Here is a 144,179-nt window from a genome sequence, read left to right as displayed (position 1 = left end):
AAAATACTGAAGTTATTTACTAACAAAGAAGTATTTTGCTAAATAAATTATTATGTATACCTAAAAGTCAAAAATATCTCCTTTTCTTTTCTTTTTTAATATTTGTCCAGTTTTATTGAAATACATAAGTTAAAGGTATACAAAACAATGATTTGATATATGTATATATTGCCAAATGATCACCACAATAAGTTCAGTTAACATCTCTCACCTCACATAGTTACATTTTTCTTTCTTGTGATGAGAACTTTTAGGATCTCCTCTCTTAGCAATTTTCAAATATGCCTACGGTATTATTAACCATAGTCATCATGCTGTACACTACATCCTCTGAACTTACTTATCGTATAACTGGAAGATTTTACCTTTTGACTACCTTTACCCATATTCCCAACCCTTACCCCACATCTGGCAATCACCAATCTGTTCTCTGTTTCTATTAGTTTGAGGTTTTTAGATACCATGTATAGGAGAGACCATATATTATTTGTCTTTCTCTGTCTTACTTATTTCACCTATAATAATGTCCTTAAGGTCCATCCATGCTGTCACAACTGGCAGGATTTCCTTCTTTCTCATGGCTGAATAATATTAGATTATATATTAAATATATTAAATAATATCTAATATATCCATTGTTTATATATACCACATTTTTTGAACACTTAGGTTGTTTCCATATCGTGGCTATTATAAATAATGCTGCAGTAAATACAGGGATGTAGATATTTCTTCAATATAGTACTTTTTAAAAAATTAATTTATTTATTTATTTATTTATTTTTGGCTGCGTTGGGTCTTCGTTGCTGCGTGTGGGTTTTTCTCTAGCTGTGGCTAGCGGGGGCTACACTTCATTGCAGTGTGCAGGCTTCTCATTGAGGTGGCTTCTCTCATTGCAGAGCACGGGATCTAGGCTCGTGGCCTTCAGTAGTTGTGGCATGCAAGTTCAGTAGTTGTGGCTCGTAGGCTCTAGAGCGCAGGCTCAGTAGTTGGGGCGCACAGGCTTAGTTACTCCGCGGCATGTGGGATCTTCCAGGACCAGGGCTCGAACCCATGTCCCTTGCATTGGCAGGTGGATTCTTAACCACTGCGCCACCAGGGAAACCCCAATATAGTACTTTTGTTTTCTTTGGATATATAGCCAGAAGGAGAATTGCTGGAACATGTGGTAGTTCTGTCTTCAATATTTTGAGGAATCTCCACACTATTTTTCACAGTGACTTCCCCAATTTACATTCCCACCAACACTGCACAAGGGTTTCCTTTTCTCCACATCCTACCCAGCATTTATCTTTTGTCATTTTGACGATAGTCATCTTAACAGGTTTGAAATGATATCTCATTGTGATTTTGATTTGCATTTCCCCAATGATGAGTGATGTTGAACACATTTTCATGTACATGTTGGTCATTTATCTTCTGTGGAAAAATGTCTATTCAGGTCTTTTGACCATTTTTTAATTGGATTATTTGATTTTTTTGCTAATGAGTTGTATGAGTTCTTTTTATATTTTGGTTATTAACCTCTAATCAGATATGTGGTTTGCAAACATATTCTCCTATTTCATAGGTTCCCTTTTCATATTGTTGTTTGCTTCTTTTGCTGTGCAGAAGCCTTTTAGTTTGATGTAGTCCCATTTGTTTATTTTTTATTTTGTTGCTTGTGCTTTAGGTGTTATAATCAAAACAATCATTGCCAAAACCAATGTCAAGGAGCTTTGCCCCCAAGTTTTCTTCTACACTACTCAATTTTAATTTGAGGAGTGTAAGATAGGGGTTTAGTTCTATTTTTTTACATATGAATATCCAACTTTCCCATCACCATTTAATGCAGAGACTGTCTCCTTTAGTATTCTTGGCTCCTTTGTCAAATATTAGTTGAGTGTATATGCATGGGTTTATTTCTGGGCTCTCAATTCTGTTCCATTGGTCTATGTGTCTGTTTTTATGCCAATACCATACTGTTTTGATTACTATAGCTTTGTGATATAGTTTGAAATCAGGATATGTAATGCCTCCACTTTATTCTTCTTTCTCAAGATGTTGGCTTTTGGGGTCCTTTGTGGTTCCAAACAAATTTTAGGATAGTTTTTTCCTAGTTCTGTAAAAACTGCCATTGGAATCTTGACAGGGATTGCATTAAATCTATAGTTGGCTTTGAGGAGTATAGACATTTTAATAACATTAATTTTTCCAATCCATGAACATGGGTTATTGTTCCATTTACTTGTATCTTCCTCAGATTCTTTCATCAATGTCATAGTTTTCAGTATAGAGCTCTTTCACCTCCCTGGTTAAATTTATTACTAAGTATTTTTGTCTATGATACTATTGTAAATGGGATTGTTTTCTTTATTTCTTTTTCAGACAATTTGTTGTCAGTGTATAGAAATGCTACTGATTTTTTTAAAATGTTTTATTTAATTTTATTTATTTTTTTATACAGCAGGTTCTTATTAGTCATCAATTTTATACACACCAGTGTATACATGTCAATCCCAATTGCCCAATTCATCACACCACCATCCTCACCCCCCTGCGGCTCTCCCCCCTTGGTGTCCATACGTTTGTTCTCTACATCTGTGTCTCAACTTCTGCCCTGCAAACCGGTTCATCTGTACTATTTTTCTAGGTTCCGCATACATGCGTTAATATATGATATTTGTTTCTCTCTTTCTGACTTACTTCACTCTGTATGACAGTCTCTAGATCCATCCACGTCTCTACAAATGACCCAATTTCGTTCCTTTTTATGGCTGAGTAATATTCTATCGTATATATATGTACCAAAACTTCTTTATCCATTTGTCTGTCGATGGGCATTTAGGTTGCTTCCATGACCTGGCTATTGTAAACAGTACTGCAATGAACATTGGGGTGCATGTGTCTTTTAGATTTATGGTTTTCTCTGGGTATATGCCCAGTAGTGGGATTGCTGGATCATATGGTAATTCTATTTTTAGTTTTTTAAGGAACATCCATACTATTCTCCATAGTGGCTGTATCAATTTACATTCCCACAAACAGTGCAAGAGGTTCCCCTTTTCTCCACACCCTCACCAGCATTTGTTGTTTGTAGATTTTCTGATGATGCCCCTTCTAACTGGTGTGAAGTGACACCTCATTGTAGTTTTGATTTGCATTTCTCTAATAATTAGTGATGTTGAGCAGCTTTTCATGTGCTTCTTGGCCATCTGTATGTTTTCTTTGGAAAAATGTCTATTTAGGTCTTCTGCCCATTTTTGGATTGGGTCGTTTGTTTCTTTAATAATGAGCTGCATGAGCTGTTTATATATTTTGGAGATTAATCCTTTGTCCGTTGATTCATTTGCAAATATTTTCTCCCATTCTGAGGGTTGTCTTTTCGTCTTGTTTATGGTTTCCTTTGCTGTGCAAAAGCTTTGAAGTTTCATTAGGTCCCATATGTTTATTTCTGTTTGTATTTCCATTACTCTAGGAGGTGGATCAAAAAAGATCTTTCTGTGATTTATGTCAAAGAGTGTTCTTCCTATGTTTTCCTCTAAGAGTTTTATAGCGTTTGGTCTTACATTTAGGTCTTGAATCCATTTTGAATTTATTTTTGTGTATGGTGTTAGGGAGTGTTCTAATTTCATTCTTTTACATGTAGCTGTCCAGTTTTCCCAGCACAACTTATTGAAGAGACTGTCTTTTCTCCATTGTATATGCTTGCCTCTTTTGTCATAGATTAGTTGACCATAGGTGCGTGGGTTTATCTCTGGGCTTTCTATCTTGTTCCATTGATCTATGTTTCTGTTTTTGTGCCAGTACCATATTGTCTTGATTACTGTAGCTTTGTAGTATAGTCTGAAGTCAGGGAGTCAGATTCCTCCCACTCCGTTTTTTTCCCTCAAGACTGCTTTGGCTATTCGGGGTCTTTTGTGTCTCCATACAAATTTAAGATTTTTTGTTCTAGTTCCGTAAAAAATGCCATTGGTAATTTGATAGGGATTGCATTGAATCTGTAGATCGCTTTGGGTAGTATAGTCATTTTCAAAATATTGATTCCTCCAATCCAAGAACATGGTATATCTCTCCATCTGTTGGTATCATCTTTAATTTCTTTCATCAGTGTCTTATAGTTTTCTGCATACAGGTCTTTTGTCTCCCTAGGTAGGTTTATTCCTAGGTATTTTATTCTTTTTGTTGCAATGGTAAATGGGAGTGTTTCCATAACTTCTCTTTCAGAGAAAAACTTAGCCTGTAGTTTTCTTTCTTCGTGACACCTTTGTCTGGTGTTGGTATCAGGGTGATGGTGTAGAATGAGTTTGGGAGTGTTCCTCCCTCCACTATATTTTGGAAGAGTTTGAGAAGGATAGGTGTTAGCTCTTCTCTAAATGTTTGATAGAATTCGCCTGTGAAGCCATCTGGTCCTGGGCTTTTGTTTGTTGGAAGGTTTTTAATGACAGTTTCAATTTCAGTGCTTGTGATTCGTCTGTTTATATTTTCTAATTCTTCCTGGTTCAGTCTCAGAAGGTTGTACTTTTCTAAGAATTTGTCCATTTCTTCCAGGTTTTCCATTTTATTGGCATATAATTGCTTTTAGTAATCTCTCATGATCCTTTGTATTTCTGCAGTGTCAGTTGTTACTTCTCCTTTTTCATTTCTAATTCTATTGATTTGAGTCTTCCCCCTTTTTTTCTTGATGAGTCTGGGTAATGGTTTATCAATTTTGTTTATCTTCTCAAAGAACCAGTTTATTGATCTTTGCTATTGTTTCCTTCATTTCTTTTTCATTTATTTCTGATCTGATCTTTATGATTTCTTTCCTTCTGCTGACTTTGGGGCATTTTTGTTCTTCTTTCTCTAATTGCTTTAGGTGTAAGGTTAGGTTGTTTATTTGAGATGTTTCTTGTTTTTTGATGTAGGATTGTATTGCTATAAACTTCCCTCTCAGAACTTCTTTTGCTGCATCCCATAGGTTTTGGGTCATCGTGTTTTCATTGTCATTTGTTTCTAGGTATTTTTTGATTTCCTCTTTGATTTCTTCAGTGATCTCTTGGTTATTTAGTAGTGTATTGTTTAGCCTCCATGTGTTTGTATTTTTTACAGATTTTTCCTGTAATTGATATCTAGTCTCATAGCACTGTGGTCGGAAAAGATACCTGATACAATTTCAATTTTCATAAATTTACCAAGGCTTGATTTGTGACCCAAGATATGGTCTATCCTGGAGAATGTTCCATGAGCACTTGAGAAGAAAGTCTATTCTGTTGTTTTTGGATGGAATGTCCTCTGAATATCAATTAAGTCCATCTTGTTTAATTTATCATTTAAAGCTTGTGTTTCCTTATTTATTTTCATTTTGGATAGAACTGTCTTTTAGAAGGAAGAAAATGAGGAGAAGGAAAAGTGAAGGGGAAAATTAATAAAGTGGGGTCAACATGACCTGACCAATTTTGGTTCTGATTTGGAGGTGCATTTACGTGAAAAAATAATAGGATGAAATATTTAAAACAGATACTGCCATGGAATCAGAGATGCATCATTTCCCACACCAATAAAGGACAGCTACTAAAAGTCTGTTCATAATTAGCTGGCTTATTCCTAGTCTGATACAACAACAGGACAGCTTACAAAAGAAAGACGTAGCCAATCAGGTCATACTAACTATCCTCATTAGCTTCACACTTCAGATAGTACTGAAACCAATGTTCAACCTCAAAGAGCCATCATGTCAAACCACTCTGAAAATGTTAATACTTTGTTTGTCTACTAAAGAATACTATAAATAAAATAATATTTTAGCCATTATCTTCCTTTGGTTACCAAATGCCATATGTTTTTCTTAGTCAAGGGGTTTTCACACATGATGTTGTCTTTGCTTTTTTTTTTTCCATTTCTTTAAGTTTGTATCTATACGAGATGATGGATGTTCACTACACTTACTGTGATGCTCATTTCATTATGTACGTAAGTCAAATCATTATGCTGTAAACCTTTAACTTATACAGTGCTATATGTCAATTATATCTCAATAAAACTGGAAGGAAAAATAAAAAATAAAATAAAATAAAATGTCCCAGTCTGGAAGGGACACAAATCACATCTGGCCACACTCCGTTCAAAAGGACTGATTATTTGCCACCTCTGAAAGCAAGGAGGAGGTGCCCAGATACCTCCTCCAATTGACAATACCACACAAGAAAAAGAGAGTTCAAATTTTTAGTGGATAGCTAACATATAACCAACCGCAAACATATAATTAGCTAATGCAGATAATTCAAGCTTAAAAAAACCCTCCCTACCAAAGACATAGAAGCCCAAATTCTCTGGTCGGCACCAGACCAGAGAATTTACTAGTTAATTACACAACCAGCTTCATTTCCAATGTGAAATCATGGCCCTCATAAGACCTTCCTCATACTGATGTTTTGAATTATTAAGAGTAAAATCCACAAAGCTCTCTTTAGTTTCCTCACAGCTATTGTAGCTTTATTGTGTTATTGTTATGGCTTTATTTAATATGTTGACATATAGTAAAAATGACTTACGTGTTTCAATGTTGCCTTTGCTGTCAAAGTTCTCTTCTAATGGTCAAGCCTACCCTTATTTAATTATCAGTATATAACCTAAGGTAGGATGACTGTATGCCCAGAAGTAGCTTTGAAATAATATTTTAAAGGATAAATAATTTAAAATATGATGTCACTGGGCTTTAAACTATAACTGGGCATATATATTTTTATTAGCATCAAGGAGAAGAAATAAAACAAGGATCTCTGACTGAATTAATGAACTCTTGCCACAGCTAAGGACAAGAATTACTAATTAATCTCTCTGGATGTTTTATAAGCACAGAAATATTACTTAAATAATAGCAACTGTATACCCAACGTCAAGTGGAATAAACAAAAAAAAAATTGCAAGTTATAGTCAAAAAAATTTATTGAAGATCATAGTCTTACTTGGATGTAATATTGGAAAATGGATGCCTATTTTACTGCAAATGCCAATAGAATCATACTTTTACAGTATAATAGTCTTGTGATGTCACACTGAGTTAATAAGAAGAATGTGCCATGCTTACCATCAAAAGTAGGTGATGCTGATTCTATGATGATGGCTACTATAATGACTAATTCTTCTTTCCTGAGTAATCAACATGCTCTCATCCAACAGCTGCTGATGCAGTGTAGAAGCAGTTGTTCACTGCACAACTGGTGCAGTGACCACTGGTGACCTATCACACTCTGAATGCCTCAGGGAGTAGACTTATCATGTTTTTCGGCCAAAGGCAATTGGGTTGACCCTATTATTTATGTGGCCTTTTCCTTCCAGACAAGTAACTTGTTACTTATGTAAGGATTATGTGATACGAGAGTCAATTTTAGTAGAAAAGTTACACTGCTATAAGTTTGCTTTCTATCATGAGCTCTGTTTAGGATAGCAATAATATCAAAATTGGTTAAATAATGAGATTAGGTTTACAACACTACTGGCATTCCAGTGATTACCCAAAGGGTCTATTTTCAGTGGCTTGAAAGGACTCAGAGCCATCCAAATAATTTCTGTCCCCAAAGACTGTAGAGCCATCTTCATTAGCCTTCTCAGTTTTAGTTTGTTTACTTCTCAGACAGTAGCATCTGTTTTCCTGTGGGACTTCCCAGCCCAAAGGTTAGCATTTGACTCATTCACATAAGATTTTTAATCTTGTGTAGAGTCTTAACAACTAAAAATGGATAGAGATTATTCTTCTTGAACCTCCTGGGGGTTGGGTAGAGAAAGAGTTCTTTAGATCCTGTTACTCGGGGGGGGGGGCCCTGATTCTTGAAGCCTGATGTTGACATTTTCCTTTTATTTTGAACTAGCTATATCCTTCAAATAAACTCATTTTTTGCTTAAGTTAGCTAGAATCAATGTCTGTGGCTTGAAACCCAAGAACCTGGAAATAAAAAGACTGAACTGTGTGATCAAATAATCACCCAAAGACAAGAGATTTCCAGGATTCGACTGGGTGTCATTTTTACAGATTTAAGAGTTGAAGGGTTCTGGGACTTCCCTGGTGGCGCAGTGGTTAAGAATCCACCTGCCAATGCGAAGGACACAGGTTCAATCCCTGGTCTGGGAAGATCCCACATGCCGCGGAGCAACTAATCCCATGTGCCACAACTGCTGAGCCTGTGCTCTAGAGCCAGCACCACAACTACTGAGCCCACATGCTGCAACTACTGAAGCCCGCGCACCTAGAGCCCATGCTCCACAACAAAGAGTAGCCCCCGCTCACCGCAACTAGAGAAAGCCCGCGCATAGCAATGAAGACCCAACACAGCCAAAAATAAATAAATAAATATATTTAAAAAAAAAAAAAAAAGAGTTGAAGGGTTCTACCAAACAGACACATATGAAAGAAGGTCTGTCAAGTTCAAAGGATTTACAAACTATGTTAACAGCCAAAGAAATGCCAAATTCAGTCAAGCCACACAGATAGGAATAATGATTTCCATAAGCAGGGCAGGGAAGTGACTACGTGGACTAGGAGAGAAAACTCTTTACATTATGAAGTCCTTCTAATAATTAGCGTTGCAAACAAGAATCCACTCCTCACCTCAGCTAATAACCTGAGCCATTACATATGTGAGAAGTTATCCCTAAAGTGTCTTAGGATTTGATAAATGTTTATGTAGTAGGTAAACCTACCTTAAACCCAGGAAGATTAAGAATTGAGTTTTAAATATTTCAGAGAATTATATCTAAAATAAACCCATGATAATAATAATTGTGGTTTAGGAATCTCTACATATTTTGTATTTTGTGTACTTCTACTATTTTAAAGAACATAACCTATTAGTATAATTCATTTCATAATTCATTTTAAAATGCATAAATATATAATTTAGATTGGTGATTTTAAGTAGAAAATGTCTTAGTTTATGTATTGTCAGAATTATTTAAAGGAACTTAAGAGTCACTGGTATTTGCATATTTAATTTATTAGATTTAAAAGAATATTCAAGAATTCAGAGTGGTTTTGTTCATTAAGCCTGACAACAGAAACACCTAAAAAGAAGTAAAAATATTACATTTATAATTGCCATTTAAAATGTCTTAAGATGTTTAACTTGCTCTGTATAGGAGGCTAAGTATTATCCAAACTTTAAAAATGATATATAAAATTTAATTAATAAATAGAATAAAATTTGTAAGCTGAATATAAAAGTTTCAGCATTTGTAATTTCAATAAATACAATAATATTTTCATACTCAAAACAACCCCCCCCAAAAGCACATTGACAGAATCCATAAGGATGGATGGTAAAGGGAGAGGCATTAGTTTCTAAGCCAGTTTTGTTAGCCATGTTAACAGTAAGTGTTACATACAATGAAAATGTATTATTTACATCCTACATAATACAAATGTATTATTTGATCAAGTCTTTTTTCTCAGCCTTAGAGTTAAACTTCTCCTGTGCTTTGCAAATACGTGATTTTTCCTGTCATCTTATAATGCAGCTAGAGCTTAAATTTATTCTCCTGAGACAACTGGTCTATGATTTCCTCATGAATTACCTATGTGCATGAAGACAGGAGAAATTACATTCAATTAAAGGGTAGAATGAAAAGAGTAGCAAACTAGAAGTTGTTTGAACTGGGTCGAAGTTTCTCTCTGAACAAAATTAACTACAGTTTGGGACATATCATTTAACTTCTCTGTGGTATAGTTTCCTCATCTGTGAAATGAAGAGAGTAGACAATAATACCTCCAAGGTTTTTGCCCAATCTCAATATAATTGTTAATTATATTAATTAACTTTATCAAAATTATTATAACTATTTTATTATTCAAAAAGAATTTAGAATAAAGATATGAAATATCACAAATTATGATTAATCTTGGATGGAAGACCTAAATAGACATTTCACCAAAGAAGACATATGGATGGCCAAAAGGCACATGAAAAGATGATCAACATCACTAATTATTAGAGAAATGAAAATCAAAACTACAATGAGGTAACACCTCACATCAGTCAGAATGGCCATCATCAAAAAAATCTATAAATGACAGCAACAGTCAGCTCTACCCACCACCAGAGCCTCCCATCAAGCCTCTTAGATAGCCTCAACCACCAGAGGGCAGACAGCAGAAGAAAAACTACAATCCTGCAGCCTGTGGACCAAAAACCACAGTTACAGAAAGATAGAGAAGATGAAAAGGCAGAGGGCTATGTACCAGATGAAGGAACAAGAAAAAACCCCAGAAAAACAACTAAATGAAGTGGAGATAGGCAACCTTCCAGAAAAAGAATTCAGAATAATGATAGTGAAGATGATCCAGGACCTCGGAATAAGAATGGAGGCAAAGATTGAGAAGATGCAAGAAATGATTAACAAAGACCTAGAAGAATTAAAGAACAAACAAACAGAGATGACCAATACAATAACTGAAATGAAAACTACACTAGAAGGAATCAACAGCAGAATAACTGAGGCAGAAGAACGGATAAGTGACCTGGAAGACAGAATGGTGGAATTCACTGCTGCGGAACAGACTAAAGAAAAAAGAATGAAAAGAAATGAAGACAGCTTAAGAGACCTCTGGGACAACATTAAACGCAACAACATTCGCATTATAGGGGTCCCAGAAGGTGAAGAGAGAGAGAAAGGACCAGAGAAAATATTTGAAGAGATTATAGTCGAAAACTTCCCTAACGTGGGAAAGGAAATAGCCACCCAAGTCCAGGAAGCGCAGAGAGTCCCATACAGGATAAACCCAAGGAGAAACACGCCGAGACACATAGTAATCAAAGTGGCAAAAATTAAAGACAAAGAAAAATTATTGAAAGCAGCAAGGGAAAAACGACAAATAAAATACAAGGGAACTCCCATAAGGTTAACAGCTGATTTCTCAGCAGAAACTCTGCAAGCCAGAAGGGAGTGGCATGATATACTTAAAGTGATGAAAGGGAAGAACCTACAACCAAGATTACTCTACCCGGCAAGGATCTCATTTAGATTTGATGGAGAAATCAAAAGCTTTACAGACAAGCAAAAGCTAAGAGAATTCAGCACCACCAAACCAGCTCTACAACAAATGCTAAAGGAACTTCTCTAAGTGGGAAACACAAGAGAAGAAAAGGACCTACAAAAACAAACCCAAAACAATTAAGAAAATGGTCATAGGAACATACATATCGATAATTACCTTAAACGTGAATGGATTAAATGCCCCAACCAAAAGACATAGACTGGCTGAATGGATACAAAAACAAGACCCATATATATGCTGTCTACAAGAGACCCACTTTAGACCTAGGGACACATACAGACTGAAAGTGAGGGGATGGAAAAAGATATTCCATGCAAATGGAAATCAAAAGAAAGCTGGAGTAGCTATACTCATATCAGATAAAATAGACTTTAAAATAAAGAATGTTACAAGAGACAAGGAAGGACACTACATAATGATCAAGGGATCAATCCAAGAAGAAGATATAACAATTATAAATATATATGCACCCAACATAGGAGCACCTCAATACATAAGGCAACTGCTAACAGCTATAAAAGAGGAAATTGACAGTGACACAATCATAGTGGGGGACTTTAACACCTCACTTACACCAATGGACAGATCATCCAAAATGAAAATAAATAAGGAAACAGAAGCTTTAAATGACACAACAGACCAGATAGATTTAATTGATATATATAGGACATTCCATCCAAAAACAGCAGATTACACGTTCTTCTCAAGTGCGCACAGAACATTCTCCAGGATAGATCACATCTTGGGTCACAAATCAAGCCTCAGTAAATTTAAGAAAATTGAAATCATATCAAGCATCTTTTCTGACCACAACGCTATGAGATTAGAAACGAATTACAGGGAAAAAAACGTAAAAAAGACAAACACATGGAGGCTAAACAATATGTTACTAAATAACCAAGAGATCACTGAAGAAATCAAAGAGGAAATCAAAAAATACCTAGAGACAAATGACAATGAAAACACGACGACCCAAAACCTATGGGATGCAGAGAAAGCAGTTCTAAGAGGGAAGTTTATAGCTATACAAGCCTACCTAAAGAAACAAGAAAAATCTCAAGTAAACAATCTAACCTTACACCTAAAGAAACTAGAGAAAGAAGAACAAACAAAACCCAAAGTTAGCAGAAGGAAAGAAATCATAAAGATCAGAGCAGAAGTAAATGAAATAGAAACAAAGAAAACAATAGCAAAGATCAATAAAACTAAAAGTTGGTTCTTTGAGAAGATAAACAAAATTGATAAGCCATTAGCCAGACTCATCAAGAAAAAGAGGGAGAGGACTCAAATCAATAAAATCAGAAATGAAAAAGGAGAAGTTACAACAGACACCGCAGAAATGCAAAGCATCCTAAGAGACTACTACAAGCAACTTTATGCCAATAAAATGGACAACCTGGAAGAAATGGACAAATTTTTAGAAAGGTATAGCCTTCCAAGACTGAACCAGGAAGAAACAGAAAATATGAACAGACCAATCACAAGCACTGAAATTGAAACTGTGATTAAAAATCTTCCAACAAACAAAAGTCCAGGACCAGATGGCTTCACAGGTGAATTCTATCAAACATTTAGAGAAGAGCTAACACCTATCCTTCTCAAACTCTTCCAAAAAATTGCAGAGGAAGGAACACTCCCAAACTCATTCTATGAGGCCACCATCACCCTGATACCAAAACCAGACAAAGACACTACAAAAAAAGAAAATTACAGACCAATATCACTGATGAAATAGATGCAAAAATCCTCAACAAAATACTAGCAAACAGAATCCAACAACACATTAAAAGGATCATACACCACGATCAAGTGGGATTTATCCCAGGGATGCAAGGAGTCTTCAATATACGCAAATCAATCAATGTGATACACCATAGTAACAAATTGAAGAAGAAAAACCATATGATCATCTCAATAGATGCAGAAAAAGCTTTAGACAAAATTCAACACCCAGTTATGATAAAAACTCTCCAGAAAGTGGGCATAGAGGGAACCTACCTCAACATAATAAAGGCCATATATGACAAACCCACAGCAAACATCATTAAAAAAAAAAAAAAATCTATAAACAATAAATGCTGGAGAGGGTGTGGAGAAAAGGGAACCCTCTTGCACTGTTGGTGGGAATTTAAATTGATACAGCCACTATGGAGAACAGTATGTAGGTTCATTAAAAACTAGAAATAGAACTACCATATGACCCAGCAATCCCACTACTGGGCATATACCCTGAGAAAACCATAATTCAAAAGGACACATGTACCCCAACGTTCATTGCAGCACTATTTACAATAGCCAGGACATGGAAACAACCTAAATGTCCAACAATAGATGAATGGATAAAGAAGATGTGGTACATATATACAATGGAATATTACTCAGCTATAAAAAGGAATGAAATTGGGTCATTTGTAGAGATGTGGATGGACCTGGAGTCTGCCATACAGAGTGAAGTAAGCCAGAAAGAGAAAAACAAATATCATATATTAGCACATATATGTGGAATCTAGAAAAATGGTACAGATGAACCTATTTGTAGGGCAGGAATAGAGACATAGACATAGGAAACGGACATGTGGACACAGCGGGGGAAGGGGAGGGTGGGAAGAATTGGGAGATTAGGTTTAACATAAATACACTACCATGCGTAAAATAGATAGCTAGTGGGAACCTGCTGTGTAGCACAGGGAGCTCAGTTCGGTGCTCTGTGACACCTAGATGGGTGGGATGGGGGTGGGGTGGGAGGGAGGTCCAAGAGGGAGGGGGTATATGTATACATACAGCTGATTCACTTCATTGTACAGCAGAAACTAACACAACATTGTAAAGCAATTTTACTCCAATAAATAAATAAGTAAATAAATATGTAAAATAAAAAATAAATTATGATTAACCTTTTAAAAAAATTTTAAAAGGAAAAATCATGACTCATCAAATGAATACGTATCAAAGATTTTGACTCCTTAGTAAAATGAGGGAACCAGTAAGATGTTACAACTGAGTCAAAGAATTCAAAATATCATACCTTTTAAGCGAAGAAAAAATGATGAGATGAATTTATAAATGGATGCAAAATTGGCAAAACTGGTCAAAATCCACAAAGTGATACTCAGTTTCACTCCACTGGACAAAATTTGCATTTCTATGGCCTAAAATTATTTATATTATTTGAGTTTTCTATAGGCTTTTACAGTTCTACAAAGCTGTAAAATAGTCAAGACAAACAAAATTGTACATCCTGGGGTTCCTCCAATTAAAGTTTATTCAGTAATCTCTTTTATCCATTGCAAAATAGTCCTCAGTTCAAACATAAACTGAGTTGTCAAGACAACATTGTGGAGGATTAGAAATGGTAGAAGATAGCAGTGAGGGTTAGTTCTTTACATCTTTATTCATTGTCTTATACAATCTGTAACTTCATTAAATAGAATAATATTTTCATATTCAAAACAATCCACCCCACAAAAATCAGAATCCATGAGGATGGATTCTATATTCAAGTAGAAAAATATATATGAGAAAGTTCTCAAAATTCTTTATTTCTTCAGATTCCCACAGCCCAGTAAATGGGACACCAGGTTGGTCCAGCAGAAATCTGGAAGTTGCACTTGATTCCAGCCTCTTCCTTAACCCCACATCATGATATTAGTTAGTAGCCCTGTTACTTTTAACTCCAAAATGTATCTTACCTCTGTTTTTGTCTTTCCATCTTGACTGTCACTACTCTATTCCAACCACCATCAGCTTTTATCATAACTACTACCATCACCTTTCAAGCACATGGCAGGAAAATATTTTAAACTATTAATCTTTTATTATTATTATGGCTGTATTTCTTTCTTCTCCTATCATTCAAACAAATAGTCAATCCAGTTTTCACTGTCAGCTTGGTAGGAAGGGAAGGACTGTGGCAGAGAAAAATCAGAAGTAGCTTTGTAATCTTCCAGGCCTTAGTTTCCAAAGGCCTAATCCCTAAAGCTGGGTGAAGATTAGGGTATACACAAAGCATCCAGGCTGCAACTGTGAAAGGAAAATGATTTCCCTAAAACAAGAATGAAATTCCCAGGACTTTAGGGGATAGGTTGCATAATGAGAACAAAGAGGTCTGAGGGTCTAAATACAGAGGGGACTTTCTAGGCAAAGCCACTGGAGAAGTGGAAAGACTTCAGTAATGAAATGACTAACTTTGTGGGAATCTGGGCAGCCTTGCAAAAATTCCTACACCCCACCCTGGCAGAGAGCCCCTGGATATGAAAAGCCATGTTGAAGAGAATGACTGATTCTCAGTTGTAACCTGGGATTGAAAATAGATGGACGATTCAAGAACCAGATGTTTTCACCCCACTCCAAACTTTACCATTGCATAAGATTCTGGAACTATGGAAAAAAAAAAAAAATGCAGGAAGTTGGGGTTAAGTCAGAATGACTAGGGTTAAAATTTTTCACCAGCCTAATGAGATGGGAGGCTTAAAATAGAAACTGAGTTAGAGAAAGTAAAGGGAAGAAAAAGAGGGAAAAAAGACTAAGAAAATACAAGGAACTTTTACATCTGTAAATATGTAGGTCTAGTTATTCTTTTTTAATTTTATTTATTTATTTATTTATTTATGGCTGTGTTGGGTCTTCGTTTCTGTGTGAGGGCTTTCTCTAGTTGCGGCAAGCGGGAGCCACTCTTCATCGCGGTGCGCGGGCCTCTCACTATCGCGGCCTCTCCTGTTGCGGAGCACAGGCTCCAGACGCGCAGGCTCAGCAATTGTGGCTCACGGGCTTAGTTGCTCCGCGGCATGTGGGATCCTCCCAGACCAGGGCTCGAACCCGTGTCCCCTGCATTGGCAGGCAGACTCTCAACCACTGCGCCACCAGGGAAGCTCTCTAGGTATTCTTAAAAACCACCTCCTGGGGCTTCCCTGGTGGCGCAGTGGTTGAGAATCTGCCTGCCAATGCAGGGGACACGGGTTCCAGCCCTGGTCTGGGAAGATCCCACATGCCGCGGAGCAACCAGGCCCGTGAGCCACAATTACTGAGCCTGCGCGTCTGGAGCCTGTGCTCCGCAACGAGAGAGGCCGCGATAGTGAGAGGGCCGCGATAGTGAGAGGCCCGCGCACCGCGATGAAGAGTGGCTCCCGCTTGCCGCAACTAGAGAAAGCCCTCGCACAGAAACGAAGACCCAACACAACCAAAAAATAAATAAATAAATAAAAATAAGCCTACACCTTTAAAAAAATAAAAAATAAAAAAAATAAAGGAGGCCAGTCAACCTTTAAAAAAGAAAAAAAAACCACCTCCTGATGCAAAATAACTTTAAAATGCTGGGTAAACTACTATAAAATTTGTAAATATATAACTGGATTCATAACAAAGCAAAGGAAATCCCCTGTCCCTCTTCCCCACAGAGACAGAGAATGAAGCTGTAATTAGAGCGGTCAGCAGTTCTGAAGGTGTAGATGCCCCAGGTTTAATGACCACATAGGGAACAAGAGATAAGGGCTTGACTTGCATAAATAGCAGTAATGGGATTAGGTTTTTTTTGCATAAAGAAAGGGTCCTTGAAGGATGACTACAACCTAAATAAAAAGGTAAGCTAGAAAAAATACATATGTCTGATGGTAAAAGGAGACACAAGATGTGATTTGTCTATCAGGGCCTCAGCTCAGCTCCAAAAGAAAAAGGAAAAAAAAAAAAAAAAGAAGAAGAAGAAGAATCTCCCTCATAAGTCAGAACTATAGCCCTAACCTCACACGAATACGGAGTTTGAATATACATGACTCAGTTCAGGAAAACCCAGGTTAATAAGCTGAAATTGATATAGGTTTGAACCAATCTAGGATATCTAGCAGAATCAAATGCAAATCTTCTCTAGAGTAGGGGTTGGCAAACTATGGCCAGGAGGCCAAATTTGTTTTTGTACTGCCTGTGAGCTCAGAATGTTTGAAAAGAATCAAAAGAAGAGTATTTCATGACAAATAAAAATTACATGAAATTCAAATTTCAGTGTCTATAACTAAAGTTTTATTGAAACACAGCTACATGCTACTCTTATTTGTTTTTCATATTGCCTACAACTACTTTCACACTACAGCAGCTGTGTGGTGTTGACTAGCTGTGACAGAGGCTGCATGTGGTACTCTCATGGCCTCACACTGTTGCTCAGTGCACTACAAATCACAGGGATGCGGTCATAGCTTGATAGCGTTTTGAGTGTCACACATATCACCATACCACCACATTTTTTTTATTGTGTACCCATCATGTCAAAAGAAACAACGAAGAAAAATGAAAAGAAATGTAGACTCCAAGTATCACACTTTTAAGGCACAATATGGAACGTGGATATTTTATCTAAACTGCAAAGAATTATGCTATTGCTATGCTAAGAGAATACAGTATAGGTCAATATTACCAAACTAAATAATTGTCACACTCTTGCCAATGCACAATATTCCCAAAAGAGTCAGAAAAATTAGAAAATTTAAAACAAATATCTCACTAGATCAGAATTTTTCCACAAAAATTAAAAATCAAAATGAAGCTACAATCAACATAACTTTCCAAGTGGCTCATTTGTTAACTAAGCAAGAAAAATGGTTTACCATTGTGAGTTAATTAAATTGTATGTGTTTGCAGCGGCCAAAAAAAAAGTTTCCAGAGAAAATAACCTTGTTTGGACTATTAGGCTCTCTGTGAGAACAGTTGTTCAAAGAGTTGAGAACATTAGAAGCAACATCAATAGTCACCTTAAAAACAACAGCAACAAAAATGATTTCTAATGGTTTTCCTTGCTTCTTAATGAATCAATAGATGTTACCAATACTGTTCTGTTGTAGTTATTTGAGGATTCAATACCAAGTTTGAAATGACTGAAAAAATCACCCTATGAATATTCTGAGTAAAACTAGAGTCAAGAATTTTTTTTAATTAATTAATTTATTTTTGGCTGCATTGGGTCTTCATTGCTGCGTGCAGGCTTTCTCTAGGTGCAGCAAGCAGGGGCTACTCTTTGTTGCAGTGCGCAGGCTTCTCATTGCGGTGGCTTCTCTTGTTGCAGAGCATGGGCTCTAGGCTCACAGGCTTCAGTAGTTGTGGCACGTGGGCTCAGTAGTTGTGGCTTGTGGGCGCTAGAGCGCAGGCTCAGTAGTTGTGGCGTACAGGCTTAGTTGCTCTGCGGCATGTGGGATCTTCCCGGACAAGGGCTCGAACCCATGTCCCCTGCATTGGCAGGCGGATTCTTAACCACTGTGCCACCAGGGAAGTCCAAGAACATTTTCAAGGAACCTACAAAAACATCAATTCAGTACAACCTGAAATGGAATCTACTAAGATGTGTTACAATTGATGGTGGTAAAAATATGTGTAGAGCAGAAAAAAGGCCTTATTGGACAAATTCACAAATATTGTGGAAAAGTAAGGTATTTAAAGCCCAGGTTATTCATTGTATTTTTCATTACAAATATTTGTGGAAATTATTCAAATTTATCATGTATTATTAAACCTTTAGTATCAATGGTGAACCTCACTTGCTTTCATGGGCTTAACCATTTTCATTTACATGAATTTTTTTCAGAAATAGAAGCTGAATATCCTGACTTGCTCTACCACACATCAGTTCAATAACATAGTGGTGGTATGTTTTTATTATGATTATTTTTAGCCCAGAGCTGATAATTAAGTTTTTCTGAATGGGAAGAGCTATCCTCAGTCACTATTACTGAACACTGAGTGACTTTGGAAATTAGCTTTTGCTACCCTCTGCATTAGCCAATTGCTTTAGGTTGCAGGTGGCAGAAACCCAGTTTGAACTAGCTGGACCAAAAGGGGAAATTCATGAAAATGCTCACAGAGTAGGGGGAAAGGGCAAGGATGTGGTTGAACCTTAGAGACAAGTGTGACTAGGGACTAGAATGCCACCGGGCATCTTTTCTCCCATTTCTACTTCTCTCCAAGAATCAAGTTTCTGTATCCTAATTCAGACCAGTTCCTTCCATAAGCTGGAGTGGTCCACCAGAGTACCAGAACCCCATAACTTCATCTCAGAGAGCAACTATTAGTGGTATTTTCTGGTCCCAAGTTTGAAAATCCTGGGGAAGTGCACTGAGTAGGACAAACACAGCCTGATGTCCACCCTATACCAATCACTGTGGAAAAAGAGGCAGGCTCCACAGGAAGATGCAACCACCATTGGAACCACTTGCTTGGAGAAGGGAAAAGAGAATTTCTCTGAAGAAAGGGCTGCTCTGGACAGATAAAACAGTTGATGTGCTTCTAAGATGTTTTTGCTAAACCAGAAGTTCTCAAAGTGTGGTCCACAGACTCCTAGGGGGTCCCCAAGATCCTTTCAGGTCTGCAAAGTCAAGACTATTTTCATAATAATACTAAGATGCTATTTACCTCTTTTATTTTTTATTTTTTGGTCCTTTTTTAAAATTTTTGCATTGATGATGCAAAAGGGATTGTGGGAAAATGTCTGGTGCCTCAGCATAAATGAAGCAGTGGCTCCAAATTATATTCATAGTCATTGTATTCTTCAACACCATGCATGTCTAGTTTGAAGGGGAAAAAAGCATGTTTCACTTAAGAACTCCCTTAAAGAAGAGTAAAAATTATTAACTTTGTTAAATCTTGATTTTGAATATGTATATTTTTTCATATTTTATGTAAATAAATGGGAAGTATGCATAAAGCATGTTTGCTGCATGCCAAAGGGAGGTGATTGTCTCAAGGAAATGCACTTATGTGATTACTTGAGTCACAAGCTTAACTAACAATTTTTTTGTGGAACACAATTTTTATTTAAAAGAACAACTAAAAGACAAACTATGGTTATTCAGACTTGGATATTTGTCAGGCATTTTTTCTGTGATGTTAGATGTCACTTCAAGGAAAGCAACCAAGCTTTCAAGTAAAAATTAGAATTTTGCCAAACTTGTATCTTCTACCACTAACTTGATAGCTTCCCAATATTTAAAGACTTTTTTGATGATATAAGTGGAGATATTAACAAGTATAGTTTTTGATGTTGTATAATGAAATGTGTTAAAATTCGGAAGATCTGCGTAACTCAGTGAACCAATATTTTCTATATGATCAACGCATGATGTTACAAAATCACACATGGATAAAAGACACATCCAAAGTGCAAAATAGACCAATGGACTTTAATGTAACAGACTATGAAAATTTTATTGAGATGCTTTCAGATTCCACCTTGCTACTAACTTTTAAGAAACTACTGTTTATTGAGTTTTGTTGCAATATAAAAGAACAAAAACCGCAATTACCTGAAAGGGCCCTTAAACAAATAGTTTTCAGAGTTCTAAGTCTAGAAGTGCAAAGGGGTCCTGAGACAAAAATGTTCGATAAATGCTGCTCCAAACTATGTAAAAGTAGACTTCTAGGGACAAGCAATATTGTCAATGCCTCTGAGTGGTACGGAATCGCTGATACTACACTGACAATTGGGAAGATTTTACTATTAATACTCATTTTGTAATCATCATCATAACCATTCTTACCAAATATAACAAGTAAACATTTATTAAGGCTCTGCTCTGTCTAGGGTCTGTTCTAAATGTTTTCCATGCCTTAATTAATGAATTAATAATGTAAGGATTATAAATCCTGACAGTAATCCTCTGAAGTAAGGTGTCATTATTATCATGGTCTTCACATCATAGAGGGGAAAACTGAGATTTAGAGAAGTTAATGAGGGTTAGAGGCAACGCAATCAGCAAGTCTTAGGCTTCCAATTACTCCACTGTCAGTTAAGAAAGTCCCACCAGCATTGCTCTGTACTTTTACAGAAGATATCCACGAGGTAAGGCAAGAGACTGGACCCAGTGCTCTATAGCCATACTGCCCGTTATGATAGCTGCTAGCCATGTTTTGTTACTGAGTACTCAAAATGTGCCTAGTCTGAATTGAGATGTTGTATAAATGTAGAATAAACATTGGATTTTGAAGACTTACAATGAGAAAAAGAATGTAAGATATCCTATTAATATTTTGCTATTCATTACATGCTGAAATGATAAATATTTTAGATACATCAAGTTAACTAAATCATAGCATTAAAATTAAATTCACTTGTTTCTTTCTCCTTTTTCAAAATATGACTTTTAGAAATTTTAAAATTACATATATGACTTGTATTTTACTTCTCTTGGACAATGCAAATCTACAGTATCAACTCAATCAAGTTTAAAAAGAGGTTTCATTACGTGCATCACCTCCAAGAGGCCAGTTTCTTCCTTCCTGAAATATCTTAAGGGTTTCCTCCTTAATTAAAATAAAAATTAGTGACATGTGGTTTAGTGTCCTCAAAGAGCTCCAAACAAGTTTATTTAAATCAGGGAAACAATCATGCTTCATCATGCGCTTTTAAAACTGCCTTTGTTCAAACAAATATTTCTTGGCAAAGTTCCAAATTTCCTCTTTTTCTCATATTGCATCACTGCCTTTAATCTTTTTTACCACTAATATTTTTAAAAGGAAATTGGAGTTAAGAGAGAAGCAAAGTTATGTAATTAAGTATATAGCAAAAGCCACGGAGATATTTTTGCAGTGAAACTTGGGAAGAGAAATGAAGCCAAGACAAAATATATCAGGGTCTTGAGACTGCTGCACTCCTGCCTTTGGGGATGAGGGGCTGGGGGAGGAGTTGTCAGAGACAGTTTAGAGCTTTCCCCTGCAGCTCAGAAGTAGCAGGAGTGGAACTGCCCAGGGGAAAGTCCAAATTTCATAACCTTTTATATGAAGAAATAGCTACAGCAGGCATTAATGTTTTCTCCTTGTACTTTAGATCCCCAAATGAGTTTTAAATGTACCTCAAAGTTTCTCCTCTAATAATAGCTAACATTTACTGGCACCTAAAACATGCCAAGCCTTTCACATATGTAATCCATTTAATCTTCCCAATGAAGTCAGGAAGAAACTAAGACATAGAGATACCAAGTAATAAGTCAGTTAGTAGATGGAAGAGGGGGGATTCGAACCCAGCCTATGGGGACCATGGAATAGACATCAGAACTCAGCCTCTAACCACTGCACAGACGGCCTTACTTACCCAGCTCTTTCAACCGAGTTATTCTGTCTCTCCTAGGCCATGATGGATCCAAGAGTCCAGAGCTAACACTTCCATATTACCGAAAACGTATTACCCGACTTTATCTATAAATTATGATAAATTCAGGATGTCGAAAGCTAAGTCAACCAAGGGCAATTTTTTTTAAATATTGAACGTCTACAACCCTAGAAATTCATTTAAACAGTGATCAAAAAAAGAGTGGGAGTCAGTAAAAGGCAAGTTTATCTTAGATTTTATCCCAGTGGAGCATTATGAAAGAAACAAGAAATCTCTGAAGAAACTGGCTTTTGCTATAAGGTATGACTAAAAGGTTACATGAAAATTCCATCCCTGACCCCAATGAGGAGTGCAAGTCCCCCTGCCATAATATCTTAGCATCTTTTGGTTTCCTTCATACTTAAACTTTTTTTAAGTATCTCTCAGTCTCTTTATTTGCAAAATTGGGATAAACTTCCAGAGTGTAAAGTTTACAGATTACACAAAATGCTTGAAACAATCCCTAACAGAACATAGAGTAGAAGCTCAATACATGTTAGTGGGTATTATTATTTATAGCATTTCACATAGTAAAGTATTGCATATATTTTGAACTCTTTTTTATTCAATTTATTTTAACAAACAACTATAAAACAGTTCACCCGTTTCTCCCATCCCCCACCACTTTAACATAATAAATTATTGCATATATTTTTGGGATCATTCAATGTTTGACTCCTCACTACTAGAAGAATATAAGCTTCCTGATGGCAGGGACAATTAACTACTGTGGCATACATCATAACCATGAAGAATGTGCTTCCTTGTTTTCTTGAAGTTAAGCATGGCCACTGACTTCCTTTAACCAGTAAAATATGAGCAGAATCGTCACTTCTGGACTTCCCTGGTGGCACAGTGGTTAAGAATCCGCCTGCCAATGCAGGGGACATGGGTTCAAGCCCTGGTCCAGGAAGAATCCCACATGCCGCCCAGCAACTAAGCCCATTCGCCACAACTACTGAGCCTGCGCTCTAGAGCCCGCTAGCCACAACTATGGAGCCAGCATGCCACAACTACTGAAGCCCGTGCGCCTAGAGCCCATGCTCTGCAACAAGAGAAGCCACTGCAATGAGAAGCCTGCACACCGCAAAGAAGAGTAGCCCCTACTCGACACAACTAGAGAAAGCCCGCGTGTAGTAACAAAGGCACAACGCAGCCAAAAATAAAATTAATTAATTAATTAATTTTAAAAAGAAAAGGATCGTCACTTCCAGGTGGAAGACATAAATGCTGCGCATAACTCTCCTCCTCTTTCTTTCCTGAGTATAGAAGCAGTTTCTGATATGGAGTATAACACTGAATCCTGATATAGAAGATATCTACTCTGGGGAGTAGCCTGGTTCCAAAGCAGATGATGATAAGCAAGAAGTAAACCTTTATTGCTTAAGCCTCTGAGACTTTGGGGTGGTTTATTACAGCAGCATAACCTACCTACCTTGACTATTACAACCTGTCTCATTCCCACAGCCTAGTATGAGGTCTGGCACCTAGTAAGTGATCAAATATGTTTTCACTAAATTAATAAATCAGAAGTTTTAATTGTTAATAAAAATGAATGATTTTAGTTAAAGAAATTATTTTCAACTCTATTCTGTATACAGCGAAAAGCTTTGGAGATTTTAACTGATTCATACGTGGGAATCACAATCCTTTGGGTACAAAACTATCATCTTAGATATCAAAGCCTGTCACACATGCTTTACACTACTAAGGGACTCCATTAACGTCTGTTGAATTTCAACTGAACAATTTTTTTCTGTGAAGTGTTTTTGAAAATCTTTATTTCTGTCATAGGGTCACTTACTTAAATGGCCCTATCTAAAGGCACCAGTGCCTTACAGAACGTGCTTGCAAAATTCCATCTGTGGACTCCATGGCAGTCACCACACAGATGCAGTAATTTTTCATCATCACATAGACTACCCCAGAAACCAGAAGGACCTGAAGGTCAGAAGCATTAAGAGAGTTTGTTTAATAAAATAAATTTGCAGTTTCTTTGGCCAGGGAGGAGGAAAGGGGGTTGGGCATTTGGTTGTAATATCTTTGACTTCTCATTTCAACAAGAATCAATAAATTTACCAAGACAAAAGAGAAAACATGAGCTCAGTTTAATCTGGTTGTGGAAGCGTGACAAGCTCTACAAGTGGTGATGGTGGGGTCAGGAAGAGGAACTGACATCATCACAGATAAAGTCATGAGGCCCGAGGGAGTGAGAAAATACCACTTGAGGCTCTGTCTGGTATATGAGAAAGAAGTCACAGAACAAGAAAGCTGTTCTATAGAATGGATAAATAACAAGGTCCTACTGTATAGCACAGGGAACTATATTCAATATCCTGTAATAAACCATAACGGAAAAGAATATGAAAATATATAGATAGCTATACACACATATATACATATATATATAACTGAATCACTTTGCTGTACAGCAGAAATTAACACAACATTGTAAATCAACTATACTTCAGTAAAATAAATTTAAAAAAAAAGAAAGAAAGAAAGAAAGAAAGAAAGCTGTTCTCCAGCACTGCTAGGTCCTGAGCAAATCAGTTCGTTAGGAAGGCTCCTTAATCCCAGCTCTAGTGACTACGGGACCACCAGGCTCATAATAACATAGATGTTGGAAGATGGTCTAGCATCTGGTCTGATAGAGGTGTAGAAAATAAGCAAGTCTAAGGTGATGGAGAGGATTAAGTGAAAGATCAGCTTCGATCTGTGTGAACACACTGAAACCTTGGGCTTTGAAGAGAGAGTATAGTACAGGGATGACCCCAGGTCCCTAGGCAGGCATCTTATCTGTACCATTAGCTAGTTGTGTGACCTTGGGCAAGTACTTAAACCTCTCCATGCTTTCATTTTCTCCCCTGAAAATGAAGCTATCATAGTGCCCACTTCAGAGAATTGTTCTGAGAACTTGACTTGGTTAATACCTGTACAGCACAGTTGTCTAGCACACAGCAATTCTCAGGAAATGTCAGCCTTTGTTATTATGTCCTGGTACACAAACTCTTCAGTTACGGGATCCAGCCCTAACCAGCTATGTGACCTTGAGCACATTACCTAACTTCTCTGTGCCTTAGTTTTTTTATCTTTAAAATGAAACAATAATTCTTATGTCGTAGGGTTGTTAGAAGCATCATGATACAACACCCAGTAGGGTGTCTGGCTCATAATTATCGCATGATCACTGTTACCTGACATTAGTACTGTTTCTTCTCCTACGAAGCTGAGTAGGAAGGCAGACATCCTGGCTCAGGCACCAGGAAATGCAGTGGGGTTGAATGTGTGTGAGGGTTTAATGTACACGCAGGAACGTTTGGAGAAATGAAAGAAAAGGAAAAGGTTCTCATACTTGGAAAGAAGTGTACGCTCTCTTACAATAGTGGGGTCTTGGCTCTTCGAGGTGACACCTAAGATGGCACACGGTCACGTGTTCAAAGGTTGTAACTCCTGTAAGAAAAGCTGAGATGAATTCCTGAGGGCAGAAATCTGCTCCCACTTCTCTGCCTCCCCTTAGTTCCCAGCACAGTGCCAGCCGCCCCAAACATTTGCTGAACCGGGTCAAAACTCGGGTCCCGCGCCCTGACTGTCCAGCAGAGGCCGCCCTGGGCCGGGACTCCCGGGACACGAGGGCTGGGAGAGGAAAGGCCAGGGGTGGCCTAGTCATCTCCGCGGGGCCCGGGTGGGAGGGGTTTGGCGGCGGCGGAGGCGGCCCGGGCGGCTGGGATGGAGCAGAAGCGCGCCGGGCGCCGGAGTACAAGCAGCTGACGGAGACGCGCGGGGCTCGCCTAGCTTCCACTACCGCCGCCCGAGCCGCCCGCTCGCCCGGCTCCCACCGCAGCCAGCGGACAGAGGAGGAGCTGCCCGCGCTCTGGGCGCTCGGTCAGTCCCGGCAAACTCTCCCGCTGCCCGCGCCGGGTTCGGCACCAAGCCCCAGGGTACCATGGTCTACAAGACTCTCTTCGCTCTCTGCGTCTTCACGGCAGGTATTTTGGGGCGCCGATCTGGCGGAGGGCTGGCTCGGCGACCAGCGCTGGGGGCGGGGGCTGAACCGGGGAGACGGGGAAATAAGTCGCCGCGCGCGGGTGGCCGGCGAGGTGCGAGCCTCTAGCGTTTCGCAAAGCTGCGTGCGCACTTGGATTTAGAGCGACGTGCGTTTTTGGAGATCCTGGGCCGAGCCGGACCGAGGGGATGACAGGGTTCTTCCGGCCGCAGCCCGCGCCCGCACAAACTCCGGGCTTTGTGAAACAGGTGGCTGCACGACGCGTTTGAAACCCGGGTTGGCGACACGGACTGAGACTAGAGGCTTCTCGGGTCTCCGAGCACACCTTGCCAGAGTTGGGCACCAGACAGACCGGTTGACGCGGTTGGACTCGGGGAGGGATAAGAAGGAGAAGCAGGGGGGATCGCATCTGGGAAAGCTTTAAGCCGTGGCCGCGCACCCGGCGGGACTGGTTTGCGTTCCCCGAGATTCGGTGGTCTCTGGTCTCCGGCGACCCTTCCTAGTTACGCGTGGGGGTGATGCGGCCTTAACAGCCTCACGGCAGCTGCTCCGACCCGGCTCGAGCTCGTGATCACGCCTGGGGATTTGCAGTTCTCCCCTGTGGCCCGGAAACTCCCCCAAAATATGTGCCCTGGCAGAAACTGTTAACTTGGCGAAAACTAGCATCCTCCCCATTCCACCCACTCCCCCTACACACACTCACCCTCGGGACGGCTTCCCCACGCGCGCATCGCTGGCCTCAGGACCACGGATGGCAGCGGCCTCCAAGCAGGGCCTGGGGAGAGAGGAGCCGGAGGACGGAGCTCGGCTTGGTGGGGGCAGAGGAGAGATTCAGAACAGCGCTTTAAGTCTGAGGGTGGGGTATCCAGTTTTTCCAGAAAATGTAGGCAGACAAGGGACAACTGACTACGGATGAGGCACTGGTGGAAAAAGCAGCCCGAGTGCGGGGACACCGGCGTGTTTAGATAAGAATGTTCCAAAGCCACATACATAACCATTTACTCATGCTTGTACTCCGTGTGTGTATTTCTTTTCCTCCTGAATTGCTTGGGTTCCTGTAATCGTGGACACAAGTCGTTACAATCCCTTGAAAAGAAGCTAGGGGTTTCCAGGCAGCTCACAAAGGATAATGCAGTTTTGAGGAAAAGTTTCCCAACTTGAGGCTAGAGCGAGTCTTTTTCCTCTACTTGCTGAACGCCTGAGAAAGCTCCCTTTTCTCTCTGGTGTCTGCAAGGTTTGGAGGCGCGTCCGCAGAGGGTTCCCGGTCCCCTGCCGCTTTTGGTTGCTCCAGCCAGGCTGGGAGCGCCTGTATCCCCAAGTGTGACAGCCGACTGCCTAGCCCCGGGATTGCCAAGAGACGTTTACGAAATGACAGGAAAGGTGCCTTTCTTTCTCCTCTCTAGAAATCCTTTCATGAGGCTTGAGACTCAGAAAACCTTCAGTGAGCCAGTAGAGCTGGTAGGTAGGTTTGTTGGCTAATTTTATTTAGTGGCTTGTCTTTAATTTTTGTTTTTTTAACAGCTCTGGCAGTTGGCAACGCCGGGATTAACCCTACTAAGGCAGTGTATTGCGGGGCTTTTTTCTCCCTAAGGAGCTCAAGATACATATATATATATATATTTTTTTTTTTTTTTTTTTTTTCTTGGCCAGTTTTAGAGTTTAGCCTCGCTATTGCTGTGGCAAGAATCTTGACCTTGTTCACGGCCCAGACTGAGGAGGCTGGTAGCTGGGGACCCGCTGAGCGGCCTCACTCATCCCTGCACACATGTGTCGAGGTCAGAACCAAGAAGATCACAGCCTCCCAGTTCTGGGGTTCCCCTGACCCCGGAAGACATAGTTATGTTTCTGAGTACATCTCCCTAACAGAGTGATGGAGCGTCCTTTCCTCTGAGTTTGTGCCTCAGAAGGAATCTCTTCGGGGGTCAGTGTGTTGTTAGAGCTACTTGCAAGAAGTTATCAGGAAAATAATATAAAAATAGGCATAAATACCGTACAAGGCTGTTTACATCCCAAAGTAAGGTGTTTGGAGAAACTAAAATATAACTTTTCTAGAAAAAGTTGTAAAGGAGAGAGAGACAACGGTTCTTGAAATGAAAGTGGCATGCGTGTTTCAGTGGACCATCCTGGGGCTCCCTTGGCAAAGCTCTAGTTAGTTTCATCAGGCAGTTGCTTTTTTTCCCTCCCCCCTCTATCTTTAGAGGATTCAGGAAATTTTCCGTAAAACTCTTGAGGTAATACTTTCTTGAGCCAGGAATGGGGCTTAGCAGGGGACTTTTTTAGCTTAATAAATCTGCTCGATACATATACATAGTGTTTTCTCCAGCCTGTATAATGGACACTTGTAAATACCTGTGCATTGTCAACAACACAGCAAAAGTAGATCCTCTACACTTATTCACTTGTATTTTAAAAAGAAGGAAGAGAGAAACCTTGGGCTGTCTTCAGTTCTTTCAGGGTTGATTGCGGTAGAAAACTAGCATGGCTATTTTACAGACCGTTCCCAAACACCTCTAAGGCCAGTACTCTAGGCATACAGGAGTACTGCCTCTAAATTACAAGCCAGAACCTCCAAGGGCAGGCAGCAGAACCAAGAAGGGAGGGAGGATGGCAGGCCACAGGAAGCTTACATCTTCATCCCTCTCTCTCTCCTCTCTAGATTCAATTCTTTCATTCCCACCACTGTCGATGCTGTTCTCCAGTGCTCTATGGCTCAAAATATTAAAAAATTCCCTCACTGAGACATCTGAGGTATACTGGAACTTCCCAAAGTCCTTTTCCAAACATTCAAGGAGTTCAAGGGGAAACAAGCATAGGTAAGAGAGGCAAAAAATCCCTTGACCCGGTTTTTCCTGCCTTAGGTTCTGCCCTGTCTGCCCCACCCCAGGGAGAGTACTGCATCCTGCCCCATTACCCAAGCTGAATTATTGGCCCCATGGTGATCAAGACCAGCAGAGCTAGATTCCAGTCTGCCACCCAGCTAGAGAGCCTATTTGTGTCCCAGGCCTGTCAGCTAGCTCTTCTCCAAGTGACTAACATCTCGAATGTCCTTATCCTCAAAGGAAGACCCCACCCTACACATTTATGGCTCTGTTCTCAGTATAGGTCCTGATATATGGCAGGGCTTTATCATAAGCATATTAAAGCCATATCGTAAATCTTATCATAAACATGTTAAAAATAAACCAAAAAATGCACACACATTTATGGGAACGGCAAGGTTGCCTATGGTTGGTTGGGAGTGGAGGTGAAGGGTGGCTTGCATCCCTTTAGCCTGGTTACCTCCTATTCCCCTGAAGTCTGTGTCACAAAGTGACACCTCCTTCGCTGTGAAACCTGCCTGAGAAGGTGGAACTTCTCCATTATTTTGGGATAGATTTACTGAGACAGTGTTGCGAAGTGGTGAAGCACGGCTGCAGATTCTGCAGCTAGATTGCCTCAGTACACAGCGAAGTTTTACTACTTACTAATTGTATAATTTAGGGCACGTAATCTAACCACTCAAGTTTTCTTATCGACAAAATTGGGGAAATAAAACTTCATCAGACTGTTGAAAGTGGTAAATAACTGAATATACCTATAATGCCTGGGACATAGTAAGCGCTCAATAAGTATTAGCGATTGTTGTTGCTATTATTCTTATTAATGAAGTTGACTGTGTTTGGCACCAATTAGGTCATCCTCTCCAAAGTTTATGTGTTTGTGCTTGGACTATGTAAATTGAAGATTTAAACTAATATTCCAGCACAATGCCAGCTGTTCTGGCAAACATTCATGTGCAAATTAAGAAAAGATTCAACTGAGCCTACTAAATGCCTAATTTGAAAAGGTTAATAATGTGCCAGCTCAAATTTAGCACAACAGTCCAAAAAACACTCAGTAACAAACAGAAGTAAAGTCTCATGGAAGATGTTATTTCTTCCACAAATTCTTTTGCAGACTGGTGTGTTTCAAAAGCCCAACTCAGCTAAACCTTAAGGTCAGGTTCCCAGAGCCACAAATTTTGGATAATTCAGATCAAACAACTTAGGAAAAGGCATTTCATGGCGTATGAATGATCCAGAATGGCTCTCTCCAGAATCCAAAAACATCAATAATGGCCAGATCTCTAATTTAACTTGATCATTTGGGCCTGGTCTAGTGGTGCTTTCATTGTGCTTGTGCTTTTATAAGAAAAAATTTGGCCAAATATTTACACTGTTTGAGCAGATTTTCTTAAACTACAATTTTTGGGGGGACAGGGGTGGGGCTGGGGGGTACAGCATCCACTGGAAACAACAAAAGAGGGACATTTAAAAAATATTTTCAAAGTGGATTGACTGTTTTAACACCCAAATGAAAGGAATCCTGCTGTAACATTTACGATGGTTTTCTCCCTTTTAGAAGTTATCTGTTACTGAAATTGGATACGTTAGTTTAGGAATCAAATATAGTCACCCCTAAGTATCCAGAACCTGGCCCCCATACCAAAATCCTCAGATGCTCAAGTTTCTTATATAAAATGGTATAGTATTTGCATATAACCTACACACATCCTCCTGTATACTCTAAATCATCTCCAGGTTGCTTATAATACCTAACGCAATGTAAATGCTGTGGAAATAGTTGCCAGCATGCGGCAAGTTCAAGTTTTGCTTTTTGGATTCTGGAATTTTTTTCCCAATATTTTCGGCCCGAGGTTGATTGAATCCACAGATGCAGATCCCACAGATACAGAGAGATGACTGTCTTTGCTTTGCTAGCAAGGTATTGAATAAAACAGTTGCCTAGAAAAAATTAATGTTTCATTTAGAAGACAGCAGTGGTTATGAAAAGAGGTAGGCAAATAGTGGGTACCTGCCTTATGCAACGATTGCTTTTTAGTTGGAAATGCAGGGCTAATAGGTTATCATCCAGTTAATGTGCAAGTAGAGTTACTATAAAATAAGACAGATTTGTGTATGTAGTTCATGGCATTACATTTCGTAGTCACAGCTTAAATTATTTAAATGACGGGGATTGATGTAACATCAGATTTTCTGATGTGTGGATCTTTAAATAGTCTTCATGATCCTTTATAGCAGCGTAGCCCATTTCTTTTACCTGTTTTAATATCGTTTATAAACCTTGAGACTTCTGCCATTTTATAAGTAATAGAAACCATTACAACAAAATAGGCGATTATATAATTGTTTTCATCTGTGTTTTTCATTGGTGCAAGGTGGCATAATGTCAACTGAAAATAAGCTGTTTTAATTTTCCTTTGGCTAGTGTTGCCAGATTTAGCAATTAAAAATACAGGTTGCCCAGCCCAATTTGGATTTCAAATAAATAGTGAATTCTAAGTCTATCCCCCATAGTACTTGGGACACACTTAAGCTAAATAATTCTTCGTTGTTTATCTTGAATTCAAATGTAACTGATCATCCTGTATTTCTTCTAGCAACCCTACCTTTGGCCTTCCATGTGTGGTTCATCAGTGCAATGGGTTTGACATAGGATTGGCTTTATTTTGAACCCTGCCCCACCCGGCTTTAGCCACCCCACTCCATTTCATTCATTCATCACAATCTGTTCATGGGAAGACGACTCGGAGATTTCAAAGCAGCTCTGTCTCTCTGAAAGCAACTTACAACGTTAGGATTCAGCGGCAGCTCTCCAATGGAACATTTTGAATTGGATTGCATATCCATTTACTGTGCACTGTTATGTTTTTCTGAACGATCGGTGGGATTTCTGTAGCCTCCCTGAGGCTACATTACTCTACCCTTTTGTGACCTTTCCTTTAAAAAAAAAAAACAAAAAACAGTATACTATTTGAAATGGTAACAGTGTTCTTGCATAGGAGCTGGAACTAAGAGCCTTCCAGAATCCAGCTGGCAGCTGATTAAAAAAGAAAGTTAATAGAACAGCTTTGGATTTCAATGCTGTCTTCTGTGCCAGGATCTTAACACATCTCACAATTATTATATAAGGTTTGCATAATTCCTACAGGATAGGTCTATAGGTATCACTTGAAATCTGTGGCTACATGGAGCCTGAAGCAGCATATTAGACAGAATTTCAAGGCAGATGGGGGGAAAAAAATCCTTTCAGCAATTAGACTGTGGTGGAAATTTGCACCTTTATACTTAAGGCCGAATCTGTGACTAGGTAATTGTTAAGTGGAAAAAAAAATTGTGGAAAGTTACCAGGTGTGATATTTAGAAAACACGTCTCTTCAATACAAAATAAGATGAATGACAGAATACAGCCTTGATGATAATATCTTCCACTTACAGTCCAAATTCTGACACCTGATTTTCTTTTCCATCAAGGAGGAAATAAGGGCACAGAAACTTTAGGGCAGGTGTTGCACCTGAGACGAACTGGAGGAGAGAAGGTTTTGTTTGATTGATTTTTCATTTTTTTGGCCATGGTTGTAAACTTAAAGCTATCATTCAAGCTTCTCACTGGATAGAACATATTATATTTCCCTGTATGGGGTTATTAAAATATATGTTACCTTTAAAATTATGATATTCTTGGCAGCTTGTGTAGTAGCATAACCTCATTCCTGAGAGAGTTTTTTCACCCACTGTTTTATCCACGATGGGTTGTTTACTGGGGTTGTCTGCCCCTTATAAAATCTTTTCATTTTCCATTGGAAAAGCTTTTGTGATCCACAGATAGACGGCAGGCAGATACCATTATACTGGCGTTGAACAGTTATTTCATTGTTAAACCCTCCACACTATATGATTCTTGCTTTATACTGTAATTTAGATTCTTTAGGAAGAGCAGTAACAATTATTGTAAGGATAAAAGGATGTCCTCTTTATTCACCATGCAAAAGCTATATGTGTTTAGGGAAATGTTTAAGACTCTGGTCATCCTATTGCGCTAAGGTAACGTGTCACATTAGGAGAGGACTCAGTACATCTCAGAATTACATGAGGAAGTCTCAAAGCCCATTTGTCCATGAGAAGGTCCTAAGGAAATCTGGTGGACTTGAACACCTCTTTGTTGGTTTAGGAAAAGAGGCAAGTTACTGGTGGATCACACACTCGGCTGGTCATGGAAATTCTTGCTGTTAATGGGTCAGCTGCATGAGAGGTAACATCAAGCTGAATAAGGCCATCACCCAGCCAAAGGGAACTCAGCATGTTTGGTCTTAAAAATGACAGTGTTGTCAGAGATGGCATTCCAGAGGAGAGAGCCGTGGAATTGTCCGTTTTGAAGAACTGTTCAGACAGGTCTGAGCATGAGAAAGAATTATCAGTTTTTGAGGATAAATGATCATTCACCGTTTACCTTCTAGGAAATGTAGGAGGGGAAGGAAGTGTGATATCACATTCCATGTGGAAACTGGATAAGAAATGGACAGAGGGCAGGGGCCATGGCTGTTTCAGAATTTCTGCGTAGGACACGTGGAAGAGGCTAGGAGTGGTCTGTTGCACGAGATGGAGAGAACGTCTGGTGGCTGAACGAGGGGGAAGTGATTGTTGAAATTATTGGGGGTTGCTAAAGACCAAACCACCTCCTTGATGCTGCTACTGGGAATGGAAGATTCATCGAGTTTCATTTTTAGGCGAAGGAGATAAGAGATTCCTCCTCAAATTTATATGCACATCAAGCCTCTTTTAGTATACCTTTCTAGTTTTGTGAAAGGCTGCAAATTGAACCTTTCAGAGGAAACGATGTGACAGCCCTTAATGGCAGGTAATTCAGGTACCCTCAGCATTGTGAAAGGGGCAGAAGAATAAGAAAATGCCCTGAAATGTCAAGAGGAATTCAGCTGCGTGGTTTGGTTGCATGAAGGAGGGCTGAGTGACCTGGGGTTGCCCGCTTCCGGGCTGGCCTCCTAGACTGCTCTTCGCGAAGAGTCCTATTTTGAGCAGATTCCCCGTTCAATGCTCATTTGAAGAGAAACACAACCCTGGTATTTACCCGATGAGGATGAGATTTGTGTTACTTTCTCTGCGAGGCTGCATGGTATGGTGGAAGAGGCTTTGGAGGAAGACAGGCTGGTGTGATGCCGGCTCTGGGGTCTCGGTCTCCTCCTTGTAGAGTTATGATAATACACATCAAGTGCCATGTGAGTAAACATTCAACAAAAGTTTATTAAACAGGGCTTCCCTGGTGGCGCAGTGGTTGAGAATCCGCCTGCCAATGCAGGGGACACGGGTTCGAGCCCTGGTCTGGGAAGATCCCACATGCCGCGGAGCAACTGGGCCCGTGAGCCACAACTACTGAGCCTGCGTGTCTGGAGTCTGTGCTCCACAACAAGAGGCCGCGATAGTGAGAGGCCCGCGCACCACGATGAAGAGTGGCCCCCACTTGCCGCAACTAGAGAAAGTCCTCGCACAGAAACAAAGACCCAACACAGCCAAAAATAAATAAATAAATAAACTAAAAAAAAAAAAAAACAGCGAAATCTTAAAAAAAAAAAAAAGTTTATTAAACAATGCATAGAAGATTTATTTTATTTTACTTCATTTGCATGTCCGGCTCACACTCCTAGAATATAAGATGCATGAGAATTTTAGCTGTTTTGTCCCAGCTGTGTCTCCAGCATGGAGAACAGAGCAAGACATGTAATGAGTGCCTAGCAAATATTTGTTAAATTAATTTTTTCATAAATTTATTTATTTATTTACTTATTTACTTATTTGGTTGTGTCGGGTCTTAGTTGCGGCCTGCGGGATCTTCATTGTGGCATGTGGGATCTCAGTTCCCCAGCCAGGGATCAAACTCATGTCCACTTCATTGGAAGGCAGATCCTTAACCACTGGACCACCAGGGAAGTCCCTGTTAAATTAATTTTTAATGGAGAATCTTCATGTGTTGTCTAAGGCTCTGGAGATACAGCAATGAACAAAATAGAAGTCTACCCTCAGGGAACTCATGTTCTTTGAGGATGATTAACTTTGACTTGGTCAGAAGAAAATCAGTAGCTGACCATCTCACAGTCATCTCAAACGCAACACATCCAAATATGAACTCTTGGACTTTTCTCCCAGAATAGTCCCTAGCAGAAGCCTTCCCCATCCCAATTAATGGCAACTCCAACTTTCCAGTTGCTTAGGCTGAAAATCGTGAGTCATCTTTGAGTCTCTTTTTCTCTCAACACCCCTCATCCAATGCTTCAAGAAAATCTGTTCGCCCTACCTTTAAAATACATAAAGTCAGACACTTTCTGCCACCTCCATTGCTGTCTGTGGTGTGAGCCCCCATCCTCTTTCTCCCGGAATCCTGCAGGGGCCTCCTCTCGGGCCTCTCAGCTTTTACCCTTTCCCTCCTAAGGTCTGGTCTCTAGAGAGCAGCTGTCCATCCAGTGGAAATGTATCAGATGGTGACATTGCTCTCTTCACAGCTCTGCAATGGCTTTCTGCTGTGCTCAGAGTGAAATCTCAGCCCAAGTCCTTAAAGCAGCCATCCAGACCCACTTGAGCTGCTCCCCCTTCATCTTGGACCAGGGCTCCTACCTCTCCTCTGCTCCCCTGGCACCAGCCACACTGGTTTCCTTATTGCACGCCATGGCTGGTTCCTCTCTCTGGAACATATTTTCTCTAAATATACATGTGGTTAATTCCCTCACCTTCCTAAAACCTTTGCTCAGATGTCACCTTCTCAGTGAGACTTACCTTACCAACTTTTTTTTTTTTTTTTTTGTCAGTTACTCTTTTATTTCCCCCACGCTTTGAAATTGTCAAGCATACTTTGAGGAGGCGTTTGATTACTGACTTCAGGCTCTTTGGCTGTAGCGTCCAGTCTGCACTTCTCCTTCTGGTCTCTTTCTTTCCTGGCTGCTCTATGATTATTTCTGCATCATTAGATTTCCTTTCCTGTGTTCCCAAAGGATGAACATATTTACAGTCAGTCCTGGAAACCTGATCTTTATCCTGAATTTCTGCTCAAAAGCCACCAGAGATTAATCATGTGGACAATCTTATTTTATTAAGGAAATGTGTAATACGTACTAAAAATAGCAAGCCTTGCTTTGGTCAATTTCATCAATGCTTCTTAATCTGGACCTCATAGAACATGCATTTTTTTGCTCTTTGATTTCTTTTATTCTTCTTGACCAACATTTTTAAATTGCAGTCTGTTCTGCCTGCCAACACGATATTCCCATTGCCCCTCATCTGCCTCTTGCTTCTACTTTTCCCTTTAATGTCTGTCTTCCTTCATCCCTAGTCCCCCCATCCTGGGATTTTTGTCTCTCTTGTTTGTTGTAGTATCCCCAGTGCTGTGTGGCACTAAGGTGGGTACTCAAAATATTTGTTGAACTGAAGGATTAAAATACATTTTTGAGGGCTGGCACAATGAAGACTTAATTTAAATTTCACCTTAGATCCCCCCAAAAGGAGACATTGGCAAAACTTGCTTACTATCAAGTGCTTGTGTCTAGTGTTTCCAAATAGCTGTTTTTAAAAAAGAGTCAGTGGGAAGCAGCCGCATAGCACAGGGAGATCAGCTTGGTGCTTTGTGACCACCTAGAGGGGTGGGATGGGGAGGGTGGGAGGGAGGGAGATGCAAGAGGGAAGAGAAATGGGAACATATTGTATATGTATAACTGATTCACTTTGTTATAAAGCAGAAGCTAACACACCATTGTAAGGCAATTATACTTCAATAAAGATGTTTAAAAAAAAAAAAAAAAAGAGTCAGTCTTTTCGTTTTCATTGAGGGTTACAAAAGCTAAACTTGAAAATCAGCTTTTTTAAAGCTATGCACATATAAAACACTTCTTTTAAAAATGTAAGCCTTTTATTTTTTACCATGGCTATCACTTGAAAATAGCTGAAACTTCTTAAACTCTCTGGCCAATTAAGAAAATGTCACCTTTGAGCTCAGCTAGAGAAGATAAAGATACTTCTACTATTTGAACATTTTTGAGAATTTTCTGAATAGCTAAAAAGAGCCTGGTGATGAAAGTGATTTAAGTCGAAGGGAGGCATGACTGGCACTGTCCCAGTAACGTCTGAGGAAGTTAAGTCAATTCAAATGCTGAGTGTTGAGGGTATAAGTTAGTCACAAATAAGCTGAAGGACAGAAGAGGAGATTTCCTGGCCTTACAGACTCTTTCTGCCTTCACTGGTGATTCTGAAATATGAACTGTGTTTTAGTCCAAGCGATAGATAGACATGATGGGAAGTCCTGACTAAAATCAGACCTGTATTCTGCATGCACTTGTGCCCCACCCTGCAGGGCTGACACCCCTCTGCGTGGCTGGTGTTAAAAGTCACCCAGGCTGGCATATCCCCCAGCTTCAGCACCCAACAAAGACTCATGTTACTTTCTGGCTTAAATAAAAACATCTACTCATTTAGCAGCTGCCAAAAAGAACATGATCTTGAAAAAGAACAACATACTGGTCTTGAAGCCTAAGGGATAATAGGAAAATTTAAGATGATATCAACTTGAAGAGCAACCTATAAACCAACCAAAGAAGGGAAAAGATGATTCTTTATATGAAAAACATGCTCCTTGCTTGTTCAGTGAAGTCACTTGTCCATTCTTGAGGTGGGAAGACACTCCACCATCTTGAAGAGCAGGATGGACCGTGAACAGAGGAGGGGCAAAGAGGGGAGGCCGGCCCTTGTGCTGCAGGACCGACCGGGAACTGTGTCTGGGGTCGTGAGTGCCACTGGAAAGAAAGGGAACAGACATTGACAAGAGGAGGCTTGTGACACCCAAAATCTCAAAGCCAAGTGTGGCTGCTGAAAGAGCAAAAATTACTGCATCACCGAGGATAGAGTTATCAGGCAGAGGGGAGATGGGGGTTTTGACATTCAGAAATTTACAGCCAAGTCTTTGTTTAAAAAAAGTTGAATGGGGCTTCCCTGGTGGCGCAGTGGTTGAGAATATGCCTGCCAATGCAGGGAACGCGGGTTCGAGCCCTGGTCTGGGAAGACCCCACATGCTGCGGAGCAACTGGGCCCGTGAGCCACAATTACTGAGCCTGCGCGTCTGGAGCCTGTGCTCCGCAACGAGAGGCCTCGACAGTGAGAGGCCCGCGCACCGCGATGAAGAGTGGACCCCGCTTGCTGCAACTAGAGAAAGCCCTCGCACAGAGACGAAGACCCAACACAGCCATAAATATAAATAAATAAAAAATAAACCCAAAAGTTTAAAAACAAAAAAAAAGTTGAATGTCCGTAAGTGACAGTTGTCTCTCGTTTTATAACAGTTTTTCAAAGTTGCACTCAAGCGCTGATTTGTTTTTCATTTTTTATTATGGAAACTGTAAACATACACAGAAATTGATAAGAATGTATCCATCCCCTGTCCAGACCCGATTAAGTCTTATTTGTTTGTCTTGGTTAAGAACTTTTTTTTTTTATTAGTTATCCATGTTATACATATTAGTGTATATATGTCAATCCCAAAAGAACTTTTTAAAAATATTAATAAATTGGGAGCAATGTAAATGTGTAATTATAAGGTACTAGTCAGATCATAATGAACAGTTCCATGTTCATTCAACTGGGCAATATTCAGCAATTGCTTAAAAGAATGAGGTGGCTCATTTACGTACTGACAGGTAAAAATGGTGACAGTATATTGAACTACTATATTGCAACTTTATATTTCACAACATATCGAAAGAGCAAGCGAAGGAATAAAATGGACCTCATGATAAAATAGTTAAAACGTCATGTGTGTGCCTATGGAGAAAAGAGTTTAGAAGTTTACACTGGTTATTTCCGTCCAATGAGTTTTGGGTCAGTCTCACTTTTTATGCTCATTTGTTCGGCCTGAAGTTTATTTTAATGTTTGTATTGCCTTCACAATTTTAAAAGTAAAGTTGTAATCAATATTTTAATCCCTCTTTATCAGCAGTCAATGTGGCTCTAGTAACTGCTAGATGGCTACTACTGTCCTCAAAATCTTGATTCAAAAATCCTTCCAACAGAGTCCTCAAAAATAAGATCTTAGAAAAACAAATAACTTCAGAAAGGTTTACAGGATATCACTGACTTAATGGGCAAGGAAGGTTCTGGGAAGGAATTGATAAAGTAATATTATATTTTCTAAAGCCAGAGTGCTGCATAAATCATTAATCAGGACAGCCATCTTGGAAAGTATTTTAAGAGGCTCTGAGCTAACTGATCAGTGTTTAAGGTACTCTGTTAGTTTTTAATATCTTCAGTGTTGGTCACTTATGGAAGCAATTTTAAATTAAAACATCACTCTAAGTTTTTCTAAAATGAAATTTGTCAACTTTGATATCAAATAAGAAAAACAGCCCTCAGAAGAATATACGGTTTATTTTCCTTTTGGCAACATTAAATCTGTTATATCATCTTTTCAATAAAATAATCAATAAAATGTGGTTTAGGTAAATGCTGGGAGATCCATTATTAATACTCCATGGCATTATCAGAGAACAATACTAGAGAGAGGGGGCTGGAGCAGACAGGGCTGGAAGAGGCTTTGGTGTGATCTGGGCCAACCCCTTCATTTTGTAGAAAAATCTAGGCCTGTTGGGAAGAGGGGAAATTCACATGTTTAATTTTTAGCTGTCGTAGTTATCACACTTTATACTATGTTCATTTCATCTGCAACTTCATCTAATCCTCCCAACCACCCCGAGACATAGGCAGTCTATTCCCATTTTGTAGTTCAGGTTGTTAAGTCTCAGAAGTTGAGTAATGAGATGCAGATCTCACAGTCGGTGAGTGACAGAGCTAGGCTTTGAACCCAGGTCTGCTGTCTTGTGCCTTGAACTGCCAAATCAGTTGATAAATCCTCTTGTGTAAATTTAGTCTCTAGAATCTCTCCCAGCTCGGATCCTCTTCGCCATCCCCACAGCTACAGCCTTGGTTGAGAACCTTATCATTTCATCCTGCACTGTTACAGTAACTCCAAATGGTCACTTGTCACGCTTTCTCTTCTCACAGTCTCTAGCAGCTCTTGTGGGACTCATTCAAGCCAGGCCAAATTGCTTGCTTCCCTCCAAAGAAGGAGAAGCAGACTCGGATCTGCCTAAGAGTCATCCAGGTGTTCAGATGGTGGTTGCTAAATTTTATTTCCAGTACAAGGAGTAAAGGCTCCAGGAGAAATGGCTAACTCCAGGTCGGGGTTAGGAAATGTATAAGATGAGCCTGGAGGATCTTGTTATACCAGACAGCAGGGATGTTAGCAAAGACTACGAGCCTCCTGTCAAAAGAACTCAGAACCACTTAATGAGGCTCCCACTGGCCAAAGATAGAACAGCTGGCGCATCCATTAGGATAATTTCAATGGACCGAATCACATTGTTTAAGCTCATGAGTTCATAATGGTACCGAAAACAAATCAATGATTACACAAAACTTCACTGATCTCCATTAGAGGATGCTAATTAACCAACACATTATTTTGAAAAATAATAGATAAAAGAATTATTTCAATTGATTGATTGATCTTAAGCATTTATTTTGTGAGGTGTACACTGGGTGACCAAATATTAGATGATGGGATAACTGACTGTCTCCATACAAGTATTCCAGCTAACGAAGACGGCATAGTGGAAATAGAAGATCACCATATTGCCATGCGCTGGTGTGTAGATGAGCATGGAGCCTGAGGGAGTGGCCTAGAGGACAGATTACCTTGAGATAGTGGAAAGTGGCCTGGAAGCTGGGACATCACCTGGATGAGGAGTTGCACAGCGCGAGGCACGGTGAATGCACTGAACACTGAAAGGCCCCCGGGGTAGCACAGAAAGGAGAGGAGATCCAGTTAGCCCGCTTCACGCCATCACACATCAGCACGGGAGATCTGGAAAGGAATGAGAGTCAACTTCCAGACAAGCTTGCTACCTTTGGGGGACCACCCTTACCTGCACGTCTTCATGAAATAAAATTTCACTCTGGCTAAGTGAATCCAGTGAAGACTGTCTTTAAAGGATTCACAGGTAGAGGAATTTAAAAGGTAGTGTAGGGCTTCCCTGGTGGCGCAGTGGTTGAGAATCTGCCTGCCAATGCAGGGGACACAGGTTCGAGCCCTGGTCTGGGAAGATCCCACATGCCGCGGAGCAACTGGGCCCGTGAGCCACAACTACTGAGCCTGTGTGTCTGGAGCCTGTGCCCCGCAACAAAGAGGCCGTGACAATGAAAGGCCCGCGCACCGCGATGAAGAGTGACCCCCGCTTGCCACAACTAGAGAAAGCCCTCGCACAGAAACGAAGACCCAACACAGCCAAAATAAATAAATTAATTAATTTAAAAAAAAAAAAGGTAGTGTACCTTCCTGGATAGAAGGGGAAACCTTCTCCTGGCTTCTCAGTTACCCAGCAGAGGTTGCCGGTTAGTAAGTGTCTGTCCCCAAACATTACTCGCCCCAGTTTGCTGCGAACTCCTTGCTTCCTTGAACTATGCCAACCTTCCAAGCTTGGGACAAATATAGATTAGCTATTATTGCCTTAGGGTTGCCATAACAAATTACCACAAACTTGGATGGCTTAAAACAACAGAAATTGATTCTCTCACCGTTTTGGAAACTAGAAGTTTAAAAATCAAGGTTTCAGCAGGACCACGCTCCCTTCAAAGCCTCAAGGGGAGGATCCTTCTTTGCTTCTACCAGTTTCTGGTAGCCCCGGGTGTTCGTTGGCTTGTGAAAGTGTTAACTCTGATCTCTGCCTCTTCACGTGGTCTTTTTCCCTTTGAGTCTGTTTCGATTCCCTTCTCATAAGGATATTAGTCATTTAGTCTTGATTGGATTAGGGCCCACCCTTACTCGGTATGCCCTCATCTTAACTTGATTACATCTGCCAAGACCGGATTCCCAACTAAGGTCACATTCACAGGTACTAAGTACCCCCTAGTTAGGGGTTCAACATGTCTTTTTGCAGGGACACACTTCAACCCATACCTGCTGTATTATTTTCACATCTAAGCCATGTTCATGAAAGACCCTCCTCCACTGATAAAAGGAGCAGTTAATAACCTAATCAATTACAAGTTACTTTTATTCAAGATAGTAGCTGCTGTCACCTCGCTTTTTTTTTAATTATTTATTTATTTATTTATTTATGGCTGTGTTGGGTCTTCGTTTCTGCGCGAGGGCTTTCTCTAGTTGCTGCAAGCGGGGGCCACTCTTCATCGTGGTGGGCGGGCCTCTCACTATCGCGGCCTCTCTCGCTGCGGAGCACAGGCTCCAGACGCGCAGGCTCAGTAGTTGTGGCTCACGGGCTTAGTCGCTCCGCGGCATGTGGGATCTTCCCAGACCAGGGCTCGAACCCGTGTCCCCTGCATTGGCAGGCAGATTCTCAACCACTGCGCCACCAGGGAAGCCCTTGTATTTTTTATTTACTTGTTTACTTATCTATTTATTTATTGCTCTTGATGGTAGAAGGTTGGTTGAGACTGTTTAAATCAGGCATTTCTCAACCAAAGTGCTCTGGGCATTTGGAGGGGATATAACACGTGGATAGCATCCCTTGGCCTTGAATGCTAAATCACAGTAGTACCTTACAGGAATTGTGACAAGCAAAATAAGAAAAAATAGAGAAAAAAGAGAAGGGAAGAACGGAAGGAGGGAGGAAATGCCTTCACATATTTCTAAACTTATCAGGCTCACTGAAAACCAAAGGTCTATATTAATGAGATTTTTAATGGCCCTCCTTAGAGACCCACACAGAATGGGTTGTCCTAAGCAATAGCAGTTCTCCTTACTCAGAACTTAGCCAGTCTGCCAACTGTGAGAGGCCTCTAGATGCTTCAGGAACATTCTGATTTGGACACGGCTAGTAGCATGTGTACTATTTGGAGGGCACTGTGTCACTTTTTCTCTGCCATGCTTAATACTATATTGTGTGCAACCTTGGGGATGAGGTAGACTCAGGAAGAGAAAAGAAACAGCAAAAAGTGCCAGGAGATGAAAATAGTTTCTGGTCTTCAGTGGTGGAGCTCATTGTTTATAGATACCATACCTTTCCCCTCTGTGCAGAGACGGTATGATCCACTCCCTAAAAAGTCTCTTTTCCTCAGTTCTGAGTAATGTATTATTGGATGTGGGACACAGGAGGTCACAGGAATCTTTCGTGGAAAAACGTAGAAATTGTGACATTGTAGAACAGTGGATTTCTGTCTGCCAACATGAAAAGTGTGTGGCGGTGTGTGTCTGTGTGTGTATTTGTAGGTAGGATGAGTGTTTCCCTCCTTTCTTACCTGCTTCCTTCCTTACTAAAATATTTAGAAGAATTTTAAAAGGAGGAGACCAAGTAGCCTAGTCTTTTTCAGGGAAAATTGATATTCAGTGGATTCATACTTTTTCTGTAATATGTAAAATTCAACACTTCCTCCCCATAAAATAGCATGTTATCCTACACATGGAACAGCCATAATCATATGCATCCATGTCTTCTGATTAGTAACTAGAATATTAATTAGGTAGAACGTGGGCATTTATTTGGTTCTGTAGCTGCTTATTCAATGGTTTTTTGGAATCATAGCTTTCCTTATAAATCAGAGTGAAAATCAACACTGGAAAGTCTTTCCCTTAGAAAAAATATAATTTCACTTATAGGAGATTTAATTACTTAGATAGTTTTGCTTATATAGGCAAGAGAAATATTCTAAGAAAACTGAGCGGTCTACTGAAGTCTTTATTGATTTGGGTTATTCTTAAAAGAATTAAAAAAAAAAACTTAAAGCTCTGACACTATAAACACAGCTCCTTGATGAGAGCTGAGTTCATGCTGAGATAAAAAGTTACAAAGCAAGAGAACAGCCTCATTATATTTTTAAAATCCCAGGGAGAGCCATTGTTTCGCCAAAGCAATGTGGTAAGACAGCCCGGGACCCAATGTCAGTGCCCAAGAGACTAGGAGTAAAGAGCTTTAGAAGCTTTGAATTTTTTTCTAAAACAATTAAGATTAAAGGAGTTAATCAGGAAATCTGAGGTTATATAATGGTGAGCAGGTCAGCCAGCTCATGTATCTGGTTTGGGGCACATGCTTGGAATGACCAAACTTTTCCATGGAAGATTGGACCTTAGGATAATTCTTCCAAAATGAAAGAAGTGACAAGAAACATGAAAGTTTGAAAAGTGATCCCCGCCGTTACTGACATCTGAGAGCATCCTGGCCTCTCCAGAGACATTTGACTGAGGAAAGCAGATGAGCCAGCTGGGGCTTGAACCCCAAAGGGACCTGACAGGAGGAAGAAGGAAAGTGGGTCACGTCTGGTGAAACATCTTGTTTCCCTTGACAAGTCAAGCTGGCCGATTTGGAGACCACCAACTGTATGGTAGCTGGCCTGGCCACCTCGAAACCTGCTCTCTGAGGGTAGTATGGCTGCTGCTTGAGGATCCATGACACATGAGGCAGAAACCAGGAGTAGACCTGGAACATACCTTGTGAAGTGCTAAGGCTCAATACCCACAATAAATTCTTCTCAAAATCACTGGGAAGAGATCATTCACTATTTAATCAAGAACTACCCAGGAATACTACTCAGCCATAAAAAAAGAATGAAATAATGCCATTTTCAGCAACATGGATGCAACTGGAGATGATCATACTAAGTGAAGTAAGTCAGAAAGAGAAAGACAAATACCATGTGATATCACTTATATGTGGAATCTAAAATATGACACAAGTGAACCTATCTATGAAACAGAAACAGATTCACGGACATAGAGAACAGACCGGTGGTTGCCAAGGGGGAGGGGATTCAGGGGGATGGAGTGGGAGGCTGGGTTTAGCAGATGTAAGCCATTATATATGGATGAACAACAAGGTCCTACTGTACAGCACAGGGAACTATATTCAGTATCCTATGATAAATCATAATGGAAAAGAATATATAAAAAAAGAAAATATATATTTAGATGTATAACTGAATCACTTTGCTGTACAGCAGTAATTAACACAACATTGTAAATCAACTATACTTCAATTTAAAAAAAAAAGAACAAGAACTATGCAAAATGAAAAACGCAAAGCCTTCTGAGATGATGTATGAAAGGACAGGAATTCTAGGGAAAAGACTCAATTTCCCTTTGACTTAATCAGGGTTGGCTTTCTAGGAAGGCACATAAAACTTGAATTAGAGAGACGGGCTCGTTGGCGTGTGCCAGTTGTACTTTGTCAGGTCTTCGCTAGCCAAAGTGACATCATTTATCTTCCGTACAGCTGTGCCAAGCCGTACTGATGAAACTTTACCGCTGGATGTGAAAAGGCACCTATGTTCTTTGCTGAGCACTTAACTGCCGGGTGTTTAACAACCCAAATATGACCTTGTTTGACTCAAAATGTCCAACAAAAGAAATGCTGCAGTGTTGTTGCAATTACAATGCGCGATGTGTCGATCGGACCTTGCTGTAAATGCAAGGGTTCTACCTGTCCATTTTATTTTCATTTGTGAGGCTGGTCGTCTCTCCCAACATTGTGTTCAGAAGACACAGCCAACCCCGCTGCACCCGCAAAAGAGCCATTTCCACCGGTTGTGCTGACAGTGAATAAAAAATAGGCACCAAATCCCAATCTGCAATGGGAATGTTGGCCCTCATTACCCAGATTCCTAAATGTGCAAGTTATATTGTTCACGCATTTTCTTGATTTTATTTTTATAAAAAATGCACTTTTCTTAGCATCAGACTTAAGCAACACTTGATTTTTATTTTTGATGAGGAATCTGGCAGAACACAGGCAATTAGCCAGAAGCTGTGTAAATTCAGGAAACCTGATTAGCAGTTAGATCCGAATTCATCTAAGAATTTAGGTTTAAGCCCTAGCGGATACAGTATCCTTCTAAAAGCATTAGCAGTTTGGCTTTCAATGGGACATCGGATTAATGCAGTCTGTGCTTCCTTGCTACACGGCATCATTTCAAGGTATAAATTCAGTTTACGGTATGGAAAATGGATAAGATATGCATAAGCTGGTCTTGATTTAACAGGGATGATGAAGTAAATATTCTGGTACATGAAATAGTCCGAATAACTGAGCTTCCTCTGTCGTCTTATGTGGGTTGCTGATTTTTTAAACTGGAAAAAAAACAGCATATTTAAAACCATATCTAACATTTATGGTAAGGTCACTGATAAGTTGCATGCCTCCATTTGTCATCTCTTAAATAAGAGGATTAAATGAGATGAGCTTTAGCATCTACTCTTTATGATCTAAAACAGATTCTTAACCTGAGACCTACCAAATTTAGGCGATCCATAAATGAGCTCCAGGAAATTCACAAAACATCGTATCCAACATTGCATGAATGAACTTATGTGCCTTTTTTTTCTTGGGAGACGTTCCATAGATTGTATCCAGTACTTGAACTCTGGCTCTCCAATAAATTTAAGAGCGTCTAATATTCATTGGGTGATTCATTTAACCCTTAAAGGATTTACTCTTTCTTTGACAGTTCATAAGGTACCTAGGGGTGGTGTGGTGCTTGAGGGCGCCCTTACACTGCAGTAGTGCTGGCTTATGTTTATTTGGGCTGAGGCTTTCAAAGTACAGATTATTATTACATGCATTCACCTCGCCTTGGGTCACCCACAAAGGTGGAGATTGTCTTTTCAAATTAAGGCTATAGAAGTGGGGAGGGGAAGAGCAAAGAGGCTCAGAGATGTGTCACTGAGGCGGTCAGTGAGAACCTGGGGAGTCAGCCATGGGTGTTTTGACTTCCTGGACTGGTTTTCTCTCCATTACAGTGTGTTATATAGAATGTCATAAAAGCTACATATTCCTGCACGCAGCTCAGTATTTTGGAAGCCACTTGTGTTACTTAAGGTCTCCAAACTCTAGGCCCCCCCGAAAATGATCCAAAGTTAATTGGACTAGTGGCAGGTATGAATTTCAATCTAAAAATGGAAAATACTGCCCTGAGTATACAGTTCGTTCGACTCCTGCTCCTTAAATTCTAATAAAAACATTCACATAGCATCTTATGGTTTCCACAGAGCTTTCAGGCGCACACTGACACTCAGTACTCACAAGCTCTTGGCAGCCAGCCAGCACCCCCATTATATAGATGAGAAAAACCGAGACTCATAGAAGTGAGGTGACACAACCCAAAGCGACAGAGAAAAGGGCAGAGTCAGAACTCCAGGCTGATCTCACGACTCCAACTTTGCACCTGTTCGTGCCAGCACAGCTGTCTCTACGGTGTTCTCAGGGCATTGGGGGTAGGCGAGGGGTGCACAGACTGGGAAATCTGTTGTCAGGTCAGACCATTTTCACAGACCTGTGCATTGGCGAGAAAGCTGTCTGCAAAATAAATTCTGCGGTAACATAAACAGTGCGTTCCCTGGAGGGTAGATTTGAAGAATTTTCTACAAGTTCAGAATCTTTCCCCATGCCAAGCAAAGGACAAATATATCTCTGACCAGCAAGAAAATACCAAGACTGAACTCCTCCCCAGTTCTAAATGCAGCCTACACCTTTTTTACAAGAACTTTTTTTGTGGACTTCTTTTTTTTTTTTCCAGAAGCATACATAGCCTACTTCAAAGTTGGGGAACTACGAGGAAGATTTAGGACAAAAAAGGCTATTATTTCTCCCTATGTCTTACTGGCTTTTTGCAAATTCTGTAGGAACTGAAACCCAATAATTATTCTATTACCTTTTGCCAACGTTAAACCTTTTTCCTAAGTAGTTATATGACATTAAGTGGCTGGAAGAGATATTTTTGTGATCAGGCTGTGCTGAAAGGGCATGATAATGCACTGGGAGATACATGATTTATTTGTTTTGATTTTAACTTCTGAAAGATTTACATCTGGGCATAAATATATAAAACAATAGAGAGTGTTTTGCCAGTACAAAGGTAAGAATGGCTCAGCCTCAGCTAGTTTGATTCTGTCACCACAGTGGTAGAGGAGCTGCTCAAAACAGTTCTCATTACAGATCTGCAAAGACCTTGGTTTGGGGCCCAAGATCCTGCTTTTGAATTCCAGCTCTACCATTTAGCAGACAAGCAGGGGGGAAGGGAAATTAACATGAAACCTAGTAAGATGCCCGCCATCATGTTTAGGCACATTATAGGCATTTCCTTTTCCAACTCTACAACAGACCTGGAAGGTTGGTGCTATTGGTTTCTACTTCTGAATGAGAAAACAGAGGCTTGAGGGGGTCCAGTAATTCCTCCAAAGCCACAGAGCTGATGGATTCCAAATTTGAACCCAGATCTCTTGGCCATTAAACCCGTGCTCTTTCAATGATTCAGCGCCTCTTTTCTGGACTTCCATGTCTCCATCTGTAAAATGTGATCATTAAAGATATCTTTTAGGGTTGTTGGATTTTAAGAGATTAATTTACCCAGAGCAATCCTGATGTACAGAAGGTCTTCGATAAATAGTATTTCTCTTCCCACACTTTGTTCTGGTAATAATTCTGACTTTGTTTGGTCAATTAATTAGGGTTTTTTTTTTTTTCTTTTCTTTTCCTTTTGTTTTTTTACTTTAGGTTTTGACCTACCTCAGCTCTTTTTAAAATGCAGAAGCAAAAAGATGACTCTAAATAGAGGTACCTGTATGATTTTAGAGGACAGGAAAGGCAGGAATAACTTTTTTTTTCTTCCATCTTCTGTCTGGGGTGAATAGCTACAGGGCAGGGAGTGGGCTGGTGTCGTCTGGTCCCAGAGAGAATGTGTGAGGTGACCAGGTGTCTTTTTAACTGTGCATCAAGACCCTTGCGAGTAATTTTAACATCGCTTTATAAAGCTGCTGCGGTCCTGTTGCTTTGGGGAAGGGTTGAAACAAGACAGCGGCCAAGCTGCACCCTGTTGGCCTGCAGTATTTCTGAATGGCCTCTGTCGCTATAAGCAGGTAGCCCAGTGCACTGCCGAGGCCTGGTGTGTGGTAGAAAATGTGGGCAAAACTTCACCAGAGTTGGTAGGAAGTGTCAGATTTCCTTGCTTGTAGATGACAGCCTGCTTGCAGAAAGACTCAGGAAGAATTACATGTCTGCAGAATGATTATGTATGTATGTATGTATTTAACTTTGCTCCCTGCCTGAAGGCCCTCTGCTTGCAGATAATGAATGCATCTAAACTGCAAATTCCAGGGAAAGTGGAAAGCATCTAGATAAGCTGGAGTGGTTGGAAAAAGTGGTGACCTACTCTTAGGAGATTTTGACATTTTCATTTAGCAAACATTGACTCAGCACCTTTTTTAAACTGTAAGTACTGGGCACACACTTCACCTTGAATGCACTAAGTCTAGTGGGAGACCAGACTTGCAAACAGATACTATAATGCAGCCTGGTGGGCTCCAAGTTTGAGGTATGAATGGAGTGTAATGGAAACCTAAAGCAGACAGGGTAACTGTTTTGCCAGATGGAGAAGTAATATTTAGATATTTTAAGAAGATAAATAGGAAGTTCCCAAACAAAGGAAAGGAGGAAAAGGAGGGCATCCTAGACAAAGCACGTACAAAGACCCAATGTCCACAATAGGGGGATTGTGAGGAATCCATGAGGCTTGGCCATGACACAACAAGACCAGAGACCAAACTTGGGGCCAGGATGAAACACTGGGGGTCTGGATTACAGCAGTCAAAGGGCTCAAGGCCTAGCTCTGCCACTTCTCAGATGTGGCTCTGAACGACGCACATGGTCACTCTGAATCTTGTTTAACTCATTTATAAAATGCAAAAAATAATGGTACCTATCAGAGGGTTATTGTGAGGATTAAATCAAAATAGCCTAATTGCTACAATTCCAGCAATAGTAGCGCTCAATAAATGTCAACTCTTAGCAGTGGTATTCGTCATAGCAATCATTAATTTTACAATAAAATCAATAACTGAAAACATGAATAGCGTTCCTATTAGACTTCTCAAGTGGCTTTTATAAGGAAAAACAGGGCTGTCCAATAAAACTTTCTGTGATAACGGAAATGTTCTCTTTCTGCACCAGCCGGTTGACTAGCCGTTAGCTGTATCCGGCTATTGAGCATTTGAAATGTGACCAGTGCAACTGAGAAACTGCACTTTTATCTTATTTAATTTTATTAAATTTAAATGACTACACGTGCCTAATGGCTACTGTATTAGACAGTGGAGGTGTAGAGTCGTGGAATCACAAAATGTTTAGAATACAAGGGACCTTAGAGATTGATGTAAACTTCCCTCGTTCTCCCCTTCCCCCATGCACTACCATTTTACAATTGTGGAAATGGAGGCTCAGAGAGGGAAACTGACTTTCCTAGGGTCACACGGATATGATAGACTTAGCACTAGAACCCAGCGGGTCTTTTGGCTTCCTGGCCTGGGCTCTTATTATCCTGAAGTTTGGTTGGATTATCCTCTCTGCTTTAGAAAGCATCTTGCCTAAGCTTCATGGTTTCTGTTGTCACTGTGAGCCACCTCTCTTTTCCCTACCATGTACGTTTCTGGTCCTTTTTTTCTAATATAAATGCTGCACCCAGTAAGTCCCCAATAATCCATAACTCACGGACAGATATTTTAGTCCCTGATTTTGACAAATGCTAATGGAAAGCATTATGTATTGGCAACAGCTCATTGAGTACAAAATGCCCAGAACACTGTTTTCATAGCTAGTACTCTTTTGTTGTCGTTATACTGGAGTATTTTTGTTGTTGTTTTTGTTACTTTGGCTGGTGGTGAAACCAAAGTGTCAACAAAAATACAGACCTTCTTTTACTATTTACAAAATATGAGCCCAAATTCTTTTTTTTAAATTTTTTTTTTATTTTTATGGCTGTGTTGGGTCTTCGTTTCTATGGGAGGGCTTCCTCTAGTTGTGGCAAGCGGGGGCCACTCTTCATCGCGGTGCGCGGGCCTCTCACTGCCGTGGCCTCTCTTGTTGCGGCGCACAGGCTCCAGACGCGCAGGCTCAGTAGTTGTGGCTCACGGGCCTAGTTGCTCCGCGGCATGTGGGATCTTCCCAGACCAGGGCTCGAACCCGTGTCCCCTGCATTGGCAGGCAGATTCTCAACCACTGCGCCACCAGGGAAGCCCTGAGCGCAAATTCTTTATCCTTGGACTCTGAGGTGATTGAACGACTCACTTAGCTGAGTCATTCGTTAAGGAGGGATCATCAGGTGCAGACACAAGTCTTTGCAACAGCCCGTGTAGTTAGTTATTCTTGAACTCGGAGGCCGATCTGCTGGGAGACTGTTGTGGTACCCGGTCTACAAACATAGCTCTTTCCTTCCGCTGCAAAGAGGAACGTTAGCCCTTCTCTGTAGCAGACCCTGGTTAGGAATGGCACATGGTGTCTGGAGCTGACCTGCGCGTTTGCTGCCTCGTTCTCCTCCTTCCTGAGCAGTGGGAGGGGCAGGGGGCATAGCTGAGGGAGGCATGGGCAGGTCAGCCAGCACTTATTTATTCTCAGTTGTCACCGTGCTCTTCTGTGAAGTAAGCAAGGTACTTAACTCTTGCCCTCCTGAGCACTTGCCTTCGTGCCCTGCATGGACGACAGTGTTCACCATCTTGAACACGGTCTTAACCTGGCCTGGTGTGATTGCTGAGGTCATACGCATCTCTGTGCTCCAGACACACTGTCATCTGCAATTCCTAGAACATTCCTGCAGGCTCTCCTTTCAGCCTGAACTGTGCTTTTCAGTCAGCTTAGCTCATTCTTACTCCATCCCTTAGGTCTCCTGCAAAAGCTAGTCCTCAGATGAGCGTTCCCTGACACCCCACTCTCAGAAAAGCAAATCAGCTCCTCCCCACACCCTGCAAATCTCTCTCTCTCTCTCTCTCACACACACACACACACACACACACACAAAGGAGGTCTCATTGCATCCTTCCTTGATGTTTTCTTTATGATTCTTGTCATAGCTTGAAATGACACATCATGGTTACGATTTTTTGTTTAGTGTGTATCTTCTTAGACTATAGATTCCATGAGGGTAGGGACTGTGTCTGTCACTCCTAGGCTCTAGTCCAGTCCTAGATACGATGTAGGAGCTTGGAAAATATCTGTTGAGTTAAAACAGAAATAAATGAAAGAACATTGTAAAGCAACCATACTCCAATAAAAATTAATTTAAAAAAATAAATAAATGAAAGAAAAATTGCATTATGGGTAGGCACTAGCTGATTTAGCCACTAAACACAAAGAATAATTGTCTATGTTAGTTTCTCCTTTTCTGGAAGGTTTAGGGGTAGTCGTGCCTCAAAACTTGTTGGGACATAGCCGAGAGTGAGTGACAATGAAAGCAAAGTAATGAGTAAATTTGCGATCGCCTTGTAAATGTGACTTTGAAGAAAGGCAATATTGCACGTTTAGGCAAAATAAGCTCCTACTCACTCACTCATCCCATCCCACAGGTACCAGGGCCAAGACAATTTGCTCAATTCTCCAGTTCATCTTGCATGAGGGGACATTGTGTTGAAGTCATTTCTTGTCTGATAGAGAGTAGGTAGAAAAGTTTTTTTTAAAAACTTTCTTTTATGTATAAGAAAAAAAGCTATTTGTGACTGAAAAATTTTTTTCTTATTTACTGTCACCAGGTGCCTTCTGTGCAGATGGGTCTTCAGTAGGGCCTTTGCTGAACAAGATGATGGGTGTAAAGATGCATGAGATGGGAGCTGGAGGGATCTGGGTGTGGATGGGTTGGAGCTGGGGGTGCTTCCAGGCAAGTAGAGGCCACATGAGCTGAACTTCCTATGCAAAAGGGGAAACATTGATATTAGTGGGGATTTTCATTAACTTGTGCTGTGTTATATGCCATACTACTTTCTCCTTACCTTCCCCCACCTTCCACCATGAGAAATCTTCAGTAAAATTCCTCACTGATACCTTGGATAGTGGATTTCCCTTTGGATAGCTGTGGAATGCGAAGAGTCTTGCTTTAAGGTCAATCAGCAAAAGGGGCCACATTTGCAATACTCTGAACAAGCAAAACAGTCACAAAAACCTGACCATGTGATGAGAAGGACACTTCTGTGATATTCTTTCCAAAAACTCATAGCCCCAGTCTAATGAGAAAAACATCAGACCAACACAAATTGGGAAATATTCTCCTGGACACCTGATCAATATTCCTCAGGACTGTCAAGGTGATGAAAACAGAGACTGAGAAACTGTCACAGACCAGATGAGACTAGGGAGACAGGAAAACTGAATGCAATGTGGTACCTGGATTGGATCCTGGAACAGAAAGAGGACATGAATGGAAAAATGGATGAAATCCAAATAAAGTCTAATTAATATTGGTTTTAATTAAATTTAAAAGTTTAATTGATAGTAATGTATCAATGACAATTTCTTAGTAGGGTATTAACAGTGGGGAAACTGGGTGAAGGGTAAATGGCAATTCTCTGTAACATTTCTGCAACTTTTCTGTGAAGCTAAAATTACTCCAAAATGAACAGTTTATTTAAAGGTAAAGCCTCATAACTAAAATAGCCACTGTTTTCTGTAAATCTAAAATTATTCCAAAATAAGCAGTTTATTTAAAGATAAAGCCTCAAAACTAAAATAGTCAGTATTGGCTCTTTGTTAAACTAGTAGGAGAAGGAAGTAAAATAAATGACTGAAGTTTTAAAAAGAAGTTTACTTAAAGTAATCACAAAAAGGAAAACTCCCTGCTAAGCAGACAGTGACATTTGCTGTCACTGTCACCGTCACCAAAGGTTGAGGTTTCGGCCCCTAATACAGTAGTACAGTCATCACTGTTAAAGAAAAAAATAATATTCTGACACTTGTTAAAATGGTGAGGAAGACTTTATTTGAGACTATTGAAATAAGAGTCAAGGCTATCGCAATAGAGGAGAGAGATGGAGCTCACCTCTGAACACGATAATTTCAAGTGGGGATCCCCCAAGGAGCAGGGTGAGAGGGTCAGTGGATGGAAAATCACTAAGAGGAGATATCAAGGGGTGGGTGATTCTGGCTAAACCAACTTAGCAGGAATCTTGCTCAAAGCAGGCCAAGGACTTTTACATCAAAGGTGAGGGATGAGGAACTTGGTCAGGTATCAGAGGTGATCAGAAATCAAAGGTGGGGGGATTCTCACTAAACTGACTTAGGAGCATTCTTGCTCAGACTGGGCTAGGCAGGCCAAAGACAGGATGGGGAGGGACGTGAGGGGGCCCCAAGGTTGAGGTCTAGACAAGAGGGCGCAGAGGAACTTGACTGAAGTGGAGAAAAGCTTTGTCATCATCAGTCATGCCAATACCATCTGATTCCCATTTGAGTGGCGCCTGTACTACCAGCGTTCACCCTGCTTGACTCCTATCCAGATGATTTGGTTGCAGCCATAGTCTTGGCATGGTGCAGCCCGGGAGCAGATTCTACCTGTGATCTCACATTCAGCATTTGGATCTTGGCCGCTGGCATTACCGGGTTAATGCTATATGAGCCAATTTCCTCCCAAATTGATCGGCTTGTGTGTCTGGAAACAGCAAACTTTGAGGATTTGACATCTAATTTTACGGATGGTTTGGTACCTAGAATCCACTAGGCAGTTCTTTCCCAGAGCAGAAGTCATTTTTCCAGTCAAAAGATCCTTATGCAGATGTAAGAAATTTACTTATAGTGCAAACACAAATCCCATACATCTGCCAGTTGAGGTCAAGGGATGAACTACAGGAGGGCTTTCTTTCCCTCTGGGCTGGTCCAGCACATTCATTCACATTAACACATCCAGGTCCGCAGGGCTTTGCAAAAATCGATAAGCTCAGTCCCCCTTTGCATTACTCTTGCTGTAAAATGTCATGGTGGTTTGTCATTTGGGCAAGTTTTGAAGCACTGTGTTTCCATGTAAAGCCAAGTGACGAAATGAGGGCAGCCAGGCCATATCAAGCAGAACCAGTTTTGGTTTTTGGCCTGTATTCTGACCTAAAATTATCTTCACATAGCCCCATTTCTCCACCTGGCTTTGGCTGCGGGGCAGCTTAGAGCTCGGTCTGAAGAGAGATAGACTGTGTCATGGGGAGAGCTTGTGGGGAGGGCTGATGGAGGCTGACATGGGCACATGGGCTGAGCTGGTGAAAACTTAAGTTTAAAGTTGTTTGTTTTTTTTTTTTTGGTTTCAGATCCAGAATAAATTTCATAAGCTAACACATTCTGACTCTCCTAACTCTTAAATTCTGAAAGGAGATGAAAGAAGTTCATAAAATCCAAGCAAATCCATGTCTACCTGTAAGGTCCTCTTGTTCTGCTGTTATGGAACTTGTGGTTTTTTCCTTAGAGCATATTTTAATATATGGAGAAGGTGAAACAGTGGCTAGAATATTGGGCAAAATGTAACCATTATTAAGCAACACACTGACAGGTTGTCAGGTTTTACCCCAACTTTGGTGGTTACTTAAGTATCACACCAGCACAGTGGATAAAGCAGCAAACGTAGGATCCTCATGTCTTGGAAGAGGCTGGCAAGGAAATATAAGTGTTTCATTATTTCTGAAGTCTTTGCAGGGTTTTTTTTTCACCCTCCTTTCATTTTCCTTCTTGCAAAGCTCTTTAATTTTAATGCCATCTCTTAGCCAGCTTTCAAAATAAAATTAATATATGTCTATGACTTCATTGCTTTTCAGCAGTTTATAATATTTAAGGACAAGCCAACTATAATTTATTTATAGAATTTGATCCCATTTCTGTTTCTCTATTTTGTCTCCTAGAAAGCAGAGGAAAATAGCTCTAAATAGATCGGAAAAAATTAGACATTGAACTTTACTTTCCCCCATATACTACATATAAAATTAGAGCATTTGTCTCAAGAAAAATTAAGGAAAAAAACATTGCATCGTTTGGAAATCAGATTACTAAAATATCAGGTCTGGATAATTTAGTTTGTACAGGTCAGGAAATAAGAAAGTCGATTTATTCTGGTTTTATGCCTCATCCTTTGTATGGGTACTGTATTCTGTAATTAGACTTCTGTGTTTCCTGAATTCTATACCACCTCAACTACAAATGAGTTTTGAAATTCTAACATGGCGTACCCTGATTATTCGTCAGTGTATATGGAAGAAGAAAAGGAGGGGGAAATAATACTGGCACTTAAATTAACTGAAACTAATTAATTGTGGAACCAGCCTCCACCCCCTGCCACGGTCCTGCTGACTACAGAGAGAAAAGGTACTTTAGGGTCAGTTGTCTGCTGTGTTTTCTTTTGCCAATTTTGCATCCAATTTTTTTCCCAGAACAAAAGAAAGAACTTTTCCTTTTGATCACATACTTCTGTCTCCTCATTACTCAAAGGTAGCAAAGTACGTGGTGTAATTTCATTGGAGAGAATTAAACCAAGCTTAAGTTTGGGAAGGTTAAAATCGTATCCTAGAAATACAGGCAATTCTGTAGGATTTTTGGTTTCTGCTCATTCCAAGAGTCGTGGTGCTTTCCTATGTTTAAGAAAGGCTGTGAGGAATCGAGAATGTCTCCAACTGCATGGTTAGTGTCTTGAGGTTTGACACTGTGCCATTCCAGTGTCACTGACCCGCACCAGAGCATTTAACCTGAAAATGGGGATGAGCTTGAACGTTGGTAATTTTGTAACATCACTGTAATGTACAGCTCAGGAGTGAAAACCACAGTTGTAAAAAATATTTCTTTGTAAAAGGAAAGAAAGAGAAAGAAAGGAAATAAAGGAGGGAAGGGAGGGAGGGAGGAGAGAGAGAAAGATAGAAAAAGAAAGAAAGAAAGAGAGAGAGAGGAAGGAAGGAAGAGAAAGGGAAAGAAAGGAAAGAAAGAGAAAGGGAGAAAGAAAGAAAGGCTGTGAAAGGCAATAATAGACTAGGATGAGCTGGTCTGCAAAACTGTTCATGTTCAAAGCTAGAAATAACCTCCCAGACAGAGACCCGGACTCGACTGTGTACGCATATGCAGGAAACTGTGTTTTGCCTGCCCATCTCTCCTTGCAGGTGGATGTTGTCAAGGTCGCCATGGCGTGTGTACATAGGGCTTCTCCTGACGACAAGGACGAGGGTGAGGAGGAGCTGCTGACATTCCCCTGCTGCTCTGTCTCACTTTCAGGAGGGCCCAGAGAAACCAAGCTCAGGGGCCCTGGTGGTCGTGTGGGAGGGTCCAGGGCGCCTTCCTGGCTGTGTTAGGTCACTTAAAGAGCGTTTGCAGGCATTCAGAGGGAAAGCACAAAGCGTAGCTCTTGCTTATCATCCATACAAGAAGGGACTCAGAGGCAGGGCGTACAGCCCGGCGCCCAGGAGGCTGTATCGTCCAGGTTGCTGGCAAGCAGACACCAGATCTGCGTGCAGTGACTACCACATCTTCTCCAGCACCAGCACCCATGTGTCGCCTTCCAGACCCACACAGTGGTCCTCCAGAGCCAGAAGAGGACAGAGAGGGCAGGCGGCCTCCCGTTTCATCACAAGAGCTAAAGTGCCCATCTTGCTGGTGCAAACAGCGTCTCAAGAGCAGCAATAAATTTTCTCAAGCAGCTTGTTTGAAGGCACAGTTCTGAGAGTGTTGCCTTTCTTCACGAGGCAGGGAAAGCAAAGAAGATAAAGGCCAAAAGCCTGGGCGGTGGGGCAGTGGAACCAAGCACCTCCTGAGAAGGCCATACCTTCGTTCCTTCCCCGGCTCCTTCTCTTTGGGGCGCTTCCCAACACCTTGCTACCAGGCTGGCAGCAAGAGTGGCCAGGGAGCCTTGGGGTTTGGTTTCCCACTGTTTTTGAGACCACAGCGCACTGCACCCTCATCTTGAGAAAATCTGTGGGCCGAGCTGGCAGGGCGCCTTACAGGGGCCAAGTGAGTCCGGATGCAACCTTTTTTATTGTCCAAGTCTTTGGAGTACTCAGAATCCAGTATCAGTAAGAATCAAAATCGTGGGAGGGAGGAAGACACAAGAGGGAAGAGATATGGGAACATATGTATATGTATAACTGATTCACTTTGTTATAAAGCAGAAACTAATACACCATTGTAAAGCAATTATACTCCAATAAAGATGTAAAAAAAAAAAAAAAAGAATCAAAATCAAGGCAGTTCACACCAGCCCAGGGACTAGTTTCACCTGTTATCCAGATGTTGGAACACTCTTGAGTTAAAGGAAGCTTGTCCCTATGCGAGGAATCAGAGGCCGTGCCTCCCTAAGCTGAATTTCGAAGTGACAGTGTGTGAACAGGAGGTACACGGTATCCGGGGTTCCTAGGGAGCCAGCCAGGTGAGACATTCCACGTCATTCTCTTCCAAGCCTAATTCGTGCCTTGATGCCAGCCTGGCCAGAGATGACACTGCAGAGGGAGCTGTCCTCTTGTGTGGCCTTGTCCCTCTTCTCAAGTCTGAGGGGGTTCTGGGTCACCTGGGGCTGGAGAGTTCACACGTCAGCCCCTGGAGCATTTAGTGACAAGCAGGGTAAGCTTTCGTCATTTACTCGTGGGCACAGGAGTTGTGGAGGAATCTTAGCACGCTAGCTTTGGGGTGAAGGGAAGGGCTAGGCCTCGGGAAAATAAAATGGTTCTCACCCCTCTCCTGTATTCCAGTAAGACCTAATAAAACATCAACTCTAACTGCCAGAAGTAGCTCTTTCATTGCCAGGCCTGTGGATTATCTACTTCATAGATTTTCCTGAGCACATTGTAAATCCAGAGGCGATGTCCTCCGCACTGGCAAATGCCTGCTCGGGTTGCTCTCAACCTGTCTGCATGTGTTCAAGGGAGCAGTTTATTAATTTTTATATTATCATATGCAAAATCTAATCAGGAGACAAATGTTCTGCCGAGGAATTCAGTTTAGTTTTCCAGAGCCAGAGATCCATACCTTGGAGCAAAGACCACAAAGAGTCATGCAAGCCATCTTGAAGGAGTTCCGGGTCTAGTTCAAGTCCTGCCTCTCTCCTTATTAGCTCAGTGACTTTGCATAAGTCACTTAAGCTCTGAGCTTTGGGTTTTTTGTCCGTGAATGCAGCTACACAGTGTAGTGGAGGAAAAAAAAAAAAACCCTAAGGACTGAGCTTTGAGCATCTGGGGGCAAGTGGCTTAGTACATCTCAACCATTCTAAGACACCCACTTGTTTTTCTTTACATTTACCACCTCTGAAACTGGGATGCATCTCACAGTCGACGGCCTATCTTAGTTTATCGGCAGCATTTCACCTCTCTTAATGGTGCATGAAATAATGCACCATTGGCGGCTGAGAATGACTACCTTTGAGGTCGTATTTCTGAGCTGGGCTTGCTCGTCTGACAATGTAGCAGCTGGGCAAGGTGAGCTCTGAGGCTCTGAGTGCTGCTTTCCTGAATTGTCCATTCCGGGGCCTTTCTCCACCAGTGAGGTTAATGAGGACCTGGCTTAACTTTTTAATGACTTTATCCCACCTTCTCCCAGCCGGGTCTAGTCTACTCTTTGCAGGAGAAAGTCCTGAAGGTTTCTGAGACGTCCAAGGTGTAAGGACACATTCTTCCTGCAGCGCCGATTAGCAGGATGGTACCAGTCCCCACCAGGACCACAAGACAGCCACGAGCATAAGGATTTGATATCAGGGATGCTTCTTCATTCACATACAGCTCCTCGACGTGACTGGCAGCAGGGGTCTGGCTGGGGCTGTGCACAGGTGAGCCGGGGCACTGATAACATGCGTGTCCCTGGCTCTGAGCGGGACATGGGGTGAAAACCCTGAAGATCCCGAATGACGCCTGGAGGAGCGGCGCTGTCTGCACCAGCTCCCTGAGCATCTCCAGAGATGGAGGGAGGATGAGCTAGAGGCAGGACTGCATGGCCCCTGGAACCTCCCCATCATATGCAAGACCTCATTCCACCATTAGGGAGCCCTGCTCTTTTGCCCTAAACATTAGATTTGTTTTGTTTTGTTTTTTACAATGCAAAAAATGATTATTTTCAAAGCCTGTGACAACACTTCCTTTCAACCACATTTGCTTACTTGGTTTTGAAACCGCTCTGTGTGTTTCTTTCAGAACGCTCCATTTAGTCTGTTTAGTTTCGAGTTGTGTGTGTGTCTGTTTCATAACAACAAGATAACTTCAGAGAGAAACACAAATCTAAGTTAAAACCTTTCTGAAATCTCTGCCTTTGTAAACATGAATCAGCTGAATCTGAGTGTTCTCAACATGTTTGTAGCGCAGCTTTCTCGTTGCATCGTGTGAGTTCTGACATTCTGCTGTAAACAGGTTCTAGAATCAAGAGTTCCATTTAGGGGACTTGTCTTTTACTTTCACATCCTTGTGAAAACTCTTCTGGTAAATACACAAAGTGGTACTCCATGATTTCTTATTCTGATGGGCAGAGACCCTAAGAAAGTAACAGATCGATCTGAGCCTATTAACAGCTGACTCTCTGTGTTCTCTGGATTATTTTATTTCCAGTGGGAAGTCCCTAATGATGTCATCTTGATGTTTCCAGGCAGCGAGATGAAATGAAATTTACAGCTTTGGCATAGGAGGGTTGAGGGCGTCTGGAATCAGGTCCAGTACAGAGGAGAAGGCATGGGTTTTGTTTCAGGCAGGTGGCAGTTGAAAACATCGGCTCTGCCCCTTTTCTGCTATGTGAATTTTATTTATCTGAGCCTCATTTTCCTCATTTGTAAATGAGGAGACAATAATACCCCACAGTGTTATTCTGAAGATTAAACAAAATAATGTATGAATGTACCTTCTACAATCCCCATTACGCAGTAGTATTTAAACTTACCTCTTCCTCCCACTTCCCCATTGCTTTTAGAAGCCTTGTTTATGGTTTTGCTGGTTTGAATTTTGATTTTTGTTTTTGTTGTTCAGTCAGCAAAGTGTAAACCCTGGGTGTTTTCAGGGTGGTACACGTTGTATGCAGTGTAAACTTGAAAGAGAAAAATTAGCAAAACCTGCCATTTAGATGATGCTGGAAAAATATATGTGGAAGAGAGTAACTTTTTTTCCAATAACTCTGAACAGATTTTAAAGAGTTTAAAAGAATAAATGACCTCAGCATATAAAATACTTCTATTTCCCCCTAAAGATCTCAGAATCTTGAAAACCACCAAGGCACTTCCCCAGTGTTAAATCATCATCCCAGGGTAGAGCTGGGGACATGATCTCTTCTGGACCACTGGAGAGTCAGGTCTCCTCATCTCCATCCGAGTCCTGGAAGGGAGTACAAGTTGAAGGCCAAATCCTGCCCTGAAGGTCTGGGTAACCTCAGTTTCTCCCCCTGGACCCTCTTACAGTGGCACAAGCCTCTAGCTGGCCATGAAGTTAAATATACATTTTTCAGGTGTAAAAAACCTATACTGTCCATACTTTGTAGATTCTAGCTGTCTCTTCCTTCCTGACACAAGTTCCTGAGGTGTTGGCCAAGGGCACTCAGGCCACCTCCCTCAGATTTCAGGACACTGGGACCCACAGCTCCCTCCTGACATAGCAAACATACGACGCTGGGAGGATGGGCTACTGGAAATTGTTGAATCACACCAAGAGGACTTGTCCAGATTTTTAGACTTCCATATTTATTTAAGAGGAAGTTGTTATTTTTTCTAAGTTTTCTTGTCTGAATTTTCTAATTTTCTACCATATATATATATATATATATATATATCAACTGTAATAATGCAAAGCTGTAAAAAAAAGAAAAAGAAAAAGAAAACTGTACGCAAGTCATTGTGGGAGGGTTCATTACACAGAGTTTGGTGTACAATTTGCTTGCCTCTCCTAATCAGATTAATCTAATTAATACAATGAATGGAGTCAAAAGTGACTCGATACCAGTATTTACAAATGTCCTTGGTCTTTTGTGTGTGTGTGTGCATTTTTAAATGGCATTTATTTTAGCAACAACAACATTCTTACAAAAGGATAATTTTAATAAAGATACCTTTATTATTATTATTATTTACTGTTATTATTTTATTATTATCTTTATTATCTTTAAAGATAATAAAGATATCTCTAATAAAGATAGCTCTCACATATACAGATTTATGATTCATCTTTGGTGCTCTAGGAGCCTGTGGAAGAGATAACATCATACAGAGAAATGTAGTTAAGTTGAAGCTTGAAAGAGATCACAGGAAAAGCATCTGACTCCCGCTTTAACTTTTCCTAAGTTGACCATAAATAAGCTCTCTGCAGTAGCTGCCCCTAGGATAGGGGACCACAGAAGACCGTCACACGTGATGAACTGGTTTCCAGAGGAGTTCTTTCAATCTGGCTCCGCGCATTCAAGGTCAGGAGACATGGAGACATGTAAGTCTCTTATTGGCCATACCTGCCTGCCAGAATATTTGCGTTCCTCATTCTGGTTTATTAGCATAGAATGCGGAAGTGGTCGCAACCACAGTAGAGAAAGGTGAATGTGGAGACAAACATTATTGTGACCGCTTACAATTTGAGGGGACGACTTTCAGGGGCAACTCTGGACACTGAAGCCGCCCTGCCACCCCACTCTACTGTGTCAATCAGACTATGCCCAGCCCTGCCCCGCTCTGAAAGCCGAAGCTACCGTTGCATGTTCCTCAAGAGACAGTTTGCACACTTCTCCTCCCTCCCCGCCACCCCCGGCTTTAAATGTCAGTGCAGTCTCGGAACACTAAGACAGGTAGATCATGGCATCCAATTTTTGAAGGATTTCAGCCTCTATTAGATGCGTTAAATTCTGATGTATCATTGTTTTAAAAACCATCTTTAGCCTAGCTTTAGCGATAAATGAGCTCTTCTTAGACATAACCAGACAACATAGTTAATGAGCGTTTTGGATTTCCCGGTCATGTTAGGTTGTGATTTTGGTTTTGTTTCTGGAAAACAGAACAAAATAAAACAAAAAACATGGGACATAAAGCTCCAACCAGCAGTAGTTTAGTGATCTCCGTGTCCTTGATCCACTTTATGAACTTTGGGATAGTTGAAAGACAGTAGTGTGTCTGTGAATAAGGGAAGGGATATTCCTTACTAGGTTTTGACATTACCCAGACGTTTTACAGGCACCTACATACCAGAGAAGTTTGTAAAGCACTGGTATTGCATTACCTTTGACTCCATTCATTGTATTAATTAGATTAATATGAATAGAGAAAGCAAGCAAATTGTACACCAACCTCTATGTAATGGACCCTCCCACAATGGCTTGGATATAGTTTTCTTTTTTTTTTTTACGAGCTTTGCATTATTACAGTTGTGATATATATGTACTGTAGAAAATTAGAAAATTCCAGCAAGCAAACTTAAAAAAAAAATAACAACTTTCTCTTCCAGCCATCCAAAGATCACCGCTGGTCACCCTTAGTGCATGAGTGTATTTTTCAAATAAAGTTGCTGATGCCTCGGAATAAGGCTTGAAACATGGCCACTGTTGGTGAATGTGGACCTACTCCAGAGGCAATGGCCCTCCATTTCCGGGACAACTTTCAGAAACACTTCCTTCAGGAACATTATCTGAGAAGTTCAGTCAAGCTTGAAGAGAAAAAAAATTCTAAAGCAATTTCCCCAATGATATGCCTGAATTAAGTTGCCATTATTCGAAGACACATAGAGTTTTCACTCTAACTCTTTTCATGCAGGCAACCATTATCACCCCTGGGTCCATCAGCTCACTATTCAGCGGATTCTGGTCTCTGACCCTGTAAAACATGCTTGTTAGCCTAATGAATCTTCCCCTACTTTTCCATTAACACTTTAACAGAAAAAAAATCCGATTTTCACCACCCTCTCACCCTCAACATCACACACACACACAGAATTGTTCCAGGCATCAGATACTATCACGTATGTGCAAGGATAGCTCAGAATCTTACACTCAGTCAGAGGGAAAACTAGAGGAATTGAGTACATTCAGGACCAGGAAAGGCTCATTAAGAACGCTGACCAGCACCACCCCTCACACGCTATGAGATTCGTAGTAGGGTGTGGCTTTCCTTCCCGAATATGGTCTGGGGATGAGGTTTTACAGAAAACTAATATCTCTATCTTTTTATGGAGGGAGTTTTTGAAATCTTAACTCATGACTATTTTTTGAGGGAAATCTTCCTGAAATGTATACTTTCCTGACTCAGAAAGCAAAGCAGACTGTGCATTATCCTTGCATCTCTGGGTTACTCAAGGTCATTGTTACAGAACTTCCGTGATGCAGTGATGCCATGGGATGCTGGCGTGGTCCAGCCATGAGACACCAGTAGGAATTTATCGCCCTGTCCTGAAGCCTGGCTCTGCTGGGCGCCATGCCTGGCCCTGATGTGTGTCACCCTGTGAATGTCTTCAGCCCCCTGTGCAGCCTCTGCAGCCCATAGCCCCTTACCTTCAGCTTCCTGCCCTCCTCCCCTCCTGTTCCTTCTTCCTTCCACTACTTTTCCTGTCTTCATTTTTTCTTAGGTTTGATGTCTAGAGAGTTTGCCTTTTTAACCAGAACCAGTGCCTGGAAATTTGTGGAAACGGTGAACTGTTAGTTCCCTTTGGTTACCCTTTCCCCTTAACCGTTCGCCTTTCAGCCCAGCAAAGCCTTCAAGACCTATCTCGTTGTCTTTTTTCTTGATGTCACTGATGTCTTTCTGGCTGGCTTTTGTTCATCTTTCTCCTCAGAGGCTGTCTGGACCATTAAGAGTTAACCAGTTAGTGTGACTTATTTTTATCACCTTGCCAGTTGGAGAGAGCATTCTGCAGTCACCTGGGATTGGTAAAAGGACCCGTGAGCCTCTCCGAGTGCCATGCCTCTTACACTCTGGTTGAAAGAGTGCTCGCAAAATGTAAAACCTCCTTATATTATACGCCAAAGCCGTACTTTGTGAAACAATAACTTAATGACTTGTAGCAGGGCTTAACAACCTTTGGCAGGCCTTGGAACATATAGAAAATGATAACATTTGCACAGCACATTAGGGTAAACAGAGGAGAGTGCCCAGGGCCAGTTGCCCAGTTAACCAGCTCTGCAGGTTAAGGGGTTCAGTGTCTACATACACACCTGTAACCTGTTCTTGGTACCACATTGGGAAGCCTGATATAAACAATTGTCCTGTTACCAAAGAAGCAGAACTCACTTGTAAGAATGGAAAGAACTAGTAATTGTGCATTATATGTGTAACAAATTTCTCTACTGTCTGGGAACATTATTTTGAGTACTAACAGGATTGCCTCAGGTTTAGAGATTAACAAACAGAAAGTATGAGTGTAAGAATAGCTAACATGTCTTGACTTTTCACTAATCTAGAACATGCTGTGTTAAGTGCTTTGTGTGGATATCAGGGAAGAAGACCAGCCTCGTGAGAGTGGAATTATATCCTGCCCTCAGCCTAGTTTTGTTTAACCTGTGAATTACAAATGGTTTTTTACATTTTTAAAAGGTTGTTAAAGACAGAAGTACACAAAGGAAAATACACAATAGAGATGATCTGTGGCCCCAAAGCCTAAAATATTTACTATCTGGTCCTTACAGAAAGTTTGCCAACTTCTGTCAGAGAGGATGGCAAGGTGTAACAAGCCTCCAAAAAAGATCCAAAGGACATGAGTCAGCAAGCAAGAAGACTGGCTCGCCAAAACCCCAAGTGGCTGAGAGTCGACAATGAGACTCAGTGAATAAGCGCAAGACAGTTTTTATTTACACAGCAAATAGCAGGAGCATCGCATGACTGGGCCCATTCCTCTGCCACTAAATCCCACATGGCACAGTGGGCCCAGATGGCGCCAATGCAGGCAATTGTGCTGCAGCTGAGGAATCCAGGACCTAGGCCTCACCTTTTATAGCAAGTAGTGAACAAGCCAAGGAGCCAGTAGTCAGATGGTACTCACTCTGTGTCACTTTGACCTACTTAAGTGGCCAGGTGACTAGCTACAGAAATGGCTCAGTGTCAGATGGCCATGATGGCTTGTAGCTTGGCACACTCAGCAAAGGAATGCACAGGTGTTTGGGCCCTTGGCAGGCTGCTTTCCCAACAATGGATTGTCCCTTTCATCCTCACCGCAATCCTGTGAAGGAGACACAACTCTTATCCCATTTTACGGATGAAGAAACTGAGGCTCAGAGGACAGAAAGTAACAAATTAACTTGCCCAAGGTCAAAAGTAACTTGCCCAGGTTCAAAAGTGACTTGCCCCAGGTTGCATAGCTCATAGGTGGTAAGCAGTGACTGAACCCTGATCTGATTTAACCCTGATCTGATTTAACCCCGATCTGTCTGAATGCAGAGCCCAAATGACATAAAATTGCCTCATTTTATTCGGCAGAAAGCCAAGAACCACGAGGACTAGACTGAAATTACATACCTGATAAAATAATTCATTGTTTTGCCTTCTTCCCTTAATAACAATAATGCTGAAAGTTGGCATTTTTACAATGCATGAGACCCGCAATGCACAACCCATTTGAAGATTTACATATGTTTAGATGCCAGCAAAAGTCTGCCAGAAACTTTCCTGGTAGAAAATGGATTTGGCTAGGTTTTACCTTTCCCAGTTGTTTTCAAAGGTTTCCTTTGCACTATGAAAGACAAAGCACAGATTTAATTACCCCTTCTCTCCCTAATGTTCGAACTGCTTAATTACACTAAAAGCATTAATTGCAGGTATTACGAACAGTGACTCACAATAAAATATTCCCTCATAATTTCACCAGGCCCGTCAATTAACCAAAGTGCCAGATACCTTCCTAACCCTTTGCATTATCCTCCCTACATTTCCACAAGCAAGTAACTGATTTGTATGTACAACACAGAAGCAGGTGCAAAGACGTGCTGTGCATGTGTGCCTGAGTGTGGAAAAGGCACACGAACAGCAGAGGAGGCTGCTGGAAATGGGAATGTGAGCATATGCATGTGAAGTTCAATGACAGTGACAACACTGGGTCTGACAATGAGTGTAAACGAAGGGGGCAGAGCTCTAGTACGTGACTTTGGGATTGTAGGTAACTGAAACCTCTGAAATTGTTCAAGCAAAGGGGGAGAACTTAATGAAAGAAATTGGTCTTCCTTATACGCAAAGGCAGACAATTCAGACAAGTCTCAGGCCAGACCAGTAAACCTCTCGATAAGGAAGCCAGCTGGCTCTGCTGTCCGGAGTCTCGAGGTCATTCATCCTACTCTGCTGCTCCAAGGCAGGAGAATGTCACGCTAGCCAGCTGTGCTCTGAAGTCAGACTCCTCGATTCACATCCCAGCTCTGCCACTTCCATTCATCTCTCTTTGCCTCAGTTTCCTCAACTGCAAACACTTGAGTTTAGTTAAGTTCTGTAAGAATTAAATAAGATAGTACCTGACACATACTAAATGCTCAGTGTCATTTGTGTTTCTCTTTCATGTTTGCTACATTATTTTTCATCTGCAAATTGGCTTCCCCTTCTTCTTTATGCACATGGGAAGATGCCCTCCCAATTTAAACAATAGTTCTGGCAGACTACCTAATGTGTCAGTCTCAAATACAGTTTCCTGGAGGATGGAATCTGATTGGTCTAACTTGGGTCAAGTTGCAACCCCATTGGGTCAGCTGTGATTGGAAAACAGGACCACGGTGTTTGGGTGAGACTGCAGGGACCACTCCTTTGTTAGGTGGGGGCATTCATTCTTAGAAGAGGAGAGACATAGCATTTTCATAACACTTTCACATCCACTATAAATACTGATAGTTATCAATGAAAGACAGTGAATGTTCTAGTAGTCTATCTAAAAACAGTAATTATATTAAGGAAAGGTATGTAAATCAAACCTTATCTTAAATAGTACATAAGAATATCATGCACTAAAATTATTTGTAAAGACTTTTGTTTTAATTTGAAATAATAGCTACAAGAATATTCATTTTGTATATTAAAAATTAAAATATTTGAGGTGTTATCTAACCAGGTTACATCAAGGCCAGGAGATGAAATGGTAAAGTTTTAAAGTTTTCCATTCAATTAGCTTGATCACCTTTTGAAGACACTGAACTTGACAGATTTTGTGTTGTTTGTGGTTTTCTCTTATGACTGATCAATAAGGACAGACTGCTCCGTTTTGAAAGGAATAAAGTCAAATACAAAGAAGCAAGCCAGCACCTACTTCCTCCTGGGATATTAAATCATCTTTGTCCTCCTTTCAATTACTTGAGACATAAACAGAATGTCAGCATCCCGACTCTTGTATGAGCTGTGTTTATTTTATTAATTCAGAAGATAATTCATTTCTTTTCAATTCAGCATTTACTGTGTGTCATACAAGGCCCAGCGCTAGGGTGCGTGCATGAAGCCAAGAGGAGTAGGATGTGGTCTGTTCCCTTGGGGATGTCACTGTGGGAGAGACGGCCGTGTGTACAGTGGACACACTCACACCACCTTGAGAGAGATGCTCGTGTGTACAGTGGGCATGTTCACACTGCCGTGGAAGAGACAACCGTTATTCAGTTAGCTCTGTAGCGTGGAACCTTGCACATCCCGGGTGCTCAGTCATTTCTTTTTGAACGAATGAACTAGTCAGTGCATCAAGGCAGGATGATAAAAGTGCTATTGAACAAGTACAAAATGTTACGAAAGTATAAAAGAGAAAGGGTGGTTCACTAATCACATAAATACTTCTTGTGTGCCCACTGTGTGCCAGGCACTATTCTGAGCATAAGCACATTGCTGTTACTTCTGGATAGAAACTTTGAGAAAATGACATGAAGGAGTTGGCATGTGTGCTGAACCTTGAAGTTCACATTCATGGGTTTCAACAGGCATCAATGGGCCTGAGAGAATTCCAAGAGAAGCTACAAGTCCAATTAAACTGGAGTTGACAGCATTGGGTTGGGGGGGGGAGGCACAATGGCCAAGATTACAAAGGTAATATAAGCCAAAATCACTGAGGAAAGGGCCTTCGGTGCTGGAGGATTAGTTTGGGCTTAGTTTTGTAGACAGTGAAGAGCTGCTGAAACTTGAAAAGGAAATTCACATAAGCAAGCTGTCCTTGAAGGGGATTTACCTGGAAATGCTGTTTTGGATGGATTGGTGATGCTAGAGGCGGGGGCATCAGGGATGAGTGAAAATGGGGATGTATAGAAAACAAATGAATAAGAGACACAGACATACAGGAGACATCATAAATGTAAAACTGTTGGAACTAGAAAACAGGTCAAGTAAAAATATTAAGAGACCAAGATGTCAAAGATGACCCCTGAGCTTAGCAGATTGGAGGCACCATTAATGACGATGGAAACCACAGTGGAAGGATCGGATTAGCAGGGAAGGGTGGATATACTAGGCTTGAGGGGAGAGCAGAGTATCCACATGGAAATGTGTAGCACATCCACTGGTAGGGTTTTTAATACAAGCATGTTAAGGTCTGGAAGTCACTGCAGTAGGTCCTTAAGGGAGTGACTTTCACCTATAAGATAGTCATTTCATTGATATCTTCATCTACAAAACCAGTTTTTCCTGCTGGAAGGAGGAAGAATTTTGCAACTGCAGTATAAATAGGGATTAGTGAGCGCCTCCGGAATACTGATGGCCTCAGCACAACACAGATCTAGCCAGAGATGAAACTTAGCTATGCAGGAACAGTACCAGAAACAGCAAATGGACCTCAGGCTCTGTCTGTGATGCAAGAGACAGGAACTTAGGACCATCCAGGGAAAGTCTTGGAAAGTCACAGGTCACTACCAGCTGAGTTAGGCAGACACTGAAAATCACAGCAGAGAGTGTGAGCTTAGGATCAGAAGGTGGGGAGTTGGCCTAAATAACGGGGGTCAACCAAGCATAGTAAGAATAATCAGACTAATTTTGCCAGATGGCAGTTTTCCACCTCTGTTCACCTTTAAAATATTTGGCCCATAAATTCCAGTTTAAAACCCTCTGGTGTTGTAAAGTTGCCACTAAGTATTTGACAAAGATAATAGCTGAAGCCATCAGACTGGGTGACGTTGTGAAGGAGAGCTCCTGTATTTACAGAGTGAAAAGAGGACTAAATATGGAGAAGACAGAAATAAGAGAAGGACCACAAGGATGCACTATTATAAAAGCAAAGGGAAGATACTTCACAGCCAATCCTTCCAAGAGACTATGTAAACAGAAATATATATTTTCAACACGTGCACAGCACTGTTCATGGTGCAAAAGAAGTCAGGTGATATGGGTTCTGCCCTCCAGGAGCACTTTTTTCATGAGCACAAGGGATATATGAAAATTGGGGCTGGGAGGGTAAACTGTGTTATAGGTTACTAAAGGGTATGAAACAGATTTCTACTTCTGAACATGATGAAGGAACAGAGACCAGATTTTTTGGGCTGGCCAAAAAGTTCATTTGTATTTTCCTTATGCTTGCTCTAGTAGCGCTTAGTTGTCTTTAACTTCATCCAAACAATCTTGTTAGATTGTATTGTGACAACTGTCATATCAGCGTGGATTTTTTTTTAAAAACTTATCAAAATTGGTAAATTTTTGTGTAGCCATTTTAATATTGAAGATGGAAGAAAAAAAGCAACATTTTCAGCATATTATGCTTTATTATTTCAAGAAAGGTAAAACGCAACTGAAATGCAAAAAAAAGATTTGTGCAATGTATGGAGAAGGTGCTGTGACTGATTGAACATGTCAAAAGTGGTTTGCAAAGTTTCATGCTGGAGATTTCTCGCTGGACGATACTCCACGGTCGGGTAGACCAGTTGAAGTTGATAGCGATCAAATCGAGACGTTAATTGAGAACAATCAACGTTATACCACGTGGGAGATAGCCGACATACTCAAAATATCCAAATCAAGCATTGAAAATCATTTGCACCAGCTTGGTTATGTGAATCGCTTTGATGTTTGGGTTCCACATAAATTAAGCAGGGAAAAAAAACTTTCTTGACCGTATTTCGCATGAAATTCTCTACTTAAGCATAACAAAAACATTCCTTTTTTAAAACAAATTGTGACGGGTGGTGAAAAGTGGATACTGTACAATAATGTGAAATGGAAGAGATCGTGGGGCAAGCGAAATGAACCAACACCAACCACACCAAAGGCTGGTCTTCATCCAAAGAAGGTGATGCTGTGTATATTGTGGGATTGGAAGGGAGTTCTCTATTATGAGCTCCTTCCGGAAAACCAAATGATTAAATCCAACAAGTACTGTTCCCAATTAGACCAACTGAAAGGAGCACTCGATGAAAAAAGCGTCTGGAATTAGTCAAAAAAACGCATAATCTTCCATCGGAATAACTCAAGACCGCATGTTTCCTTGATGACCAAGCAAAAACTGTTATAGTTTGGCTGGGAAGTTCTGATTCATCCACTGTATTCACCAGACATTGCACTTTAGGATTTCCATTTATTTCAGTCTTTACAAAAATCTCTTAATGGAAAAAATTTCAATTCCCTGGAAGACTGTAAAAGGCACCTGGAGCAGTTCTCTGCTCAAAAAGATAAAAAGTTTTGGGAAGGTGGAATTATGAAGTTGCCTGAAAAATGGCAGAAGGTAGTGGAACAAAAGGGTGAATACATTGTTCAATAAAGTTCTTGGTGAAAATGAAAAATGTGTCTTTTATTTTTACTTTAAAAAACGAAAGAACTTTTTGGCCAGCCCAATAAAAAGACACAATGTCTGTCATCTAAACAAAACTTATCAGGCATATAAAGAAGCAATAAAATACTACTCATAATGAGGAGAAAAATTGATCAATAGATCCAGACCTAGAAATGATACAGGTGATAGAATTAATGGAAAATAACATTAAAATAATTATAATAAATATACTCGATATGTTCAAGAAGATAGAGGAAAAATGAGCATTTTAAGGAGAGATGTGGAAGATTTTTTAAAAGAGCCAAATCAAGCCTATAGAAAAAGATTGCAATGTCTAGTATGAAAAATACACTGAATGGGACTAACAGAACCTAGACACAGCACAAGAAAAATTAGTAAATTTGAAGACAAAGCAATAGAAATTTTCCAAAATGACAGAGTGAGAAAAAAGACTTTAAAACTAAATGAACAAAGCAGTAATGAGTTGTGGGACAAGTTCAGGTGGCCTAATATACATGTCCTTGAAGGAAATGAGGAGTACAGAAAAAATACTTGAAAACCTAATGGCTGAAATTTCGCCAAATTTGATTAAAACTATACACTTAGAAAACCAAGAGGTTTAACAAACCCCACACAAAAGAAAAATGAAGAAAACTGTATCAAGCCACATCTTAATGAAATGTTTAAGATTAATGAAAAGGAGAATGAATTTAAAGCAGCCAGAAAAAAAGACACAATTAATAAAAAAACAAAGATAAAAATTACAGCAGACTTATCATTGGAAACAACACAAATGAGAAGAAAGTGAAGCAACAGCTTTAAAATACTGAAAGAAAAAAACGGTCAATCTAGAATTCTGTACCCAGCAAAAATAACTTTCAAAAACAAAGCCAAAGTAAAGATTTCTTCAGACACAAAAGCTTAGAGAATGTGCTGTCAAGAGACAAGCAATGTAAGAAATGTTAAAGGAACTCCTTCAGGCAGAAGGAAAATAATGCCAGATGGAAACTGGATCTAAACAAAGGAATGAAGAGCTCCAGGAATTGTCTTTTTGAAACAAAAATGATAGCAGTATGTTGTGCCCTGTATAATATATACCCCCCCCCCAAAATGTAGTAGTAGTAAGCTTCTATAGTAGTTCCTAATGATCCCCACTTTCTGGTGTAATCTCCCTTCCGTGTGTGTGAGATGGACCTAGAGACTGGCTTCTAATGAATGCAATGCAACAAGAGTGTTAGGACATCACTTCCAAGGAGACTGTAAAAGACTGTGACTTCCCTCTTGCTCACACTCTTCCTCTGTTTCTTCTTGCTCCCTCAGATGGTGTAGTCTACCATGCTGTGTGCTACACTATAGAGAGGCCCATGTGGTAAAGAACCGAGGCTGGCCTCTGGCCAACAGTCGTGAAGACATTGAGGTCTTCAGTCCAAAAGCTCACCAGAATCATGCCAACCAGCAAATGCATGAATGTAGAAGCAGAGCCTTCCCCACTTGAGCCTTGTTTTGACTGAAGCTCTGGACACTTTGTTTGTAGCATTGTGAGGTGACACAGAGCACCTGACTAAGCTGCTCCCTAATTTCTGACCCCCAGAAACTGTGAAATAATACATGTTGTTTTAAGCTACTCGGTTTGGGGGGTGGTTTGTTACGCAACGATGTGTAGCTGATACATCAGGAGAGAGGAAGTGGAATATATTTGGGGATAAAAATAAAATACTTTTCCCCTTATTTTTTTTACATGTCTTTAGAAGATAATTGAGTGTTTAAGGCAAGAATATCAACAATGGATTTTGATTTTATAACAGATAAAAAAATGAACTGTATGGCAATTTTATATTTTTAGTGGACTGGGGACAAGGCAGGGTATGAAGAGGAATGGGCTTACAGAAGGGTATGTGGAAACTTTGGGGGGTGATGGATATGTTCATTATCTTAATTTGCAGTGATGGTTTCAGAGGAGTATAAGTATGTCAAATCTCAGTTTTGTACACTCTAAATATAAACTGTTTATTGTACATTAATTATACATTATTTATATACTCAAAAAAGATATAAATAAAAGTATAAAGAACAGACAATAGAAGTTTAGAGAAGAGAAACATCAATGTGAGTTGTAATTATTACAAGAGACTTCACAGAGGACAGAGGACCTAGCAATAATCAGGCTTTGGTAAAATGGTAGAAGAAAGATGGGGAGGAGCTGAGGCAGAGGGCAGAGTACCAGCAGGGCCAGGAAGCAGGAATTGGTAATGTGTGTGGAGGAGAAGAAGTTAATGCCCAACATTAAGCAGAGTATGACTTTTGAAGAAAACAGTCTACCTCTATCTTTCCAGGGTAATTTCTTCCAGAAAACCTCCATAAGGCAAATTCCTATAAAGTCTAAAACATAATTACTGTTAATTTCAAGAGATGTTAATACTTCCTGAGCCCTGAAATTAAGCCACTTATATTAAAACAACACCAAATCCCCTTAAGATGAACACTCTCACTGCAGTAGATGACACTAGTTGTCATGGCATGGCCTTCCAAGGCAATGTCCCTTCATTAATTACCCTGTGATAAGGCTGAATGCCTTTATCCAGTTCCTTTATAACTATTCTATACCATACCCTTAAACCTTTACTGTCCTTTTTTAGCCCACAAAAGACAAAATAAGTCAATAAAAGCAATGTAAATGGTGCATAAGATTGTCACTGCTATAGACTTGCAAACCAAAAATACTGGAAATACTTCACCACTGGAAAGATGACCTCACAGGGGCTCTTGCTTCCTGGCTCTCAGCTACTTGGGAGGTGCACATCATCCAAAGCAGTTCTCATCAACATAAATAAATGAATCATCATAAGCCAGAGCAGATATTACATGAAATCCCTTGCAAATTTAGATTCTCGTAAGCCAAAATGGCATACCCTGGAGTATCACTATAATGGGAAATAAGCTTAGAAAAGAATAAATAAGACCAGGATAAGTAAGAGTTTTAAGCATTAGATTAAGGATTTTGGACTTATCTGGGAGGCTTATAAAATCTGGAAAAGGGAATGACATGGTGAAAGATGTCTTGAAGATTAATCTAGAAGTCATGTACAGAGTAGAATTAGCCAAGGGAAGAATAAGGTGGGAAGGCTATTTTAGATGCCATTTTGGAGTAGACTGGGTAAAGTTTGATGAGATTGTGAATAAAGGAAATGACAATACCAAACACATTAATAATAATGATAATTAATATTTGTTGAGTGCTTCATGTGTTCCTGGCACCGTTCTAAATACTTACATGTATTAACTTTGCATTTAATGTTTATTTACTATGGAATATACACTATTATTATCCCTATTTTACATTTGAGGCCCCAAGAAGTTAAATAACTTACCCATGGTCACAAAGCTAATGAGGAGCAGAGTCAGGGTTTGAACAGAGCCATCGGGCCCCAGATTTCTGTGTATGATCTGCAGATCTCAAGCACTGACTCTGTGCAGGCCACATGATGGTACTGAGAGTGACATTAAAGGAGCCCAGTCCAAGACACATCCCAAGTCCCTCCCTCCTCTTCGTCCCCATGGCCACTACCCGAGTCCAGGACAGTGGCTCCTCTTCTCTGAAACAGCCTCTGGCTGCTTTCCCTGGCTCCACACTTGCCAGCCTCCAATTAATGCTGTACCCTCACCCCGATGACCTCCCAAAAACCCAGAGCTGATCCCATCACGCTTCTGTTCAAAATCACTGGGATAAAGTCCAGAACTACTATGTGCCTTCTGAGGCCCAACATAATCTGGTCCCGGATCATTTTGCATTCTAGGTTCCAGACATAAGACTTCATACTCTCTCATTCTGGGATCTTGTAGATGATGCTCTTTCCCTTTAAAATGTTTCCCATCCTTTCCACCTTCCTCCCTGTTCTTCATGGACTAACTTCTACTCATCCCTCACATCCAATCTGAGTGGTCACTTCGCTCAGAAGTGCTCTAACGCCCTGAACCACATGTGCCTTAAGCCCTCTCTGACGTGCTTGGACATTGCCCTGTACCATCACTCATTGGCTCACTCCACTGAATATTAAGTTCCGTGAGGTCAATGACCTTGTTCATTCTTTTCTCCCCAACACTTAGCATGGTATCAAATACATAGTGGACTCCAGATAATTTTTTTAATTGAAGGATAAACAAGGAATGAGTTTGATAGGATGTTAAAAATCAAACCTTTTTTTTTTTTGGAAAAGACAATTTATTTTTTATTGAGGTAACATAGATTTATATCATTATATAAGTTTCATGTGTACAACATCATATTGCTACTTCTGTATACCGCACAACATGGTCACCACAAAAAACTTAGTTTCCATCTCTCTCCACACAGTTGATCACCTTTACCCATTTCACCCAGCCCTCCACCCCCATCCCTTTGCCTCTGGTAACCACTACTCTGTACCCACTGTATCTATGTCAAACTTTCTTTTAATACATTAAACATAACTAGTGCCATTGGAAGCATCAAGGGAGCATTTAAGAGAATTATTTTGGAGTTGCTCAGTTTAGATTGGGACCTGTTGAATTTGGTGATAAAATGTTATCCAAGAAGAAACGACCTGTGTGCAGCTGGAATGATGGAATCGGGGCTCATTTTGTGAGGCTGGAAGATTCAGACTTGCTAATTTTACCACTTTTTTAAAGAGAATTTTGCTTTCCTCACTTTGCTCAGTAGCATTTAGCTAGACTGATTGTGGCTTTACTCTGGTGAAACCAGAAATCAAAATTAATACCTGGCATATTCCTTTTAGGTTGTGTATACAGTCATACATAGAAAGGAGAATTACTTTTCTCTGTACTGTTCAGAAAGTTTGCTTTTATCTTTTTAATTCTGCTGTTGCTTGCTTAGGTTGTGAGTGAAAGGGTAGATTTCAGAGACAGAAGCCAAAGCTGAAATGCTCTGGATTTAATTACACAGCAAATAGAAATGATATTCCTGATCCTATGAAGAATAAGTTTGGCTTTTCTATATATTATTTGAGAAGGACTTAATAAAAAGTAGATTTTCTGGATGAAGACTTGTGAATGCATTTGCAGCCCCATAATCTTACCAAGGCGATGTGCTTCTGCTTCAACCTTCAGAGACCTGACTAACAGTTGATAAGTGCTTTTAGTGTGAGATGTGAATCTGTTTGCTAAAAGCACCCTCTGAGCTAGAGAGAGGTGTCCCCATAGTCTGGCTGGCAGATAGCCCCTGCCGAAGGACATGAGGGCATCTGTCCTATGGACTAAGGAACGGCCCACCCATTTTCTTTTGGTTAGATATGTGAGGAGTTTGTATGTTTGGCTGGGCAGAAAAACTTCTTCCTTTCTGGTGGATCATTTAGAAGGGTGTGGTAGTGGTGCGGGGGTCTGTGTGTGTGTGTCTGTGTGTGTTAACGTGTAGCTTAATGTTTCACCACAATGCAAACAAAGTGCTTCCCTTAGTAGCCTCCATGTCTACAGGAATAAGATCCTCCTTACAAAAGGACCCGAAGGATTACTGGAAAGACATACCCAGGCCCAAACACCAGGTTTGCTTTGTGTGGCTTTGGATGAATGGATAAAGAAAATGTTGCCATTTACAACAATCTGAATGAACCTCGAGGACATTATGCTGAGTGAAATAAGCCAGACATAAAAAGAAAAAAATTACATGATCTCACTTATATGTGGAATCTAAAAAAGTAGAAGTAGAGAGTAGAATGGTGGTTACCGGGGTGGGGAGGTGGGGGAAATGGGGAGATATTGATCAACGGGTACAAAGTTCTATAGGATCCATTCTATAGGACAAATAAGTCTAGACAGCTCATGTACAGCATGATGACTATAGTTAATAATACTGTATTGAATCTCGGAAATTTGCTAAGAGAGATTTGCTAAAATCTAAGAGAGTAGATTTCAGGTGTTCTCATCACACACAAAATATGGTAACTATGTGAGGAGATGACCTGTTAATTAGCTTGACTGTAGTAATCATGTCATTGTGTATATGTCTATCAAATCATCATGTTGTACACCTTAAATATATGCAATTTTTATTTTAAAAATAAAAAGAACTTGGATAAGGGGAAGAGTGATGACAGAAATAAACCCAGAGGAGCTGGTTGGATGGGGAAAGAAAAACCAGTTGATAGACTTACTGACTTTGAGGGCAAAACCCAAAAGGCATTTGGAGTCAGAGGACTGGAACACAGGAGGGAACGCCAGGCTGGTTATTTAGACCTGGGAATTACTTTTGAAATAAAGCCATGAGGTAGAGCTGCCTCTGCCTCAAATTCAGCATGTGTACATTTAGAGGGTCCCTGTCTAATCCCAACATGGCCAGAGGGAACCTAGGAATAGATGCAAGATGTGGTTCATGAGGTATAGGATGGGCAGCTTTACTTTTTGAGTAATTCTTTCCTAAGCAGCCACACTTATAAATTTATTCTAAATAAGTAGACCCAAAGCAAAATCATTCTTCAAGCTGAGCTACCAGCAGAGCCAGTTTTTATCCAGCTTCTGCTATTCACCCAACTCAGCTCGCGTCACCAGAGTCTGTCCTTCCAGATTAATGTGTTTAATAGCATCTGTCAGCAGTGGCTGTGGAGTAGTATGTTAATGGGTCCCGAAGATTTTCATCAGAAGATGCTGTACGCCAATAACAACGCCAGTGGCAGCTCCCCAGTTGGCATTGCTGACCCTTTTCCTAGCAAAGGAGGCTGCCCTGTAGGCATTTAAGAGATACTGAGGGTCCAGCAACTGGAGGTTGGTTAACAAGTGAAACCCTGAAGATGCTGTTTATGTGGCTGTATGTAGAGTAGTGACTTATGTTATTTTAAGCTGAGATGCAAATTCTGTGAGTAAGGAGAGCGAGCTGCTGCCTCCTGGAGTCGTGAATGTCTCAGGGAACAAGAGCATAAGAGGGTCCGGATTTTTAGGCAACAGAATGCTTTACACAGGTGACAAATTAGGTGGTAATTAATCACGTTAAATGAGGATCCACCATGGAATTCCTTCAAACAGCCAGATCCCCTCGTCACTTAACGTACTTGATTAAAATTCATTACCCACAACATCTCTTACATAAAGCATGGTTCCTCATATTGATTTCAATGGATTCTGTTCATCATGGGGAACATTTCTGCAGAGAAAATTCACTCCTGCAAAGTTAATAGGTTACCCTTATCACACATAAACCGGAAACAAGATTTGTCTGCCCTTAGCTTGTGCTCTTCGTATCTTCGTGTGAGCTCTTAGCTTGCACGTGTACCTGGAACTTCCTAATGACTGATTCCTGTTCTCCTGGCCCCTTCTCTTTATTCGGGAACAAATGGGCACCTGGTTCCCAATCTCCAGGGATGGTCCATCTATCTTTGACCGCATATCAGGACTTGGACCACATTCCGGGAGACAGTAAAACACAAGGTCCCTGCTGGAGTCTCTGGTGATGAGTCGGGTCTTGCTGTGCAAGATTCCATCCATAGCTGTCATCTTCCACCCAGCCCTAGTTCTGAAAATGACCCCTGTCAGCGGAGAGGCCAAGCACAGCATTGAGGGTCCCTTATGGGGAAGTGGGTTAACAATCAGGGAAACTGGGTCTTAAAGAGAAGCAACTCGTCCAAGGAACGATGGCCTCGACACCCACAAAACCAGGTAGACTTCAGGGCTGCAGATTCTACCTCTGCACTTCCAGCCTAGAACTTGACTCAAGTGAGTAACAACTTCATTCTCATTTCCATGTCTTAGGGGACAATGATCTTCAGATTCTAGGAATTTTGCCCTGACATATGAGTTTGTAAACTTACAATTTTAGTATAGTTTTTGTTGTTTAGGAGATAGCTTAAAAAGCAGAAAGGAGATTAAAGAGAAGAAATGATAATTAATGAGTATCGTACTTTAGAGTCTTACTTAATAGCTTACTAAACCCTTACACCTAATTGTTTATTCCCTTCTGTCTTTAGTCCATTGGGGCTGCTGTAACAAAATTCCACAAACTGGGTGGCTTATAAACAACAGAAATTTACTTTTCACAGTTCTGGAGGCTGGAAGTCCAAAAACCAAGGCACCAGCATGGTCGCGTTCCAGAGAAGGCCCTCTTCCTGTTTCCTAGCCGACAACCTCTCTCTGTGTCCTCACATGGTAGAAGAGGCTAGGAGTTCTGTGGGGCCTCTTTCATAAGGCCACTAATCCCATTCGTGGGGGCTCCACACTTATGAGCTAAGCACCTCCCAAAGGCCTCACCTCCTAATACCAACACACTGGGCATTAGGATTTCAACACATGAAGTTAGGCGGGGGACATAAACATTCAGACCACAGCACCGGCCTTTCAGCATACTTGACAAAACAGACAATCTGCGTGGAGAAGAGGTGGTAGAGGAGGAACATGACAGTGCCAATATCAGAAGTCTTTATCTGGAAAGGTCAGGTGCAAAAGGCCCTAAGCATCAACATACACGAGGGGAAAACAGAGTCAAATTGCAGCTGTCCACGGAAAGCCTATATGAAATATAAAACAAATTTGTCTCTCTTCCAGTCTGCCTTCCTCCGTAATCACTTAGATACCTGGGTGCCTTGGTCAGAGCAGGCACTCAATACGTATTTGTTGAACTGGATCTAGACAAACAAAAGTCTAATCAAATATTTTAAAAGTAAACTGCTAAGTGATGCTTAAAGTTTAAAAACGAGAGTAGGATGCCATTCTAGTGAGTGTGTCTCATGGGTTACACCTCATGGCTCTGACCAAGGCAGGCCAGCTTGTCTAACAGAACCAAGGCCCTGGTCCCTGATTGTGATTGAGGGCTCTTTGCTCTCCTCCCTCAGCCTGCTGCAGCCACCTAGCCCCACGCATGTTCTTAACAAGACTTGTGGTGAAAACTGCCCCACGACGTTTCTGAACATTTTTTTAATAAGGTGGAGAAATACAAATCCTACTTAGCTGTGTGTGTGTGTGTGTTTTTTTTTCCTTTCCGATGCATTCTGTGGGTGTGGGAGGAGGCTCAGCTTTCGTAGGCATCAGCCTAGAGAATGTACCGCCAGGAACACTGACAGGTCCAGCTGCCTATGGCTTTGTCGAAGGACGTGGGGAGCGCTCCATCCCGGAGGCTCACAGCTGACGCCAGGAGGAGGAATAGTTCCTCTTTAATGATGCCTGAAAAGTGCCTTTTGCAAATCATTAGCAAATTAAAGAAGGTGAAGGCATTTGGGCCCAGGTTCCAATTAGACAGAGATCCACATAATAGCCTAATATTTATTGAGCTCTTACTTTGTGCCAGGCATTGTGATAAGCATTCTACATGGTCTGTCGTCTATACTGCAAGTAGTGGAGAACCTGAACAATACCTTAACCCCCAAAGGCATTTGTTGTTGCTTTAATAGGAAGTCTGAAGTCAGGCATTCTAGTCCTGGCTTGGCAAGATCAACAGTATCATCAAGGAGAAAGGTTCTTTCTCTCTTTCACTTCCATCATCCCTAGTGGGTTGACTTTCATCCTTAGCTTCATGAGATGGCTGCCACTGTGCCAGACGTCACATCTACTTAAAGGTAGGAAGGAGGAGGGACAAGTAGGCACTAAGAGAATTTCTCTTCCTTATATATTCTTTTTATATGGAAGCAAAATTTTTCCAGAAACCCCTTAGCCTATATCCCATCAACCTCATTTTGCAGAACTGGGGCACATAGACACCTCTAAGTGCAAAGGAGGCTAGAAAAGGAGCATTTAGCTTTTATAGCTTCTGTAGGTAGACTGGCAAGAGAGGATTAGGAATGGCTATTGGGTTAGTCAAGCAACAGTGTCTGCCTTATATGGATTAGTTATTTAATCCTCTCAATAACTCTATGAATGGAAGTACTGCTGTTAGCCTAAGTTGGCCAACGAGGAGATAGTAATTAAGAGACTTGCCGAAGGTCATGCAGCAAATAAGTGGTCTGGCTAATAGCTTTAACTATGACAGGCAGCTATCTAGCAAAATGGTTAAGAAGACAGGTTATTGAGATAGACTACCTTCCAGGGTTTGAATCCAAGTTGTACTACTTTCTAGTTATAAATCCTGGGAAGTTATTTAACCTCGTTCTGCCTCAGTTTGCTCACTTGTCAAATGGGGATAATAATAATAATTATCCTAGGTTTATTGTAAAGATTAAGTGACCTAATACTTGAAAAGTATTACAGGATTTGGCTTTTAATAAGCATTGGAAAAGTGTTAACTAAGAAGCTATGAAGCAAGCAGCTTCATTTATAATAACCCCAAAGTGGAAATAGCCTACCTGTGCCCCATTGGTAACATGGGTTAATAAATTGTGGTATATTCATGCAGTTGAATGCTATCCAGCAATGAGAAATGATGAGTTATTAAAATACCCAACAACATAAGAGAGTCTCACAGTGAGTGAGTCTCATAATCCAGACATGAAAGAGCACACACCATATGACTCCATTGATTTGAAGTTCAAAAACAGGCAAAGCTAATCTGTAGTGATGAAAGTCAGAATGAGTTTCCTTCAGAGGATTATGTTTGTGAGAAGGTACGAGGGAACTTTCCGGGGTGCTGGAAAAGTTCTATATCTATTTTTTTAATTTTTTTGTACAGCAGGTTCTTATTAGTCATCCATTTTACACACATCAGCGTATACATGTCAATCCCAAAAGTTCTATATCTTTTTTTTTTTTTAATTTATTTATTTATTTATTTTTGGCTGTGTTGGGTCTTCGTTTCTGCGCGAGGGCTTTCTCTAGTTGTGGCGAGCGGGGGCCACTCTTCATCGCGGTGCGCGGGCCTCTCACTGTCGCGGCCTCTCTTGTTGCGGAGCACAGGCTCCAGACGCGCAGGCTCAGTAGTTGTGGCTCACGGGCCCAGTTGCTCCGCGGCATGTGGGATCTTCCCAGACCAGGGCTCGAACCCGTGTCCCCTGCATTGGCAGGCAGATTCTCAACCACTGCGCCACCAGGGAAGCCCAAAAGGTCTATATCTTGATCTGAGTCGTGGTTATGCAGGTACATACACATGTAAAAATTCATTGATTCATTGATTTGTGCACTTAAGATGTATGCATTTTACTGTATATAAGTTATACTTCTATCTTAAAAGGACATAAAAATTTTAAAGAGAAACTAGGAAGCGTAACCATAACCATTCATGCTGACTGACATCTTTGCAGAAAACCCTCAGAAGAAAATGTTGGCAGGAAGAGAAAGGAGGCCCACCAATATCATGGGTCATTCGTCTTCTCTCAGAAAGCCCCCGCAGCCCTCTCCTGCAGCACAGGAAATTTCCTCTGAGTCATATTCCCAGTCTTGGAGATGTGTCTGCCCTGGAGCCATCCCTGCCCTCTTGCCTGACTCCTAGGTGATCAGTGGTGGACTTTGGTGGTGAGGCAAACAGGAATACAACATCTCTCTGCATTTCACGGGCGTTATCCTGTTAGTAGTCAAATTGCCTACAGATTCACCAGTCAGAATGCCAGGATGCATCAGCCTGGGAATGCCCCCAAGAACTGTCCTGCCAAAGGCAGATTTCTATGGAGCTGACCACCTAAAGAGCTCCGGCTCTTCGTGGAACAAGAAGGCATGGATGGTGCACCCACTGAGCTGGAGACAAAGTGGGGCAAGAAATGGACAAGGGCATTTAGGCTGACAAGGCAGTGGGGCTGAGAAGGCACCAGGGCTGCCTCAGCCCTTTGGGCAATTCTAAGCTTCAAAAAGATCCTCTGAAGGAAACGGTTCAGAGTCAAAGCAGACCGATACTATGAACTTTCTTAAGTTCTGGTACTTTCCAGGGCTGCAGGGTATAAGAAATGACTTGATTGTGATTTGGGCCTGTGGGAGGTGGAGTGGAAGGAAGGGGTGTGACCTTTGACCAGGCAAGAGACTGCTGCATTTTATGACACCCGAACACAAAGCCTTTTTTTTCCTTTTCAACCACATGAGAAATTTTTTTGAAATTTCAGTAACCAATTGAGCAAACAGGAGAGGAATGAGCTGGATCGGCCTGCGGCCCTCAAGCACACCGTGAGTGTGGCGAGGAGAGAATCACAGCCTCAGCTCTGGGTCACCAGAGGAGGGGCTGCCTTTGTTTAAAGTCTGTCACCACGAGAATCACCCAAGGTGCTCTCTGCACTCCTTCCGTCCCCTCTGCTTAGGAATGCCTGAGAATCCTGCCAGAAAACTGAGGCCTGGGGGAGGGGAGCCTGCCCACCAAGTCTGCCCGGGAAACGGGTCCGGATCAGTCTCCATCCTGGGTTCGGGTGGTCCCAGGCCCGGCTTTGGCCTGTGCTGCCCCAGCACTTCCCTGGTCCCCTTAGTCTCCAGTCACCAGAGGGATCCCCCTCTTCTTAAGGCTCCAGGGCCCTGGATGGAGAACAGGCAGTGAATCTGTAACAGTTACACATCCTCCATGTGGGCCTTTGTGTGCGCTCTTGCCCTGGACCACACACACGTTGGGACTGGGCCCACTGCAAAACCTAACACTGGTTCAGAAGATCCCCTGCAACCTGAAGGAGGCGTTAGGTCGTCTTCTTCTCCCACCTCACTACCCATGGCCCACGCCCATATCCACCTTAACCTCAAAGCGGCCGAAGAGAAGGTACTCACCCTGCCTACGTCCTCCTTCTCTCCGCTGCCCCGCCCAGAGAAGCCCCAATGTGGTTCCTCCAGAATTTCGGGTATCTGCTGGCATCCTTGCTCAGCAAAGCCTCCTCCTGAGGCCGACCACCACAGTCAGCCTCCAACTTAAAGATAATGAGTTTGGAATAGATAGCTAGTGGGAAGCAGCCGCATAGCACAGGGAGGTCAGCTCGGTGCTTTGTGACCACCTAGAGGGGTAGGATGGGGAGGGTGGGAGGGAGGGAGATGCAAGAGGGAAGAGATATGGGAACATATGTATATGTATAACTGATTCACTTTGTTATAAAAGCAGAAACTAACACACCATTGTAAAGCAATTATACTTCAATAAAGATGTTTAAAAAAAAAAAAAAAACAGATAGAAACCACCAAAAAAAAAAAAAAAAAGATAATGAGTTTGGGAGGGCATCTGACTGACAAAGACAGGTGCTGCTTCTGGCGAAAAGAAAAAAAAAATGGTGTATTTCCTTTCCCCAGGAAGCACAACATTCTTCACAAACGTTATTTTCTCATTAGCACTTAACAGCCTCCACAGGGAGCCCGATGATATCATGAGCCCTGATTTCACCCATAGAGAAATTGAGCCATACACCAGTTCTGCCCGTTCTGATTCGATGGCTGGAAAACAGAAGGTCTTTTCCTCTTTTTGGATTAGAATTAGATCTCATTTCCATCAACAAAACACTCAGGAGGATGTGGCTCTTCTGCTTTGAACAAGTGTCTTCTTCAACACAGTTTGATGGCTTTGGGGCATGCACATTCTGTCTAGACCTGTGAGGGCTTTCAAATGCCATATGGTTGGACCAGACTCTGATTAGTAATGGGTTTGCAGATGTTAGATGAACCTTCTGGTGTGCCCTTAGCAGCCCAACCAAACGCAACATGGGGAATTTTGGTAAGTGTGAGGGTCCCAAACAGTGGCTTCACTCAACCTAAACAACATTAAGACCTAGCTTTTATGTTCAAGTATACATATCATTTTAAGATTATTTGGTACTCTCTCCCTCTCTTAAATACTTGCTGAAGTTTAGCCCATTCAGTGCAGGGATGGTAAGGCCCGCCTGTGTTTAGGCCGATTGATTGATGGCCAGCATTTCAAGAGCTGGTGACTCTGGTCTATATCATGCACAGAGAGAAGAAATCCCTGCAGTTTCCAAAGTGGAAACAAGCGAGCAAAAATAGCAAAAGTATGTTTAGAGACCGATCCAAAATATCCTATTAGCTGGTAGTTTTTATGGAATGTACAGACATATCAAAGGGAAGATGCATTTCTGCCATCACGGCCCAGCATATAAGCCAGAGAATATTTCTGTTTTTCAAAGGGTAGAAAGTCCATGTTTTTACTGAATGAATATTTATGGAGCCCTTTCTCTATGCCAGGCACTAAGACACAAACAATAAGCTGCAGTTCCTGTTATTAGGGCTCCCAGCCTGATAGGAGACAAGCATAGGGAGAAATGGCTCAGGATAATGTGTGCTACGATTAGTGCTGTGGCCACACAGAGAAGAAGGGCTCTTTCAAGTTGGTGAATCTTCACAGAGGAGGTAAGGCTCCAGAGTTCTCAGAACTGGGCTGGGGAGAGGGGAGCCAGGGTGGGAAAAGCAGCAGATGCAAAGGCAGGGAGGGAGACAGCAGATAGTTCAGGAATGCACGCTGATTCAGATTGCTAGAACGCAAGGCTCATGAAGGGTAGGGTTGGGACATCATAAAAGGTGTTATGTGCTGACCCAAGGAGTTCAGAATTTATCCTGAGGCCATTGTTGAGCCTGCAGCAGGATAAAAGGGAATAAAAGCGATCACATGGTTGGGTAATTTTTTTAAAGCCCACTCTATTGGCCCACACTAGAGAATGTATTATGGGAGACAGAGGAAGACGGGTGCTTGATTGCCTTACAAACATGGGGCCCAGACTTCAAAAACACCCTTGCATTTCCCAGTACAATACAGTGGGATGGTTATAAGGTTAGCCTGGAGCCAGACAGTTTCAGGTTCAAGCTTCAGCTGTGCCATGTACTAGCTGTGTGACCTTAGGGAGGTTACTTAACTTTTCTGATCCTCTGTTTTGTCATCTGTGAAACCAAGATAACAATGGATATTACTATTGAATGAGATGATGCATAGAAAGTGGTCAGCACAGCGCCCGTCTATATAGAGTCCTCAGCTCATTCTCTCATTCATATATAGGTATGTATTTGAATTCCTACTATGGATCAGACAATGAGGATGTGTGGTGAGCAAATCCACTACAGTCCCCGCTCCGTGTGAATCTTAGAGTCTAAAGGGGGAGGCATGCATTAAACAAAGCTCCCCATAAGCGATTGCATAGCTACGTGCCAATTTCAGTGCTATGAAGTTAAGATACAAGGTGCTCTGAGCACATGAAGGGTTGAGGCTGGAGGAGGGGGGTGGATTTAGCAAAAGAATCCGCAAAGGCCCTTACGCTAACACTGGAAGGGTGGATAGGAGTAACTCAGGCAGGCATAAGAGGGAGAGCTGTTTAGGCAGAAGGACTTGAGTACAATAAAAAGCTGGTTTGTTCTGGGATCTGGTGGGGAGCAAGGCTGAAGAGGCAACGCTGGGCTTGGATCACAAAGAGCCTTCTAGGCCTCAGTGGGGATGTGAAGGTTTATCCTCTGTGCAGGCTTCCTTTCCTCCCCTCCACCCTCAAAGGGGAGTGACACGGTCCAGTTGGCCTTGACGGTTAGCAGTTCCTTAGCGTGCAGACCTTCAGCAGCTGTCGGGCCTCTGCGAGGCAGGCCTGGCGTGATCCCCCGAGACCGCAGGCCAAGGCACCACTCGGGCTGACTTGGCCGCCCAGGAGAGCGCTTGACTGTGTTTTGATCGAATTTCACCAAATTTGCCAAAGCTTTGTCACATGTTTTCTCAGGCACTTGACAAGCCAAGGGCAGGAGAGGACATGCTGTGGGGGGTTGGGGGGAGAGAACAGGTGAGCAACACAGGTAATCAGGCCATCTGGGACTCTGGCACTGGCCCAGTTTGCTGCTCACAAAACCCAGGAAGAAGTGACAGTTCAGGGCACTCGTCCACCGGCTGCCAACGTTGCAGACCTACCTTCCTGACACCCAGTTGGGCAGGAGGCAAGAGCACATGCACAGAACGCAGACTCTCCACCCTGGAATATCCTGTAACTCCCCTCAGCACTGGGAGAACTTGCCTACCTGTCCCAGCCATCAGCCCCCAAATCTCTCTTCCTAGCAAGGCAAGAAACCCGGGCTCAAGCCAGACCTGGTTTTTTTCACATATCAAAGGATAACACACATGGAAACAAATAGTTTTCTATCCACCTAAGAATCTGCTTTTCTTCTGAGCAACAATCTGTCAGCTGTTCTTGCAACATAAAAGCTCTCATTTGACCAAACTTCAGGAAAGACATCCATTTGTAAATTTACAAGGAGGAATTTCAGGTTAAGTTGGCCCTTATACCCCTAGATCTGTCATTTGGGCCAAGTCTGAGAGATTTCCTTCTTTGAGTCACTCCATTTCAGGCACGTGAGCCTGTCACTGCCTGGGCAGGGACACCATGTCTAGTAAAGTCACCTCTAATTTAGAGGTTAATGGGTTCAATTTCTTTATTCTATTTACTCTGCCATTTTCTCAAGGAAATATTAGAACTAATTCTTTTCTTCAGAAAGTAGCTCTACTTTGGGTGGGAAGGTGTATGGGGCACTACATTATTTTGGGGGGGGGGTTGGTTTTGTTTATTTTTACTTTTAATGACTTTTTTGAAGTATAGTTGATTTACAATATTGTGTTAGTTTCAGGTGTACAGCTAAGTGATTCAGGTATACATATACCTATTCTTTTTCAGATGCATTTCCCTTATAGGTTATTACAAAATGTTGAGTATAGTTCCCTGTGCTATACAGTAGGTCCTTGTTGGTACATTATTTTTTTTTTCTTTTAATTATTATTTATTTATTTTTTTGGCTGTGTTGGGTCTTCGTTTCTGTGTGAGGGCTTCCTCTAGTTGTGGCAAGCGGGGGCCACTCTTCATCGCGGTGCGCGGGCCTCTCACTATCGCGGCCTCTCTTGTCGCGGAGCACAGGCTCCAGACGCGCAGGCTCAGTAGTTGTGGCTCACGGGCCTAGTTGCCCGGCGGCATGTGGGATCTTCCCAGACCAGGGCTCGAACCCGTGTCCCCTGCATTAGCAGGCAGATTCTCAACCACTGCGCCACCAGGGAAGCCCTGTTGGTACATTATTTAAACTTGTTTAGCTGTGCAGTCTCACATGGGCTCCTCCTTGCTTATTCTATAATGGTGGTTGCTAAAGTACATTCTACCGGCCTTTTTGAGTCTGGGCACAGTGTGCTGGTGGGGAATTCTAATTCTGACCCTGTCTCTACATGATTCTTTCCAGGCAACACTGCCCAACTTCTTCTCTTAGATGTGTAAGGTCAATTACATCACTTCCCCTCCCTGTGTCTGTTCCCTCATTTATCAAATGAGGGGCTGTAATCATGCATCACTTAGACCCTCTCTAGCTCTAAAAAATTTTTTGAAATCCTGGAATACATCCTTAGCTGTTTGACTTAATCAATTTGGTAGTCCTGTGGAAACACGGGTCCTACCTATGATAAAGCAGAAATGATATTTCCTCAGACTCTCTCAGTGATTCTCAATGTTGAAGCCAATGGGATGGCATTTGGAGATGCAGCTTTTGGGAAGTAATTAGGGTTAGATGAGGGCGGGGCCCACATCATGAGATTAGTGTTCTTATTAGAAGAGACACCAGAGGGCTTTCTTCACCACCCCCTCCCCCAAGCACATACCAAGGAAAGGCCATGTGAGGTCACAGCTAGAAGGTTGCCACTTACAAGCCAGGAACAGAGAGCTCTCACAAGAACCTGAATTGGCCCACACCTTGATCGGACTTCTCAGCCTTCAAACTGTGAGAAGCAAATTTCTATTGTTAAAGCCACCTAGTCTATGGTATTTTGTTCTGGCAGCCTGAGCCAACTAGGACAGCAAGCATTCTCTAGGATAGTCATGGTGCCTGAGCCTTGGATATCTTCATGATGAAAGTCATGGCGCCTGAGCCTTGGATATCTTCATGGCGCCTGAGCCTTGGATATCTTCATGGCGCCTGAGCCTTGGATATCTTCATGGCGCCTGAGCCTTGGATATCTTCATGGCGCCTGAGCCTTGGATGTCTTCATGGCGCCTGAGCCTTGGATATCTTCATGAAGACCAACCCTTATGTACTCAGAGCAATATGGAATGTATCATCAAACAGGCAAAGCAGAGGCTTTTAATGCCTTGTTCAAGTGAAGATGACCAGCGTTGTCCCACAATTTCTATACATTGCTGTGTGTTAGGAGTCGGAATTATCTGAACTAGACTGCAAAGTACTTTAAATAAGTACTAAATAGGTAGCCACGGGAACGACCAACTCAGTCCTCTTTGGAAGCAGGAAGGGTAGGAGTTATAAAAGTATACGAGTCAGAATTAAACAAGAAAATGGATGTCTCCAGCCACAAAACTAATTCTTGCAGCATGTCATTTTCAGCACTATAATGATTTCCATAGTACAGCTTTTAGCTCCACTGGAAATGACAATGGAGGTGTCACCCTGAATATCATGCACTTTAATGGCATCTTGTGTATTCTTATCCTTTCAGAACCAACTCAAATGTCATCTCTTCTGTGACTTTTCTCAATGTCATTTGAAAATGACTTTGTATATTTTTGCATTCCACAGTCCGCATACAATATTTATTCATCTTTCCTTGGGGCTCCCATTGCAACTTGCTTGTAAATCCATAAGGTGTTTATCACATCATATTACAGAAAGTTGTGTGTCCTTTCTGTCCTGTTAGATAGTGAACTCTTTGAGGGCAAGGCCATGGACATAGAAGTTACTCAATAAAAGCTTGAATGAATGAATGAAGTCTTGCTCCTTTGCGTATGACTCATTCTTCATTCATCCCAGAATTCCAAAGACTCTGACTCAGCTGCCAGACTAAGGCTCTCTCTACCTCCATCTGCCCACCTATTATATGATACTATAAACAGTAGTTAAACATTGCCTTCTTTTTTTTTTTTTTTGGCCTCAGAATCTTCAATGAGTCATGGGAGCGACCAGGATGCAAAGCCAGTATGCTCTAAGGTCACATGTGAAGATTTGATGTTTTCATAATATTTGTCCCAACTGTTGTTTTGTCCATATTTCAGAGACCTCTTGACCTGTATTCATCCTGAAATTGTTGACACTTCACAGCTGCCAAAAGTCAACCACAGAAACATGGACTATTATGTGGCCTAATTTGGGAGGTCTGCCCCCAGTTTACCAGGAGAGTAACTTTCCTGTAGTTTACTGTCTTGACCAACAACTTTAAATAAAATTAAACCAATCAGCTTGGCAGGGGTCAGGTGAAAGCCCATCAGAAATGAACACGCAACATCGCTAAAATGATAAGCCACTGGAAAATACAGTCAGTACACAGAGAACTTTTCAGGATCCCATGGATGGATGGAAACTGTCACTTTATACACAGATATCATGAATTAGCTAACAAAAGTCCCTCTGTCGTGATGCTTACTGATTAAAATGTAACTTCCTCTCGGAAAAAAAAAAAATTAAACCAATCATTTTGATAACAATCCACGTGTTAAATTCAGTTAAATATTGAGAAAATTCTGTTTTCAGGTTAAATTCTATAGCACAATTTTCCATTAGCTACTGAGTCTGTCATGCAGCTGAATGAAGAAGTGAGCAGATTTTATCCCAAATGCTTACATCCCTCTGCATTCCTCTTTTCTCCCTTCCTCTGTGCTAAAATCTGGCCCATTTTTTTTTTCCCTTGCGAATCTTGATCATGTTTGGCTGTTACCTATATGCTACCCCAAAGGAAATCTCCTCAGAGTTTGGAAAGTTAAATAGTTGAAGACCTAACAAGACATCAGGCATCAGTGTATGTTGTGGTGAAAGGACAGAGGTTGACATTTTAAGCAAGTTTCCTGCCTTCAAATAACACCAGGTAGGCAGCCAGCCCCCAGGCAGCTATGATAGATGTGGCCATACTAAGTGATGTGTAGAAGGGAGTAGAGAAATACTGGGGTATTGTTTTAAGTAAAGTTCTTAAGTTAATTCATTTTTCCACCCTCCCTCTTTACCTCCCTCCTTATCTCCCTTACTCTCTCCTTTCCTCTCTCCTTCCTTCCTCCCTCCCTCCCTCCCTCTCTTCCTTCCTTCCATCCCCCCTTCCTTCCTCCTTTCCTCAAGTACTTATTGAGCAATTATGATGACCTAGGCACTCTTCTAGGCTTGGAGGAAACAGCAATGAATAAGACCAGGTCCCTGTACCCTCATGGAGCTTACATTCTGGTAGAAGAGAGGTAAAATAGGCAAAGAAATAATATGCAGTTCCAAGAAGAAACTACTTTATTTTATTTATTTTATGAAAAATAAAAATGAGCAAAGGGTGTGACAGTTCCTCAAAAAATTAAACATAAAATTACCATATGAACCACCAGTTCCACTTTTGAGTGTATAGACCCCAAACAATTGAAAACATGGTCTCAGACAGCTATTTGTGCACTCATATTCAGAGCAGCATAATTCACAATAGCCAAAAGGTGGAAGAAAGCCAAGTGGCCATCAGTGGATGAATGGATAAACAAAATGTGGTGTATACATACAAGGGAATATTATTTAGCCTTAGAAATGAAGGAAATTCTGGCATGTGCTCTAACATGGATGAACCTTGACAATATTTTGCTAATAAGTGAAATAAGTCAGAAACAAAAGGACAAATATTGTATGATTCTATTTATATGAGGTACCTAAAGCAGTCAAATTCATAGAGATAGAAAGTAGAATAGTGGTTTCCAGGAGTTGGGGAAAGGGAAGAATAGAGAGTTATTGTTTAATGGGTACAGGGTTTCAGTTTGGGAAGATGAAAAAGTTCTGGAGATGGATGGTGGTGATGGTTGAACAATAGTGAAAATGTACTTAGGGCCAATGAACTGTACACTTAAAAATGGTTAAAATGTTATGTATATTTTCACAATAAAAAATCAAAAAAAATCTTTTAAAAAATAAGCAAGGGGAAGGAGTAGGAATGACTTTGGTTAGGACTGTCTGGGGACGGCTCCTCTGAGGAGGAGCTGACATTTGAGTAGAGATCAACTAGAATGATGAGGAAAACATGAGATGATGACATAGGGGAGTAGTTTTGGATTTTGTTCTAAGCACAACCTTGGTTAGGTTTTGGTCAGTTAATCTGATTTGCCACTTTAAAATATTATACTGGCTGCCATGTGAAAAGTAGACTGAAAGGAAGAAATCTGGAAGCTAGAAGACCAATTAAGAGACTGTGGCAGTTGTCTAGACAAGTGACTGGTGGCTCAGGTGATGTTGAGATAATAAGGGAGGTGATGAGCAGAGATTGGATTGGGATATCTTTTTAAGGTAGAGTCATCATGATTTGCTGATGGATTGGATGGAGGAGGGGCAGCGAGGGAAAGAGATGCATTAAGGATGATATCTGGGTTTTTAACTGAGTAACTGAGAGGCCTTGCCATCCACTGAGATGGAAATGACTAGAGGAAAAGCTAGTTGGGGAATGGTAAGGCGTGTGGAGAGGCAATCAAGAGATGTGTTACATAAAAAGTGAAATCATAAACTCAGGGTCTAGCAGAGTGCTAGTACATAGAAGCCATTTATTAAATACTTGAATGAATAAATGGATGAATAAATGAATGAATGAAACTGCGTAAATGGAGGTAAGGAGGAATGAAGAAAGGAAACTAACTCTAAATTTTACAAAACATGAAAGAGAATATTTGGCGAAATGACATGGTGGTAAAGACACCAGGCTAGAATTTGGGAGAACTAGGTGCGAGTCTAAGACAATATTTCCAGACTTCAGATTCCTTCTTCCTCTCAGCTTTTAGTCTGGGACCTCCCCCTTTACTCCTCCACAGGAAACGTGCTCACAGCTTTATTCACCCCAGTGGACAAGCCCATAACCCTTGCATCCCTGTGCGAGGTTGCGGAGCTCACAACCCTAACAGGGAGCAACCAATCAGTGAGCGCCTACGGCAGGGAACAGCCAATCAATGAGCTCCTCTGACAGGGACGAGCCAATCAGTGAGTGGTTGGCTTTGCACTCACCAACCATGCCTTCCCCACACGCATCGCACAGGCTGGGCATCCCCGCAAGCGTTGTGCAGCAGCTCCCTCGACTGTCCAGAGCAATTCTCATAAAATCAGTTTCGCAAAGTGTCTCGGTTTTTAAGGGCATGGCTTTCAGCAAGCAGAAGACAAGGTTAGTTCTTGCTGCGTATTGGCTGGACTTGTGTTGACTGATCCACTAATTGCTCCTGCTGAGCCTTCAGGCTGGTTCCTCCTGATAGTCACCAAGGGAGGAGAGAGCAACAGTGGGAAGAAAATATTTTTAAAGTCACCTTCTCAATTACAGAGGCACAGTGTAAAATGAGAAAGACGTGAAAATACTGTAAAACGGCCTCGCCGCGCAGGTTTTCACACACTAACCACCTTTGTACTGGCTCTTCTACAGGACTGAGGCTGCAGAGCGCGTCTACATCAACCCTCTCGCCTGTTTCTCTTCCGGCAAAGAGCAGCCCACCAACGGCCTTCTGGACCAGCTCTCCGCAAAGCCCTCCCGTCTCCCCTACCGGTGGAACGCCCAGCACCTCGGTCCTCCCAGATACAGCATCGGCCCGGACATTTCCATCCGCCAAGAACGACTCCGCAGAGCCCAGAGAAGAGGAACCCACCAGCCCAGCCTCCAACTGGGAGGGCACAGACGCAGACGCCTCACCAACAAGCGGTGGGGTCCACTTAACACCCACGCTCGAGGAACACACTTCAGACACTCCCGAGGCCAGGGTGCCAGCTACAGGGTCGCAGCCCCCCGTTGAGTCTCCCGCACTCACCTCCCCTCAAGCGCCAGCCTCATCACCTTCACCCCCATCAACCTCACCACCAGAGGAGGTTCCCTCTGCCTCTGTGAGCACCAACCGTAACTCCGCTGAGGCCAGCACCAAGCCCACAGGAGCTCTAACCACATCAGAGCCCCCAGCGGAGGAGCACAGCTCTGGCCACAGAGCCACTTCACATGCCCCAGCTGAGCCAGTGCCCACCGAGACCACGGCCCAAGCAACTGTGCCCCCCAGAGTGACCTGTATGCTGATAGACACGGAGACCACCACCGCCTCCCCCGGGGTGATCATGCAGGAAGTGGAGCATGAGCTAAGTTCAGGTGAGTCTCTGGCTAGAGCACGTGGCCTTGATGACACTGAGGTGCTAAGAATGCCGTTCAGTTAACCAAACACAATGGATTCAGTTTGAATTTTGGAGCGCAACACCTAGCTGAATTATAATTCCTAAGAATTTCCACAAGTGCAAACTTTACTTTTAGTCTCTTAATAATTTCCCCATGATAGTTCATTAATTGTGGCCCATCTTTATAATTTGTCTTCACATATGTCTTCATGTATGTAAACCAATGAGACTGGTTAAGCAAAGGCTTTGGGTTGAGCTTCCTGGGTTTCAGTTCTGGCTCCTGACCTTGGGCAGAGTACTTCATCAGGGTGCCCTTATTTTTCCTCATCTGTAAAATAGGGATAAAGAAAGCTGTATCATACATGGCTCTTGTGGAGATTAAATGAAATGACATATAAAGTGCTTAGAATAGTTCCTGGCAGAGAGTAAGTACTCAGGAAATGTCAGTTGTTATTATGATTTTGCTCGATGTATTAATGCAGTGTTTACCTCACGGAAACAGTCAAAGAAAGTAGGGGGGGCTGGAGAGAATGTGCTTATTCTTTAGAGTCACTGATATATTTCATGGGAAAGACAGTAAATTTTATGGAATGTCATGTTTGTTTTTATTCTCCCAGAAACCCTGTAAAGTTAGTATTATTTTTATCTTGATTTTGCAGTCTTGGAAATTATGATAGAGATTTAGGGTCTTTTCTGAGGTCACATGCATCTGACATTGAGGTGAAGTCTGGAAACTTTAGGGCATTGGGCAGGAAAAGGCCTGAGTAGGAACATTTGGCCTCTTGATTAAGAAACAGTGAGGTGAGAGCAGCCAGCAGGTGAAGGAGAAAATGGAGCTTTAGCCCCTCGCCTGAGTCGTCTCGCCAGGGGCCATGGACTCAGAGGGCAGTATTTGGGACTGAGCCACACAGGACCAGCTGGGGGTCAAAGAAATGGCTGTGACTGAGGAGAAATTAACATCTTCTAACAAATAATTGATAAACAACCATTATGAATGGAAACTCTGGTAAACAGTGGAGGTGGGGAGAAACAGAGCTCAGATTAACAAGACGTAACTCCTCATGGAGGAGATCACAGTTTACTAAGGGATAAGGTCCCAAAGAATTGCAAATTCTTATTTCAAAGGCCCAGTGTATATCAGTGAGAGTCCCAACAAGAGAGAGAGATACAATCAAACTGGGATAAAGGAATGAATTACAAAGGTACAGCTGGTGTATAAGAAAACCACAGGGGATCATAATTGCAGAGCTGTCAGGAGTCAGGCCTAGGAGGAGAGAATAGTAACCAGAACCCAGAAGGAGGGTCTTGTAGAATAGACCACCTTGGGAGGAGTAGGGAGGGACACAGCTAACTCAAGGTTAACCTCTGGGAGTGAAGGGAATCTATACTCTGCCCTCCCTCTCCCCCCCTACTCTGATATGCAGCCAGAAGCCAAGGACAAAGAAGCCCGTTGTGGTGCATACAGTTCAGCCTCCTGGAGGGCAAGTCAGAGAGCAAAGTGGAGAAAGGTGGAGAGTGGATCTGGAGAGGCAAAAGGAGGGAATCCGGCCCTCGCAGTCCAAACATAGCTTCCTCTGCGTAGCCCCGTTCCCATTAGCGCCCTGTTTGTACCTCCGGCCAGCACTTAGCACGCTGTGTTTAGATGTGTACTTTCTGTCTTTACTTTCTGCCACATCCCCACTTTCTGTCTGATACTTTCCATGCTGCCAGCATGCAGGGAATATCTCAAGAATGGACTCGGTACCTGGAGCAGAGTGGGTGTTGACTCAGTGTCCTCAGGTCTGTCCCTAACAAAGGTGCCATCCAAGAACAGGCTTGAGGCAGTGGCCCCATCTCTTCCCTTTCCTAGTTCAGACCTCACCACCACCTGCACTACTTCTTCAGTTTTCTAACTGGTTTCCCTTCCTCCACACTCTGCCCGCTCCAGGGTACCGTAGACATGGTGGATCATTATACTGAGCAGAAATTCTGAGCTTGGCATGCAAGAGACTCCCTAATGTGGCATAACCTACTGCTTTTTGCAAGTCCCTCAGTTTCATGGGCTAGATTATCCAAGACAGCCCTGTTCCACTGTTCTGGCTTGTGTTTTAGACCATGTGTCTTGATTTCCTCAACTCAAAGCCAGCAGGGCTAAGAGACACAAAATTAGGGACAGAGCTGGGTCATGAACCAGAACTCTATAGTTCTAGGGAATATGGCCCCCAGTAAGAACTCCAGGGTAAATGAATGAAGGAAAGATTGAATGACTTGAGAGGAAGGTGTGACAGGTCAGAGGGAGGTCACTGAGCATGGCCAGTGTACATTTCATAGACCCAAGGGGATTCATCCCTTCTGATCTATTAAATCGAAGAATATTTACTGTGCATCCACCAGGACCCGGTGCTTGATGCAAAGAAGTATTAATAAGCGTAAGACCTGTCCTCTGAGATGTTACAGTTCAAGTAAAAGGAAAGGACACAAGTAACTCTTAACACCACTCAGTTTCTGATCTGAGAATGAACCAAGGTGGGTGGGAGGATCTTTGAGCAGATGTGATACAATCTATTCATTTCAAGGGTGAAGAAATTGCGTCCCAGAAGTTTAGAGTGACTCACCCAAGGTTACACCGCCCAGTGGTAAAGCTGGGCCCAGAGCCCAAATCCTTTAAACCACCACTGGGTCTTCTTTAAGCACCAGGATTGCTGCACGGCTCCTCCATCAGCCCAGCAGGCTAGGCAGCACCCTGTGACACTGTGCCCACAGGTGACTATCTGCAGATGTTTTTGTTTAGAGACTCTTGTGCTGCCTTAATAGTGGCAGTAATCATACTACACTTTTGTTGAGCATATTGTCTTATCCTGTATGAGTTCACATAGCATATTTCTATAATCCAAGGACTTATCCATTCAACAAATATCCAGACATAGTCGCCAATAAATAATTCAGAAACAAGGTAAATGTTATGGGAGTTAGATTTGACTGGCGGGATTAGGGAAGGTTTCATGATAGAGGGAGCACATGAGCTGAGTTGTAGGAGATGAAGGGAATTGCGGCCCGAGGAGAAGACAGGGCAGGGGAGATTCAGGCACCTGTGTGCTGCACATACCTGGGTTCAGAATCCAGCCAGCAGTTGCAAGCACGGAAATTGCTCTGGTCGGGGTATCTGGTACCCTCCACATTGCCAGCTCTGAGGGTTAATGCTCAGTCCTGGCATACCCGACCTAGCAGCAGCATTTGACACAGATGGTCACTGCCCTCATTTTGAAGCACTGTTTCCACTTCACCTCCAGGACACCTCTGTCTTGGTTCGTCACACTGCTCCTTCTCAGTGTCTGTCGCCTTACTTCACCCCCTCCCCTTCCTACACTGGAGCACCCTGGGGCCAACATTTCTTCCTCTCCCCCAGCTCTCCACACGCACGCTCTCCTCTTCTCCCCACACCCACTCCTGAGATGACCTCATCACGTCTCGTGACTTAAAATGCCATCCACATGCTGATAGCCCGGAGATGTAAAATTCTATCCCTGTTTCATTTCATTGAGCTAAAGACATGTCGACACCCAGCTGTCAGCTAACTCATGGTCTCCAGTTGGGTGGCTCTTAGGCATTTCAGATGTCATACGGATCAGATGAATTACTGATTTCCTCACCCCTCCGTCCAGTCCTCCCTCAGAAACTGTGGGATAATCCTAGACTTCTTTCATCTCTCATATACGCTGCATCTGGTCCCTCAGAACCCAATTTCCTCTCACCCCTCGGTCCTCTCTCACATGTGGGACTTTAATACCCCTGTAACCGATCTCACTACTCACCACACCTTTGCCGGAGAGACCCTTTTCAAAACCCAGGACAGATCCTGTCCCTCCTCAGCTCTAACACTCCCTTTGCTTGCCCTTCTTTTTTTTTAATTTTTTTTTATTTATTTATTTATTTTATTTATGGCTGTGTTGGGTCTTCATTTCTGTGCGAGGGCTCTCTCTAGTTGTGGCAAGCGGGGTCCACTCTTCATCGCGGTGCGCGGGCCTCTCACTGCCGCGGCCTCTCTTGCTGCGGAGCACAGGCTCCAGACGCGCAGGCTCAGTAATTGTGGCTCACGGGCCCAGCCGCTCCGCGGCATGTGGGATCCTCCCAGACCAGGGCTCGAACCCGCGTCCCCTGCATTGGCAGGCAGACTCTCAACCACTGCGCCACCAGGGAAGCCCTGCTTGCCCTTCTGAATCAGAGTAAAAGCTGAAGTCTGTGTCATGCCTGCGGTGCTCAGCACACTCGGAACCCGCCCTGCCTCAGTGCTCTCACCTGCTTCCACTTTCACCAGCAAACACACTGCAATCTTACCGCTTCTTGAACAGACCGCAGACCCTCTTGCCCCAGGGCCTTTGCACTTACCATTCCCTCTGCCTGAAACATTTTCCTGCTGGGTCTTCAGTGCCTCGCTCCTTTTCATCAGGAAGGACTTTGTTCAGCTGTCATCTCCTCAGGAGCCTTTCCTCATACCCCTGTCTGAAACAGTAATCGCATCACCATGGATCCCTTTATCCTGCTTTACTTTCCTTTTAATCACTTATCACTTTCTGACATTACGTCATTTATTTGGTGAGTAGGTGTCTGCTTTCTGCCACTAGACTGTCAGCTCCATGAAAGCAAGGACGTTGCCACAAACAGGAAGATGTGGGTTACATCCCCAACCCCTGAGACAGAGCCTGACACATGGTAGACTTGAAATAACACTTGTTGGATAAATGTGTGAAAGAGGCAATCAGCCAGTACCAGGGAAGCTATTTAATCTCTCTGAGCCTTGGTCTTCTCACCAATAAAATGGGGTAAGGGTAGTCTCCAAATGATGGGGTTATTTAAAAGTTTAGTTGAGATAAGAAACTAAATACCCCTGTAACTGATCTCACCACTCACCACACCCTCACCGGAGAGACCCGGCGAGGGTCTATGTACAGCATAGCGGCTGTTGAGCAATGACTCTGTTGATGTCTATGCTTGTTATTTTACTATTATTTACCACTATCATCAGCATCATCATTATTGTTATTATTTGGCTATTGTGATTGCTATTATCACTGTTACTGTGTTTATCATAATGAAGACTGTCCATCATCTTCAACGAACTCTTATTGAGCTTTCACCGTGAGTCAGGCATCTGGCTAGACAGTGGGGATTTGGCCATGAATGAGACAGTCGCCACCCTTGTGGAGTTTACAATGTCGCGTGTACACAGCATGGCAAGTAGCCTGTGGATCCCAGGATGGATCCCAGGATGTGTGGAGGAGAACATTGCAGAAGAAGCCAGAAGGAAGATTTCAGGACAAGTGTTAGAGGACCCTGGGTAGCAGGATGAGACAACTTACTTTACTTGACAAGCCATTGATAGTCACCAAAGGCTTTTGATCAGAGGCAGAAAATGTTCAGAATTATACCTAAGAATATTCAACTGGCAGGAATACATGTACGTAAACTGCAGGGAGTTCAGGACTGGTAACACGTAGACCCGTTTATACCTGGTTTCCGGTTGGCCATTGTCACTGACAGACCATGTCATTTAGCTACTCTGACTTTAAGCGCTCTTCACTATAAACTGAACACAAGAGAGACAGTCTTCCAGGGGGTTTGTTGTTGTTGTTGTTGGCTTATCATACCACAAAAATTGTTTATTAGAATTATCCAAGGCAGAAGGAATGAGATTCACATTCATATGAGGCTTACTGAGAATATACGTGTTCTAAGAACTGGGCTTGTGACTTACACAGGTAACCCTCCATCTAATCTTCAGAACATTCCAGCGAGGTGAGCTGGATGGGATCTCTGCTGCAGGTGACAAAACAGGCACCTGTTTAGTGACTTAAGTCCTCACTTGAGTGACCAGGCCAGGATTCAAATTCAGTTCTCCTGAGTGACCCTAAGTCAGGTCTTCCTTCCACTGTACCCATCCTAGCTGAATGCGTAGAAATGAAAAGTTGGGAAGGCCCTACGGCCTCCAGACCTGCTGTGGACATGAGCCGCATGGGATGTTGTCAAACGCCCAGGGCTGCCAGCTGGGCCTGAGGGGTAGGGCTTCCCGATGGGAGGAGAAGCAGGTGGTAGCCGCAGCCATCCGAAAGCAGCCGTGCAGAGGAAACGAGTTTTCATTTTCGTTTCTCAGTTTTTGTTTTGCTTTTAAAGGAAAAGAGAGAGAGAGATGTGATGTGTTAAATATGGATAGTCTGGGTTATGAAATCAGAGCTCTTCAGGGGTGGAAGCTATGACTACAGTATGTTTGTGACATCCTGAACTGAACTGAACGGTGCCGTGTGAACGCTTACGGGATGAACTGATACCGCACCCCAAATTATACTCGAATCGTCCCCAATTCCTACATATGCAAACTTTAAAATTATAGTCACTCGGCTTGTTGCAGACTGGGTATTCTCTCTTGTCTGTAAAATCCAAGTGGCCCCTGGTCTTATGCTGTCCTATGCTTTCCATTACAAAGAGAAGGACTCATAATTGTGAAAACGGGTGAAGGCCTTTGAACTTTAATTTGCTAGTCTGACTCCAGATTTATTCAGTATGAACTGTGCTAATAAATACCCTGAAAGAAAGGACACCAGGCAGGCACAGATATCTAATCCTCTCTGCATCCATACCTGCAAGGGACTTTCAGCTGTCAAAACACCTCCTTATTCCAGACCAACTCTTCGGATAAATATAGATTTGAAAAATGAATTAACTCCTAGAAAAGGGGGAAGAATCATTTTTAAAGTATTCATAGAAAGATTTTAGGAGTAAAAAAAATATATATGTATTGTAAGTAATACAATAGTAAGTTAATGACCATTATATTTCGATGATCTATTCGAAATATATTAAAGGGGGAAATGAGGATTTAACAAAAAAACGTAAAAGAACATTAAACGTTTATTGATCAGATTCTTCCAGATTGCCCAAAATATATCAGAAAGCAATAATCCTAAAAAATATTGTATCTATCTTAGACTCAGTTTTACAAATATTAAGTCATGACATGCCCAGGCCTGGCCTCTAACAGTGAATGGTGCCAACATCTTTTAGCCCAACCCTCCTTCCCTCTCTGTGTTCTTTCCATCACCGAGAACTGTTGGTTTGAACTCTTAGTAGGTCCCAAATTCACCCACTTCTCTTCGCTCTCCTTCTCATGTCAAAGCTCCCATAATCCCACCACATCTCTCTTTTCCCATCATGCTGGCTCCTGTCTTTGGTCCACATGAACTGCAAGGCTGACAAGGGTATGTATTATAAATCCTCACTCACATTTTTTCTTTTGTGCCCAATTTCTTTAAACTTAAGCTAAACCTCTAAGCTTGCTCACACCAAGTAAACTCCCATAAGGAGCTCCAACTGTCAGATAATATTCCAGGTAAAAAAAAGATATTCTAAATTCTTGTCTCTACTACTTTTATTTCTCCTTTGGTTTACTTTTACTGCCTAAATCTTAATCTGGTTTTAAAATATTTCCAAAATATCCTTTGAAAAATACATGGCAAGGTAATAAAATCAGCTAGTTACCACTGGTATTGTCATCTAGTAGCAATGCAACGCCATCACATACTTCGTCTCTCCTTTCATTGCATTTAGAGAGTTTGTCTCCATGGAACACTTTCTTTTCTTCTGCTTCAAATATTTTCACTAGTCACATATGACTGAAGTGATTTTGGAAATACTTCACTGAGAAAGTGGAATTTAGCTTGTAAGCACAGCTGCTGACATCATAAATGCATCTATGGCTTGTTGGCTCACTGGGAAAACTGGTTGGAATATTCCCGATTCCATATCCAGACTGAACTTACTGTAATCTTCTGACTCAGAAGAGCATGTCTTTTTCGTTCAAAATAATAACAGGAAAGTGAGACCAGATCAGCACTAACCCACTGTGTTCCTCAGAAAAGGTTCTAGAACTCCCGCCCTGAAGTGGGTTGAGTCAGGAGTATTGCACGAGGAGAACACATAATGGATACTAAGTTGATATTGTCCTCGGTATGCCTTGTTCTCCGGTCCTGGGAAAGAAAAATATCGGCCAGTAAGAGACAGAGTTTTATTTAACAGTATCTTGCTTTTATCATCAGACCCACAGGCCTTCAGGGATAGAACGCGGGCTCAAAATTTAAGGTGAACTTAGGTTAAAGTCATAAAATCTCAGTAAGTCCATGGAAGTGGGCCATCAAAAACACTTTGCCATGTTTCTGTTTGGTGAAATTATGGGGTCATTTCAAAGCCAGGCTCTAGGAGGGTAAGAATGTTACTTGTAGTACGAACTTTGGCATCAGACTGCCTGGTTCACAGCTCACCAATGCCATTTACTAGATGGATGACCTGACAAGTTTATTCATCACTGAGTGTCACATTTTCCTCATCTGTAAAATGAGGGTAATAATAGTACTATAATTGCCTTATAAGATTCCTTTTAGAATTAAATGAGACAAGTATATAAAGAGTCCCTTACATAGTTAGCACTAAATAAATGTTGGCTGCTCTTATTATTACAGTTGGGTCCCTAATTCTCAGTGTGGTTACCAACAAGAGTTTGACTCTTCTAGACTTTGGTTTTTTTTTAACTTGAAAAAATAAAATGTTTGTGACAACACTTCGAGACTCCCAAAAGGATTATTACTGTAAATATTAGGTAATCAAGATCCATTTTAGCACCTGCCTATAACACAATACAGAAAAGGATAATCTAAAAAGTGTGAAAGAGAAAAGTAACTATGTTCACATTGGAAATAGTAGCACTTTCATGAAACTTGGAAAATCCAAAGATAAGGGTTAAAGAGTGCATACAACTAGAGATTTCTAGCGGGGAGAAGATAAATCATGGAGGAGGGAGGATACAAAAGCTGAGCTTGTAGGATTTTGCCCAGGCTCCACTTGCACCTGACAGTGGAGGATTAAGAGCTGGAGGTTGCCTTCTTCCCCTAACTGGCATCAAAGTTTGGAAATTATTTTCTTTCCAAAGTTTTTAACTCTAAAACCTTGGGATCCTGAGTCTGGGAGAAATTAAAGCTTGGTAAGATACAGTCTCCAAAAGCAGGTTCCTACCTTGCCTAGGTGATTAATTACATGGAGGCAAAGCTAAATTAACTAATGGTTCCGCAGAGATCCCCGAGTCCTTGGGCTGCAGTAATTATAGTGTCACTGCCCTTTGTCAAGATGTTGAGACAGGTGACCTGAAACTGACTCTCTGCTCCCCAGCCGAGAGTCATTTTTCCATGACAAAAAAATGATAAACCTGCACACTGCAAGTTTATCATTGCAAACAGAGTTAGGACTCTGTCTTGGGCCCTAAGAAGTTCCTCCCTTCCTTCTTGCCGGGTCCTTGGAACCAAGAAAATGCCAGCATGGAAGGCCTTACTTGCCAAGGCTGATGAACCTCAAAGGGGTCTGAGCCTTCACCTGCAGACTAGATGAGTCTCAAAAAGGGCATATACCAATTTTTCTGGTTTATTTTCCCCTTCGGTATTGTTTTATCTGTGGCCATGTCTCATTTTCATCACTGGAATACTGAAGAGATAGAGGGAATACTAAAGAGAACAACCAAAAAACCTTCTTTTTCTGTCTTCATGGAGGTAAATGGCACCTGCGATACATGATTCTCCCCTCTCTGTGGGGAATTTGCAAAGGGATGACTTCAGAGTTGAGATCCCCAACTTGGCCCCTTAAGTTGAAAGTCAGAGGCTACAAAAGGCTGACTTCTCAGCCGATACATACCTCCGCCTTCCCACTGCCACACAGCTAGTTGTCCCCAACTGGAAGCCCCCCAGGTTTTCAGGGTTTCCAGTATCTTTTTGATACTCTCAAGGCTAATTGCATTAAAGATACTCCGATAGCAGAGAGATGTCAGGATTTCTTTCCCTCTTTCTGATTTGACTCCTGAATAGAAATATCTTTGTCCTTCAGTCAAAGGATTTGATGACCTAACATGATACTGCTCACCCACTCACACTGTAGATCAGAATTTTCACAAGAGGAGAAGGAGACTTCTCCTCATCCAGGACAAACAGTAGAGGGGATTCTCTGATCTTTTTTTTAATAAGTATTCCCCAGAAATCTCTCCAACACTGTCCCTCCATCCCTCAAGAGGTCTAGGGTAGGTCTGACTCAGAACTGAGATCCCCACTCATGTCAGAGTGTGGTTCTCTCAGCCCAGAACAGGTTATAATTCAGCCCAGGCTGAATTACATTTATTATATAAGGTAATTTTGAAAGAGTTATGATAGGCTTCTAAAGCCAGGCACTGTGAATCTGCCCTGCAGGAAAGAATGAGAAGCAGAAACTGACACGAAGCATGTTTAGGGAGAATCATCAGGGCTTAGGTAGCGTCATGGTCTTAGAAATACAGTCTCTGTTCATGTCTGCACTGCTACCCCGGGGGTCAGGTAAGTCAGGACAGCTGTCCCTTCTGTGCCACATTTCCCCTGTTTTGGCCTCCACCAAGAAGCAGTATTCAGGACGCTGCCACGTTCCCTAAAGTAGTGACAGGTGTTGACACTGGCCCTGATGACCCCGACCCTCTGCCCTCCATTCTTCCTGGCCTCCTCCAGGGGATCTGAGGGCTGTGATCTACCCCCAGTCCAGCATCTCACCCCGAGTTTCTTTGTGAAAATTTGGTTCGTGGGAGCAGTGTTCCCAAAAGTATGATTTAAGTCCCTACACAGGTAGTATGCAAGAGGATGAACCTTTTTTATTCTAATAAAAACTATGCTTTTGTTTCAATATGAATTTGAGAAAAAAAAACTAAAATAGCACATCAAACTCATGATTTCATAGCTGTCATTGCTTAGGGTGTGGCTATATGTAGTCAGTATCTAAAGAAAAATAACTTAAGTTAAAGACAGATATTAAGAAAATAATAGCATCAGTTGATGTGGACATGGCAAAAATCATGAGAGTGGTATAGAGATGTTTGAATTTTGAAAACATTGTCGTGACGTAGAGGATGGGGTCTTGTCTCTGTTTATTGCCTCAGCTATCAGTGCCTTAAGGCTTTTACTTGGGATAAGACCAAGAGGCAGAAAATTTAAAAGAAGGCAAGCCAAGAATTCAAAGGTATCTAGTCCCAGCTCTGCCACTGATGAAGTCTGATCTCAACCAAATCTCTTAATTTCTATGTTATCATCTGTAAAGTGAAGGGGTTAGAGGCAATGAACCTTCTTAATTTCCTTTCAACAGTAAAATTACATTATTCCATTGGTCATGATCAGGCTGGAAGCAAAACTTGAGCTTGAGATCCGCAATCATTTCGAATACTAGGGTTGGCTCAGATCTTTTCTGGATTCAAGTTTCTTCCTGGCTTCAGAGTTTTTATGGATAAGAGACGCCCAGAGACTGAGACCTGTGTAATGCACTTCATGATGGACAAAGTATTTTAAATACACTGTTTAATTTGTAAAAGCACTCTGAGAGGAACCAAGTGATTCATCAAAGTTGGGCACATAGTAAACAATAAACATCAGTTGTGTGACTGATTGAACGAATTCTCACTTTACAGGTAGAGATAGGGACACAAATGAGGCCATAGAGGCGGGAAGGAGTAAAGCGACTTGCCCAAGACTATTCAGCTAGTGCGTGTATAAAGCCAGTCTTCACGCCAGGTCTTCTGGTCACAGAAAGTAGAGGAGCATAAGTTTGGGGAATCCAGCCTCAAAGGTTGAATCCCATTTCTGCATACTAACCAGTTGAATAGATTTTTGTTAACTGCTTTTGCTAAACTCCTACGTGGAGATACCTACCCCGCTCTGCCTAGCTCAGTGCCTGGCACAGGGAACTGCAGTAAAGGATGGCTGCTGAGACTTTTATGACCACGATTGTTTTTCTTAATGCTTTTATTACTGTTCTTGGCACAATACTAGAGATGTCCCCTGAGAACTGTTGTTAAGCCAAGACTGAATTCAGTCTTTAAGGAGAGTCTGTTAATAGCATACAGATGTAGGGGTCACCCCTGTTTCGGGAAGAATCCTTACTCCCTGTGGGCTCCTTTTGGTCTGGAGAGCACTGAATGAGAGGAATGCTCCCTGACGTGATGTTGATGGGAAGCTGATGTGTGGCCATCGGCTTGTCAGGATGCTGTAGGGAAAGGGGATGAGGAACACTGTTTGCTATTCTTAGAAACCCAGCCTAGTTTACATTACAGGTGTCAAAGGAGAGCTGGGGTTGGGCGACCTAAACAGGTAGTTATAAAAAATTCCAGGTGGGAAAGAGGCTTCATTTGTGTTGGGAAAGATTGTAATTGTAAGTGAAGTAAGGAAATTTTAAAACCATGGTAACCAGGAACTGTGCCGACTCGTGTGCTCCGTTTGGCATTGATTACAAACCTGTGCTCCCTGCATCCTTAAAGTACAGCTGATGTGCCTGCAGGAGAGAGAAATGAAGAAAAAAAGAAACACACACTTGCTTGGGTGAATGCAAATCTTTTATTATCTCAACAGAGATTTGTGTTTCTAGTATACATTTTTACCTATATGCTACCCAAGTAGGTAGAATGCTTTTAGATAAAAGTAAAGCCAGTCCCCAAACCAGGGCTTCTGATTACAGGAAGTGGAAAAGTATAGATATTAGGGATCCTGCCCAAAGTTTGAATCCCAAGTCTGCCCACTGACCAATTCTGCAAACTAACTAGCTTTTAAGAAATAGTATAAACATGAAGTAAAAGATTCCAATTGTGGTCATATTTGACTAATTTTAATAAAGTTTACCTCTGCCACTGTGTAAAGAAATGATTAAGCAGTACTTTAATGATTTAAAGATTTGAGGGGATGGGGCAGCAGAGAGAAGGACTAACACAGAGACAAACTTAGATTGTGCTAATTAAAAACAGTTCTGTATCATATTTGCATGCAAGCTGTATGCCTTATAAAGGAGTTTTAATTTTGCATCATAACTACTTATAAAGTTCAATTTAACAAATAGCTACACTTTCAGAAAAATCAGTTATTTTTTTTTCTTTTTAATGTCCTTTATTTTTTAATTTCTTTTAACACCTTTATTGGAGTATAATTGCTTTACAATGGTGTGTTAGTTTTTCCAGTATAACAAAGTGAATCAGCTATACATATACATATATCCCCATATCCCCTCCCTCTTGCTTCTCCCTCCCACCCTCCCTATCCCACCCCTCTAGGTGGTCACAAAGCACCGAGCTGATCTCCCTGTGCTATGCGGCTGCTTCCCACTAGCTATCTATTTTACATTTGGTAGTGTATATATGTCCATGCCACTCTCTAACTTCGTCCCAGCTTACCCTTCCCCCTAACCTGTGTCCTCAAGTCCATTCTCTACATCTGTGTCTTTATTATTCCTGCCCTGTCCCTAGGTTCTTCATAACCATTTTTTTTTTTTTTTTAGATTCCATATACATCTGTTAGGATATGGTATTTGTTTTTCTCTTTCTGACTTACTTCACTCTGTATGACAGTCTCTAGGTCCATCCAGGTCTCTACAAATGGCCCAATTTCATTCTTTTTTATGGCTGAGTAATATTCCGTTGTATATATGTACCTCCATCTAGCTGGTTCTTGCCTAAAAATTTTGTTGCTCTCTGTCCAAGTTCAGCCCATCCTTTAGAGAACAGCTTCATTCCCACCTCTTCCCTACTCTGGCTTTTATAGACACACATCCTCCCGCAAGTTAGAGGCAGAAATACAGAGTTTGGTACCACCCACCTCCCACCTTAAGTACCCACCTGTCTGTCCATTCAATGCTACACTCCCCTGTGCGGTCCCCAGGCCTGACTCTTGTCTCCACCACTGGGTAGCGAAACCTTAGAGCCCTGCCTGTTGCTTCTCTCCACCTGCACCATCCTAGCTCAAGAGGAGCCCGGGGAGCTCAGTCAGGAGAGGCTTGTGAGATTGATTTGAGGTCAGAGGGAGATAAGCTTAGTTTCCTCTGGTGTGGGATAGAGTGGGAGGAAAAACAGGAGTAAAATCAAAGCAGCACTCAAGGCCAGAAGTCAAAGCGATCTTCAATAATGGTAAAATTAAGATCCACTTAGGTGACAGTATTCAAACACGGAGACTTTCATTTTCACTTTTTCTCCCCCATATCACAGCCTACATGCACACGCATGCGTGCACACGCCAACAGACACATGCCCCAAAGCAAATCGCAGCCCCCATGTATCCCGTGGTATTGCATATGCTGCGAGATAAGCTTTAGGCGACACTCCCAGCAGTGTTTTGGACCACAACACACGCTAGAAACCAATGACGTGGCCCTTCTTAGGTGGCTGTACTGACTGTTGTCTGCGCCTAACTAGTCCTCTTCCCAGTTAACCAGAATCATTGAGCTTTGACCCACCTTCACCAGCACCCATATGAGGACCCAGAACCCCACACGGCCCCAAGTTGGGCCCTGATTCCTGGACAGTCAGCTGAAGGCAGACGGGATGTGCCAAAGTGGCGGGTTTTATCTGCAAGTGGGCGCGGATCTAACACTAGGGTCCAGGCGGCCGGAGAGCCCAGCAGGTAATAGCATGGACTCTGGAGCCAGCCCTTGTGCCCCGGTCCCTCTAATTACCAACCATGGGCTCTGGGCCCTTAGTTTCTCTGTGCCTCAGTTTCCTCATCTGTAAAATGGAGATAACAAGAGGACCTACCTAACAGAGCTCTCGTGAGGATTACTTGAATTGAAATAGGTGAAGTTCATAGAACAGTCCCTGGCACAGAGCAAGTAAAGTGTCGGTTGCTATCATTTTTATTCTTGTTGTTGTTTATTACATTGTGGTTTGGAGGAAGGAGTTGTGATGTGAGACTATTGCTGTAAAGAGGGAAGAGCCTTTCCTTAGTGTAATAAAGAAGGATTTGGGGCACATACAGATGTCAACCCTCTAGCCCCTTTCCTCACCAGTCACCCACTTCCGTCCTCTGGCACATGCGCAGACACATGCTTTTAAAGAGGAAGAATTCCTCTGAGACAGAATGTTCCTTTCCTCTTGGTGACCTTGACTGAAGGAGCCACCACGCTCTCTGAAGTGGCCACCTGCTCCTATTGTCCGTTTCTTACCTATTCTCTAGACGGGAAAGAAGAAAGAAAAGAGCAAGAAAAACAGTCCAGAGGTTTGTTAAAGACTTCTCAAAATAGATCAGACGCACACACGCATACCCAGGAACTTGGTCAAAGCATTTACACGTGCATTCTAAACAAGCCTGACTGATGAATTCCCAAGGAGACGTAGTTCAGAAGTCATCCACAGATAGCAGCAAGACACTCACCTTCTTTTGTCATCCTGAGAACGCCCCACCGTCACCTCCCCTGTCCCCGGCTCTCTCAGAGCGATAACAACATTTTTAAAGAGCCTAGGAAAGCTCTTTCTTTCGGAGGTCGTTCGGTTTCATCCTATCACATCCTAATATTCTCATTTTTTGGATATGATTGGCAAGTATCCTGCCAAAGAGGTCAGATGAAACGTTTCTTTCATGTTTAAAATGGGAGGAAAATCCCTCAATGAGAAGAGTTCCCAGGGGAATATTTGAAGTTTGGGAACATTGCTAAGCCCTGGAAGACAGGAGGGCACCTTTAGGACAAGTGACGGGGAGGTAGTCTGGACAGGAGCAGAGTCCCTTCTGAGTGTGGAGGACGTCCTGTGTCTGTGAAGGACTAGCCTGAGCGTAGTAAAGAGAGGCAGGTGTTGGGGGCGGGGGAGAGAGCCTGTAAAGGATGTCATAGTTTATTCCAGGACTGCAGGGGCACAGAACAAAGCAGGGCAAGTGATGCCCTCCAGGGAAACCCTCTCCCTCGGGTAGTCTGACCAGGTCCAACCAGAAGCGTGGGCTTCTGGGATTTTGTTCTGGTTACTTCAAGGATATTTTCTGACTTTATTCAGACAGAGAGTCCTTAAATAACTCTCCTCCAGCTCAGTCGTCCATGGGGACTCGCAAGCACACGCTGGGGCGGTTGGACCAGAGCTGTAGAGTCATGGGAGTAGACGTTGCGGTAAGACCTGGAGCAGGGGTTCCACGATGGACAGGTGGAGAGACTGCTGCTTGGGGACCTTCTTAGCACAGTGACTGGTCTCAAAAACTGCCAGTTATCTTTTTTATTTTTTTTTGCGAATATTACATTTAATCATTCAACATTTAAAAAAATAATTTAAATACCCACTATGGGCTAGAGACTGTGCCCAGTGTGGAAAGTTCAGGGAGAAGGGGGGTAAGATGCAAGATGAATATGATTAGAATCTGTCTGGGGAGGCTCATAAATACAACACAGAGTGCTTAAGAGAAGCAGACACAAAGAGCTGAGAACACACAACAACACAACAACTTGCTTGGGGGTGTCAGGAAAGCTTCCCAGAAAGGTTGATATTTAGTTGTCATAAAGAAAGTGTAGGAGCTGGCCAAGCTAAAAAAAGGGCCAGGGATGTCACCAGTATATTAATGATTAAACATGCAAAACCTAGGAAATAGTCCTGGGTTCAAATAATAGCTTAATCATTTACCAGCTTATAAAACCTGAATCAAGTTCTTAAATCTCTCTGAGCCTTAACTTGCTCATCCATCAAATGGGAATCATTCTCTTCATCTCATAAAGAGAATTCAATGAGACGGGAGCTGTAAAGTTCTTGGCCCAGCACCAGACCGAAGTAACCACCCACAAGCGTAGAACAGATCATTCTTTAGCCTGTTCTGTTTTTTTGTTCTGAGTTGTTATGAAAGTGGGGAAATGGCCCCCTGAGAAACCCCATCAGAGAGACCCAGACTTCAAGGAGGCTTTGGCTCACGGCTCTTCAACAGCCCTCTGGTCAGGCAGAACGTGTTGGCACAGTGGAATATTCTGGCATCTCGGCTTAGAAAAAAATACATAAATTTCCTCCGGTTCTCTCTTGATTTCTTCTGGTTCCAGGGCTTTACAGCATGAATCACACCCAGTCTGAAACTCACACGTGCCAACAGGGAAGATGAGGAAGACAGAAATGCCAGCCAGCTCCCCATCCCCCATCCCCAGGGCACTGCCCACCCAGCGTACACACCTTCCTCATAGGGCAGAGCTTCCCGGCCCTAGCCACACCTTCCTCATCTTTCCTCTCCCCGCCCTGCCTCCAAAGAAGAAGGAGTACGAGGAGAAAGGGAATTCCAGTTTACTTTAAACAGAACTCAGGGGGAAATGGCATTTGTTTTCACAAGGAGGAAATCAGGCCTTTTCGGTTCCCGCATAAAGTCGTGCTACCCTGGCTACTGTCAGCTCAGCAACTCCCTCAGATGCTGGAACCGCGATGCCCTGAGGCGTGGAACTTCCCAGCATGAACTTCCCGGCGGCTTCCGAGGGCGGCAGCTGCCGTGGAGGTGAAAGCGAGCTTAGGACACAAGCCCTCCCATGCTGGGGGCCTGATGAAGGCCTTCTAGTTCCAGAAGACCCTTGCCCCCATGGTGACACCCTCTGAGAAGAGCTGGTGGGTGGCAGAATAGTTAATGAGGTGGCCCGAATGTTTAAGTACCATCTATTTTACGTCACACGTTTTGGCCTCCTTTTGGGCAATATGAACCCTCAGAAACGCCCCTTCGCTCAGCTGCCCTCAAGGGCCCATGGGGGGAAATCACCCGCTAATTCCAGCTCTTGTTGCACGGCTGTCCCTTGCGAACAAGAAGGGTGGCCTTGAAGAGCCCTGTTTGAAGACTGGTCTACACCGAGGGCCAGGCAGCCACCAGTCCCATGGAGAGGAAGCCGGTCACTCTACTACTTGCTGTTTCAAAAGAAAAAAGCACTTGAGTTGGGGAACTGCCTGTTTTATCTTCGGTAGAGGTGGTATTTAAATATATCCAGTAAATCGCAGAGTTGGAGGAGATCCAACTGCCTAGAGTTAGGGAAGAAACTTTGAAGGACAAACCTGTGATTTCCTAAATTAAATGTATCCTGGGGCAAGAAATAAGGGTCTTATAGAGAAATCAACTACATTCTTTCTCTCCTCCCATTTTTTTGAAAGGAGGAAATTAAAGGTCAGTTTTCAAAGCTCCTAATTGCAATCAGTGTATCTTTTTGAATCTTGAAATACGCCCATCACCTTACCTTGCAGTAATAATCCTTATTTCACAAGTTCTTAAAAGAGCTGTTAAGAGGCTTCAGTGAACTTTGAATTGTTCTAATTTCAGCGCAGTTTGGAGGCTGAGAAGCTAAGTGCAGAGTAGAGGTTATCCATAAGGGGACTGACCCCAAACTTTCTCTACTTGATCCAGTCTGCATATCTGAGTGTTCGGTGCCATAATTCTACCTTGACAATAGTAAAAAGGGAAAGAGAACTGTACTGATAATTATACCAATCTGGCCCTAAAGGATTCTAGGAGCAAAGAGATGGATGTGTGAGTGTCCAGAAGTGTGGAAGCTCTAAAATGGTACATTATGGTCGGTCTGTGTAGACACATCAAGCTCTGGTCTTAGTCTCAATGTTAGCAATACCTCCTTGGCCTTTTAGAAATTATAACCAGCGGGGGCATGAATGTCTCCTGTAGCCTTCTTTCCCCCAAACCTTTGCGGGAGTTACTAAAGAGTTAATGAGTAGACTCATTCGCTTCTTAGCTCTGCTCTAATTCCTTTGGTGGAAGGGCTAATGAGAAGAACAAAATACAAAAGCCATTCATAAGAGAGGGGGAAAAAAATAGAAGAAGTGGCAAAATCATCCACAAATAGTAAATCTCCAAAAATGTGGGACAGATCTATCACCTTTGCGATGTAGTTCATGAAAGATGGGCACTGGTCCAGGAAGGTATATCTGGATAGGACTTTAGCTTGGTGCACAGGGCACCTCATTTAATTTTCTTAAAATTATGTGGGCCGGTAGAATAGCTCTTCTTTCTCTGTCACAGCAGGTGAGCGGTGTATGGGTCCACAGGGTTAAGTGATTAGCCCATAGTCAGACAGCTAATGATAGAACCACACTTGAATCCACATATTCAGACTCCAGATCTGATGCTCTTTCCAATGCGTTTAAGAGTCCCATTCATTTGTTGAAGTAGAAAATAATTTCTCGGTGGCCTGAACGAGTAAATAGGGTCCCTAGTACCAACTTTAATGCCAAAAAGTCACTTTAACTATGAGGAGACAAAAGCCCAATTGATTCTTGGTATTTCTGAGGTGAAATAAAACTGAAATATATACATTATTAGCCACCAACTCACACAAAAACAGCATTGTGCCCCAAAGTAGTAATCTCTGGAAGCAGTATGGTTATTCTTACAAGGCTATGTGCTCAAAGGGTTTTTTGTTTTGTTTTTTTTTTAACTGCCCATTAATAGTTGCCTTTGGAAACAGATTTTAAACTACACAATAAAACATTCCTGTTACTTTATGATTGTACCTGGTTATTTCTACAAACAAAACATAGCGTTACCTACCAGACTTGACCTCATTTTATACACTAAACTTGACTTTATCCTCTACAAAATCAGAGTCACCTTTCAGGGCTGAAAACTGGACACATGACCCAAAGAGGTGTTTTTTTTAAAATGCTTTGATTTGATGGCATCATTAAAATTAGTGCATCTCCTACCAAGATGACCCTTTTGAAGTGGACACTACTGACATAGCGCTGTGGTTCTGCTTTATTACAAAATCAACAGCATTATTTTGTCATGACCCTTGACTAAGCATCCTAGGTCTTCCAATATTTTGCAAATGCTAGAAAGACAAGCTAAAGCATATGAAAGAAGAAAATAGTACTTCAGGAGATTTTAAATCCACTACCCCTGCAGACGGCAGCAGCAGCAGCAACAGATTGGTGGCATTCTTAAAAAAATGATCAAATATTACTGTGAACTGTTTGCTGAACTCAAGGCCAGCCAAAAGGTCTTAATAAATATTGGCCATTTACCGAACTTAGCCTAGCCTGAGAAGCATTTTGATAACAGAATGAAGCTCCTGGGTTTTGCGTTGCAGAATGATCTGGAATGAACACCCCCTTCCTTCATCTTCTTTCTGTGCCTTTTCTCCTTCCCAGGGAGCATTGCCGCCATTACAGTGACAGTCATTGCTGTGGTGTTGCTGGTGTTTGGAGTTGCAGCCTATCTAAAGATCAGGTAAGACAGCACCTTCCTCTTCTTTATAAAGAATGGAATTCCTTTTTATCAGGCTCTGGGCTGTGAGCTGTTTGGCTGAGTTCTTGTTTCTTGATAAGTATCTCAGCTCTCAGAAATCTTGGCAGGGAAGTGAAAATGGCCAGCGTACTGCACCCTGGACAGGAATAGATGCGGCAGTATCTGTAAGTTGGCAAAGCAGAAGAAATCATCCGGACTATACAGCGTGACGATGTAATGGAAGCAGAATGAACCTGGAGTGAGGGGACTGGGGCCTTGGCCCTCCGCCCTTCACTCACATCACCACCCTGAGAAAGCCACATGCCTCCTGAGCCTCAACTTGTCTCACCTGGGAAATGGGCGAGATAGGCAGGCTCAGTGGTCCCAAAACACTGATGTTCTGAACACTGATGTGGGAGTGTGTACCCAGCCTGGAAGGAGGTTCTCACCGCTTCTAAAGCAAAATGTTGAAAATACAAGGAAAGTGTAGTGTTTTCTACAAAATTGGGGTTTTTTTTCCCCCGAGACTATATCCTTATAGTTTGGGTTTTAAAATATCCTTTCTCTTATGAAAAGAATGTGATCACCGATGGTAGTTGAGTTTTTACTTTCTTTAGCCAAAGAGGAAGTTGCAGTACTCTGTGAGCCCTCCACTTTTGTCGTCTACCGTCTGTACAATCAAAACTCTCAAAAACCACGTTACTCACGCTGAGTGTCCTTCCAGCTGTAAAATGCCAAAAGGCAAGTGGCTGTCTGGTTCCCCAGTCTGCCCAGTGCCTATAACAGGGACAGAGGGACGCATGCCACCGTGATGAGCACACCTGGTCCCTGACCCCCCAATGCGTTCTCCTCCCAACAGCCAGGCCCATCTTTGCGGAAGCCCCTTCGCCCTGTCACTCCCTCCCTCAAACGCCCCCAGTGGCTTTCCCCCTGCCCTTAGAATTAAACTGACCCTTCAGCTTGGCGTGAGCTCCTTCATGGACCCACCCTGCCACGTCTTCTTGCTCATCACACATTTCTCTCCCTGTTAACCACTGAGCTGCAGTCACACTGGCTTTCCATCCAGTTCTTAGAACACACCAGGTACTTTGTCTCTCCAGGCCCTTGGTTCTTGTTGGTCCCTCTCCCTGAAATGTTTTTCTTCGAGTTCTTCCTCATACGTGGCTTTCAAGTCACATTCTCCAGGAGACTTCCCTTCCAGTTTGGTGCCTTTGTTATTTATTCTCCTAGTGCCTCAATTAGTTTCATCCTGGCTGTTTTCACTGTATGTGATTTTATTTGTTTTTTTAATATGTTTGTTTGCTTGTCTATTGTCTCTTTTCCCCACAAAAATGTAAGCTGCCTGAGGACCCAGCGTTATCTGTGAGCTCAGGGCTGGCATAAAGAAGATGCTCGATAAATTGAATAAATGCACAACTGAACGTAAGAACACACAACCACACAGGCACGGTTGTGCACACATGCACACTCTTGACTTTTTCTCATCACAGCTGTGCTTCTCCCTCAAGAGGCGTGTCCTGGTTCCCCACGTGGAGCGCACGTATTTAGTTTCTCATCTCTACACACACATCCCCTCTGCTGCCCTCTCTCATCTCCTCCGGTCACCCCAGCCCAGACCCGTGCCCACTGGGGAACCCTCCCCTCCCCCTTCCCTTTTATCTCCCTCCATCTTTTGTTCTGCAAATGAACAAAATCAATCTAATGACTGGTGTCAAGTATGAGAGTGCCTTGTGATATCACCCCTATCTAAGGTACAAAGAACAGGAAAGCCAGGTTTCAAAGAGAAATCGGAATTAAAGTGCCAGCATTACCTGTGTCTAAAAGCCTTTAAGAAAGGATCCAGAGGTCTTCAAATTAAAAAAGCAATCTTTCTCTTCATTAAGTCTATATTTCCTTGAGCATCAAACAGTTTTATGAATTATAGCTTACTGAATGCTACCCTTTCCCATCTGGCTTAATTACTAGTTTATCACGGTAGATACACTGTATTTTAATTATTAGTTAAATTGGCTTTTATGAACTAGTCTGGGTACCTCATTTCCCACTTTGTAACAGAGTTTCTCTTTGTGTTTGGGAGATTCTGGGTGGGGCTCAAAGAAAGGAACTTACAGAGAAAATTGAGAGACATTGTGGAATCACCAGTGGTGAGTTCCGAAGGGCTATGTCACCAAAAATGACTCCATAGAGTATGGAACAAAATAGAAACACTTCCCTCTCGCCACAGACTTGCCAGAAATGATGTTACAGTAACCTCAGGACTCGTCTTCTTGACTCCAGGCAAGAATTCAATTTCACCACCAGAAGCCCACCACTGATGACAGACAGGCAGACTAGAGCAGTGACTGAGAATTCAGACTCCAGGAGCAGGGAGATCTCAGTTCCAATCCTAGCCCTACCACTTTCTAGCAGGTTCTACCATCACCTGGGCATGTAACAGAGCTTCACTATCCCTCACTTCCCTCCTCTGTAAGATGAGGACCGTAATTGTAACTACTTGGTAGCATCGTTGGAAGGATTAACGGATGCTGCTTCCCAAGTACGTAGCACTGCCATCATCATCATCATCGTCAAAGTGGCCAGCTGGGAGGAACGCCAGTAGGACAGCTGCTCAATAGATAGTTACTGAGCGTTAGCCAGGTGCCAGGAACTCTTCTAAGCAATGGGGTCACATCAGTCATGAGACACAGTTCTGCCATCTCAGAACTTACTGGGTTTGGAAAATTTTGTTAGCATGCCCTTAAAGTTGGTTCTAATGAGTGCTGATTAAAATTGTATAACATTTGACTTAAAAAATTTAAAGTGTAGGGACTTCCCTGGTGGCACAGTGGTTAAGAATCCGCCTGCCAGTGCAGGGGACACGGGTTCGAGCCCTGGTCCGGGAAGATCCCACATGCCGCGGAGCAACTAAGCCCGTGCGCCACAACTACTGAGCCTGCGCTCTAGAGCCTGTGAGCCACAACTACTGAGCCCGAGTGCCACAACTACTGAAGCCCGCGCACCTAGAGCCCGCGCTCTGCAACAAGAGAAGCCACCCAATGAGAAGCCCGCGAACCGCAACGAAGAGTAGCCCCCGCTCGCCGCAACTAGAGAAAAGCCCGCGCGCAGCAACAAAGACCCAAGGCAGCCAAAAATAAAAATAAATTAATTAAAAAAAAAAAAATTTAAAGTGTATTTTTTCTCCAAGCATTCTCGACACTAGATAAATTCAGTGAATGATTAAATTGAACTAGTCGTTGTTTCTCTCTCCTGTAATGTAGTTCCTCCCTCTTAATGTAGAAAGGCCCCCATGGTATAAATATAAGATTGTTAATCTTTGGCACTACAAACTTAAGGATGGATAAAGTGATCAGACCCCTGTTCAGAAACCCCCTAAGTAAAACCTCTTTCTGCTGCTCTGTTAATTATTTTGGAAAAATGATAACATAAGGAGGTTAATAGCCCTCATGAATCTTAAGGCTGTGCTAAAACCCCTTCAGGTGTTATTTTGCCAAATTCTTGGAAAGCCCCACTAATCATTCATCAAAAATACACTTGGCTCAATTGACAAATGTGTGTGCATGGGTGTGTGTGTGTGTGTGTGTGTGTATGTACCTAAGGTTGAGTTTTGCCTTGGCTGGAAATTTCCTCCATTCCTATTGTCCCACATTTCTGAGAACAATAACATGACAGAGGTATGTTATCTGTGGTTTTTTTAGCTCACTTGGCTGGAGCAGCAAGTGACTGAAATCACAGCCCATGAGGGAACCATTAGCTTCTGGCCTGCAACCACGGACTATCACCCCAGGCCCAGCCGATGTCCCGGCAAAGGCAAAAGAAGATCCGCTTGAAAGGGCAGCCTCACCACCAGAAAAAGGGCACTCCTTGCGAGCTCTGCTAAACAGTGGCTCAGGAGTTTCACCACTTTCCCAAATTCTAGCTTGCTCTGAAGGCGTCTGTAAACCGATCAGCCACCCGTTTTCACACTCCTACTCTTCAGGGATCCGTGACCCCTAGTTTTGTCACAGTATCTCCTGCCTGGAGGACCTCATCTCTCTGTAACCTAAGCCACTTTTGAATGCAGTTTATAAAAATGAACTGCCCAGAACCTTCCAAGGCTCTTTTCTACTATCCACCCCCGTATTGTAGCCGGCAACAATGTGGGGTGGAGGGAGGAACGTGGAGTTTGCAATCAGGTTCGATACTGACCCTTCTACTTACTATTTAGGTGGCCTTGGGCAAATTATAATCTCCCTGATCCTTCATTTCTTCACCTGCAAAAATAGAGCTGATAACACCTATCTTTCAAGGTTGTCTTGAAGATGAAGTAGAGTAATGAATGTAGATGACCTGGAAAGACCGTATAACATGGTGGTTAAGAATATGGACTCTAGGGCAAGTTCAGTAATCACTCTGCACTCAGTTTCCTTGTTTGTAAAATAGGACTAGAATACTAATACCTAACTCAGGCTTGTTATGAGGATTAAACTATGATACAGATAAACACGCAGTTCCGGGGTTGAAGTGAGGGCCGTGGAAGGGCCAGCTGCTGTCTTCGTTGTAATTGTCACCATGCGCTTCCTACTTAGGTGCTCAGTAAATTGTAGCCACCAGCAGCCCCGTTCCGTAGGCATCAGGGATTCAAAAGAGAGAGGAGAGGTGGAGGAGGAGGAAGATGGCGCGGAAGCTCAGTTTTCTAATTACGTGTTGACGCGCAGACTTCCATGTTCCATCTTGGCAATTTCAATTGTGCTTTTTCTGAACGCCTGTAAAGTGGCATCCACGTTATACATTCATTAATAGGAGCTATCTGTGAGAAATCTTTATTCCAGGGCAACTTTAAAAGAAAGCAAAAGCCCTGCCTGCCTCTAGCAGAAGGTTGTCTTTAATTAGTGATGATTGAAGAATGAGGTAAGTCAGTTCTGTTTTGTTTAAGTTGGCTCAAAAGCGTTCAGCCACGAGATAATCTCCTGGGCAGGAGACCGTATCTGCTATCGCCAGCAACGTGGATACTGCTATAATTAGGTGTGCTGGTAACCCAGACAGACAACACGGCTGTTCCCTTCACAAAAATAAATGTGATCTTGATGTGTAGACACAACGGGGCCTGGCTCTTAAGACATCTTTGTAGAAGTCACCTGTTTTGCTTTAAGTCTTTCTAGTGATGACATTTTCTGCAACTGGATTCTTCCTGGTTGTTGTTAGGTTGAAAAACTAGGCCCATAAAGAGCCAGCCATGAAGTCTAAGATCTTCTAGAGTTTGTTAGCTACAGGTTGACCTTTTCGGGTCAGCTTCTGGCGTTCTGTAGGTCTAGTTGACTTGATTCTCTACCTCAGTGGTTCTCAAGACTTTAATGTGCATAAGAACCAATGCGCGAGGGCTTCCCTGGTGGCGCAGTGGCTAAGAATCCACCTGCCAATGCAGGGGACACGGGTTCGAGCCCTGGTCCAGGAAGGTCCTACATGCCACGGAGCAACTAAGCCTGTGCGCCACAACTACTGAGCCTGCGCTCTAGAGCCCACGAGCCACAACTACTGAGCCCGTGTGCCTAGAGCCCGTGCTCCACAACAATAGAAGCCACCGCACAATGAGAAGCCCACGCACCACACCAAAGAGTAGCCCCCGCTCACCACAACTAGAGAAAGCCATGCACAGCAACAAAGAACCAAAGCAGCCAAAAATAAATAAAATAAATTTATTAAAAAAAAAAAAAAAAAGAACCAGTGGACGAGCTTGTTAAAAACACAGTTTCCTGGGTCTCAGCCCCGTAGGTTCTGGCTCAGTGTGTCAGGGTGGGGCCCATGCACTGGCAGCGCTCACCAGCTCACGGGTAATGCCAGTGCTGTTGGTCCAAGGACCAGACTTTGAGTAACCCTACTCTACCCTTTCCTCCCAACACTCCAAACACACTTGGCTCTAAAGTTTTCCAGGTATGATGCTCTGCTGTTTCGTGCCTTTGGTTTTCTTGAACATGCTGATCCCTGGCCAGAGGTGTTTGGTTCACTTCTTTTTTTTTTTTTAATTTTATTTATTTATTTATTTATTTATTTATTTTTGGCAGTGTTGAGTCTTCGTTTCTGTGCGAGGGCTTTCTCTAGTTGTGGCAAGCGGGGGCCACTCTTCATCGCGGTGCACGGGCCTCTCACTATCGCGGCCTCTCTTGTTGCGGAGCACAGGCTCCAGATGCGCAGGCTCAGCAATTGTGGCTCACGGGCCTAGTTGCTCCGTGGCATGTGGGATCTTCCCAGACCAGGGCTCGAACCCGTGTCCCCTGCATTGGCAGGCAGATTCTCAACCACTGCGCCACCAGGGAAGCCCCACCTCTTTTTTATCTGGCTAATTCCAAGTTGTCTAGCTCAAAAGAGATCTTCTCTGGGAAGCTCCCACCCTCACCCTCTCCACGGTGAGTTTCATGCTGCCCATGCCTCCTTCGTACCGTTCACTTCCCTGTACTGGAATCATTGCGTCCACCGCCAGTCTCCTCCGCTAGAAGGACAGAGAGCCCCTGGCAATACCTGACATAAAAGAGTTGCTTTATAGATACTTGCTGGCTGAGTGAATGATTCTGGATAAGAAAGTTAGGGGTGCGGCAGCAGTGTTGGTTTATTCCAGATCAGGAGAAACCAGGTTTAGAGAAGGGGAAGCGATGGGAATCTGTTAAACCATAGACTTCCCCTAGTTATCTCGTGACTCTGAACTTGTTGACAAATAGGCAGGTGTTCCGATGTGCAGGCCTTTTCTGTGATGAGTGTCTGCCAGTATGATACTGGCAGATGATTTTAAAATATAAAATAAATTTTACCTGCCCCTTCAAAGTAAAGGTGATTATTTAAAGATACTGAATTATGATACTCTAACTGTTGCTGCTAACTTGCAGTGATTAACTGTGGGCAAATAAATTCACCACTAATGGTCACAGATTTCTTAGCTTCAAATTGGTAGTTCACAATGTTAATTTCTTACTTTTGACTAATGTACCATGGTTATGTCAGATGTTAACGTCAAGGAAAGTTGGGTGAAGGGCTCATGGGAATTCTTTGTACTATCTTTGCAATTTTTCTATAAATCTAAAACCATCCCAATATAGGAAGTTTTTTTAAATTATAGTTCAGTAGCTACCACACAGATGTGTTGTTTGCTTCTGCCCCAGAGCCTTTGCACATGCTGTTCTCTCTGTCTGTAGGGTCTGCCTCAGGCATCCCCATGGCTCATCCACATCTCCTTTATGTGTCTGCTCAAATGACATCTTCGTGAGACTTTCCTGATCACCATATTCAAAATTACAATCCCCACTTCCCATATGGAACCCCTCATTCCCCTTCCTTGCTTTATTTTCCTCTATTGTACTTATTACCATCTGCCATATTATTTTTCATGTCGTATTTATTGTGTCTTCCCCCGTTAGAATGTAAGCCCCCTTAGGACAGGGATTTCTGTCTCTTACTTCACTGAAGTATTCCCCAAATCCCAAAATAAGGACTGATTGGTGATAACTTTTCAATGAATAAATGAAAGAAGGCAGGCAGGGAAATGACAATCAAAAAAAGAAAGCCACCAACGAAAACAAAGGAGACAGTGACAGCTGCACCAAACTAGCTTTGCTAATAGATGATTAAGAGTCTAAGGCCTAATGGCTAATGACCAAGGAGCTGCAAGTTCAGTTGTGTTTTCCCAGCACTAAGCCATACCTTATTCATCTTTATAACTCTCCTTCTTAGCACATCATAAGCACCAGTGATTGAATGGCAAGACTCACTTTACTAGAGATGAGAGGACTTTGGAAAGAGTAGTAATAAACAAAGTTGGAGACCTGCTGGAGAACTGGGGTTGACCCTTATAAAGGAGAAGGTGTTTTCTGAAATATGTTTGTCTCAACATAGAAAAAAGTTAAACACCTCATTCATTTTCAAAGAGCATTGAGTTCCATTAAGTATCGATGCTATAGCTATCTTAAAATAGGTACCTTTTCACAGTTGTGGAGAAGGCCTCAAACCACAAATGTCACCACCACGTTTACCAGTTGTCACCAACAAAGCATCACCAATTGTGACTGCGGGGAGTGGGGAGTGTTGCTTTGTTAGAGCAAAACCACTGGAGAAGGAAGCAATGAGGCAAGGGCTTCACAGAAGTCATTCCCTATTTTGTCCCCTCAGGTTCTGCTTTTAGCTAACTAAATCATCCGACGCAGTAGAACAATAGTGACAAGAAGCACAGTGTCATTGATTTACAAGGACTGAGCCTATACTGAGTGCTTCAAAGCCGTGTCATCACACGGGAGAAATGTAGTTGTAGTTCTCTTTCCTCTTCCTGTCTTTAAGGTTAAAATGGTGGCTTTGGCCCTTTCTGTTCTTTAATAAGGTATTTTCACTTTGCCATGGTTATATTGCACAATGAATTGCCACAAGCCATACTAATCCCTGCTGGTATTGACAAAGCAAACTCTGTGTATTTACTCCGTGTACTGTTTATCTGCCACTGGATGTAAGCAGTTATCATCAAGTATTTATTAAAAAAATACCATTGCATTAAGAGCAACATATCAGACAGTCAGAAATTTAGAAGCAAAGTAAGACGTAGTCTGCCCCCGGAAGGTTTACTGTCTAAGGAAGCCAACACACAGCAAATGGAAAACTTAGCTATGCTGGCTGGCTGGGTGCCGGTCTTTACGAAGAAATGGAGTAAATGAAACTGCCTTGACATGACGAGGATGTCATTCATACAGAGTGCTCTTCAGATTGAAATTAGATGCAGCAGCCTTGCAGTCCAGAGCCAACAGGCCTTAGTTTTAGTACCACCTCTCCCAGTACGTCACAGTGACAGTCTTCCAGATCCCTTGGGCCGAGCCCCACCTTCTTAATCTTGAGAGTGGGAGGGTTTTTTTGTTTTATTTATTTATTTATTTATTTATTTTTGGCTGCGTTGGATCTTCGTTGCTGTGTGCGGGCTTTTCTCTAGTTGCGGTGAGCGGGGGCTACTCTTTGTTGCGGAGCACGGGCTCTAGGTGCGTAGGCTTCAGTAGTTGTGGCACGTGGGCTCAGTAGTTGTGGCTTGCGGGCTCTAGAGCTCAGGCTCAGTAGTTGTGGCACACGGGCTTAGTTGCTCCGCGGCATGTGGGATCTTCCCGGACCAGAGCTCGTACCTGTGTCCCTTGCATTGGCAGGCAGATTCTTAACCACTGTGCCACCAGGGAAGCCCCGAGAGTGAGAGTTTTTTCACCACTTTAGACCTGACAAATGCCAATCTGAAAAGTTCCCCCATTTCCATATAAAACATGCCATGATTTAAGAGGTTCTGACCAAGAGAGATAGTTTAAAGTGATCATTAAGGATTCTCTTCTTATCTCACACACACACACTCACACACAAGATGTGTTTGTCTTCCTCTTTCCACAGTATTACAGGATTTATCCAAACCTGGCTTGAATCCCAGCACACCCAATTCTTCTTGTTTAGGCTCATTATTACATTATAACATGCCCTACGGGTTCAGTACACTCCCAAACATGGTTTATCTCTATTTCTTGCTTTGCTTCCCTCATTTATCAGTATTTTGCTCAACTCACAGTTCATTCAAATGAGAAGACAAAGAAAAATGAAAGCTCCATCTTCTTCCTTTATTTTACTGGTATGTGTGTAATAGACATCTCTTATAATACAGAAGATTCAGGTATAGCTCTGATCAAATAGTCTTGCCTACAATAACCACAAGCAGTAAGACCTGATGCCCAGAAGATTTTTAATCCTCTAACCCCACTCTAGCATGATAGTAATTTTTTTTAGGTTATAATGTAAGAAGCTGGTTTTATAACTATGCCTGGGGCATAGTTTCAGGAGTTCCTGGAGAAAGTGAGGGAGGCGCACTTTTCACTCAGTATCCTTTTTTATTTGCAGATCTGCCATGCGCTTGTGTAAGTTTCATTATAATAAAAATTAAAAAGCAATATTGGGCAACACTTATTGTGCATTTACTACGTGCCAGGTCTTTTATATGCATTACCTCATTTAATCCACCCACCAATCCCAACGCAATTTTTTTTAAGTTTCTCCATTTTATAGATGAAGAAACAGGGAGTTAAAAATATATTCAAGGACATATATCTGTAGGCTCAACTGACATTTTATGAGAATCAAATTATATGATAGATATAAAAATGCTGTGAGAAAGCATACAAAGGTGAGACAGAGTATCCTATCAATAAAAGAAGGTGCTTATTGGGTCCCTTTTGGCCAGACTTGTCACAGTAAGTCATGCTGAAACTTAGGCCCAGCTGCAGTCTTGTAATCCCTAGGTTTCTACTTGTTTAGTCTATAACTTCCATTTCTCAACCCTCCTATCCTATTAAAGAATTTGATTGGAATTGGAGGTTTTAGGTGTGGGGGAAGTGTAGGCGATGGATGGATGAGACCTCATTTACCAGCACTGCCCTCCCCTATTCCTGCCGATCAGTAGATCAGTGGTGTGTTATTTGTGACCTCTTTCCTTCTCACACCCACAGAAATGAGTGTGGGTCTTCAGGGAAAACAAACTATATTGTGGAAGTTTCCAGGTGTATAGACTGGGTCAACTGAGCCAGCCTTCGGGACAGAAATCAGAATTTTGAAAGCTAAGAGTCTGAAGCCAGCACATCAAGCATCTCTTTTCAACTACCTGACAGATGTAAATAAGCTTAGAAGAGTGACAGCGCTTATTTTAGCAACAGATAGACCTATATAGCAAATGCTTTCTGTGCCTCTTGGGGTGTATTTTCATTTTAATTTTCATATCTAGCTGAGAAAAAAGTTAGGGGGAGCGGGTATGTTCGTCTGTACTATAGATAGCCTACCTGATTTCCAGTGGCGAGGTGTCAACATTCACAAGCTAACCTGAACCTCAGAGGCACCAGATGCTCATTTTGTGGTGTTCTCCAAATCCTGTCATTGGTTTTATTCTTAAAATGCCATAATCCTTTCCAGGAAGCTCCCACCTTGTGAACAGATTGGATAGTCAGGATGTATTTTTTCCTATCACTGTTTCTGCCACAAACATTTATCGAGGACTTACTCCTCCAGGTGCTGGAGATAGAGGCAAGAACAAACAAAACAGGCAAATAATCCATATGTATAGTCTAATTCGAGGAGAGAGGCAGTCACAAAAGAAATACGTAAATTGTATCGCATGTTAGAAGGCAATGAGTACTATGAGAAAAACTAAGCAGGGAGTGCTTGGGGCAGGGAGTTGCAAGTTTAAATAGAGCTCCTAAGGAAGGCCTCCCTGAGAAGGTGACATTTGGGCAGATGTAAGGAAACGTGGGAATGAGCTATGTGGAGATCCGGAGGACAATTGCTCCAAGCTGAGGGAACAGTAAGTGCAAAGACCCTGAGGCAAGAGCGTGTCAGGCATGAGAGGAAAGAGCAAAGAGGCCAGTGCGGTTGGAACCGAGCAAAAGGCACTGGCATAGTAGCTGATTTGCTCAGAAAAGTTAACAGGAGCCAGACCCTGCAGGGCTTTGCAAACCATCGTAGTGACTTTGGCTTCGACTCTGTGTGGGATGACGGGCCACTTAAAGGCTTCAAACGGAAGAGTGATAAGCATCTGATTTCAGTTTCTTTTCGAAATAATATTAATTGTGGAACAGGTTGCCAGAATGACCCAGCAAAGCCGGATCAACCCATATTGCCCTTGAGCTAAGGTGCTAAACAGGCTCCAGGGAGCTGAGCTCAGAGAGCTGGGTTCAGATCCCGGAGGTGAGGATTCGACTCATAGCTCAGCTGGGTGACTTTGGGCATGTCAGTTAACATCTCTGAGCCCCATTTTCCTCGTCGGAGAAATAAGGATGAACAATACCTGGCCCATGGTTTTGTTCTGAGGATCAAGTGAACACGGAACTTTGTAGATTATAAAACATTATATAAAGGTCAGGAGGGGTGGTCAGAGCAACAGCGGTTCTGGTTGTGTCGTTATCGTTTCAGGGAAAATGAAGTCCAGGACCTAAGCCAAAATGCCAGGAATGCAACCTTCCCTTTCCCATTACTTCTTATTAAATAGCCGTGGAAAAGGGGCCTCTTCCTCCTCCAGCACCGGAGGTCAAGGAGAGAGACAAGGTCCCAGCTGATCTCAACAGAAGGCGACAGTTGGGCTCCCAGTGGATCAGTCATAACTTACAAGGTGTTTGCGGACTGGGGCCTCCCGGCTTGGTGCGTCTGCTGCGGAGGGGCTGTCCTAGTGAAGAATTGTGTCTTCTCTCCCCGGTTCAGGCCCCAGGGCACGGGGCTGTCCGCAGATGGGCAACTTCTCCAAATAACCACACCCCTCTTCTTCCCACCAGGCATTCCTCCTACGGAAGGCTCTTGGATGACCACGACTACGGGTCCTGGGGAAACTACAACAATCCTCTGTACGACGACTCCTAACAAAGGAAGGTGGCCTGGGATGAGGAATAACTGTCTTTATTTATCAGTGCTTATCCAGTAGAATTAATAACAAGTACCTGATGCGCATTGAGCGACAATCCTAAGCCCTGTTTTGTTGGTTTGGTTGTTTTGTTTTCCTCCCTCTCCTCTGGCTGCTACAACTTCCCCTTTCTGGTACCAAAAAAAAAAAAAAAAAAAAGAAAGAAGATTATTTAAAAGTGAGTGGAGTCTGACATGGGCCAACCCTAAGCCGTCCAGGCCGGACACCACGGTGGAGGTGTCTGTACCCAGCGCAGGTCCCGCCGCGAGAAGAAACAGGAAGAGGGATCAAGTTGTGTCGTCAAGGGTTACTTTTAGGGGAACTTTCAGTGTGTGGTATTTCTTAAACTTTTCTTTAGGAGATTACATTAAGTCTCAATGAGGGGAAAGGCAATGAGTGCCGGGAGGAGTTCGCCCTGCAGGTAAGGAAGCAGGGGTTTCTCAGATTCCTTTCTAATCTCAATTTATCTGGTTGTGTCTGACAGGACACCTGCTTGGCTCTGCTAGCTGGATGCCAGTTTCTTAGCTGCCTAATTAAGGAAAGAGGAACCTAGAAGGTGCCCTGGGGGAGGCCAGCTGGCTGAGGGGCAGCGTAGCAGGCTGCTGTCAGATCTCAGCCTGCCTGCTGCCTGGCCTCCCCTCCAGGACACCTGTCTCTGCTGAGGATGCCCGTTCTAGTCAACCGCAGCTGGGACCCCAGCCCACAAGCTTTCAGCGGTTCCGCAGGAGAAGGCTGTGAGATGAGTTTAGCTGTAAAAAAGAAAGGGAGAGGCGTGCGAAGTGAGTGTGCAATGGGGGCGTGGAGGAGGGTGGGAGGGAAGGGGCGTGTAACATACACCGCGTACCTCATTAGGGAAGGTAAGATCAGCCCTCTGTAACTGTCAGAGACATCCACTGCCTGGAGGGGCCTGTAGACTCCTTGCTTTCTACCCGCAAAGCAACTGGTTCACTGCCTTACTGTCTGTTGGATAAAGGCCGTAAACCGCTTTTTCTTGTTGTTGTTCTTGTTGCTGTTAATTTTTTAAAGGCACTAGTTTGTCTGCAGTTGCTCAGCGAGGCTTTTCCGTACAGACACGGTGATGAATCTGTTTATTTTCCCCAAACATTTACCTTACTAATTCTGCTGTTTGATCAATGGACACCCCTGGGTACATAGTTTTAAAATCCTGCATCACGAATTCTGAGAACGAGCTGATCACCTTTGTGGGAATGCATTTCCAGCGGCGCTTCTCAGCAGCTGGTCATTTTGCTTCCCCTCCCCCATCCAGGGAACGTTTGAAAATGCCTGGTGATAATTTTCTGAGTGTCACATTCTGGGGGTGCTACCACTGGGTAGAGGCCATGGAGGCACTAAACATCCCACGATGTACAGAGTAGCCTACCCCAACTAAGAGTTATCTGGCCCCAAAGGTCAATAGTGCCGAGTGTGAGAAACCCTAATTTATTGTGATACTCCTTGCGACAAAACAAGACGCCCCAGGTTAGTGATAGTTTTTACTTTTACCTAAATGAAATGATTCGTTCAATTTTTATCTTAAAAGTATTTAGTTTGTTGGCGGATGGGTTGTTTTTGCTATGCATGGTTGCCTTTTTATTTCTGTGTGTTTTCTAGATAGCTTTATTTCATGGCTCTAGCCCTGCCCTCCTGAAACACCTGTGTATTAGCAGCCGGCATTTTATGCCCTGATTTCATAGAGTAGAAAATATACATTGGGTTCTGTTTCAGAATGTGTCATAGTGTCCTATGCTATCATAAAGAACTTGAAACTGCATCATATTTTATTTCTAAACTTGGACCTGCTGCCATGACTCTGTTTAGTTTCCAGAAACTTGACCCTCAACTCCTCCTGTCACTCACTGTGGCCCAGCAAAAGTACTGACATGAAAACGGCCGCTGCCGTGCTGGGCTAAACTTCTCTGGCGGCAGAGACATTAGGACCGGTGACACTTTCCATGACCTGCCAATCCCCCGCTCTGAAAGAAATTATTCCTAAACTCCTGAGGTGCCAAAGGAGAATGAGCAACCCCCAGAGGTATTTTACAACAGGAGTGGGGAATAAGAAGTAGGCTTCTAGGAATTCTCATATCTCTGATTATTAAAAAAAAAAAAAAAAAAAAGTGGACACTCTCAGAAAAATGGCCAGGAATGACCAAGGGTACCCCTTCTGACCATGCTTGCCCTGAATAATGATCCCTCTTTCCCACCCTCACCCCCTTTAATAGGCTTTCGGTTCAGCAAAGGACAATTCAATAACGACAGGACATTCCACATATTTTTTTTTCCTCCCTCGGCCACAAATGTGTTGACAAAATGTCCATGAAGCACCTTTGGAGAGGTGGTCTTCTGGATGTTGCTTCAGTCATAAATACTGGGTGAGAGGGACCAGCCTCTTCCCAGGGAATCCTGACTCGGCTAGCATCTTTCCCTACCAAGGCTGCTGTTGGGCAAGAACACTTGATGAGTTGGTTGCTCTTATTAACTTCCAGATCCTTAGGGTAAAGAGAGGGATCTGGACCTACAGCAGATGCATTCAGCAAGGTGACAGCTTCCCATAAACACTCTAACACTCCTTGTTATGTTAGTGTAAAATACCGATGGGTTGAACCTTATTTTGCCAAGCGCATTTTTCTGTTTTTGAGTTGGCCAAAAATGTTAACAACTGCATTCAACAAATATTGCTTAACACACTCAAACTCACACACACACACGCACCCCTGAAATATATGCCAATAACTGACGTCCTTTACCTCAGGGAGCAAGTCTGTTCAGGCCTACTTAAGGGCAATGGCTCCGGTGGATCTAAAACAACCATATACTATCCAGGGACCGGACTAGTCATAATGCATTAGAGAGAATGTGAGAGCAGGAGAGAGGCCAGCAGCCTCTTCTAGGTCACAGATTGCAAATGATGACAGAGTGGGGTTCAAGTGTGTTTTCTTTTACCGTGGCCCCAATGAAGTCTCCTGCCCTCCCTGGACGTCTGTGTCTTCATTTCTTAGTCGGGCGTGATGCTGTCCTATGGACCTCACCCCATGCTACCTCACAAATGTGTTGTGAGGATTAATGAAATCATGTCTACAGTGTTTTCGATTTCTGGAGAAAAATATTTATAGACATTTTAAGTATTACATAAATGTATAAATGATCTCAGTTTCTTGTTTGACTGATGTGTTGTTTTTACTTAAAGCTATGAAACGACAGCTGTATAGTAACTACATACAGACAGCTGTTACAACTGAAGCTAACCCCCAATGCCGCTGCCTGACTCCTGGGACCATGAAGGATGGTTTCCACCCCTGAATGAAAGGATGGCCCAGGACGTAGGTCTCACAGACTATTGAGTTAGGGTAACACATATGGATACCTGAGCGCTGACAGCAGTAGACCTGGCCTTTACCATCCCAAAGTCTTCTGAGTTCTTTGTGGAGTTGATTTTGGTTTACTGTCATCTGTTTGCCCTTTATCTTGCTTGCAAGGGTGCATGGTTCAATCCCTCGCATCTGGGAAATGAATTTTGCAGCTGGGCCAGATGCTAATTTGCACGTTGATTCACCTTCTTTGCCTTTTATCTCTTTTTGGCAAATGAATGTACCATTTCAACTTTGATTTTAAAGTGCTGGTTGATATTGGTAATAGTGCTAACCAAGAGACCAATGCCAGATTGCTTTTTTGGGGTGAGTTAGCCGACATCATTTCAAGATGGAAAAACTTGCAACTTCTTTGATATTTGATCTCATTGTATCTACATTTGTTGTAAGACATATTGCATACTAATGATAATTATATCAATTAAAGTTCTTAAAAGCTTGCATCTGACAGTGTTGATTCACATTTTGATATGTTTTGTTATTCAAGCCATTCGGTTCCTATGCTCAGTACTGCTCAGATTAAGTAGTCCTGGCTTGTTCTTAGAGAAAATTTATCCCACGTCAATAAATAATACTTTCTGCAGAGTGGGAAGTTCTCTCTGATCTTGAAACAGAATTGAAGGATGTCAGAAATGAAGAAACTTTCCAAGCAATGATTTTACTCTTAACCATATACCATGCCTTATAAAATAGTTATAAAAATAAACAGGTAGTGATCCATGATAAGTCATATTAAGGCAGTAGCAGTACATTTGATACTTGCTTTGTTCTCCTTCAAAAAATTTGGCATACCCATCCATCTGACAGTTAAATAGCAAGCAATTTCAATCATCCAGAATATAATTTCCACCCCCAGAAGCCAACCAAAGACTATTCTGATTCTGAAGAAGACAGCAATAACAAAGCCCATGTATCTTGCAACATAGGAGAGCAGTGGATCCACCTGCAAACTAGAGCAAGTTGATTTGATGATGGATTTAAAATTGAGGTCAGATTTAATATGTTTAGGTACCTGGCTTCCAGTGCCACAGCATGGAGGATTGCTGGGGAGGACTCAAGATGAACAAAGAGAACCAAACATGAAACAGACCCTTCCCTGTTGATCATTCGGTCATTTCTCAAAGACCTGCCATGGGCACGAAAGCAAGTAACAACTCCATTATTCCAAGCTTGCCTGAACAGGATTGGTTGGAAAGCACATTAAGTATGTATAGAAAGAAAAAGCCTAATAATAATGTGTAGTGTTTACATATTATGAATTATTGGTTCCAGATCAATTTTTTCCTGTATCATAGCTTTTCCAAGTCAGGTCATAATCTGTTTCAATCACTGAGTAACCTATCTTCAATCTTTTACTCTCCTAATATTCAATAGTATGCACCAATAGCTAGTAGCTATATTTTTATTTTTGTCAGAAAGGACTGAGTCATGAATGACACTGAAAAACACTGATCAAATTGGGAAAACACCTCTAAGAGGTATGACCTCTTCTCTTAAAGGGTGTAGTCTTTGGCAAATGTAGAATGGACTACATTTTCTTCACTAAAATAGCATTAATCCGTTCCAGTCAACAAATGTATTGTGTTTCTATTTAAGCAAGACACTAAACATTTACTATAAAAAAAAAAGAAGCAATGTATATTCACTAGGAATTTTAGGTGCCTGTGGGCAATTGTCTAATGTAACCCTTGCATCAGCTTTAGGGGTCATTACACTCTCACCATCTTACAGATGGGGAAACTGAGGTTCCAGGATATTAAATTTATTCACTCATGGACTGAATCCTTCTGTGTGCTCCATAGCGAATGCGACGCCCCCTGCTATCCAAGCATTTACAGTTTAGTAAGTGGCAGAGGTGGGATTCAAACCAGGTCTGTCTGTCAGCAGAGCAATTTCCACCCACGGGACTGGTATCTGATGTAAATATAACCCAGGTCTTAAGACTCTCAGATCCCTTGCAAAGTCCCCCTCAACTATTTTGGGCCATCTCGAGGGTGCCCGGTATGCAGCCCAGAGCAAGCCCAGACAGCTCCTGCGCACATACCCCCTGCCAGGCACTGTCACCTTTCTGCTGACTCCTGCTGCCCTGCTGGGCTGTGTTCTCCTCCAAAGGGGAGACTGCCTCCCCTCCCATGACTTCTGCAAGAGCACAGGCCCCCGCTGTCACCCAGCATTTTAGTGAAAACCTCTCTCTTATTGTCCCCTTGCAGCCTCCCTGTTCTCCCCAGGAGTCGGATGTGAGTCTACAGCAGCTTGGACTAAGGACGCTGCCTTTGGTGTCACTGCCCCCTCTTGTCCGAAGGCTCCATCGTTTGCACTAACTTGTCTTTCCTTGGTGTCATCATAATAATGCTTATTCTCACATAGACTAACTGTGACAAAGATACTGTTCTAAGCATTTTACATGGATTAACATCCCTGTGAGGGAGATATTGTTAATATCCCCATCGGTACAGATGAGAAGACTAAGGGCCAAAAGGTTTAGAAGCTTGCCCCAGCTGGTAAGTGGTGGGGCAGAATTCAGATGTCACCAGTGGACCTCCAGAGTCCATTCTCTTGACCACTTCCACAGAGCCCTCACTCTGTGCCAGAGGTTCCTGGCACATACACTGGGCCAGCCATCCCGGTGAACCCAGTGGGACAACCCGAGGCCAAGGCTGGGTACCCACTGCAGAAGCCAGATCCCTACCTATAGGAAGGTTTCTAGAGTAGCCAGGGGCCCACTCTTAGGGCACCCGGCCGACCAGACTCTAAGCTGCCTCTGTGTAGATTCTGGCACTGCCAGCCAAGGTCACCCACCTGACAACCACTGTAATCAACAGCAGGGGACTCCAGGGACAAGACCCTTCCCAGGCCCCAGACCACACAGCAGCTACGGCGAGATGGTCCAGACCGCCCTCTTATTCTCCCACTGACCATGTCTCCCTTGGCACTTGGACAGGAGCCACCGAAACAAACACTGCTGGGCAGAGTGTTGAAAAGTTCCAGTCAGTCAGAAGCCAGATGTTGTCAGGTGGTGTGAGACACAAATGCCCACAGCTCAGCCCCTGTGCCAGGACATTCAGCCCTGTAACTAGGGTTCATCAGGGGGAAAAAAAAAACAAAACAAAAAACACTTTTCCTTGAATTTCTGGGATGTATATTAAAATCTTAATATGAAGTTAAGGATTTCAGATAGAAATGAGAGTCTTACACAGGCTTTGCGAGAGCAAGAAGAGGAAAAGTGAGGGAAGCCGTGCCAGGTAACTGCTGACATTCTTGGGTCTCCGGGAGGCTGCAGTGTCTCAGGCTGCAGCAGTGAGGCAGGTGGTTCTCAGGAGCTCACGGGAGAGCCGCAGCTGCCCACACACCCGCTGGTGACAGTGTCTGGAGAATGGCCTTGCCTTTTCCATATTGTACCTGAGAACCTCTTATGGACGAGTTCTAGCCAGAACCTTTCAGGAAAGGGAATTGCAAGAAGCGTGGTTCCTGCCCCCTCCTCTGTATTGCAGAGTACAGGGTGGTAACGATGCTGAGCTGAACACAGACAGTACAGTCCATTCGTCTTTCCCCAGATTAGAACGTCCCCCAGAAGACATAACATCATGTTATCCCTAATGTGATACAACTGTCCCTTACACAACTGAGGATGCCCTCACCTGCTCCTGAAAAAGAAAGACACCGCCTCCCATCTGTCACTTTATCTCCGAGAACATTCACTCCTAGTTCAGATGCAATATTCCTTTGCTTTCCTGTGACTTAAATGCCAAATCATAGGGTTAGCTGCTTTATATTGGCTAGAGGAGGCATGAGAAAGGAGAGAAAAGGAACTGATTAATATATATATATATATATATATATATACCTATATCCCTATCAAAGCAAGGAGGAGAATATGCATAGTTAGGAAAAACTTCCTTTCTGCAGCTAGTCACGTGACACGTTGCTGCCCGTAGCTTTCTCCTCCCGCTCGCAGGCTCCTTTTATCCTCAGCCGCCATCTCCTCTGGTCGTGGTTCTTTACGTGGCAACGCAAATGTTCTGTCAAAATGTGAGTACAACTTGGGGACTGGAGGAAAGAAAGGGAGCTACTGAACTGGACACTGTTTTTATAATGCTATTGCTTTGTCTTGCTTCTAATCATTAACTCATTACTTTTATATACATTGCTGTTACTTCTGTTTTCTTTAAAGATACAGTGAATGAAGTTTTATGAACCCACGAAATGCATACATTTTTATTTTGACCTAAATTTTAAATGAACACGGAAGAGAGAGAGAACAGCTCACATTGCATATAATGTACCAAATCCTCTCCCCTCCCTACTTTCATTGCCCTTCCCTCTCTCCTCCCACTAGCCCTCCAGCCCACTCATCCACTCCCAACAAATAGAAAAAAAAAAAAAGGCGGGGGGAGAAGATAGACAAAGGGTTCAAAACCCCTCTCAGCATGTTGCTTGCTGCAGGCAGAGCCATGGCCATCCCTGCCCCCAACCACCCACCGATGGCTCCCAGCTCCCTGCCTCTGCTTGGGGTCTTGTGAGGAGAAGGATGCAGGCTTCCGAAAGCTGGAGCATGATAAAAAGACCTGCTGGGATGAGCAGGGTTTCCTTTCATTTATTCACTTTCACCGTGGAAGTTCCAACAGCCACACTACCCTCCGCATCCCTCCGATCGACCTCCCACCGATGAGGAAACTCCAGGCTGCAGATGGGTTTGCTGAGCCACAAAAACAAGCTCTGGAGCTGATAAGTGATCAGTGAAATACGGGATAAGTAACCCCCAACGGTGACTAAATCTCAGGTCCTGAGGCCCAGAGGCTATTTGAGCGGTTGTGCTGTCTCCTCCTGAACATCCATTTCTGAAAAGCGGTCAAGCTCACCGAGCAGCCCTCCTCATGGGGGCACAGTTTTGAGACTTTCGTTGCCTTTCAAGGGTTCCCAGCATCGCCTGGCTGTTGGCCTCTTCTCCTCCAGAATGGAGAAACTGAGGCTCAGAAAGTTTAAGTGACCCTCCCATGGTCACAGAGCTAGTAAGAGGCCGTCTCGATTTCAATCCCGTCCTTCTTACTCCAAAGCCCATCTTCTATTTAGTATGATAACGCTTCTCAAACTTTAATGTGCATGCAAATCACAGGGGATCTTGTTAAAATGCAGATTTTGAGTCATAGTTTGGGGGTGGGGCATACATTCTGCATTTGTAATAAGCTCCCAGGGGGCGCTGATGCTAAGGTTTCCAGGCTGCCCCCTGACTGTAAGCCGCAAGGCAATATAAAATGAAGCCTTTTACTCGTAATCCCAGGTAAACCCCATGGGCCTGACCAGAAGCAGTTCTCAACAGAGGTGATACACCACCTCTTAACGGCAGGGAAGCAACGTGTGGAAGCAGAGATTAGTGTTGATTTTCAGTCGTTGGTATGACAGTGGAGTTACTGGCATTTCGTATCTGAGAGTGAAGGATGCTACAAATCCGACAACGTGTGAAATAATCCAGGTTGATTTTCTAAGGACAGTCCTGCGCGGCACAGAATTGTCCCGCCTGGAATTCTTACGGCTTCCTCATCAGGGAACTCTGAACAGTAGCGTGGGGCCGTGTGCACTGCTGCGGGCACCACCTCTTTGGCTGCCTTACTTCCATTACTTGTTCTCAGTCATTAGAAACCTCAGCTCTGCCCTCCAGCTGTTCTGCTGCAACCTGTCATCACTGACAGCTGCTCTCCAGGATATCACTGCACACGCGTGAGTGCACGTTGATGTCTTTCTTCCTGGTACTCCAACGCGTTAACAGAAAAGATGATCTAAGATGGGCCTAATCTGAGAGAAGTATGTTCACATATTTCTGGGTACCCCCAAAGAGCACAGAGATGTTGCTATCACACAAGCTTGGACATGTTAGGAAAGCAAGTAGGCCAGCTGATAAATTCGCATCATTTTGCATTCCATGAGAATTTCAAAAGGTATTGATTGAGAAGATGGGAGAGGAGCTGACACCTAAGCTTCTGCTATGTGTCAGGAACTGGACAGATGCTTTACAAATATTATTTCATTGCATCTGTAGCATTGAGTCATCATTACAAACTCAAACTCTGAGCTGGAGTGTCTGGGTTTGAATCTCAATTCAACTAATTACCAGTTGTATTACCTTGAAAAAAATATTTACCCTCTCAGTGCCTCAGTTTCTTCGTCTGTGATATGGGGATCAGAAGGGTATCTGCCTCTTTAGGCTGCTATAAAAGTTAAATGAATTAATAGCTGCAGAATGCAGACAAAAGCTATGCTTGCTAAATAAAATAACCATGCAAGATAAATTATTTTTCCTTATTTTACGGATGAGGAAACTGAGGCTTATCCAAGTTCACATACCTACCATCTGACAGAATCTATCTGATCAATCATAGTAAAAACTAATATTCACTGAGAACTGATTATGTACCAGACACTATTTTAAGTAATTTAGTAGCATCAACTCAATTAATGCTTACAACCACCCTGAAAGATAAGTATTATTATCCCCATTTTGCCATATGAATAAACGGACTTGCCACAGGGTACGTATTTGTTTAGTGGTGAATCCAGGAATTGAGCCGGGGGGGTTGGCTCTGGAACCTGAGAGCTACAGTTCCAAATGTCATGCTTTATCCATTTCCTCACCTACTCCCGTTGGTCTTCTACTGTGTACCCAGCACGGAGCTAGGCATATTTTGGATAAAAAGAAGTAAAAGTCACAAAGGTCACTTTCAAATTAATAATGTAATGCCATATCTTTATCTTCTTATAGGATAGATTATTGGTAAAAGCAGCCTCCAAAAATAAACCTGCAGTTAGGTCTCAGTTCTGCCAATTACTAACTTTGATGACCCTGGACACACTGCTTAATCTCCCTGAGCCTCAGATTCCTCACCTAAAAAAATGTAGATGACAATACTTACTTGGCAATGGTGCTTATGAAGACTAAGTAAGATCCTTTATGCATATTGTCTGCAAACTGAGCACTGCTCAATGGCTGTTAACCCTCATTTCTTCTTTTCCTTTCTCCGTGCCTCAGAAGGTATGACAAACTGGAATTAGAAATGCAAATATTATTGACACATGATTTACAATAAAGTTTCTGGATGACAGCTAGAAGAGTCCCAGAGTTGACTCTTGAGTTGGACTTTCACTCCATAAAATCCATTCCATATAATTAAAATATAAAATAATCATGGGAAAAAAACCTCGCTTTGGATACACACTTTGACAAACATATTTAATATGTAAAAACAAACACAGAATATAAATCCATATTTTAAAATATCTTGAGGGTGAGGGTGGGCATAGGCTGTTTTGTTCCTGAAAATTGGACTGAAGATGTTGTCTTTTGCTGGTAATTTTCTTAGTAATCAGCGTCAGCAGTTTTCACTGCTCTAGGGACCCTGGAAATGTTCAGTATTTGGTTCTCTTGGGGAAAAATTTTCCACTGATGAGTGAATGAGTGCGAATGGTCAATTCTAAGGGAGGAGTTTCAAAGGTGACTTCTCTTACCGTGATCATCCTGCTCCTTTTTCAAAAGCATGAAGCACCTATCTTAACAGTACCCTTCATCTTTGAAGACATCAGCTCACTTCTCCAGAGAAGTCTTCCCTGTCTTTATATCAGCCCATTCAGCTTCCCCTGAAATCTGAAATTTGCCAGCCAGATATCTGTCTGAATGACTAACCCATCCTTTACTCCACTTACCACCTTTTCCTGTTGGTTTCCCAAGCTCTGTTCATAAGATTTTTTAAAAGTGACAACCAATGCCTTATTGATAAGCTAAGAATTTATAGCTTAGTTCAGAGCATGCATGCTCTTCAGCCAGTCATGAATTCATATAATCAAAAGTTTTCTTCACCTTTCAAATCAACACACCACATTGTGTTGTCACTGATTATTTGCATTGACTTAAGTCTATTCGAAAAGCACATCAGCTTCAGCTATTAGGTATTCATAAATACAAAGTTTGTTCATTATGGTTCAAGTGCTATGTATGATAAGCCTGTAAAGATTTGAACTTCTCAAGTTAAGCCATCCTAAGTTATGGGGTATCTGTTTCCAAATATTACATTAATCACATATGATGTCTTTGCTCAAAATGGGGATTCAGGTCTGTTAACTAATCCTACTAACAGCACTTCTCTTGGAGCTAGAAAAAAGATTCCAGGTCTCAACTGAATTATTTTTGGCAGTCGGTAATCCCATGTCCCAGAGATGAAGTTCTTTGCATAATCAAGTTTTTAAATGTCAGTACGGTTTGGAGGGTGATTAAAGTATTTCTGACTTTTGAAAAGGCTTCTAAATATCCTAAGATTGTTTAATCTTTCCTAAAGAAGTTAGATAAAAGCTGAAGTTTTTGTCAGTCTGAAGGGGATCCCAACACAGAGCCATAGATGCTGAGTGACATGTCTGCACATTTAGCCCTAAAATATGTAGCCCTGAATCCAGAGAAAATAGCCTAGCCTTGGAAGAGTTGAAGTCACAAGCTTGAAAAGCTTAAACAAAGAGAAGCCATGAGGTATGTTTACAGCCCTTTAATAAATAACTTATTTATATTGAGCATATTCGCAACCCAATTTCATGAATTGGCCCTTCTAGGAATTTGCGAAGTTTGAGGACAAAGTAGTGTCTTATTTGATGGTAAACAAGACCAGCATACCTCAAAATCTTCTGCTGTATGCCATGTGAAAGAAGTAGGAAAGTGACAAAGAAATGACCATTGACCCAGATGACATATAAAGACCAGGTCCAATGGTAGTCATGCCTACAAACATTTTACAAATGAACATGTAAGAATATTTTCAACCTTGCTAGTAATTTTTAAAATTCTAAATAAAACTAGTGCACCATATTGTGTCATAAATTTAGATAACCACAATAAAAAAATCCTCAACTTTAAAAACCAAGGTATCCAATACCAGAAATTCTGTGATGAAACTATCATTTCATGTATTTCTAGTGGGATATAATTTGGCACAATCCTTCTGTCACAGGTCAGAAATCCAAGAATCATACTCCCAGATAGAGATTTGTGTGCAGGAGGCTTACTGGGGAGTGATTGGGGATGGGGAGAAGGTGAATTGGAATTGCCATACCATTGCAACAAAGGTCTCAGTCAATCCCACAGGAAGCTCTGGGGCTGAGGTGATCCCAAAATTGTCTCAAATTGGGGTATTAATTACAGGCTCTCCTCTGCATAACTTTGCACAAGGCAGCTCTCTCCATCCTATAGAAAGTCCCAGAAAGGGAGCTCTCTGAGAGCTACCTGCCACCAACACTCTTACCAGCTGGGGGAATGAATGAAACAAGCTGGAGGGGGATCTGGGTGGCACACCGTGGCATCCTGTGTAGACAACTCCTTGCTCCCCTTGGACCCACTTGCTTCATGTAATAAATTCTGGAAGAAAATCTTCCAGTATTCTGTTTGGCTTCTTTTCCTAGGAGAATCTTACAAGAGGAAGGTTAGTAAGAAAAACTGCCATCCCTGCCATTGAACAGGCGGTAACAGACACTTATTCTGCCTGCCCTCCACCACCTATTCTAGAATCGCCCTGCCCTCAACGAGCACCTCTGCTGGTCTAGGTGGCTAGGTTACAGAGATGACACAGACACTTATCTCTGGATAAGAGTGGCCATGACCAACAGGCACATGAAAATATGCTCAATATCACTAATTATTAGAGAAATGCAAATCAAAACTACAATGAGATACCACCTCACACCAGTCAGAATGGCCACCGTTAAAAAATCTACAAATAACAAATGCTGGAGAGGGTGTGGAGAAAAGGGAGTCTTCCTACACTGTTGGTGGGAATGTAAATTGGTGCAGCTACAGTACTATGAAAAACAGTATGGAGGTTCCTCAAAAAACTAAAAATAGAGTTGCCATATGATCCAAAAAATACCACTCTTCAGCATATATCTGTACAAAACTACAATTCAAAGAGATACATACACCCCTATGTTCATAGCAGCACTATTCACAATAGCCAAGACATGGAAACAACATAAATGTCCATCAAAAGATGAATGGATAAAGAAGATGTGGTACATATATACAATGGAGTACTACTCAGCCATAAAAAGAATGAAATAATGCCATTTGCAGCAACATGGATGGACCTAGAGATACTCAATACTAATTGAAGTCAGAAAGAGAAAGACTAATACCATATGACATCACTTATATGTGGAATCTAAAATACGACACAAATGAACTTATGTACAAAACAGAAACAGACTCACAGACATAGAGAACAGATTTGTGGTTGCCGAGGAGGGATGGGGAGAAGGGATGGATTGAGAGTTTGGGATTAGCAGATTCAAACTATTATATATAGGGTGAATAAACAACAAAGTCCTACTGTATAGCACAGGGAACTACATTCAATATCCTGTGATAAACCATAATGGAAAAGACTATGAAAAAGAATGTATATATATGTATAACTGAATCACTTTGCTATACAGCAGAAATTAACACAACATTGTGATTCAACTATACTTCAATAAAATACAGTTTTTAAAAAGAGAGTGGCCATGGGCCACTGGTCACCATGACCTACCCAGGCTGTGTTTGCTGCTACATTTACCATCAAAACTGGGCAAACAGTTGCCAAGAGCATCCCAAGTGGAACACCTGAGTGTCAGATATATTCTTCCTGCCACTAACTGCCTTACCTCTGCCTGATAGTCAGGGTCAATTACTCCTGCCAGTATGGTGACTACTCTCTTTGCCTGCTGGACTCTTGGAGAAAGATCTTTAAAGTAACTGAGCAGGAGCTTAATCCTGTTAATGACCTTAATAGGATTTTGCTGTGTTCCTTGATGGACCCCCCCCCATTACCCCTTTAAGAACCAAGACAATGAAATGTTAGAATCCAAAGTTGCGGAGAAGGGAAGCACAAACCCCCCAAAGGGGCCACTGGGGCTGATGTTAGCAAAGTCACTACTACTTTCACCTTTTGCTTCCAGGATCCATACCTTCCACATCTTGCAAACACAGCACCATATAATATGTAACGACTTGAGGCATCTGCTCCATCTTAGAGGATAGCGTCCCATATGCAGAGTGTTCTCTCCAAGACGGCACCTCAGCTGGACCTCCAACAGACTGCGCCCGTGTGCTGTCGGTCCAGCAGCCTGTGTGGGGGTGGGGTATGTAATAGGACTGTAGACACCATGGTCACGTACCCACCATTCACCTCCTTTGCTGCATAGTGTTGGTCTCTTGAGCCAATGCAATTTTATGTGGGACCCCACGTTTATGGATCAAGCAGTTCGTAAGCCTCGGTCAGTGGTGCTGGCCGAGGCCCTGCCAGCAGAAAAGGCAAACCCATGTTTGGAATAGGTGCCAAACCCAGTGTGAAAGGGCCCCTGAGCCTGGACCTACTGCAGATCCCTTGTCTGCTCTGAGACCCACACAGAGCTGGCCATCTTCCATGTCACCCCGTAAATGGATTGAATCAACATTCCCAGTGTGCTGCACCCAGATATCAGAGACACCTATCAGGCATTGTCCTCTTTCCTGGTGGTGGGAAGTGCAAGGGGCAATAATCTGCCCACAACTAGAGAGAATGTTCCAGAGTGCTTCAGACCATTAGACTAAAAATTATATTGATGCTGTGGGCCCCTGAATCTCCTTAGGGTTTATTTCCAACCCTCCGGAACAAATTGTATTCATTTGTGTTCATTTTCTATTGTAAATAATTACCATAAATTTAACAGCTTAAAACAACACCCAGTTCTATAGGTCGGAAGACGAGGCAGACCCAGTTGGATTCTCTGCTTGGGGACCAAAGTCATGGTGTCAGCTACATGGCATCCCAGATCACCACTGTTAACACATTGAACAATTCCACTGCCACCACACACAACAGGCTCTCTGTGTTCTGCCTACTATCAGTAGGTTTTACTTGCTGCCCAATTTTTTGCATAATACACTGAACTTAATGCACTAAGTAGCCACTATTTGTATTTACGACTTTCACTCTACTTTTTAAAATTAGAACCTGTGGCCTACTTCACGGCCAACTATTCCAGGTGAATAAAACAGTAAGTGTTTTCATGTTTCAAAGGCATCTCTTTTACTAGCTATAAACATGACTAGTCCTCCTTCAGAACTAATCTCAATGTATATTTTCCTATCTACGTCATGACTTACAAAGTTATTACTAACTGAAGGAACAAAATCCTCCCTACATCATGGGTTTTCAGGAATAAAGAGAACAAAAACTTGTCAAGCAATTTTCCCTCACTTGTCCCTTAATATGACAAATGTCAGGAGCTTTTTAAAACTCTGAAATCAGTGGTTTTATAGAGCTGCAAAGCAAGATATTTATAATTATCGTGCACTTGTGATAGTAATTGCGCCTTCACATTACATTTTATTGATATTGTGCAATACACAACAGAAGCATGTCATAAAGGAATTTTACTAATAACCCTCAAACATAATGCTTATTAACTTTGTGACTAGTTTTACAAATTCCTGTGATTTATACAATAAATGCTCATTTTTGTCATGAGTAGTACTACTTTAAATATTCTTCTTCCTTTTTGGTCTCTTCTTTGCCTTTAGCAACAAAATTTGTTGATATTATACTAGAAAGCATCATTGTGTGCTTATCCTTGGAAAATGTATTAGTTTGCTTTGGAGGTCATTTGTGGAAGAAACTGCTATACGATGCCAATTTTCCCCTTCCTCCTTAGTATCAGAACCTCACATTTTAGATGGACGCTATGCTGCTCAGATGGAGGACTACCTGCCCACTTCCCTTGCAGCTAGGATGGTCAGGTGACTAAGTTCCAGTCAGTGAAATATAAATAGGTGTGTTTGTGTAGGACTTTTGGAAAGTCTCCTTGAAAGAGAATAGGTGTGCCTATCCTTACTTCTTTTTGCTGGCTAGAGTAGGATTGTGATGTCTGGAACTACAGCAGCTATCTTTGACCATGAAGTAACAATAAGAACAGGAGCTAGGCACTCAGATGGTAGAATAAAGAGAAAAGAGCCTGGGGCTCTGATGACACCATGTGCTTGCTATACCAACCCTAGACTGCTTGCCCTCTGACTTCTTTGAGAAAAAGAAATTAATATCTCTCCATTCAAGCTACTGTTATTTTGGGGTTAATTTCTTAAATCCAGCTGAAATTATTCCTAGTGGATATATTATAATACTTTGTTTTAAAAAGATGCAAAGGCTACTATGTCTTCATGTCTCTATTTGATGTTTTTCAATATATAATACACTAAGTACTAGAGGAAATTGTCAGTCCAGTAGCACTCCAATTTCAGATAATTATTGTTATGCTTTCTAACAATACCTTTTTGTGTGTGTGAAAATTCATTGTTCCCATGGATTTTCTTGTCCCGATTGATAGAAGTTCACAATGTATGTTCACGATATTCACTTTCTCTGTTGAGAAGTTCTGTTCATGTTCTGAGTTACAGCATTGATGTGGCTATTGTTATCATTATATTTATACTTTGATAAGTCCTTTTAAGCCTTTGCACTATTTTGGTCAAATCAAGATATCACACAACAGCCAAAATCAAAAATAACAAACATGAACAATAACACCAAATAAAATGTAATTGTAAAGAGGGGCTGGGGAAAAACATTCAACTGGCCAGGTTTTCTATGCATAATAGTTTGTAATGGTCTCCCATCCAGTTTAGGTGTGAGGTGGATAGAGAGCTTGTGAGTGTGACAAGCATAAAGTAAGAAGTTCTTTGTGTGAGAGCACAAAGGTATGCACATGTGTGTAATATAAGCTCACCTCTGTAAACTACCTAAGATTATGACAGCAACTACCCAAAGAATGACATTAATTAGAACGTTGATCAGAAGTTGATGACTAAGATAATATCTACATACTTTTCAATCTGTAATATTAAGTAAAAACCATTTAAGTGTTCATAGGAATTGAATGTTAGAGTACAGTTCAAAGAAAACAGTTGTTCATACAGACTGAAGTAAGTCAGAAAGAGAAAAACAAATACCGTATGCTAACACATATATATATGGAATCTAAGAAAAAAAAAAAGAAAAAAGGTCATGAAGAACCTAGGGGTAAGACCGGAATAAAGACACAGACCTACTAGAGAATGGACTTGAGGATATGGGGAGGGGGAAGGGTAAGCTGTGACAAAGTGAGAGAGTGGCATGGACATATATACATTACCAAACGTAAGATAGATAGCTAGTGGGAAGCAGCCGCATAGCA

General features: G+C 42.2%; 1 protein-coding gene across 1 annotated transcript; it reads left to right on the top strand.

The window, feature by feature from the left end:
• Positions 1–25,829: 25,829 nt before the first annotated feature.
• PARM1 (prostate androgen-regulated mucin-like protein 1) lies at positions 25,830–130,408 on the top strand. Its single transcript, XM_068542818.1, has 4 exons — positions 25,830–26,113; positions 93,470–94,174; positions 114,116–114,194; positions 126,473–130,408. The coding sequence occupies exons 1-4, from the start codon at positions 26,071–26,073 to the stop codon at positions 126,555–126,557; spliced, it is 912 nt and encodes a 303-aa protein (XP_068398919.1). The 5' UTR covers positions 25,830–26,070; the 3' UTR covers positions 126,558–130,408.
• Positions 130,409–144,179: the final 13,771 nt, after the last annotated feature.

The sequence above is a fragment of the Eschrichtius robustus genome, chromosome 4 (genome assembly GCF_028021215.1).
Source record: "Eschrichtius robustus isolate mEscRob2 chromosome 4, mEscRob2.pri, whole genome shotgun sequence".
NCBI lineage: Eukaryota > Metazoa > Chordata > Mammalia > Artiodactyla > Eschrichtiidae > Eschrichtius > Eschrichtius robustus.
This window is presented reverse-complemented; position numbering and strand designations above follow the sequence as displayed.

Excerpts from the sequence above, each read along its gene's own strand:
- PARM1 (XM_068542818.1), top strand. The coding sequence starts at position 26,071 with ATGGTCTACAAGACTCTCTTCGCTCTCTGCGTCTTCACGGCAG. Across the intron at positions 26,114-93,469 it reads TCTCTGCGTCTTCACGGCAG|GACTGAGGCTGCAGAGCGCG; the intron begins GTATTTTGGGGC and ends GCTCTTCTACAG. Across the intron at positions 114,195-126,472 it reads GCAGCCTATCTAAAGATCAG|GCATTCCTCCTACGGAAGGC; the intron begins GTAAGACAGCAC and ends TCTTCCCACCAG.